The 144179-nt window shown below is 36.6% G+C and overlaps 1 protein-coding gene across 2 annotated transcripts; it reads right to left on the bottom strand.

Annotated features, from left to right (window-relative positions):
* Positions 1-135014: 135014 nt before the first annotated feature.
* LOC111878307 (uncharacterized) lies at positions 135015-139215 on the bottom strand. 2 transcript variants are annotated; one of them, XM_023874816.3, is made up of 5 exons: positions 138076-139215; positions 137253-137965; positions 137044-137133; positions 135557-136282; positions 135015-135442 (listed from the first exon to the last, which is right to left on the bottom strand). In XM_023874816.3, exons 1-5 carry the CDS (start codon positions 138173-138175, stop codon positions 135320-135322), a joined length of 1752 nt encoding a protein of 583 aa, XP_023730584.2. In that variant the 5' UTR covers positions 138176-139215; the 3' UTR covers positions 135015-135319. The 2 variants fall into 2 exon arrangements, with proteins under 2 accessions (XP_023730584.2, XP_023730583.2); XM_023874815.3 differs by having other exon boundaries at positions 135548-136282; positions 138076-139213.
* Between the last annotated feature and the right edge of the window lie 4964 nt (positions 139216-144179).

The following is a 144179-nucleotide window of genomic DNA, read 5'->3' as shown; positions in this document are numbered from 1 at the left end:
CCAGTAGTAAACTAGGCTAAGGCATCACAAATCAGGCAACTCTAGTCCTAATATGAATACCTACCCTACTCTAGTATTCATAACATATCATATCATATCTCATAACACACAATGTAAGGGTATTTTGGGAAATCACCGTTCGGGCGCTGGCTGATCGTACACACTGCTCCTTTCTGCTTTTCTCAAAGTCCTTTACTCTTTAAGAAAAATTGTTCCTTTTTATGAAAAACTTTCTCAAATCCTCAGTTTGACTTCAGATACGCCCGAAGGTGCATCTGAATCCCTCAAACCAAGGCTTTGATACCAACTTGTAACAACGTGAATTTTCAAACACTTTTTCATTATTAAAACATAATTTCATTCATAAAAAATCCATTGTGTCACATATTATCTCAATAAACAACCCTAGAATCTCAAGTACATAAATCTTCATCAGTATGTACAGATCATGTCGGCGCCTTCCTGCGATCCTCGCTAGTAGCTGAAACACATATCACATAACACGGTAAGCATAAATGCTTAATGAGTTCCTCAAAATACCACATACAACACATACGCCACTCATGTCCATAGCTCTATGGGACCTTCCGATCCATGTGTCACATGGGGCTTCTGTCCCAACCATGGTAGACCTTCCGGTCCTACCCATAATGACCTTCCAGTCCTCCTCATTGACCTTCCGGACTGTCTCATCTTGACCTTCTGGTCCATATCATGATGACCTTCCGGTCCATTCCATGCTACTCATATCATAACATTACACATACATATCACAAATCAACATATATCACATACTCTACATAGCATATAAGACCTTCCGGGCACACATAATTACCACTCTAGGTAAAGTATAGTGAGAAGACTCACCTCGTATGACGTCGGATAAACTCTCGTGCTCGAATATCCTGACCTAGCCTCCTCCTATCAACAGGATAATATCTCTCATCAAAATCCTCTCATGTTATCATCTCTAATAATGGGTAGAAGCCCATTCTACCCCTCTCTGACCTCTCTTGAATCAGCTTGACCAAAACCCCAAGGTCAACTGAAGTCAACTCTAGTCAACGGTCAAACTTTGACCAGACTCGTCGAGCGCACATGGGTGACTCAGCGAGTCCAAGCGTGTCCTCAGGATCCTTCTAAAGCCTCACTCGACTCGTCATGTGAACCCTCCACTCGACGGGTTACCACTGGTCATGAATCGCGGGGCAACCCGATCCGACTCGTCGATTTCCCTTATGGACTCGGCGAGTTTCTTCCATGGCAACACTCATTCGACCTTCTAAGGTCAGATCTGTTTCTCTAATTTATAGATCTGGCCTTCTAGCACCCAAAAGTCACGTAAAGGTCAGAACATGAGGCTCATGCATGGTGTATTTTGCTCTATACATCATTATGACTCCATTGAAGCTTCATAACTTCAAATCTCAAGGGTTACTCCTTCATGGCCGCCTACTTTCAGGTTCTCTGGACCTCACAAGGTCCAAATCTACAAAAGAACTCGAAAAAGGGTTTGGATGCACCCAAAACCCTATCAATAAGGTGATACAAGCCCTAACTTAACCACCAAAGGAAATCTACTCAAACACAAGGGAGACAAGAGCTTGTACCAGATCTGAAGCTTGAAATGAAGATGGAACTGTTCCACCACCTCTCCTATGAGATCCTTGCAACACCCTTGACCTTCTTCTCAAAGAAATGACCTCCAATTAGCCTCTCTCTCCTCTTTAGCTCACAAATAACTCTAGGGTTTCTCTCAAGGGACGAAGACACTAATGGGAAGGGGCCAAGGAGGCTATAAGTGCCTTTAAATAGGCCCAGGCCCGAGAGTATTAGGGTTTCTATTAACAGTGCTGACTCGGCGGGTCCGCTTGCCGACTCGTTGAGTCCATTCATATTCCACGTCACCAAGCCGTGATCCTACTCGATGAGTTAAGGCGCCAACTTGTCGAGTTACTCCTTATAACTTCAAAAATAAATAATCATTTTATCATACCTAGAAACCCGGATGTTACAGCTCCACAAGCCCGGAACTCCCTGAAGGTGAGTGTGCACGACCCCATCATGGCCGCCACCTCAGCACGGAATGTGCTCAACCGCTCGTCCATCAACTCTAAAATACCCTCCTTGATCGAACTGAAGATCACAGGATTCTACTCAAGTATGGTGCCAGTAACCTCTACAAAGAGGAACTCCCTGGTCTGCTCATCTAGATGCTTATCCCCTAAGCCTGATCCTGATCCCTCGTCGGTTCCTGAATTGCCGACAGCTGGCCTAGGGCGTAAAACCACCATTCTCAAATCACATCATCATAAGCGTCAAAAACACTGATATATCTCTAGGGATCGCTACTACTTACAAGTTCCCTGGTCTCATCTCATCCTTACTTGGTTCAAGTACGGATCATCTACTTTCAGTAGTACAGGCCTATACTACCTTCCACATATATCCGTACTTTCCTCGAGAACTGCCTTGACTCCACCAAGTCACTTCTACTGCGACTGATCTCTGCTACTCTCATCCTGGGCTTGCCCTAGGGAAATCTCTGACTCCACCCAACCCATTCCTCAGCTGCTGAAGGCCTCCTTGTAAGGCCACTTAGCCATCACCTGAATACCATCACATGTGATGAGGCTCATATAATCCTTAGTAAAAGAATCGTCCGTAAAACGGTTAGACTCAGACAAGAGTTGCATAATAGGGCCAAATCCAATACTCTGAGATTATTCAACCCTGATCACATGTGACGTGACGTATTCACCTAATGGCTAACTCCCATCACTTCGATTCCCACAAAGCACAAAGCAAGCAGCATTCAGACACAGGAAACTACTCAAGCAATTATATCCTCATAACAAGAAACTGTACTAGCATACAATGCTAAGCTCATACTATCAGACGTAACCTAAATAGGCTATTCTACTACTGTCTACTCAATACTAGCATGAAATTCTCATAAAGTTGATACACATATAGCAGGCACATAAGGCATCCTCCTAGATCCTTAGTCCTATTCTAGCATGTTGTTCTATTGAAACTGAAACTGATAATCATAACATAAACTTGTATGGGTAATTTGGGAATACTTACTTGAGCTCGGCTTATCGCATGCACCACACCCATTTTAATTCTCAAGTATAAAATACTTATAGTAACACCAAATACTCCTATAGTATTTTAAATTTATTGTTATGTTCTATTGTTCTCATTGTGGTAGGGTTGGTAAGATTTTAGCATTGTTGCAACCACACACTTGAATCTTAGGCACATGCTAGTCAACCCCCGGATAATATAGGTGATCAGGCTATATCTTCCCAGTTTTGACCATATGTCTCTAAGCCCACTTGTGTTGCCCAACAATCGTAATTCTTCTGTACTGTCCTAATGACATTGATTTTAGTATGAATGCAGCACGTATAATTTATTAAATATTTTACTATTTAAAGTATAAACTCTTGGTCAGAGTATTTTTAATCCCTTATGTATTTATAGTTAGTATATCTTTTATGGGTTGATATACTTAATTCACTATAAACAATGCTCTGATACAAATCTGTCACACCCCAAAACCAAGAACGGCGGAAACGTTCTGGGGCGGAGGACGTCATGTATAGTATCAACAACAATGTAAAGTAGTAAACAAGCAACAACATCATCCATTGCATTAATAAAATAATTATTATACAATTGTATTCTGACAAATTTTGATAAACACTAAGCATAAATCAAAATGAAAGATAAGTCTTGAATAAGCTTCATCTTCCTTTCTCTTTGCATCGGTACCTGTCTATGATGACCTGAGGATACAAGTAATTTTGAAAGCGGGTATCAGCTATAAAGCTGGTGAGATCATAAGTATTAATGTGTCTTAATTTGTGAAAACTTATAATTTCTAAGACTTGACATTGCTTTGAAAGAAAGCTAGTTTAAGTATGAAAATGTTTGTAACTCAACTCAAAATGTTTGAAAATCCCTAGAAATCCCTATGATTCCTATTAGTAACAAAAAGGAGTCTTCTACAAAGACTTAACTGTTCTGTGTGTAGTCTTCTACCAAGACCTAACTGTTCTGAATGTAGTCTTCTACCAAGACCTAACTGTTCTGAATGTAGTCTTCTACCAAGACCTAACTGTGTTACTATTATTATCATTATAAGAAATTGTATCCTTTAGTACTAGGATACCTAAATATAATTCACCTCCTTGGTTATGTGAATGAGTCACAAAATAAGGTAATAATATAACTAAACTGAATATTACCCTTTGGTACTAGGGTAACTATCATTGATAACTTTAAGCCATCCGTAGATGTACTCTTACCTCTGTTGCTAACAGCTGGGTATAGGAATAGTTAATCCCTTAATTGTGCACCTGTAATGGTACCAACCGTTTGACATCCGTGGATGTACTTTTACCTCTGTTGCTAACAGAGATTCTAGGAATGGTCAATCCCTCAATACGTATCCTTTGGTACTAGGATAATAATCCATTCTATCTCGTCGATTATGTGATTTTATCACAAGGTAAAGGTAAGAACACGGATTTGATAACAGAGTCGATACATATAAAATGTAATAGGACTCCTACTGATATATCTATGCACAAGTACTCCTATAAGTATAATAATGTAAATATTATAGTAGAGTACGGTAAGGTTCTACGTGTGCTAGCTAGAATGTGTGTTCTCCCTATCTAGCAAGTATAGTAATTGTACGGTAATGTTCAATGTGTGCTAGCTGTAATGTGTGTTCTCTCTATCTAGCAAGTATAGTAATTGTACTGTAATGTTCAATGTGTGCTAGCTGTAATGTGTGTTCTCTCTATCTAGCAAGTATAGTAATGTAAACGTTCTAGTAATGTTTTTAGTATAAATGTATATGTTCTCGTCCTAGTATAGATGTATATGTAATGTCCAGTAATGTTCTAGAAAGTATTGACTCATGAATGAACTGACTCATTGTATGATATCGCGATCTAGTAATGGTTCTAGTATCTTCCTGAACTACCCATATGGTAGCTTACTAGTAATCTAAGTAGTACGTATGGACGTGGATGTGTACCCTTGCTACCCAAGGGCATAGGATGAACTGGAAGGACCTTTTATGACTATATATGTACACATGATATATAACAAATCTTTAAACGACCTTCGGACGAATACCCAATGTCCCACCAGACCACATCTCAAGGCGCGAAAAGGAAATAGGGTGGATAGTCTTCCTAAGTCTTTTAAACACTTCTTATATAACTATACATATAAAGGCATGCAATTTATAATAAAATAAAAGCATAAGTAAGTTTTGTAAAACATTTGAAACAGAAATATCATTTTAAGAGAAGATCAACTTGATGTCAATCTATAAAACAATTTGAAGGCATAAGTATAATAAAACAGTTTTGAGTATAAAGAAACATTTGTTTGAAACACAGTTGTAAATAAGTTTGAAGTCTGATAAACAGAGTAAGAAGTACAGTGTAATAAGTAGTTTGAAAACATATAAAATGTTTATAAAAATCATTTGAAGGAAACTATTTGGTAAAACGGCTAATGAGTAGCCAAATCTTTTGAATACTGGCCCTAAAAGTTTCTTGGCCTAAGGAAGTGTCTAGGGTGTCCTTTGTCCCCATTTAAGGAGTTTATGGCCCAAGAAATACTCTTGGCCGTAAACTCTTCAATACTTTAGCTTTTCATGATTTTTCTAGGTCCTAAACCCATCAAGGTGCTTGCTAAAAATGAAGACTAAGCCCTAGGAAGAGTTTGAAGGGGTTTTGGCCCTAAATCTTGGAGTTTACGGCCTAAGGAGCATCTTGGCCGTAAACTCCCTTCCAAAGTGGGTTTCTAATTGTTTTGTTGGTCTTAAACATGAGTTTAAAGCTTCTAGGTTTTTGTTCTAAGGCTAGGGAACACAAGGCATTCATTTGTGCCCTTTACTTGGAGTTTACGGCCCAAGAGGTGGTTCCTTGGCCGTAAACTCCCCAAACTAAGTGATTTTGATTTGCTTCTAGCCTCTAATGATCATTCATAAAGTCCTTAGCTAGATGCCTAACACGGAAATGGGACTATGTGGCCTTTAGGCTTGATTTTGGAGTTTACTCCCCAAGAACGTTCTTGGGCGGTAAACTCCCGGATCTTGTGTTTTGGACATGAAAACAATGTTATAAAGCATATAACAAGTATTAAAACACATTTAGGGAAGTAGACTCACAATCTGGGATGAAAACCCGAAGATCCGTGAGAGAGTATTTGGCTTTTCTCTAAATGGAAATCAAATAATGAACCAATTTGGTTTAGAATTCTATTTATAGTCCAGAGATTTTTGGAAGAAAATATTTCTATTCTCGGAATGGATTCTAATGACTTAGAGTAATGGAAGTACAGTGTTGCACAAAATCCTAGTGCAACCACTCTCCTAATAACTCCTTAGGTGTAAAACCCTAAAACTGCCAAACTTATTCCATAAGTCTGAATTTTCACTGCAACTGCTCTACTTCTATTGGATTGAAGTGGTTTGATTTGAATGGAAAATTTCGGGTTGTCACATCATCCCCCTGTTAAAGGGAATTTCGTCCCGAAATTAGAATTTAGGCAAGGAAGTATGCACGAATGGTCGAGTCGTGAGAAGGAAACTTCCTAATCGATTGGTTCTAGCGCACTTAAGTGAAATCGGGCTCTCGGTTGGTATCCCAACGAACCTTCACTAATTGGCGACTGCGTTGCTTCGTCCGCTTGACCTCTCGGTCGAGGGTCACTACGGTTCTAATACGAAGGCGAGGATCTCGACGAGTGGACTTGTAAGATTCCTAACGGAAAGGTATTGTTTTACGATCGAGATGCGAAGGGTAGAAAGTACGCTACTAAGTTCGCGGAGTAGGTCTAGTTTGTGCGAGGCACAGGACAGATTCTGATAAGAATCTCGGAGGTCCTGTCAAATTGGGATTTAGCTTTTCACGCTTTACGAAGCGTATTAAGCCATTCTCAGAGTGAGTTATCCTAAAGAACTTGGTCACTCACTCGGAAACTCAAAGGTTCCTTTTCTTGCGTAACTTCCCAGTCAAAGGCCATCCCTTGCTGGGTCAAAGTCGTACGAGTTTCTGTAGCTTGCGAGGAGTCCTGAATGAACTAAGGCGGTAGGTCGGTAAGGCCTAGAATTTGGCGAAAAGCTGTTGGTGTCTCTGGTGTTGATAAATGCTCAATGGTTTTTGACAAATTGAAAGAGTACTCAAAATTTCTCACATTACTAACAGTGTGTCCTAGAAATTTGACTCTTCAATTTCAAAACTCAAGCCTATAGAACTTTGCTAAAAGTTCCTCTATAGGAAATGTTTTCATGGGTTTTCTTCTTACTACGAGGGTAGATAAGTAAGTCATTTCATGGAGAAATGACGAATCGATCCAAGTAAGAAAGACGTAACCCTATTCATTTAGCTCATGAAAACCATGGGCGTACTGGTCCTATCCGAAAGGTATCACTACGGACTCGAGGCGTCCACATCGAATTTGGAAGATAGTCTCCCAGACATCCTTCCCTAACACATTGAACTGGTGATATTCGGATCTTAGGTCCATTCCTGGAAGTAGTTTCTTTCTTTACGTGTGATCAAACATTCCGTCTATGTGAGGCAGAGATAACGATTTCTATGAAAATCGTGACGGAATCCTCGATATCCGAGGCACACACGTTGCAATCCGTCGATCTCTGTGAGAATATGACAGGGGTTCTCTAGGGCGAGAACCTAGTCTTCTAATTCTATTTCTGCGTGGTTCGCTTAGTTGTCTGCACTGTTCTGGCATCTCCGTGGGTGTTTAAACTATAGGGTGATCTGTTTTCGGGAGTCGTACTGGGTTCTAAGTTTATTCACATGACGATGTGATTACTCGTATACTTAGGCAGTTTCTCCGTCCTGAAGTCCTTTTTAGAATTCATAAAGGGCTTCACGATCACAATTTCGTGTATACGAGTCGTATATAATTAAGATTGAAAAGGTAGTCGAATAACTGATTCTTCCTTACCCTCGTATCCCAAGGAGGAAGAGAGTTAAGGCGGAATCATCAATTCTAAACCTGTAGAACCTTGATTATATAACACTCTTATGTATACCTTCCTCAGTGATAGATCGTTCGCATGAATCCCTGGATTGACTTGACGTACTGCACGAGTGGTACTTCGGGGATTTCTTTGGAAAGAAATTATCTAAGAGGTACTCCTGGAATGAGTGCTTCGGCGTTCTGATACGACGGCTTTGCTGTAAAAGTGATCTAGAAGATAGGGATGTACGCAAGAAGCTGTTTTCGTGAGGATCAATTTATATCGAGTCGTATGATAATGTCAGAATCATACAAAAACTTTAAAGACATTAGAATTAACATAAGACGGTTACAGACAAAACACAACTATGCAACCATGAACAGAGTTACAGTACTTTAGGTTTACCACAAGACTATTGCTGCGAATAAGATATACTACAAAAGACAAGTATATGCAGCACGATAATTCCTATACAGACAGGATCTCGCAAAAGGTAAGATTCTAGTTGCACTAGTCCTAGTTAGTTTATAAGTCTGTTACAACGAAACGCCTTAATAACATTAACGTGGTTCCTGAGCAGGCTCTCCTGCGGCTGTGATCCTGAGAATCTTCCCATCTGCGCCCGAATTCTGCGTTATTGGGCAATCTTTCTTGAAGTGCCCTGTCTCACCACATTGGTGACATGACTGGCTAGTACTAGCTTTGGTGACGGGATTTCGGTGCTTAGCTAGTGTTATGTGGACACGAGTGCCTTCCTCGTTACTCCACCTCGAAAATTGCTTCTTGAATCGTTCTGCGCTATAACTCAACTTATGCGCAGGGTTAGTCTCGATGAAAGGGACTTGAGTGACTGGTCGTTTCGGTGCTCCACAGTCACGAGCATGATGCCCTATGTTCAGGCAATTGCAACATTGCATCTCATGGCAAGTCCCATGATGATGGGAACTACACTTCTCACACTTCGGGAGTTTTCCCTCATATGACCTGCGTGGTATGGGAATGGCAGGGGTTTCCACTTGCTGTTGTGGTATAGCCAGCTTTTGGGCTCTCTTGCGTTCCTTCCGGGCTTGACACTTTCGTTTCTTGTTCTCTGCTTTCTGGCTTTGCGAGCCTGGGACTGTTACTGTTGGGTGACTTCCTGGATGGATATCACGATTGGGAACTTCATTCCCATCAGCAGTATCGACCGTGTTGATAGTGCTACGGTGCGCAATGACAGCGGTTACTGCAGCCACTACGGCAGCTGTAAACACCGTTTGAAAGGTAGCAGCGTCCATGGGGAAAGTAGAGGTCTCGTTGCTTGGCTGGTTGTTTCCGGATGACGACATGATTCTGTAACATGAAAGAGTAAAGATTTGTGAGCGATTCTGGTTGACCCTGATGTACTTAGGGTGTTCATGAAAAGAGTAAGTGTATGATCTCGAGAGTTTGACCTAAATCCCTATGATGCAGTCTCGGTAAAGAATGAATGTATGTTCGCTAAGTTTTGACCTACATCCCTACGATGTAGTCCTGGTACTGTAGGGTAGTATGTTCTTAGAATGGTCTCAAGACGTTTGTCGTTCGAGCTGAGGTGTCGTGGGTTGGTGAATAACAAGATCTAACCACTGAAAGAGACTTGGAAGTGTCTCTTGGAATAAATCACCATAGTCCAATGACTTGACCAAAGTATGATTCAGATAGACTCCAATGAAAGTAAGATAGAAGTACTTAGATGAAGAATGACACAGAAGTTAGTCGGCTGTCAATATCTTTGATATTCACGATGTAAAGATTCGGGAAAATGACCTTGTAAAGGTCTTACATCATATCCACAGAAGATAGTTCCTGACAGCATAAAGACCTAACTAAAGTACCTACGGAACAAGATAATTTCATAGAAAATACCACATCGGGCATAGACAGAAAAACACGATTTCTTTTTATAAGGGAAATAAAGTAAAGCGTCTACTACGGGCGACGGTCATCCCTCTGGTGAACTCTCAGTTCAACCAATTGACGTTCCATGTCAAGTAGGTGTCTTTCGCACACCATCTGGCGTACTCGGAGCCCTATGACTTCGGCTCGTGATTCAGCCCGTGCTTGCAACAGGGTTTCATGGTTTCTCTCTGATCTCTCGTGAGTATATGCTAGATGAATGGTGTAGAGGGTATGCATTCTAGCATAGGCGACTACTTCTGAAATCCGATGTAGGGCTGTCTTGCCTTGAATCTCATTTTTGGGCCCTTATAGGGACCAAGATTGGCAAGACTCTATCTGCTGAGCCCCCATTGCTCAAGTCGTAAAAGCTTCGGTCGCCATCAACTAGCATAAACTGATCTTGTCCTTGGCTCCCTGTTTCCAAGCATTCCACTCACTCACGGTCGGGCCATGAAAAGCCGGAAGAGGGTTAGGAATTTGGAAAGGAGCTGCTTGGGGTAGGTTCTCAACCTCTGGTTCGGGGTTAGTATCATACGTAAGGTCTTCATCACGGTGATCATCCAGGGAATAGGATGATCATTCTCTGGTTCTTCTCCAAACCAACCAGCTATGACTTCATTCGGAAGATACTGGTTGTCAAGGGGATGGAGTCCAGTTATGATTTCTTTGCGAGAATTTAGGGTAAGAAGATAATTATTAGACGAACTATCTAGATAATTATTTAGGAAACCTTCATTAGTTGCATCGCTATTTGTGAAGTGCATACCAGCTATGTGTAATCTAAGCAGGATAGACCTTCGAATAAGTGACCTTAATTCCTTATTCACACAGAATAGGGGTAAGGCAAAATTATCACAGATTCTGAGTCTATAACATCCTAATTACATGTAGCCCCAGTGTATCCACTTAGCAACTATTCAATCTAGTAATGAAGATCCCATTTTAATTCTCAAGTATAAAATACATATAGTAACACCAAATACTCCTATAGTATTTTAAATTTATTGTTATGTTCTATTGTTCTCATTGTGGTAGGGTTGGTAAGATTTTAGCATTGTTGCAACCACACACTTGAATCTTAGGCACATGCTAGTCAACCCTCGGATAATATAGGTGATCAGGCTATATCTTCCCAGTTTTGACCATATGTCTCTAAGCCCACTTGTGTTGCCCAACAATCGTAATTCTTCTGTACTGTCCTAACGACATTGATTTTAGTATGAATGCAGCACGTATACTTTAATAAATATTTTACTATTTAAAGTAGAAACTCTTGGTCAGAGTATTTTTAATCCCTTATGTATTTATAGTTAGTATATCTTTTATGGGTTGATATACTTAATTCACTATAAACAATGCTCTGATACCAATCTGTCACACCCCAAAACCAAGAACGACGGAAACGTTCTGGGGCGGAGGACGTCATGTATAGTATCAACAACAATGTAAAGTAGTAAACAAGCAACAACATCATCCATTGCATTAATAAAATAATTATTATACAATTGTATTCTGACAAATTTTGATAAACACTAAGCATAAATCAAAATGAAAGATAAGTCTTGAATAAGCTTCATCTTCTTTTCTCCTTGCATCGGTACCTGTCTATGATGACCTGAGGATACAAGTAATTTTGAAAGCGAGTGTCAGCTATAAAGCTGGTGAGATCATAAGTATTAATGTGTCTTAATTTGTGAAAACTTATAGTTTCTAAGACTTGACATTGCTTTGAAAGAAAGCTAGTTTAAGTATGAAAATGTTTGTAACTCAACTGAAAATGTTTGAAAATCCCTAGAAATCCCTATGATTCCTATTAGTAACAAAAAGGAGTCTTCTACCAAGACTTAACTGTTCTGTGTGTAGTCTTCTACCAAGACCTAACTGTTCTGAATGTAGTCTTCTACCAAGACCTAACTGTTCTGAATGTAGTCTTCTACCAAGACCTAACTGTGTTACTATTATTATCATTATAAGAAATTGTATCCTTTAGTACTAGGATACCTAAATATAATTCACCTCCTTGGTTATGTGAATGAGTCACAAAATAAGGTAATAATATAACTAAACTGAATATTACCCTTTGGTACTAGGGTAACTATCATTGATAACTTTAAGCCATCCGTAGATGTAGTCTTACCTCTGTTGCTAACAGCTGGGTATAGGAATAGTTAATCCCTTAATTGTGCACCTGTAATGGTACCAACCGTTTGACATCCGTGGATGTACTTTTACCTCTGTTGCTAACAGAGATTCTAGGAATGGTCAATCCCTCAATACGTATCCTTTGGTACTAGGATAATAATCCATTCTATCTCGTCGATTATGTGATTTTATCACAAGGTAAAGGTAAGAACACGGATTTGATAACAGAGTCGATACATATAAAATGTAATAGGACTCCTACTGATATATCTATGCACAAGTACTCCTATAAGTATAATAATGTAAATATTATAGTAGAGTACGGTAAGGTTCTACGTGTGCTAGCTAGAATGTGTGTTCTCCCTATCTAGCAAGTATAGTAATTGTACGGTAATGTTCAATGTGTGATAGCTGTAATGTGTGTTCTCTCTATCTAGCAAGTATAGTAATTGTACTGTAATGTTCAATGTGTGCTAGCTGTAATGTGTGTTCTCTCTATCTAGCAAGTATAGTAATGTAAACGTTCTAGTAATGTTTCTAGTATAAATGTATATGTTCTCGTCCTAGTATAGATGTATATGTAATGTCCAGTAATGTTCTAGAAAGTATTGACTCATGAATGAACTGACTCATTGTATGATATCGTGATCTAGTAATGGTTCTAGTATCTTCCTGAACTACCCATATGGTAGCTTACTAGTAATCTAAGTAGTACGTATGGACGTGGATGTATACCCTTGCTACCCAAGGGCATAGGATGAACTGGAAGGACCTTTTATGACTATATATGTACACATGATATATAACAAATCTTTAAACGACCTTCAGACGAATACCCAATGTCCCACCAGACCACATCTCAAGGCGCGAAAAGGAAATAGGGTGGATAGTCTTCCTAAGTCTTTTAAACACTTCTTATATAACTATACATATAAAGGCATGCAATTTATAATAAAATAAAAGCATAAGTAAGTTTTGTAAAACATTTGAAACAGAAATATCATTTTAAGAGAAGATCGACTTGATGTCAATCTATAAAACAATTTGAAGGCATAAGTATAATAAAACAGTTTTGAGTATAAAGAAACATTTGTTTGAAACACAGTTGTAAATAAGTTTGAAGTCTGATAAACAGAGTAAGAAGTACAATGTAATAAGTAGTTTGAAAACATATAAAATGTTTATAAAAATCATTTGAAGGAAACTATTTGGTAAAACGGCTAATGAGTAGCCAAATCTTTTGAATGCTGTATATTAATCACATGTGATTGATGTAATAAGTAGCATGATTCTACTTGTATCCCCCCCATAAAACATTTAAAATAGTTTAAAACATTAGTTAAGGGGTATGAACTCACCTACAGTATGTGACTGGAATTGAACGACTGTTATCGTATGGAAGGATCGGACAAGTGCTTGGTGTCAAGTGATGACTTAGACACACACAATGATCCTAATTACATATGAAGACATATGTATATAAATAATTAGAGATTAAATCACTAATTATACAAGTATAAACATTTAAGCGCGAGGACAACACTTTTGGTCAAGTGCTAGGAGGCTAATGGGTTGCAACAAAGGAGTGCAATGCCCCTAATGGAAGTTTAAGGTCAAAAGACCATATTCATTAGAGTTTACGGCCCAGGGGAGTAAGCTCCTGGCCGTAAACTCTCAACCAAGTCCTGAAATAGAGTTTAGAAGTACTACAATCTTAGAGGGGAATTGTTTCAAGGCTAAACAAGAGTTTAAGGTACCATATTGACTCCTAAGGGGAGTTTACGGCCCAAAGACCCCTTTTCCCTTGGAGTTTACGGCCGTAAACTCCCTTGGGAGGGTTCTTATTGTCCTTTCAAGTGTCTAACAATTCTAGGAACAAGTCTATGCTTCAACCATTTGGTTAAGGAAGGTTTAAGGCACTAAATGGGACCATTTGATGGATTTTACGGCCATAGAACTCTTTGGGCCATAAACTCCCTCACACATGAGGTCCTAAGAATTTTAACTAGTCCATATCTCATCTAGGTACTTGCCCTAAAAGTTTCTTGGCCTAAGGAAGTGTCTAGGGTGTCCTTTGTCCCCATTTAAGGAGTTTATGGCCCAAGAAATACTCTTGGCCGTAAACTCTTCAATACTTTAGCTTTTCATGATTTTTCTAGGTCCTAAACCCATCAAGGTGCTTGCTAAAAATGAAGACTAAGCCCTAGGAAGAGTTTGAAGGGGTTTTGGCCCTAAATCTTGGAGTTTACGGCCTAAGGAGCATCTTGGCCGTAAACTCCCTTCCAAAGTGGGTTTCTAATTGTTTTGTTGGTCTTAAACATGAGTTTAAAGCTTCTAGGTTTTTGTTCTAAGGCTAGGGAACACAAGGCATTCATTTGTGCCCTTTACTTGGAGTTTACGGCCCAAGAGGTGGTTCCTTGGCCGTAAACTCCTCAAACTAAGTGATTTTGATTTGCTTCTAGCCTCTAATGATCATTCATAAAGTCCTTAGCTAGATGCCTAACACGGAAATGGGACTATGTGGCCTTTAGGCTTGATTTTGGAGTTTACTCCCCAAGAACGTTCTTGGGCGGTAAACTCCCGGATCTTGTGTTTTGGACATGAAAACAATGTTATAAAGCATATAACAAGTATTAAAACACATTTAGGGAAGTAGACTCACAATCTGGGATGAAAACCCGAAGATCCGTGAGAGAGTATTTGGCTTTTCTCTAAATGGAAATCAAATAATGAACCAATTTGGTTCAGAATTCTATTTATAGTCCAGAGATTTTTGGCAGAAAATATTTCTATTCTCGGAATGGATTCTAATGACTTAGAGTAATGGAAGTACAGTGTTGCACAAAATCCTAGTGCAACCACTCTCCTAATAACTCCTTAGGTGTAAAACCCTAAAACTGCCAAACTTATTCCATAAGTCTGAATTTTCACTGCAACTGCTCTACTTCTATTGGATTGAAGTGGTTTGATTTGAATGGAAAATTTCGGGTTGTCACATCATCCCCCTGTTAAAGGGAATTTCGTCCCGAAATTAGAATTTAGGCAAGGAAGTATGCACGAATGGTCGAGTCGTGAGAAGGAAACTTCCTAATCGATTGGTTCTAGCGCACTTAAGTGAAATCGGGCTCTCGGTTGGTATCCCAACGAACCTTCACTAATTGGCGACTGCGTTGCTTCGTCCGCTTGACCTCTCGGTCGAGGGTCACTACGGTTCTAATACGAAGGCGAGGATCTCGACGAGTGGACTTGTAAGAGTCCTAACGGAAAGGTATGTTTTTACGATCGAGATGCGAAGGGTAGAAAGTACGCTACTAAGTTCGCGGAGTAGGTCTAGTTTGTGCGAGGCACAGGACAGATTCTGATAAGAATCTCGGAGGTCCTGTCAAATTGGGATTTAGCTTTTCACGCTTTACGAAGCGTATTAAGCCATTCTCAGAGTGAGTTATCCTAAAGAACTTGGTCACTCACTCGGAAACTCAAAGGTTCCTTTTCTTGCGTAACTTCCCAGTCAAAGGCCATCCCTTGCTGGGTCAAAGTCGTACGAGTTTCTGTAGCTTGCGAGGAGTCCTGAATGAACTAAGGCGGTAGGTCGGTAAGGCCTAGAATTTGGCGAAAAGCTGTTGGTGTCTCTGGTGTTGATAAATGCTCAATGGTTTTTGACAAATTGAAAGAGTACTCAAAATTTCTCACATTACTAACAGTGTGTCCTAGAAATTTGACTCTTCAATTTCAAAACTCAAGCCTATAGAACTTTGCTAAAAGTTCCTCTATAGGAAATGTTTTCATGGGTTTTCTTCTTACTACGAGGGTAGATAAGTAAGTCATTTCATGGAGAAATGACGAATCGATCCAAGTAAGAAAGACGTAACCCTATTCATTTAGCTCATGAAAACCATGGGCGTACTGGTCCTATCCGAAAGGTATCACTACGGACTCGAGGCGTCCGCATCGAATTTGGAAGATAGTCTCCCAGACATCCTTCCCTAACACATTGAACTGGTGATATTCGGATCTTAGGTCCATTCCTGGAAGTAGTTTCTTTCTTTACGTGTGATCAAACATTCCGTCTATGTGAGGCAGAGATAACGATTTCTATGAAAATCGTGACGGAATCCTCGATATCCGAGGCACACACGTTGCAATCCGTCGATCTCTGTGAGAATATGACAGGGGTTCTCTAGGGCGAGAACCTAGTCTTCTAATTCTATTTCTGTGTGGTTCGCTTAGTTGTCTGCACTGTTCTGGCATCTCCGTGGGTGTTTAAACTATAGGGTGATCTGTTTTCGGGAGTCGTACTGGGTTCTAAGTTTATTCACATGACGATGTGATTACTCGTATACTTAGGCAGTTTCTCCGTCCTGAAGTCCTTTTTAGAATTCATAAAGGGCTTCACGATCACAATTTCGTGTATACGAGTCGTATATAATTAAGATTGAAAAGGTAGTCGAATAACTGATTCTTCCTTACCCTCGTATCCCAAGGAGGAAGAGAGTTAAGGCGGAATCATCAATTCTAAACCTGTAGAACCTTGATTATATAACACTCTTATGTATACCTTCCTCAGTGATAGATCGTTCGCATGAATCCCTGGATTGACTTGACGTACTGCACGAGTTGTACTTCGGGGATTTCTTTGGAAAGAAATTATCTAAGAGGTACTCCTGGAATGAGTGCTTCGGCGTTCTGATACGACGGCTTTGCTGTAAAAGTGATCTAGAAGATAGGGATGTACGCAAGAAGCTGTTTTCGTGAGGATCAATTTATATCGAGTCGTATGATAATGTCAGAATCATACAAAAACTTTAAAGACATTAGAATTAACATAAGACGGTTACAGACAAAACACAACTATGCAACCATGAACAGAGTTACAGTACTTTAGGTTTACCACAAGACTATTGCTGCGAATAAGATATACTACAAAAGACAAGTATATGCAGCACGATAATTCCTATACAGACAGGATCTCGCAAAAGGTAAGATTCTAGTTGCACTAGTCCTAGTTAGTTTATAAGTCTGTTACAACGAAACGCCTTAATAACATTAACGTGGTTCCTGAGCAGGCTCTCCTGCGGCTGTGATCCTGAGAATCTTCCCATCTGCGCCCGAATTCTGCGTTATTGGGCAATCTTTCTTGAAGTGCCCTGTCTCACCACATTGGTGACATGACTGGCTAGTACTAGCTTTGGTCACGGGATTTCGGTGCTTAGCTAGTGTTATGTGGACACGAGTGCCTTCCTCGTTACTCCACCTCGAAAATTGCTTCTTGAATCGTTCTGCGCTATAACTCAACTTATGCGCAGGGTTAGTCTCGATGAAAGGGACTTGAGTGACTGGTCGTTTCGGTGCTCCACAGTCACGAGCATGATGCCCTATGTTCAGGCAATTGCAACATTGCATCTCATGGCAAGTCCCATGATGATGGGAACTACACTTCTCACACTTCGGGAGTTTTCCCTCATATGACCTGCGTGGTATGGGAATGGCAGGGGTTTCCACTTGCTGTTGTGGTATAGCCAGCTTTTGGGCTCTCTTGCGTTCCTTCCGGGCTTGACACTTTCGTTTCTTGTTCTCTGCTTTCTGGCTTTGCGAGCCTGGGACTGTTACTGTTGGGTGACTTCCTGGATGGATATCACGATTGGGAACTTCATTCCCATCAGCAGTATCGACCGTGTTGATAGTGCTACGGTGCGCAATGACAGCGGTTACTGCAGCCACTACGGCAGCTGTAAACACCGTTTGAAAGGTAGCAGCGTCCATGGGGAAAGTAGAGGTCTCGTTGCTTGGCTGGTTGTTTCCGGATGACGACATGATTCTGTAACATGAAAGAGTAAAGATTTGTGAGCGATTCTGGTTGACCCTGATGTACTTAGGGTGTTCATGAAAAGAGTAAGTGTATGATCTCGAGAGTTTGACCTAAATCCCTATGATGCAGTCTCGGTAAAGAATGAATGTATGTTCGCTAAGTTTTGACCTACATCCCTACGATGTAGTCCTGGTACTGTAGGGTAGTATGTTCTTAGAATGGTCTCAAGACGTTTGTCGTTCGAGCTGAGGTGTCGTGGGTTGGTGAATAACAAGATCTAACCACTGAAAGAGACTTGGAAGTGTCTCTTGGAATAAATCACCATAGTCCAATGACTTGACCAAAGTATGATTCAGATAGACTCCAATGAAAGTAAGATAGAAGTACTTAGATGAAGAATGACACAGAAGTTAGTCGGCTGTCAATATCTTTGATATTCACGATGTAAAGATTCGGGAAAATGACCTTGTAAAGGTCTTACATCATATCCACAGAAGATAGTTCCTGACAGCATAAAGACCTAACTAAAGTACCTACGGAACAAGATAATTTCATAGAAAATACCACATCGGGCATAGACAGAAAAACACGATTTCTTTTTATAAGGGAAATAAAGTAAAGCGTCTACTACGGGCGACGGTCATCCCTCTGGTGAACTCTCAGTTCAACCAATTGACGTTCCATGTCAAGTAGGTGTCTTTCGCACACCATCTGGCGTACTCGGAGCCCTATGACTTCGGCTCGTGATTCAGCCCGTGCTTGCAACAGGGTTTCATGGTTTCTCTCTGATCTCTCGTGAGTATATGCTAGATGAATGGTGTAGAGGGTATGCATTCTAGCATAGGCGACTACTTCTGAAATCCGATGTAGGGCTGTCTTGCCTTGAATCTCATTTTTGGGCCCTTATAGGGACCAAGATTGGCAAGACTCTATCTGCTGAGCCCCCATTGCTCAAGTCGTAAAAGCTTCGGTCGCCATCAACTAGCATAAACTGATCTTGTCCTTGGCTCCCTGTTTCCAAGCATTCCACTCACTCACGGTCGGGCCATGAAAAGCCGGAAGAGGGTTAGGAATTTGGAAAGGAGCTGCTTGGGGTAGGTTCTCAACCTCTGGTTCGGGGTTAGTATCATACGTAAGGTCTTCATCACGGTGATCATCCAGGGAATAGGATGATCATTCTCTGGTTCTTCTCCAAACCAACCAGCTATGACTTCATTCGGAAGATACTGGTTGTCAAGGGGATGGAGTCCAGTTATGATTTCTTTGCGAGAATTTAGGGTAAGAAGATAATTATTAGACGAACTATCTAGATAATTATTTAGGAAACCTTCATTAGTTGCATCGCTATTTGTGAAGTGCATACCAGCTATGTGTAATCTAAGCAGGATAGACCTTCGAATAAGTGACCTTAATTCCTTATTCACACAGAATAGGGGTAAGGAAAAATTATCACAGATTCTGAGTCTATAACATCCTAATTACATGTAGCCCCAGTGTATCCACTTAGCAACTATTCAATCTAGTAATGAAGATCCCATTTTAATTCTCAAGTATAAAATACATATAGTAACACCAAATACTCCTATAGTATTTTAAATTTATTGTTATGTTCTATTGTTCTCATTGTGGTAGGGTTGGTAAGATTTTAGCATTGTTGCAACCACACACTTGAATCTTAGGCACATGCTAGTCAACCCTCGGATAATATAGGTGATCAGGCTATATCTTCCCAGTTTTGACCATATGTCTCTAAGCCCACTTGTGTTGCCCAACAATCGTAATTCTTCTGTACTGTCCTAACGACATTGATTTTAGTATGAATGCAGCACGTATACTTTAATAAATATTTTACTATTTAAAGTAGAAACTCTTGGTCAGAGTATTTTTAATCCCTTATGTATTTATAGTTAGTATATCTTTTATGGGTTGATATACTTAATTCACTATAAACAATGCTCTGATACCAATCTGTCACACCCCAAAACCAAGAACGACGGAAACGTTCTGGGGCGGAGGACGTCATGTATAGTATCAACAACAATGTAAAGTAGTAAACAAGCAACAACATCATCCATTGCATTAATAAAATAATTATTATACAATTGTATTCTGACAAATTTTGATAAACACTAAGCATAAATCAAAATGAAAGATAAGTCTTGAATAAGCTTCATCTTCTTTTCTCCTTGCATCGGTACCTGTCTATGATGACCTGAGGATACAAGTAATTTTGAAAGCGAGTGTCAGCTATAAAGCTGGTGAGATCATAAGTATTAATGTGTCTTAATTTGTGAAAACTTATAGTTTCTAAGACTTGACATTGCTTTGAAAGAAAGCTAGTTTAAGTATGAAAATGTTTGTAACTCAACTGAAAATGTTTGAAAATCCCTAGAAATCCCTATGATTCCTATTAGTAACAAAAAGGAGTCTTCTACCAAGACTTAACTGTTCTGTGTGTAGTCTTCTACCAAGACCTAACTGTTCTGAATGTAGTCTTCTACCAAGACCTAACTGTTCTGAATGTAGTCTTCTACCAAGACCTAACTGTGTTACTATTATTATCATTATAAGAAATTGTATCCTTTAGTACTAGGATACCTAAATATAATTCACCTCCTTGGTTATGTGAATGAGTCACAAAATAAGGTAATAATATAACTAAACTGAATATTACCCTTTGGTACTAGGGTAACTATCATTGATAACTTTAAGCCATCCGTAGATGTAGTCTTACCTCTGTTGCTAACAGCTGGGTATAGGAATAGTTAATCCCTTAATTGTGCACCTGTAATGGTACCAACCGTTTGACATCCGTGGATGTACTTTTACCTCTGTTGCTAACAGAGATTCTAGGAATGGTCAATCCCTCAATACGTATCCTTTGGTACTAGGATAATAATCCATTCTATCTCGTCGATTATGTGATTTTATCACAAGGTAAAGGTAAGAACACGGATTTGATAACAGAGTCGATACATATAAAATGTAATAGGACTCCTACTGATATATCTATGCACAAGTACTCCTATAAGTATAATAATGTAAATATTATAGTAGAGTACGGTAAGGTTCTACGTGTGCTAGCTAGAATGTGTGTTCTCCCTATCTAGCAAGTATAGTAATTGTACGGTAATGTTCAATGTGTGATAGCTGTAATGTGTGTTCTCTCTATCTAGCAAGTATAGTAATTGTACTGTAATGTTCAATGTGTGCTAGCTGTAATGTGTGTTCTCTCTATCTAGCAAGTATAGTAATGTAAACGTTCTAGTAATGTTTCTAGTATAAATGTATATGTTCTCGTCCTAGTATAGATGTATATGTAATGTCCAGTAATGTTCTAGAAAGTATTGACTCATGAATGAACTGACTCATTGTATGATATCGTGATCTAGTAATGGTTCTAGTATCTTCCTGAACTACCCATATGGTAGCTTACTAGTAATCTAAGTAGTACGTATGGACGTGGATGTATACCCTTGCTACCCAAGGGCATAGGATGAACTGGAAGGACCTTTTATGACTATATATGTACACATGATATATAACAAATCTTTAAACGACCTTCAGACGAATACCCAATGTCCCACCAGACCACATCTCAAGGCGCGAAAAGGAAATAGGGTGGATAGTCTTCCTAAGTCTTTTAAACACTTCTTATATAACTATACATATAAAGGCATGCAATTTATAATAAAATAAAAGCATAAGTAAGTTTTGTAAAACATTTGAAACAGAAATATCATTTTAAGAGAAGATCGACTTGATGTCAATCTATAAAACAATTTGAAGGCATAAGTATAATAAAACAGTTTTGAGTATAAAGAAACATTTGTTTGAAACACAGTTGTAAATAAGTTTGAAGTCTGATAAACAGAGTAAGAAGTACAATGTAATAAGTAGTTTGAAAACATATAAAATGTTTATAAAAATCATTTGAAGGAAACTATTTGGTAAAACGGCTAATGAGTAGCCAAATCTTTTGAATGCTGTATATTAATCACATGTGATTGATGTAATAAGTAGCATGATTCTACTTGTATCCCCCCCATAAAACATTTAAAATAGTTTAAAACATTAGTTAAGGGGTATGAACTCACCTACAGTATGTGACTGGAATTGAACGACTGTTATCGTATGGAAGGATCGGACAAGTGCTTGGTGTCAAGTGATGACTTAGACACACACAATGATCCTAATTACATATGAAGACATATGTATATAAATAATTAGAGATTAAATCACTAATTATACAAGTATAAACATTTAAGCGCGAGGACAACACTTTTGGTCAAGTGCTAGGAGGCTAATGGGTTGCAACAAAGGAGTGCAATGCCCCTAATGGAAGTTTAAGGTCAAAAGACCATATTCATTAGAGTTTACGGCCCAGGGGAGTAAGCTCCTGGCCGTAAACTCTCAACCAAGTCCTGAAATAGAGTTTAGAAGTACTACAATCTTAGAGGGGAATTGTTTCAAGGCTAAACAAGAGTTTAAGGTACCATATTGACTCCTAAGGGGAGTTTACGGCCCAAAGACCCCTTTTCCCTTGGAGTTTACGGCCGTAAACTCCCTTGGGAGGGTTCTTATTGTCCTTTCAAGTGTCTAACAATTCTAGGAACAAGTCTATGCTTCAACCATTTGGTTAAGGAAGGTTTAAGGCACTAAATGGGACCATTTGATGGAGTTTACGGCCATAGAACTCTTTGGGCCGTAAACTCCCTCACACATGAGGTCCTAAGAATTTTAACTAGTCCATATCTCATCTAGGTACTTGCCCTAAAAGTTTCTTGGCCTAAGGAAGTGTCTAGGGTGTCCTTTGTCCCCATTTAAGGAGTTTATGGCCCAAGAAATACTCTTGGCCGTAAACTCTTCAATACTTTAGCTTTTCATGATTTTTCTAGGTCCTAAACCCATCAAGGTGCTTGCTAAAAATGAAGACTAAGCCCTAGGAAGAGTTTGAAGGGGTTTTGGCCCTAAATCTTGGAGTTTACGGCCTAAGGAGCATCTTGGCCGTAAACTCCCTTCCAAAGTGGGTTTCTAATTGTTTTGTTGGTCTTAAACATGAGTTTAAAGCTTCTAGGTTTTTGTTCTAAGGCTAGGGAACACAAGGCATTCATTTGTGCCCTTTACTTGGAGTTTACGGCCCAAGAGGTGGTTCCTTGGCCGTAAACTCCTCAAACTAAGTGATTTTGATTTGCTTCTAGCCTCTAATGATCATTCATAAAGTCCTTAGCTAGATGCCTAACACGGAAATGGGACTATGTGGCCTTTAGGCTTGATTTTGGAGTTTACTCCCCAAGAACGTTCTTGGGCGGTAAACTCCCGGATCTTGTGTTTTGGACATGAAAACAATGTTATAAAGCATATAACAAGTATTAAAACACATTTAGGGAAGTAGACTCACAATCTGGGATGAAAACCCGAAGATCCGTGAGAGAGTATTTGGCTTTTCTCTAAATGGAAATCAAATAATGAACCAATTTGGTTCAGAATTCTATTTATAGTCCAGAGATTTTTGGCAGAAAATATTTCTATTCTCGGAATGGATTCTAATGACTTAGAGTAATGGAAGTACAGTGTTGCACAAAATCCTAGTGCAACCACTCTCCTAATAACTCCTTAGGTGTAAAACCCTAAAACTGCCAAACTTATTCCATAAGTCTGAATTTTCACTGCAACTGCTCTACTTCTATTGGATTGAAGTGGTTTGATTTGAATGGAAAATCTCAGGTTGTCACACATATCTACTAACATAACATATAAACTGCATATTGCATCGGACCGAAGTCCGGAACACATAACACAAAGACATGCTTGAATCACAAAGACATCAAGCACACTGAACTACTGCATCGGACCGAAGTCCAGAACTACTGCTAAATAAATGGGTCGGCATTGTGGCCGTAGACCCGTTCCTACTAGAAGGAAAACTCACCTCGTAACGCTGGCTGCTGAGATGCTAAATCTGAAACTGGCTGACTGCTACTCCGGAACTCCCCGGCTACAAATCCCATAAACACTAAATCAGATACTGGTAACTGTTCTCATGGTAAAGTGACCAATTTACCCCTGGTCAAAGTCAACTTTCAGTTGACCAGACTCGCCGAGTTGGCCCGCCAACTCGTCGAGTCCCTAACACCTTTTCTAATCCTCTACTCGCTTCAACTCGTCGATTTTGGCAACAACTCAACAAGTTCTTCTTCTCGTACTAACATCGAATCTAACTTCATCTAACTCGCCGAGTTGTATGAACAACTCATCGAGTTCTCCTTCATCATAAGAACATGTCCAGACTGTGACTCGCTGAGTTGTATCAACAACTGGTCAAGTCTGTTCTTGAGGCAAGAAGATTGCCTTGGACTCGCCGAGTTGGGCCGCCAACTCGCCGAGTCTCCTACATGTCATTACTATACAGTCGATTCTAGTCGATTTCAGTGCATCCAATTCATAGATTTGGGCTTCTAGGGCTGGTTTTGCACATAAAGTTTCCAACTTTACATGCATGCACACGAGAATGGGGCTAAAACACCAAAATCATCCAACTCTAAGCACTTAGGGTTTGGAACAAGGCTATATTTGCATAAAGTAGTTATATTGAGTTTCTAGAGCTCAATAACATTCAGATCTATGGTCTCCATTCAAAGGAGAGCTCAAATTTCGAGTTTGAATCATATAAAGCTTCAAAAGAGACATAAACAAGCATAAAAGAGGGTTTAATGGAAGAATAAACAAGGTAATAACTTTATTACCAGAATATGAAGCAGATGGAAGCTAGTTCTTGGATCTCCTTTCTCTTCTATTGATCTTCTTTCCTTCCTTCTCTTCTACAACTCCCAAGCTATCACAAAACACTCAAGCTCAACAATGGGGACTAGGGTTTTACAGAGAAATGCTCAAAAGGTGTTGGAGGCTGGGGTGGGAGGCTATAATGACGTTTAAATAGGGTACAAACCCTGGGATTTAGGGTTTCGTCTAGACAAGCGGACTCGCCGAGTCCGGAATATGGACTCGTCGAGTCGCCAACTAAAAACACGTGGAAATCTCGTATCTACTCGACGAGTTGGGGCTATTGACTCGTCGAGTTCCTCTTAAGGAAGGAAAATACTATATTTAAATCACATACCAGAAATGGAGCGTTACAAGTGGTGACAACATGAGCATATTTTGGTGGTAGGCTATTGATTGCAAAAAAAAAAAAAAAAAAAAAAACAAGGTTGCGTTCGGGAGCCGGAGCACCGATATTAGCAAGCAAATCAGATATAGGTTTGATATGAGTGTAGTACTCCCTGATTGAGGAGTCTTCAATGATGATGAACAATCCAATGCAACACCAAAGTACAAAACATATTGAGATCGACATTCATTTTGCGCGAAGCCTACTGCCGTGAATAAATTTGGGTAGTGCCAAAAATATCATCGGGATACAATAATTGACCTAATTGCTATGTATGTTTTTATTGGGTGTAGAAACTTCAAACTTTAAGTTAATTGGGGTATTTGATTATAAAACTCAATCGTATCATAGCTCTCTGATTTATTTGTAATTGTTGTTTTTTTTTTGTTAATTGCTAGATTTATCAAATTTAGCGTTCAAAAAAGAATTTAAAATGCGCTTGTTTAAGCGTGCCTAATGGTCAACCTAAAAAAATTGAATGGGTGAAAGATGTTTCCAAATAAAGTAAGCACATTATAATCATGGGGAGGAATTTGTAGATGATATCCATGATGAATGTTCTTTTGCAAGGATTATGATGGAGTGAATTTTCAAATGATGTGGTATTGTTGCAATTCAATTTAACACATTGGAGGTTCTTGATTTTGCAACAGGATGGGGAAATTGTCCAATAAAAAAGCGATTGTTACTACTCATACGCTATGTAACACTTTGGAGTATTTGGAAATCTAGAAATTATAGAGTCTTTAACAACCGGCCTATTTCTCCGGCAATGGTGGGAGACATGATAAAACCAATGGTGTTCCTTTGGGTTAAACATAGAAATAAATATGGTGGGATTGTGAATTGAAACGATTGGTGTGTTGATCCTTTTCATTGTATTTAATTTTTTTGTGTTTTTCTTGTATATGTATTTTGCTCGTCTAGCTTCTTGCTAGTTTTGAGCCTTTTTAATTTATTTGCCGGTTAAAAAAAATAATAAAAAAATAATTACGCCTCTTAATAGAACGCATCCACCTAACTATGGTTAGATTATGCATTATTTTTTACATTTTTTTTATTCTACTCTATTTAACAATGTGTGCTGGTGGTGATCACTCAATGTGATCCATTGACACAATATAGAATCTGTACAAGTTTTAATTTCATAGACGTACAAATAAACTACACTGCTTTTTGACTGATTAAAAAAGATTGACTTATTATTTGGTTTAGGTTAAAGATTAATGTAGAGCTAACCAGTTAACGGAAATATTAAATGTATATATTTATCAGTGAACTTGTTATCATTCTTGTCTCGCCAATCAGGTAATTTGTTTATATTTAACTTTAAAAAACAATAATTAGTCAACTTTTCAGATTACACCTCACAAGATTCCAAATTACTTGATTTTGTATTAAGATAGCGATATAAAAGTTCAACTGTAATGGCCCGTCTTAAATTCTTAATAGTTAATCGTTAGCGCGTGGTCATGATAAGAACATATTTACACGCCATTATTTTTGTTTTTTTTCCACATATTTAATTTCTCTTAATTATTTTAGTCTTGCATTTATTACACCAATCATCAAAATATGCAATTATGTATGATTATTGTTTGTGTTTTGAGGATACAACCACCAAACCAAGTCTATATTTTATGAGTTTTTGATTCTTAATTTTATTTTATAACATATTGACATGTATATATAATAGTATTTGTGATGATCGAAGTCCAATCAACTGGGACACTTGTAGATGATAACAAAATTATCAAACATACATAATACTATTTTAAAGTTGAAAATATGTTTTCTTTGGTATCCTAACTTGACCTACTACCTCTTTATATATATATATATATATATATATATATATATATATATATATATATATATATATATATATATATATATATATATATATATATATATATATATATATATATATATATATATATAGAGAGAGAGAGAGAGAGAGAGAGAGCTAGGTTCATATTATATGAACCTAGCTCTCTCTCTCTCTCTCTCTCTATATATATATATATATATATATATATATATATATATATATATATATATATATATATATGAACCCAGCTCTCTCTCTCTCTATATATATATATATATATATATATATATATATATATATATATATATATATATAGAGAGAGAGAGAGAGAAAGAGCTAGGTTCATATGTTTTTGACAGTTATTGTGTTTTTAGAAACCAATGAGAATTAAAGAAATAATAAATAATTAATTAAATTGATAAGGGTATATTAGTAACTTAGTTGTAATTATTTATGATAAATAATCAAAATCTTTAATTACCTTCAAAATCACGTATTTGATCATTTAAATCACGGTTCCTTCACCCAGATAACCCTAATTCTATATCACACTATTCATCTGTTGGTTCTCGCGTTGATGTCGTTCTTCTCCCTCGACAATATGCATCTCCATTTTTCAATCAACGCCGACAACAACCCTTTAATAGTCGCCGACCACAATCGTTAACAAAGAAATTTTCCACCCACACATTAGCCGCCATCACCAGAGCGTAACTTAGCCGATATGAATTTGTTCCTTCTTCAATCCAGGTGTGGTTTTACTTTCCTTTATTTTCAATTTTGGTTTATTTCGCAATTCGTTTGTATGATTACAAATTTTCAATCTGAGAATTCAATAATGGAATTGGACCTGTTTTATTCAGTTGTAGGGCTTGAATCCTAGGAAAATATTGAAATATTGCACTCAAATTTTCTATCTATTAGTTGTGATTTTGGAAGTGAATCAAAATCAAGAATCATTTTTTTTGTTATTAATGCTTTTGAATGTTGCTTGTAGTGTTGCGTTGCTTGAATGTTGATAATAAAACATGTCTTCCAGGTGTTTAATATAATGTTAAAAAGAGAAAGTTTTTGTGTAAAAGATGCAACTTTGATGTGTTGGACTTATTGGAAAGATTTTGTCAGAATATGTTAAAGTAACATGTTTATACTTATGTTGAAATATTCTGTTAGAAGTAAAGTAGATAATATTTTTGTTAAAATTCTTAAGGAATTAAAGTTTAAGCATCAAATAGAAATGAAATATTCTTTAGAATTGATGTTAATATGTGTAGTTATGTTATTTTGGTGTTTTTATTTTATATAAAAAATGTTTTTATAAATTCTATTAGAATATAATTTAAAACTTGTGTATATTCTGTCATAATTTATTTATATAAATTCATTCGGTCAAAATGTCTTTAAGAATGTTTTGTTAACAACAAGTATATTTGTTTAACTGGTAATGCATTCTAGCAGAATTACGAGTAATGCATGTTATTAGAATTGTGATACTATATTCTAGAATAATAACTCGTAATGCATGTTATTATAATAAATTACAATTGTTTAATGTATAATACTCTCTATCAGAATTTACAGTGTTTATTCTTTTAGAATGCTCTGAACTTTTTAATATTTGAAAGTTGATTATGTTTTTTTTTGTGGATTTATGTTTCGAAGAGATTGCCATTGATGTGGAAAAGAAGAAAAAACATGGATAACTAGAGTGTATTCTTGCAAAATGTATTATGCTAGAATGTATAAAATATTTCTTAACAATAATATTTTTTAGGAATATATTAGTGTTTTTGTTAGATTTTGATGTGTGTGTGTTGTATTTTTCATTTTTAACCATTTTTAGTTTTAATCTTTAAGAATAAATGTAATTCTTAAACCATTATTAGTCATATTTTTTTTAGAATGAATGTAATAATTTTTTATAGTCTTATTCTTTACGAATTAATGTAATCAGTGTTTCATAAAGAATAAAATCAGTACTCTTTAGAAAATGTTGTTCTTGATAATATTTTGTATAATTCTTGATAATATGTTGTATAATTCTTTAGAAAATGGTGGCCCTATGTAACGCCCGTAGATCCGAGCTAGTCAAATTAGACATAATAGGGATTGAAAACGACTTTTGGACAAAAGATTATTTAGAATAAACAATCTTAACTGAGTTGTAGAATATATCTCAAGGGTTCCGTACATATAAAGAACGACGCAATCCGAGTTATAACGAAGAAGTTATAGTCCGTCGAAGTTTTACAGCAAAACTGACACGACATCGAGAAGCGTAAAAAGTGAATTTACGATAGAAGACTTTTTAGCCTTAGTTGTCTAAACCAAATTCGTAGAGTATGTTAAAATGAGAAAATCCATAAAAAGAACGCCCAAATCTGACTTCGTATGAGGAAGTTGTGATTTTTCAAAGTTTCAGCCTAGCAGTGTACAACCCGAAACTCGAATTTTAGTTCGAGCAGTTTTTGGCTTACGCGACCTAAATGAGAGTTGAAGATCTCATTAATAGGAACTCAACGGTAAGAAGATGGACGGAAATGGAGTCCGTATGAAGGAGTTACGAATTCTTCGCAGTCATTTAGCAGTCTAAACTCCTCCTATCGTTAAATTTAAGATCGGTCGAGAATTAGCCGACGGACTCAAAATGAAAGTTGTAGATCTTGTTTATACCTACGCATGGAAAAAAAAGAGCGTCGAAAATGGCGCTCGTATACAAAAGTTACGGGGTTTAGAAGTCGGCATTGTGCTGCTGCAAAAGGGGTGACGTGGCTGGATATCGGCCAAGGCTTTCTCCCCAAGGAAAGTCATTAGGTGATGACATGTGGCACCGACTCGGCGAGTCCGTGAACCGAATCGGCTAGTCCGTAAGGATTTCACCCTATAAATAGAGGTGTCGGGTTCCCTCATTTTCTCACCCTCAACCCTTTTCTTTCTCTCTCTACACACACATACACACACACACACACACACTCTCTCTCTCTCTCTTTAACCCCCCAAACCCCCCAAAAAGCCTAGGGAACCTCCCTAGCACCCAAAGGAAGCCCCAAGGCTCCCGAAGTTCCGAGAAAAAGGATCTTTCGGCTCGGAAACGCTGCTCCAGCGAAGCCCCGGTTTTGAGAAAAACCCACTGTTTTGTCGAGGAAAATTGTTTTAAGAGTAACAAAGTGCTGTCCAAGTACCGAGTCACCACCATATCAGGTGACTGCATAGTCCCTTTCATGAACATGATTTTAATACAAGTATTGATTGAAGTATTAATTATATGCTTATGTGCGAGTTAATTGATGTTGCCTGAAATACGTGTTAAAGAACATACCTAATTATATATGATAATTTAGGATAAAGAGTAGACCTACATTAATTATGAGGAATATTGGGTAGCTTTTTCTTACGAGTACGAGTGAGTTATACCCAGAGAATAGAACTTTAGTATATGATATTCATCCGGGAGCATGGATTAGACACAGTCATTGTCCCTAGTCCGAGAGTATGGATTGGACATAGTCAATTGTCACTAATTCGGGGGTATGGATCAAGACATAGCCAATGGTCCTTAGTCCGGGAGTATGGATTAAGACATAGTCATTCATCCCTAGTCTGAGAGTATGGATTCGGCATAATCATTCATCATTAATCCGAGAGTATGGATTAGTCATTCGTCCCTAGTCCGAGAGTATGGATTAGTCATAATCATTCGTCATTAATCCGAGAGTATGGATCAGTCATTCATCCCTAGTACGAGAGTATGGATTAGTTATAATTCTTTGTCATTAATCCGAGAGTATGGATTAGTCATTAATCCCTAGTCCGAGAGTATGGATTAGGTAAAGTCGTTCATTTCTAATCTGAGAGTATGGATTAGGTAAAACGGTTAATCTTAGGTTTGAGAGTATGGATAGTCTCGTTGTGAGGATCGATGGGGAGGGATAAGAGTTGCTTACATATATATGATGAAATTGTATGTTTTGTGAGTTCTAAATTATATATATGATATAACATTGTGGGATTGAAATCCCTATGTACTAACCAGGTTTCCCAACCTGACCCACTCAGTTTATTTATATCACAGGTGTCGATATGAAGTGACATCACACTAAGATATTCAGGAGATATAGATCACTAGTGTAAATCAATGTAAGTTCTGTTTATGCTTATGTTTCTGTATTGACGATGACATCCCAAACGTTTTAAAATGAATAAAATACGTTTCTTCGAAAATGTTTTGATAACGTATTTATCGTGTTTTCTGGGAACAAATTCCGCAACATTTTTATGAAAAGAAGTACTCTGATTTTTACAAAGCATAAACAAAATCGGTCTTTTCTGGCCATGGAAAATGGGGATATCACAGTTGGTACAGAGCATTAGTTTAAGCGAACTAGGAATCAGGATTTATTTCTAGACTTAAACGTAGAATGTTAAGCGATGATCATGAGGAGTGTGTCTAATATATTTTAGGAAGTACACCTGAATAGACACAAGCACTAGCTTAATTAGGGAAGATGCCTAAAATGCTCTTATGTGCTAAATTATTTGTGATGCTTTATGCTATTGTTTGATCAGATCTATGGTCTGTTGCCAACCAGTTCTTGAAATTTTATGTGCACAGGTTTCTAAACGTTTAATTACGATATTAGAACTCGCATGTAACTTTTTGGAGTAATAAGGAGGAATACGTGTCTAATTCTTCCTCTATCTATATTCTCGTCTCGATACACCAGACGCCTTATTTGGAGAATAGAATGTCATGATAAGGACTCATAGAGAATTGAGTAAATAGAGGAAATGAAAAGGCTTATGATAGTGAATGACACCTATCGGAAGATATTGTAAGAGTGGTATCTTGCCTATAGAATATGTCATGCAGTACGTTTAGAGGAGTACAGTACGTCCGAAGTACACCTTCGATTGGCAGGATGATGGAATGATTGGCGTAATTCATGAAGTTGACCCATCGTATGGCATTTCCACCGAGCTGAAGCAGAATTGATGATTGAAGATACACATGGAAGATGTACTAGTAGAATCTAGGGAAAATTTTGTGATTTTTTGGACACATGTTTATGTGTTAAAATTGTTTTTGTGATAATAACTTGGAAAACAGCGAGACAATACTTGGGACGAGTATGAGTAGGTGTGAAATGTAGTAGAGGCCTATACTACCGGAAGCACAAGACTCACGCTTGGATCAGGGAAAGTCACAAGGTTACCAAGAAGCCAATAATTGATTCCATTTTATTCAAATATGTCGTTACCATCGCTTTGGTAATGACTAAGAAGATGATTGTTATTCCGACCCTAGTGGTCATATCAAATTGAGTCCGACTACGACGAGTATGTTACGTGGTTCCGAGAACCAAGTTCGTTGTAGCACCTGACTTAAGCCGGAAGAATTAATCAAAGTGATTAGTAGAGGTATCACGACGGTTGCTTGTAGCTAGAAATGCTACCTTTTAAGATGAGATTAGAACATGAAGGAAAGTATAGTCTGTTCTGGAACACTCTAAGAGACCTGAGTCTAAGCGTAGCAACACACGATGATAGGTCATTAGAATATGACACATCGTTCCATTGTAGTAATAAAAGAACTTATCTTAAGTTTGTATCCAATGAGGATCAAGATTGTGACTTGAAGGTTATAATTTGGAGTCTAACGTGAGATAGGGAGCATGTGCAAGATCGAGCACCGCCTGCAGTCAAGGAGTCCAAGAGTTAGATACTCATTCGAAGAAATGAGGAAGATATGATTATTACCTAGGAGGAAGAGATAACGTATGGACTCATTATATTGTCCTGTTTCATTGATGATTCCGGGACGTAATCATCCAAAGGGGGAGATAAATGTAACGCCCGTAGATCCGGGCTAGACAAATTAGAGATAATAGGGGTCGAAAATGACTTTTGGACAGAAGATTATTTAGAATAAATAATCTTAACTGACTTGTAGAATATGTCTCAAGGGTTCCGTACATATAAAGAACGCTGCAATCCGAGATATAATGAAGAAGTTCTGGTCCGTCGAAGTTTTACAGCAAAACCCGCATGGCACCGAGAAGCGTAAAAAGTGAATTTATGATAGAAGGATTTTTAGCCTTAGTTGTCTAAACTAAAGTCTTAGACTATGTTAAAATGAGAAAATCCATAAAAAGAACGCCCAAATCTGACTTCGTATGAGGAAGTTATGATTTTTCAAAGTTTCGGCTTAGAAGTGTACAACCCGAAACTCGAATTTTAGTTCGAGCAGTTTTTGGCTTACGTGACCTAAATGAGAGTTTAAGATCTCATTAATAGGAACTCAACGGTAAAAAGATAGACGAAAACGGAGTCCGTATGAAGGAGTTACGAATTCTTCGCGGTCATTTAGCAGTCTAAACTCCTCATACTATTAAATTTAAGATCGGTCGAGAATTAGCCGACAGACTCTAAATGAAAGTTGTAGATCTTGTTTTTACCTACGCGTGGAAAAAAAGAACATCGAAAACGGAATGCGTATGCAAAAGTTGTGGGGTTTAGAAGTCGGCAGGGTGCTGCTACAAAAGGAGTGACGTGGCTGAATATGGGCCAAGGCTTTCTCCCCAAGGAAAGTCATCAGGTGATGACACGTGGCACCGAATCGGCGAGTCCGTCAGGATTTCAACCTATAAATAGAGGTGTCAGGTTCCCTCATTTTCTCACCCCTTAACCCTCTTCTTTCTCTCTCTAACCCCCCAAAAAGCCTAGGGAACCTTCCTAGCACCCGAAGAAAGCCCCGAGGCTCCCGAAGTCCCGAGAAAAAGGGTATTTCAGCTCGGAAACGTTGCTCCAGCGAAGGCTTGGTTTTGCGAAAAACCCACTGTTTTGTCGAGGAAATTTGTTTTAAGTGTAACGAAGTGCTGTCCAAGTATCGAGTCACCACCGTATCAGGTGAGTGCATAGTCCCTTTCATTAACAAGATTTTAATACAAGTATTGATTGAAGTATTAATTATATGTTTATGTGCGAGTTAATTGATGTTGCCTGAAATACGTGTTGAAGAACATACCTGATTATATATGATAATTTAAGATAAAGAGTAGACCTACATTAATTATGAGGAATATTGGGTAGTATTTTCTTACGAGTACTAGTGAGTTATACTCAGAGAATAGAACTTTAGTATATGTCATTCATCCGGGAGCATGGATTAGACACAGTCATTGTCCCTAGTCTGAGAGTATGGATTGGACATAGTCAACTGTCACAATTCGGGGGTATGGATGAAGACATAGCCAGTTGTCCTTAGTCTGGGAGTATGGATTAAGACAAAGTCATTCATCCCTAGTCCGAGAGTATAGAATCGACATAATCATTCGTCATTAATCCGAGAGTATGGATTAGTCATTCGTCCCTAGTCCGAGAGTATGGATTAGGCATAATCATTCGTCATTAATCCGAGAGTATGGATTAGTCATTCATCCCTAGTACGAGAGTATGGATTAGTTATAATTCTTTGTCATTAATCCGAGAGTATGGATTAGACATTCATCCCTAGTCCGAGAGTATGGATTAGTTAAAGTCGTTCATTTCTAATCTGAGAGTATGGATAAGGTAAAACGGTTAATCTTAGGTTTGAGAGTATGGATAGTCTCGTTGTGAGGATCGATGGGAGGGATAAGAGTTGCTTACACATATATGGTGAAATTGTATGTTTTGTGAGTTCTAAATTATATATATGATATAACATTGTGGGATTGAAATCCCTATGTACTCACCAGGTTTCCCAACATGACCCACTCAGTTTATTTATATCACAGGTGTCGATATGAAGTGACATTACACTGAGAGACTAAGGAGATATAGATCACTAGTGTAAATGAAATAAGTTTTGTTTATGCTTATGTTTCTGTATTGACGATGACATCCCAAACGTTTTAAAATGAATAAAATACGTTTCTTCGAAATGTTTTGATAACGTATTTATCGTGTTTTCTGGGAACAAATTCAACAACATTTTTATGAAAAGAAGTACTCTGATTTTTACAAAGCATAAACAAAATCGGTCTTTTCTGGCCGTGGAAAATGGGGATGTCACAGTAGGTATCAGAGCATTAGTTTAAGCGAACTAGGAATAAGGATTTATTTCTAGACTTAAACGTACAATGTTAAGCGATGATCGTGAGGAGTGTGTCTAATATATTTTAGGAAGTACACCTGAATAGACACAAGCACTAGCTTAATTAGGGAAGATGCCTAAAATGCTTTTATGTGCTAAATGATTTGTGATGCTTTATGTTATTGTTTGATCGAATCTATGGTCTGTTGCCGACCAGATCTTGAAATTTTATGTGCACAGGTTTCTAAACGTTTAATTACAATATTAGAACTCGCATGTAACTTTTTGGAGTAATAAGGAGGAATACGTGTCTAATTCTTCCTCTATCTATATTCTCGTCTCGATACACCAGACGCCTTATTTGGAGAATAGAATGTCATGATAAGGACTCATAGAGAATTGAGTAAATAGAGGAAATGAAAAGGCTTATGATAGTGAATGACACCTATCGGAAGATATTGTAAGAGTGGTATCTTGCCTATAGAATATGTCATGCAGTACGTTTAGAGGAGTACAGTACGTCCGAAGTACACCTTCGATTGGCAGGATGATGGAATGATTGGCGTAATTCATGAAGTTGACCCATCGTATGGCATTTCCACCGAGCTGAAGCAGAATTGATGATTGAAGATACACATGGAAGATGTACTAGTAGAATCTAGGGAAAATTTTGTGATTTTTTGGACACATGTTTATGTGTTAAAATTGTTTTTGTGATAATAACTTGGAAAACAGCGAGACAATACTTGGGACGAGTATGAGTAGGTGTGAAATGTAGTAGAGGCCTATACTACCGGAAGCACAGGACTCACGCTTGGATCAGGGAAAGTCACAAGGTTACCAAGAAGCCAATAATTGATTCCATTTTATTCAAATATGTCGTTACCATCGTTTCGGTAATGACTAAGAAGATGATTGTTATTCCGACCCTAGTGGTCATATCAAATTGAGTCCGACTACGACGAGTATGTTACGTGGTTCCGAGAACCAAGTTCGTTGTAGCACCTGACTTAAGCCGGAAGAATTAATCAAAGTGATTAGTAGAGGTATCACGACGGTTGCTTGTAGCTAGAAATGCTACCTTTTAAGATGAGATTAGAACATGAAGGAAAGTATAGTCTGTTCTGGAACACTCTAAGAGACCTGAGTCTAAGCGTAGCAACACACGATGATAGGTCATTAGAATATGACACATCGTTCCATTGTAGTAATAAAAGAACTTATCTTAAGTTTGTATCCAATGAGGATCAAGATTGTGACTTGAAGGTTATAATTTGGAGTCTAACGTGAGATAGGGAGCATGTGCAAGATCGAGCACCGCCTGCAGTCAAGGAGTCCAAGAGTTAGATACTCATTCGAAGAAATGAGGAAGATATGATTATTACCTAGGAGGAAGAGATAACGTATGGACTCATTATATTGTCCTGTTTCATTGATGATTCCGGGACGTAATCATCCAAAGGGGGAGATAAATGTAACGCCCGTAGATCCGGGCTAGACAAATTAGAGATAATAGGGGTCGAAAATGACTTTTGGACAGAAGATTATTTAGAATAAATAATCTTAACTGACTTGTAGAATATGTCTCAAGGGTTCCGTACATATAAAGAACGCTGCAATCCGAGATATAATGAAGAAGTTCTGGTCCGTCGAAGTTTTACAGCAAAACCCGCATGGCACCGAGAAGCGTAAAAAGTGAATTTATGATAGAAGGATTTTTAGCCTTAGTTGTCTAAACTAAAGTCTTAGACTATGTTAAAATGAGAAAATCCATAAAAAGAACGCCCAAATCTGACTTCGTATGAGGAAGTTATGATTTTTCAAAGTTTCGGCTTAGAAGTGTACAACCCGAAACTCGAATTTTAGTTCGAGCGGTTTTTGGCTTACGTGACCTAAATGAGAGTTTAAGATCTCATTAATAGGAACTCAACGGTAAAAAGATAGACGAAAACGGAGTCCGTATGAAGGAGTTACGAATTCTTCGCGGTCATTTAGCAGTCTAAACTCCTCATACTATTAAATTTAAGATCGGTCGAGAATTAGCCGACAGACTCTAAATGAAAGTTGTAGATCTTGTTTTTACCTACGCGTGGAAAAAAAGAACATCGAAAACGGAATGCGTATGCAAAAGTTGTGGGGTTTAGAAGTCGGCAGGGTGCTGCTACAAAAGGAGTGACGTGGCTGAATATGGGCCAAGGCTTTCTCCCCAAGGAAAGTCATCAGGTGATGACACGTGGCACCGAATCGGCGAGTCCGTGAACCGACTCGGCGAGTCAGTCAGGATTTCACCCTATAAATAGAGGTGTCGGGTTCCCTCATTTTCTCACCCCTCAACCCTCTTCTTTCTCTCTCTACACTCTCTCTTTTTAACCCCCCCCCCCCAAAAAAAGCCTAGGGAACCTCCCTAGCACCCGAAGGAAGCCCCGAAGCTCCCAAAGTCCCAAGAAAAAGGGTATTTCGGCTCGGAAACTCTGCTCCTGCGAAGGCCCAGTTTTCCGAAAAACCCACTGTTTTGTCGAGGAAAATTGTTTTAAGAGTAACGAAGTGTTATCCAAGTACCGAGTCACCACCGTATCAGGTGACTGCATAGTCCCTTTCAAGAACATGATTTTAATACAAGTATTGATTGAAGTATTAATTATATGTTTATGTGCGAGTTAATTGATGTTTCCTGAAATACGTGTTAAAGAACATACCTGATTATATATGATAATTTAGGATAAAGAGTAGACCTACATTAATTATGAGGAATATTGGGTAATATTTTCTTACGAGTACGAGTGAGTTATACTTAGGGAATAGAACTTTAATATATGTCATTTATCCGGGAGCATCGATTACACACAGTCATTGTCCCTAGTCCGAGAGTATGGATTGGACATAGTCAACTGTCACTAATTCGAGGGTATGGATTAAGACATAGCCAGTTGTCCTTAGTCCGGGAGTATGGATTAAGACATAGCCAGTCATCCCTAGTCCGAGAGTATGGATTCGGCATAATCATTCGTCATTAATCCGAGAGTATGGATTAGTCATTCGTCTCTAGTCCGAGACTATGGATTAGGCATAATCATTCGTCATTAATCCGAGAGTATGTATTAGTCATTCATCCCTAGTACGAGAGTATGGATTAATTATAATTCTTTGTCATTAATCCGAGAGTATGGATTAGACATTCATCACTAGCCCGAGAGTATGGATTAGGTAAATCCGTTCATTTCTAATCCGGGAGTATGGATAAGGTAAAACGGTTAATCTTACGTTTGAGAGTATGGATAGTCTCATTGTGAGGATCGACGGGGTGGGATAAGAGTTGCTTACACATATATGGTGAAATTGTATGTTTTGTTAGTTCTAAATTATATATATGATATAACATTGTGGGATTGAAATCCCTATGTACTCACCAGGTTTCCCAACCTGACCCACTCAGTTTATTTATCTCACAGGTGTCGATATGAAGTGACATTACACTAAGAGATTAAGGAGATATAGATCACTAGTGTAAATGAATATAAGTTCTGTTTATGCTTATGTTTCTGTATTGACGATGACATCCCAAACGTTTTAAAATGAATAAAATACGTTTCTTCGAAAATGTTTTAATAACGTATTTATCGTATTTTCTAGGAACAAATTCTGCAACATTTTTATGAAAATAAGTACTCTGTTTTTTACAAAGCATAAACAAAATCGGTCTTTTCTGGCCGTGGAAAATGGGGATGTCACAGTTGGTATCAGAGCATTAGTTTAAGCGAACTAGGAATAAGGATTTATTTCTAGACTTAAACGTAGAATGTTAAGCGATGATCGTGAGGAGTGTGTCTAATATATTTTAGGAAGTACACCTGAATAGACACAAGCACTAGCTTAATTAGGGAAGATGCCTAAAATGCTTTTATGTGCTAAACGATTTGTGATGCTTTATGCTATTGTTTGATCGGATCTATGGTCTGTTACCGACCAGTTCTTGAAATTTTATGTGCATAGGTTTTTAAACATTTAATTACGATATTAGAACTGGCATGTAACTTTTTGGAGTAATAAGGAGGAATACATGTCTAATTCTTCCTCTATCTATATTCTTGTCTCGATACACCAAACGCCTGCTTTGGAGAATAGAATGTCATGATAAGGACTCATAGAGAATTGAGTAAATAGAGGAAATGAAAAGGCTTATGATAGTGAATGACACCTATCGGAAGATATCGTAAGAGTGGTATCTTGCCTTTAGAATATGTCATGCAGTACGTTTGGAGGAGTACAGTATGTCCAAAGTACACCTTCGATTGGTAGGATGATGGAACGATTGGCGCAATTCATGAAGTTGACCCATCGTATGGCATTTCCACCGAGCTGAAGCAGAATTGATGATTGAAGATACACATGGAAGATGTACTAGTAGAATCTAGGGAAAATTTTGTGATTTTTTGGACACATGTTTATGTGTTAAAATTTTATTTTTGATAATAACTTGGAAAACTGCGAGACAATACTTGGGACGAGTATGAGTAAGTGTGAAAAGTAGTAGAGGCCTATACTACCGGAAGCACAGGACTCACGCTTGGATCAGGGAAAGTCACAAGGTTACCAAGAAGCCAATAATTGATTCCATTTTATTTAAATATGTCGTTACCATCGTTTTAGTAATGACTAAGAAGATGATTGTTATTCCGATCCTAGTGGTCATATCAAATTGAGTCTGACTACGACGAGTATGTTACATGGTTCCGAGAACCAAGTTCGATGTAGCACCTGACTTAATCCGGAAGAATTAATCAAAGCGATTAGCAGAGGTATCACGACGGTTGCTTGTAGCTAGAAATGCTTCCTTTTAAGATGAGATTAGAACATGAATGAAAGTATAGTCTGTTCTGGAACACTCTAAGAGACCTGAGTCTAAGCGTAGCAACATACGATGATAGGTCATTAGAATATGACACATCATTCCATTGTAGTAATAAAAGAACTTATCTTATGTTCGTATCCAGTGAGGATCAAGATTGTGACTTGAAGGTCATAATTTGGAGTCTAACGTGAGATAGGGAGCAAGTGCAAGATCAAGCACCGCCTACAGTCAAGGAGTCCAAGAGTTAGATACTCATTCGAAGAAATGAGGAATTTATGATTATTAACTAGGAGGAAGAGATAACGTATGGACTCATTATACTGTCCTGTTTCATTGATGATTTCGGGACGTAATCATCCTAAGGGGAGATAATTGTAACGCCTGTAGATCCGGGCTAGACAAATTAGAGATAATAGGGGTCGAAATCGAATTTTGGACAAAAGATTATTTAGAATAAATAATCTTAACTGATTTGTAGAATATGTCTCAAGGGTTCCGTACATATAAACAACGCCACAATCCGAGATATAACGAAGAAGTTATGGTCCGTCAAAGTTTTACAGCAAAACCGGCACGACACCGAGAAGCGTAAAAAGTGAATTTACAATAGAAGAATTTTTAGCCTTAGTTGTCTAAACCAAAGTTGTAGAGTATGTTAAAACGGGAAAATCAATAAAAAGAACGCCCAAATCTAACTTCGTATGAGGAAGTTATGATTTTTCAAAGTTTCGGCTTAGCATTGTACAACCCGATGCTCAGAAATAAATCAAACGTTGCTCAAACCATAAGAGAACTTTCCGGAGGACTACTTGCTCTAGTCAGTTCTTTTGAATCAACCATTCCGAACCCACCTACTCCGGAACGTTACAAACCCACTGTTCCTTTGACTCAGTCATCCTTAACTTCTTTATCCACACACATCTATCCTGAAGATGATTCCGAAACCTTGGATTCTAAACTCCGTTTCCAACAAGAATTTTCCTTACTCTCAATGAAATATAAACGTCCTTTCAATCCCTCTTACAAACCATACCAAAACAGATTCAACACTCCTCTCCAAAACCATCCTCAACTATATTTTGCGCCAGAACCAAAACACACCTCCGAAAATCCTCCTGCATACAAGCCTAACCTCACTAAACCAAACTCAACCCCAGAATCTTCTCAAAATTCCAACTCAGAAAAACCAAAGATCTTGTGTCATAAATGTGGTCATGCAAACCACTTTGCCAAAGATTGTCTAGCTGATGCTCCACAAAAACCAAAAGTCAAAGACTCAGCTTATTATGTCCGAAAAACACAAGAAATGGCTGAAAGTGAGAAGGAATTTTTCACTACAGTTTCAAGAGATATCGAAGGATATTGGTCATCCGGAGATGATGAAGATTTGGTGTCTGGAAGAAATATATGTTTGATGGCAAGACAAACGGTTGAATGTGATGAAGGTTATTGGTCTTCTGGGTCCGAAGATGAAGATGATGTTGCTGAACCTCACTACTGCTACATGGCTACTAACAATCCACCAGGTCGAAGCATTGTTCAGCAGGTAAAATTCATGATCTCTAATAATAATTTTGATTTGACTTTATGTGAACCTTATCTGACCCAGATCCAAACAGATATGAACACCATCTATAAAGCCTATGAGTCTGCCATAGAAGCCAGTGAGAAGAAAGACTGTGAACTAAGTCGTCTTAGATTACGTTTTGAGGATAAGAAACTGAAAATCGAGTCTCTAGAGCATGAACTTGTAATGTCAAAAGATGAATGTATCATTTTGAAAGATAAATGTGAAATCACTTACTCTAAATGAAATATTTTGATTTCTGATAACAAACGTCTCAATGCCAAAATAGATGATTTGCATAACTCTATAGACATGCTTGAAGCTGACATTCGGATGACTCATAATTTTCGTCATCCATGGTCCAAAGTGCCTGGTCTCGAAAGCGAGTTTCCGAAACCAATTGTTAGTCCCCTGAAGGATTTGCAAAATTTGACATTCATAGGAGAGGTTTCGAACATTAAAAATTCGGACACTCCTGTTTCTCCATTGTCACCCCTTCTGGAGGCTAAAAGATCTTTTGAGTCCCTAATTCCTGAGTTCCAACCTATAGTTGTTAAATGTCCTGATTCCACGCCTCTTCCACATCTGATAAACATGGACCTGAATCGGACCACAGAATATCATTGTAGTCTTCCAAATTTTGTAGACTATGTTCCTAAAAGCAATCACATAAACAACTGTGTAATTGAGGAAATTATTCCGGAAACAACTGAAGTCAATGCCTCAGAATTTGTATGGGCATCTTTAGATGATAAAGTTGAAGTCTCAAGCAATGTATCCTCTGATTCATGTGAATCGGACTCCGTAGTTCTTTCAATGACCAAATTGGTTCCCATTACTCCTAAGTTTACAAATCCATCCAAAGGACAAACTTCTGGATCCTCTCCTCGTCCTAAGAGAAAACCAATGTTGAATAGAAAAGATATTGTAGATCCCAAGGTAGAAGCTAGAAATGTTATCAAAAAGGAAGTTAAGACTAGACCAAATTCCAGGTTCCTTGCTAAGTCTAAACCAAATTCATTCCAGAATCCTCGTGTCTTCAGTCATAGTCAAAACTCTTTTGTTCCTTCAAGGATCCTGAAAAGACCTTTCGAACCTTTTGCTCGTTCGGAATCTAAGGATGTCCTTAGCTCAATCTCACCTCAAGCTCATGTTAATGTCAATGTCAAAACCATCTGAAATACTTCGCCGGCACCTCAAAATGCTTCATCTGCCTTTATTGCAAAATATGATGGCACAACTTTTAAACCGAGAATTTCAAAGAACAACATGTCATCAAACAAATCCACAAGTTCAAAAACCACTGTTTCAAAATCTTCAAACAAAAATCTTGTGTGGAAAATCAAAACATTTGTTAACAAAACAACTGTCTCGGAGATAACAAAAAGTGTCAATCCTTCAGATACCAAAGTTCCGAAGAAGTTGTAACAAACTGTTATTTCAAACCTATGTAATAGTGTAGGTCAACTTGTACTTATTTGTAAATTAATAAAGAGAAATTTTGGCATACTATGTATATTTACATAATTGACCCTCAAAAATAAATTATTAAATAATCTCAATTGGGTTGAACCAAGTGATAGAGATTGTAACAAGGTTTCCAAAAATACAAAGAACACTAAAATCCGAGTTATAACGAAGAAGTTATGACCAATTGAAAATCCGTGACAAAACCGGCAAAGCCTTGTTTAGCGTAAAAACTAAATTTTTAATAAAAGGCTTTCTAGCATTAACAATCTGAATGAAAGTTATAGTTTATGTTAAACCGAGAACTTTCATAAAAAGAACGCCAAAATCTGACTTCGTATGAGGAAGTTATGATTTTTCTAAGTTTCAGTATAGCAGTGCACAGCTAAAAACTCGAAATAAAGATCAAGTGGTTTTTAGCCAACACAACCTAAACGAGAATTGAAGGTCTCCTCATTAGTAGTACAATGGTAAAAAGACAGACAAAAACGGACATCGTATGAAGAAGTTATGAATTTATAGCGGATTCATGTCGCAGTCTGTTTAAAATAATAATTTTAAAAATAAATTCAAAATTAGCTGACGAAGTCTAAACGAAAGTCGTAGTGTACAATTTTACCTACGCGTGCATATAAAGAACGTCAAAAACGGAGCTCGTATGCAAAAGTTATGAATTTTACAACTTTTGGCAAAAATAAATAAAGAAAAATAACAAAAACTGGGAAAATTCGCATGAACAGTAAATGCCACGTCACCCCTCGCATGCGAGGCCTCCAAATGTCGGCTGCTGAGTGGACCGATGTCTCGCGTGTCACCTTCTAATTCGACCAAGTCCGAGGTCCAGTAAGAACCGGACAGCCTCGCATGAGACACACCGGACCTCACCCTCGGACGCTCCTCGCACACCCCTCGCACGCCTCGGTCCAGCCTCCTTCGCACGCGTTGTCTTTCCATTGGACCGAGGGTTGGTCCAATCCGAGCCAGCCAGCAGCGAGCCTCCGGTCTGAAGAACTGCCCTCACCTAGCCATCTGTCAAACGCGTGTCACCCTTGCATAGCTTCGGGTCCGAGCCTTCGAGCTATATATAGCATGCGAGGGTTCCGAAGAATTTTCACTTTTTCACCCTAAATTTTACCCTCTTTCACCTTTTCCACTCCCTTAAGCTCATATACAACCCCTAAAGCCCCTGTATCAAGACTCGAGCCCGAAGTAAGCCGTGAAGCCCCGAAATTCTCAAGAATTCATCCTCTCTCCTGTCAAAACTCTGCCCGATTTGAGACGGTTTCTCGACAAATAAACTCCTTTTCGTGAAATGAAACTCTGTCCGAATTACCACCTATCAAGTGAGTTCATACCCCCGTATTTTCATAATTTCTACTGTTTTAAGGGGGGAAAATACAAGTATAACACAACAACTTTGTGTTATAAATAAATGATTTCAAATCACGATAAAATGATTTTAAAGCATCAAAAATACTTCAAATATTGAACTCTTTTATAAACTTACATTTTTCCCAAATATACATATTTGTATATATAATTTAATATAAATAAGATTTAAAAGGCTTAGGACTAATAATTCATTCTAGGTCCTTTTCCTTGTTTGGATGTGGACTTATAGTACCGGTTATTTGTCCGATGGTCGTTCAAATTTTACTTATATATAAAGTTTGTATATGTATATAACAATAAAAGTTATTTCATCAGTTTAATCACTCTTTGTAACATGTTGAGCAAAGGATTACATGCAAAAATAGTTATTTACCAATTCATAAAGTACATATAAATTATAATAGGTATAATTTATGATACATAGAGCAATAATTCATATGAATACACTGTTTTACATACAACAAGGGTTTTAATTCAAAACAAATCAAGGGTTTACACTTATCAAATACATGTTCGGGATACTAAGTCAAGAACATACTGCCAATCATTTATTTCAGAATGATTGGGTTTTCATAACTAATATACATGTAACGTTTATATGCTTTTTATGAGACATTCAATTCAGGTTGTTTAATTCATTTTAGACAACCAAAGTAAAGCCCTGACATTATAACCAGAATCTCCAGTCCGGGGATCGAAACAAGTTGTGTGTAGATCTATATCGGGATTGACAACCCCGCACTCAGGCTGCTAGCTACATTCATGCATACACGCCAATGAGTGGCAATTGTTATCAACTATTTAAGCGCTCATCAGGCATTTGTTTCAGGCGTTAATGTCTTAGTATGGTTATAATAACTCATTAAAAAGATATTAACAACACGTTAGTGTATAAATAATTAAACGTAAGTATATCTTCAAAGTACCAGTTTACAAAATGCAAAGTACAATGGTATACTATAGTTTTCAATAATAGCTGGTGAAGCCAGGCACACTCTCAAATACAAGTTTTACAAATACATTGGTTTACAAATAGGACGGTTTTATGGGAATAAAACTACTTTTCACATACCACAGAAAATATGGGATTTTCTAGAAGTGTTTTCATATTCAAAATACAAAGACACCCATTCAAACATAAAGACTTATGTACTCACTCAACTTATTGTTGATACTCTCTTTTCAAATTACTTGTATTGTCAGGGAAATAATAACAGGTACTCCCCGAGCTTTTTAAGAAGATGGAGCCATTAGGAGTCTTATCTTCTTCTTTAATATAACTATTTTGGTTTCAATATACAATGATTGAACACATGTAAATATTATACTTTTAAATACAATGGTTGTTTGTGCTTTGATTACTATGATACATGTGTTGTGATACTACAAATGAAGTCCTCCACCCCCAGATGTTTCTGCCGTCTGGTTTTGGGGTGTGACAGAAGTCAACTCCTAACCCACAAGTATTTGAATATGACTACTGGATAGATGAAAAGACATTAGCATTCTGTCTATTTCCAAAGAACTCAAGTAATCTCACCAAGAAACACGTAGTTGTTCCAAAGTCACTATCAAAGTCCAAAGTCCATGCCTACGTCCCAAAGTCTAACTCGGAGCCTAAAAGCTCCATTGTTCACTAAATTTGCAAGCACTTTGTGCTTCGGAGCAAGAAACAATATGGTATATTGATAGTGCTTGCTCCATGCACATGACGGGGCAGAAGGATTTTCTGCGAGATTTAAAGCTTTCTCCAAATGCTGGTTATGTGACGTATGGCAACAACGCCAATTCTCAAATTTGTGGTTATGGAACTCTCACCAATGGAAACTTCTCTTTTTCACATGTTGCTTATGTATCTGACTTGAAACATAATTTGATAAGTGTTGCTCAGCTCATGGACTCAAGCCGACGTGTGGAATTTTGCAAAAAATACAACTATGTGATGACTGAAGACCAAAAAGAATGTTTGATAAAGTCTCTTCGCAACAAAAACATGTACCCACTTGACATCAATATGATTATTGGCAAACCACAACTTTGCTTCTCTCCAAAGCTGTTCCTGACGTCAGTTGGTTATGGCACCGAAGGCTCACACATCTGAACTTTCGGTACATGAATGATCTTGTATCAGGTGAAATGGTAAGAGGTTTACCTCTTCTCAAGTTCAAAAATGAGCATTTATGTGTTGCATGTGAGTGTGGTAAGCAATCGAAGAAGGGTCATCCTGTTATCATTGAAAAATCCATTTCGGATCTATTGGAACTTCTACACATTGATCTTTGTGGACCATCCACTGTAGAAAGTCTTCATCATAAGAAATACATTATTGTGATTGTTGATGACTTTACAAGGTTCACCTGGGTCTTCTTCCTAAGGCTGAAATTTGAAACAGCCTCTGAGCTCATCAATTTTATCAAAGGAATAAAGTTCTTATCAAACTCCCGGTCAGAAGAATCCGAGGTGATAATGGTTCGGAATTTGTTAATTCCACCGTTAAGAAGTTTCTCACAGAAAAAGGAATCGATCACAACTTCTCAGCTCCCTACACTCCACAACAAAATGGTGTAGTTGAAAGACGTGATAGAACACTTGTTGAAGTCGTTGGATCAATGTTGAACTATGCAAACCTACCACTCTATTTTTGGGCTGAAGTTGTATCCACTGCTTGTTTCAATCAAAATCGAAGTATCATCAATCGACATCTCAACATGACACCATACAAAGCAATGAATGGTCGAAAGCCAACAATCTCGTTCCTACATGTCTTCGGATGCAGATGCTTCATCAAAAACAACCGTGATCAGCTTACAAAGTTCCAACCTAAAGCTGATGAAGCTATCTTTCTTGGCTACTCTTCCAAATCCAAGGCTTACAGAGTTCTCAACCGAAGAACTCGTGTTCTGGAAAAAAGCTTTGATATTACCTTTGATGACAACTTTGTTCGGAATTCTGGCCCCTCTCACTTCACAACTCACATCATGGAGTCTGATGCTCCTCCGCCAAGATGTCCGAACCCTCAAACCATTCTCGAGGTTGACTTTGAAACCCTCTTTGGTCCTTCCGAAACCACTCTTGATTTCGAATCTCGATCAAGACTATCTCTGATTCTAATTCCTCCTTCGGAAGCCCCAGTTCTCATAACCTCTCCGGTCCACTTCCGAGCCTACCTCTATTTGATTCCAAACCGTTTTAACCTTCTCAGGTTGAGGGGGAGAATAATAAAGCAATTCCCTTTGTTAAATCAAATGTGGATGGCTTCCAAGATGCAGTTGCTGATTTCGATGACTCAAATCCTCTCAACATTGATGAAAACGAAAATTTCTTTGAGTTTCCTTCTGATGATGATGTCAACCTCTCTGGCTCAGAAGTTCAGGGGGAGCACCATCCCAATATTCAAATTATTCAGGGGGAGCAAACCAATTCTACTATTGATGTAGGATCTTCGGTTGCACAAGAACTCCCTCGATTGCATGTTTGGATGAAGGGTCATCCTCCGAACCAAGTGATAGGCAATCCGAATGTTGCTGTACAAACTCGCTTAGCTACCAACATCGAAAATGAATTCCATTTTTCAGCATTCATATCCATGGTTGAACGCAAATCCATCAAGGAAGCATTAGAGCATGTTGATTGGATTACAATCATGCAAGAAGAACTGGCAGAATTCGATCGAAATGAAGTCTGGACTCTCGTACCCCCTCCTCACATCACCCTATTGTTGGTACAAGATGGGTATTTCGCAACAAACTAGACGATGCAGGAGATATCATCCAGAATAAGGCAAGATTGGTAGCTAAAGGTTTTACTAAAATTGAAGGTCTTGACTACGACGAGACTTTTGCTCCTGTTGCACGACTTGAAGCTATCAGAATCTTTCTTGCTTATGTTACCCACAAAGGCTTCAAAGTTTATCAAATGGATTTTTGATTTTTTTGATTTTTGTTTGATTTTTTATTTTAGATTTTTTCTTTGATTTTTTTTAATTCTCCCCCTAAATTTGTCCATAAAGGAAAACTATGAACAAATTGAACAAAAAGAAAAATATTTGGGATCAAAGTTGTGAGACAGCCTGAACTTGTTTACCAATACCTTCACTTTCATGAATAGATCTTATCAATTGCCGGTATTGTGGTCCACTTAAACAAGAAGAATATTGACAAACTTTTCTAAATAAATCATTTAGCTGACGACGACCACGGGTATTGTTGTCCACTTAAATCAAGCAGCGAGATCTACAGGCAACCTCTAAATGGTTCAATTTTAGTTGCACTAGAATGTGTTCCCCACTTCCCGATATACCCTGGTTATCAAGAACTTCCAAAGAACTCCTTACTTTAGGTGAGTAAACAATTATTAAGGAAGAAATCAGATTTAGAGATAGATGCATATGTTGTGTCCAGGTCGGATATATTTCAATCACGCAGAGGGGACAACATATGAATAATAGAGATAGATGGTTATAGAGATAGTAGGGTGTTTCATATGATGTGTCCCAGGTCGGATCCTCCGATCATGCAGAGGGGACAACATATGGCTAACAGATAGAAAGAATTTCATAGATAAGGAGGTGCGTAGAAATAGAGTTGCATATGTTGCAATCCAGGTCGGATCTTTCGATCAAGCAGAGGAGGCAACATATGACTGACAGATAGAAAGAAAGAAAATAATTTCCTACAGACCTACTTTATCAGAACCCCCCAGTCGCCCTATCAAAACCATAATTAAGGACATAAGTCCGTACATCAAGGAAAAGTTAAACCACAGTTCCAGATGCGTATTAATTTAGTGTATCCCGTAGATTACCATGTTTATCTCACTGCTCAATCTACCTGAGCGTCGTATGGTCAGTCCAAACAATCCTAACTAAATCCACACTATCAAATCCTTCGTGCCTACCAGCACATTGAACACAAAGTCTAGACAATTCAGATTCAGTCCCTTACACATGTTTTAGACTACCCGTTATCACTTTATCTTTATATCACTTCCCAATAAAAACTACTAACGAAAAACTACTAAGAAAATGAAAATTTGTCTTTAAAATGAATCAGTGTAAGATAAACTCGGGAGTATAGAGAAGAAAATGCAAACCGTAATTCACCGATTGAATTTTCATCCAGAAGGTCTGAGAACAACACGCATAATGTCAGAACAGAGCCAAAAATTCTTCATGTCATTAAGCACTAACCCCAAATGATCTCTTCCTTTCTTCCCTTCTTTCCTTTCCCGCAAAGGACACATACTCTCGAACAAAGTTCTGAGTGTTGTATAGTTGAGAAATGCCCCCTATCATATGCCAGGAGCAGCCACTACCAACAAACCGAAGTATGATGATATGCCTCCATAGCTGCTCTGACACAGAGCGGGATCAGTTGGTCTTTGGAACCCAGTCCATTTTAAAACTGGGTTGACCTTTGTCATCAACGCAGGATACTCTCTCCCATGACATATCCTGCTTATCACAAATAGAGGATGTAGAAATATTAGAATCGTTAGAATATTTGGGAGATTGAACCTTTGGTACCCATTTGTAGTCGGGTTTAACCCATTTCTTTTTCGATCTGATGGGTGGCTCAGTACTTGCTTTTGAACTTAATGTTGGCCACTGAGATGACTTTGACCTAACCGGTCTTTGTTTCACTGGAGCATCTCTTGGATTGGGCTTCTTGGCCGGCATTTACTTCTTGCCCTTGGGATTCGGATTCTTGGCCTTGTGGGTTTGATTCTTGGCCTTCTGCACGTTCCAGTCACCTTTGTCTGAATGTGACCTAGAAGGGTTTCTTTTGAAGTATCTCCCACTTGGCGCGTTTTGCCATCCTTGTGTGTAGTAGGGAGCATATGCGCGATTTGGACAGTTTCAGGCAATATGTCCAGGTGTTCTATAGTGAAAACATGTCTTTTTCTTCACTGTGAAGTTGTTTCTTCTTGCCCCTGGTGGCGTATCCTTGCCTCATTTCTTGTTGTTCCCACATGCACACTTGCAACAAACATTCTGTTGCGCTGGAATTAGAGGCCTGTATTTCTCAACGGCGGGTTTATTAGGAGTAACAAAATTCGAAGCAACAGATTCTGAGTTCAATGAGTCATTGGTTTGTTCAGTAGTGTTCTCCTTGTTCTCGTCTTCTGTTACTTTACCTGCACATAAAGTAGAAACATTAGTATTTTCAACCTGAATACCTCCTGACACAAATCCAGCTGGTTTTCCATATTGAATATGTACCTCCCTATCAATTTCTTCATATGTCATAAGGATGGATGTGTAGTTATGATTGAAAGATGGAGGAACACTATCATACCCTAGACCCTTGTTTTGATTATCTTTGAATTTTAATTGGGTTTCAAATAAGGAATCGACTGTCTGACTTGACGCAGTATAATTTTTAAAACTAACATCTGTTTTTTAACACTTAATTTTCAAAGTGTCAAGTTCTTCAGTTACAGCAGCAAGTTGTCTTTGAATATAGTCATAATTTTCACACTTGTTGCTATACTCTTCATGAAGCTTCCTAAAGTCTTTGGTTTTTGCTTCTAATTCAGCCTTCAGGGGTTTCTGTCCTTTCCTGAGTTGATATCCTTCGTATTTTAGGTCCTTGACTTCCTTTTTTAGCAAATCATTATGTTCACGAAGAATTTTAATCGTATCTTCACAAGATGGAGTACATGAAACTTCATTGGCCGGGACGTTTGTGGAACTCATTGTTTTTCCACATTTCAAAGCATCACTCTTCAATTACATCAGCAATACTAAGATGATTGAGATCTTTTGTCTTCTTGATGACAGCTACGTTCATATCCCACGATTTCGGAAGTGAATTCAGTAGCTTTTTGTTTATCTTAGATTTGGTCAAGAAGATCCCAGCTATATACATCTCAGTAGTGAGTGTGGTAAATCGTTGCAGTTGAGCCTCCATGGTTTCTCTGGGAATGTAGTTGAACATGTTGAAATTTTGTCTTAACATATCCTGATGATTCTCTTTCACGTCTTCAATTCCCTTGTTGACCTCAAAAGCCATTAAAAGCACAACTCGAAGCTAAAATAAAACTTAAACGTCAAATTTAAAAATGCCTTTTTTCTCAAAAGTCAACCTTAAACGTCAATTTTAAAAAAAATCAAACTCAAAAGTCAAACTTGAAAAAGTCAAACTGAAAAGTTAAATTTAAAATTTTAAAAATTAAACGAAAATGTCAAAGTTTAAAGTCAAAGATCAAGCTTGAAAGTCAAAGTCAAAATTTTAAATAAAAAGTCAAAAATAAAAGTCAAAAATAAAAACAATTTTTATTATTATTATTATTTTATTTTTTATTATTTTTTTATTTTTTTATTTTTTTAGATGAAAAAGGAATTTAAAATTAAAAGAAATTGAATTTTGGGGTTAAAAGTGTCAAAAATGCGAAACTTGGTTGCAGCAGCGAAGCCTTTTGAATTAAGAAACGAAGAGATTTATTATCCAGCTATCTAGAAGAGTTGGTTAAGCCGTTGGGTTGATGACTCAGAGGTCCCGAGTTCGAACCCCGGCAGCCCCAATTCGTTTCCTATTTTTGCTGAATAAGGCGCGTGCAAGGTGCGAGGCGAAGATGCAATGCGAGGACGAGGTCCGAACTTCGGACCCTATGTGACGTTGGCCGCAAACCGAGGACCGCAAATCGAGCCGTAAACCGAGGGCAGTAATCTCGGACCGTGAACCTTGGGCCGTGAACTCCGAGGCCGTAAACTCCGAAGCCCTAGCCACCGCCACTGAGAAACCCTAGCCGCAAACTGTTTACGGCCGAGAACCCTTCAATGGCCGTAAACCCTTCAAAAAACGACGTTTTTCATCCCTTTGTGCTCTAAAACTCGATCAAAAACTCGTTTTTATGAAAAATGCAATGAACAAACCCCCCCTTATTTTTCAGAGATCTATCCAAATACACAAAAATCTTTTCAAAATAAGATCAAATATGCTCCAGATCTGCAAAAATTGATTGATACAAACCAAGCTCTAATACCAATTGTAAGTCCCCAAAATGTCTGTGTATCAATCAGATCCGTTTGATGATGCGGAATCCCAATCAAACGGATGATAGAAGAGAAGGAGAACAAGAATATGATGAATCTTGTATATATTGATATGAATGAAGATCCAAATACAAGATTCACACACACACACTCTTTTCTCTCTCTTAAGGCCGTACACTCATTTTTGTATTCATCAATCTACTCCTCATGCCTTACAACTATATTTATACATAAGAAACATGGGCTTGGTGAACATGGGTCGTGAATGGGTTTACGGTCGTAAACTTGTTTACGGCCGTAAACACAACCGTAAACACTTATATGGCCGTAAACACCAAGCTGTTTACGGTCCAAGACACAAAATACATTTTCCTAGAAAAGTAAAGTATAAACCATATTTTTGACCCAATGTTTCCAAATATGAATTTTGGATTCGAGAGGTGGACATTTTGGGTCATGTGGTCAGCAAAGAGGGAATACATGTGGACCCCTCCAAAATCAAGGCAATTGAGAACTGGAAACCTCTAAGAACATCGACGGAGATCTGTCAGTTCTTAGGCCTTGTTGGCTACGAGATGAGATTCATATAGAACTTCGCTAAAACAAGCCCTATGCAGCACCCCGATTTTATCGCTTCCAGAAGGAACCGAAAACTTTGTCGTCTTCTGTGACGCACCCAAGCAAGGTTTGGGATGTGTGCTTATGCAACAGGGAAAGGTCATTGCCTATGCCTCGAGACAACTTAAGACTCACGAAGTTAACTACACCATGCATGACCTCGAACTCGGAGCAGTGGTGTTTGCTCTAAAGATCTGGAGGCACTATCTTTATGACACCAAAAGAACAATTTTCATGGACCATAAGAGTCTCCAGCACATCCTCAACCAAAAGGAGCTCAATATGAGGCAACGACGATGGGTGAAGCAACTAAATGGCTACAAATTTGAAATTCATTATCATCCATGCAAGGCTAACGTAGTAGCAGATGCACTCAGTCAAAAAAGAATATTTAGGCCGTCGAGTAAAGTTGTTGACCATAACTATCCATTGACACCTGTCCACATAGATCAAAGAGGCCCAACTGGAAGCCTTGAAACCTGAAAATGTCACAGGTGAATCCTTGAGAGGATTGGATAAAAATTTGGAGGTCAAGGGTGATGGAGCTCGTTATCTCATGAATCGGATCTGGACACTGATGTTTGGTGGGTATAGAGATGTTGTCATGAACCAGGCTCAGAAAACCAAATACTTTGTTCATCTCGGTTCAGACAAGATGTATCTGGACCTCAAGAATTTTTATTGGTGGCCAAACATGAAGGCAGAAATCGCTACCTATGTGGGCAAATGCCTGACTTGCGCCAAGGTCAAGGTAGAATACCAAAAACCCTCGGTTTTTCTACAATAACCAGAAATGCCCGAGTGGAAGTGGGAGCAGATAACCATGGACTTCATCACCAAGTTACCCAAGACAACAGGTGGACTCGACACCATCTGGGTAATCGTTGACAGCTTGACCAAATCCGCGCAATTCCTGCCAATAAAAGAAACCGACAAGATGAAGAAGCTAACCAGAACCTACATTAAAGAAGTCGTACGATTTCATGGTGTATCAATATCCATCATCTCTGACAGAGATAGTAGATTCACCTCACGGTTCTGGAAGTCACCACCAAAATCCTTGGGAACCAAATTCGACATGAGTACAGCGTGTCATCCCCAGATTAACGTGCAAAGTGAAAGAACCATATAGATGTTGAAGGACATGTTGAGAGCTTGTGTGATAGACTTTTGTAAAGCTTTGGATACCCATTTACCACTCATCAAATTCTGGTACAATAACAGCTATCACACTAGCATCAAAGTTGTGTCATTCGAAGCCCTCCATGGCCGAAAGTGCAGATCACCTCTGTGCTGGGCGGAAGTGGGTGACACGCAACTAGCAAAGAGGCCAGTTCCCAACGGCACTCTCACCAGCCCCGAGATCATAAGGGAAACTACTGAGAAGATTGTTGAAATCCATGAATGGATAAAAGCATCTAGGGACCGGCAAAAGAGCTATGCAGATAAGTGATGCAAGCCCTTAGAGTTCCAAGTTAGTGACCGCGTTCTGTTAAAGTTCTCACACTGGAAGGGAATGAAACATTTTGGAAAACATGGAAAACTGAATCCTCGATATATCAATCCATTCGAAATCCTTGCCAGTTTTGGCCCGGTGGCTTACAAACTTCGGCTACCACCGAAACTCAGTAACGTACACCCCACATTTCATGTATCCAACTTAAAAAGGTGTTTGTCCAATGAGACTCTCATCATACATTTGGACGAAATCGAAATCAATGAGAGTCTCCACTTCGTCGAAAAACCTGTGGAAATCCTGGAAAAGGAGATCAAAAAGACGAAACAAAGCCGCATACCCATAGTGAAGGTCCGTTGGAAGGCTAAACGAGGACCCAAATTCACCTGGGAACGCGAAGATCAATTGAAACAAAAATACCCACATCTCTTCCCTAACCCTTGAAGACCCACTCAAAATGCTAATCTCGAGACAAAATTCCTTCTAACGGGGGGATGATGTGACAACCGTCAATTTTATCAATCAAAGTAAAACAAAGTCAACAAGTCAAACCGTTCGACTAAACTAGTACTAGTATGTTCAGGTTTACGTTATGTTTCCTAATGTACAACTTACTATTATAATACAAAGTATCACTCGGGGAGTTCAAATTTTAAAATATGAACCCTAAATAGGGTGAATAATGTAACAACTCAATCAAAACTCAACTATATATCCCGCGAGGATGTATAACACTCATAACACGACATAGTGGGGTTTACAACCCTAGCACTACGGGGAAAATACATAACAAAGGCTATAAACAAAATCTATCTATATCCCTCTCAATCTATCACTCTTTCTCTCCTAATCTCTCTCGAAACTCTCCCAAATCTCTCTCAAATCTCTTTCAACTTTTTCATAAACACCCGTACCATCCTAACCCTTCAAATTGTTGAAAACCACTCGATACGGGAGGAGAAAATGGGAACCGACAAGTTCACTGCGAAACCTCTCACTTTTGCAACCTCATACCTTCGCAGATCTTCGGACCTTCGCAATCGAGCCCTCTACTTTCACTTCTGAACCTTCGCATTCAGTAACTTTTGCATCTACACCTCTCGCCGCGAACTGAGAACTTTTGTATCTATAGTGAACTGATAACTTTTGCATCTACACCACTCACACCGAACCTCCCTTTCGCATCAGCAGCCTTTGCACCCTCGCATCCCATTCTGGATTTTTGGCAGTTTCACATTTTTCATCAGTTTTAGGAGTTTTTGACGTGGGATTTCCATCAAACTCATATTTTTCATATCTTAGACCCCCTAAACTCATTTTTTCCACATTTTGAAGATTTATTAATTATAAATCACACATTTACATTAAATAATATCTAAAGTTGAAGTGATATTATATTGCACAAGTGGATCAAGTGGATCCCCCACTTGTCACCTTTATGTCACTTCTTCACTCTCCATTGGTCAAATCATTATCCATTACAAATCCCAACACACATCCACTTGCCTTATTTTGTTATATATAAACACTTCTAGGAGAATATTTCTTCATTTCCACACTTCCCTCCAAGAATCCACTTTTCTCCCCCACAAAAGAGCTCTCATTTTTCTCTCCTTCCAGCCACATTTTCTTTTGAAGTTTCTTTGGGTCATTTCCTCATTTTTGGTAAGTATTCCTCAACCTTCTAAACATTCTACATGTTATATACATATCTCAAATCATTTACACAAATATATATATATATATATATATATATATATATATATATATATATATATATATATATATATATTTGTTTATAGGATCATAAAATCTTCAAGTATTTTTCAAGTGTTCTTGACTTGAAAACTCCTCACCCACATCCTTCCACTCTTCAAGAAAACACATAAGGTGAGTTCATACCGCTACATTTTTCAAGACTTTTTCTATGTTTTAGGAGGAGGGATACATGTAATACACAAGAAAATAAACGTAAACATTTAAATACGTTAGTTCTACGAAAAGTGTTAAATACGTGAAACGGCTTTACTACCAACCGCGTATATTTTTACATATATCGTTTTGATAAAAACGTAAAGATATGAAAAACAGTTACAAAATAAACTACATTATTCTTATATATATATATATATATATATATATATATATATATATATATATATATATATATATATATATATATATATATATATTGAGTACAAAACGTTCATTTCATTTAACTATATAAATATAGTTTACGAAACCTTACCACCTTTGTAACCCGTTGAGCAAAGGGTGTAATTATATAAAATACATATATTATTGTTTTACGTCATTTCTTAATTAACCTGGAAAAATTGTATAATTACATATACAAACGTGTTAGTTACAAAAACACGTAGTCTCGTTGAATAAATTTGTGAGACATTGTCTTCATCGTACCTAAGTGAGGTATACACGAAAGTCTTGTTTCATAACCAAAATCTCTCGTAAGAGAGCGTGATACTTGTGTATAGATCTATACGGGACTAATGATCGCACACCCTGACTGTTAGTTATAGTCAGACCGGCAGGTTATGGGTGACAAATGTCATAAACGTTTCGACACCTAAAGAACGCCGCGGTAGGCAACTTTATTTTTAGCACGGTTATGACAACTCACATGGGGAAACGACTATACGTATATTTTACACGAAAACACATTTCTTCAAACGGTTTTATACGTGAATAAAACTACATATTACTATTTTAATTATGGAAAACACTGGTACATTTTGGTCTTGGAACATTTAAGACTACAACTCATTTCTATAAAAAAAATATCGGATTTTCCAGAAACAAACACGATATCTTTTCACGAAAAGGCTCACGATTTTACATACAAACTCTTATGAACTTACCAACTTAATTGTTGACACTTTTTCAAACAACTTGTATTCTTAGGGAATTAGTAAAACATGTAACCACCAGCTTTTGAGGATGGGACGCTAAGGCGTCAAACAAATCTTTTGTCATCGACTTTTGAAATATGTAACACTTACAATGATGTAAAATTTTCAATTATATATATATATATATATATATATATATATATATATATATATATATATATATATATATATATATATATATATGATGGTTATGTGTGACATAAACAAAATGATGAATAAAAAGTTATTAATTACCTGTACTGTTTTTTCCAAGGACCAATGTTAATAAGAACCAATAGAAATCCTGTCAAATTAAAAAAAAAAAAATTGCAATTACAAGATAAATATTTGATAACACATATCAATCACACATATGCTAGAAACAAATGTTTATATGAACTCCCAATACCTTAAAAGTGAAAATCAAGTTAATTTTTTTATAACGACATGAAAATAATTAAGTGTAACGTATTAATTTTGATGGTTTGTTAGTTGGACACCACTAAGTGAGCATAATTTTGTTTCATAGTTGATTAACCTGACGACAAGTGCCAATTTGCTTTTTAATTACATAAAGTGTACGACTAATTATCACTAGACAAAATTGTGAAATATAATGATCACTGGAAGTCATAACCAATTATTAAAAAGAAGTTCATAATTGAATTGTGTGTATATGACTTTGGTTTCATAAATAAATAAGACTAAATAAGTGAGGAAGAAAATCAAGTAACGCTTACATCCAAATGAACGTATATGGATTTGGTTTCTGGACTCCAATTAAAAAAGGGTTGAACACGATGAGTAACTTGCGATTAAGAAAAAACACACGATGAAGGGAAAATAATGACTATGAGATTGCGATTATAACAGAATTAGGGAAAATTTTATAGTTCAATTGAGAAGCTCGTGAATTTTGTTCCAAAAAATGTTATTGGTATTTAAGTTTCTAAACGACGTCATTTTAGAGAGTTTTGTACCTAAGCTTGTGTGGGTCTATATATGCTCAATAGAGATTCATTATTAACAAGGAACCAAGAATCCAATCGTGAGCGTCGGAAATCATAATAATCAACGGCCAATGGAATGCATGTACATTTTTACATTAGACGTAAAAGTTGGGTTTTTATTCAAAATTAGTTTCAAAAACATGATATTTAGGCAATGGAAGACTTGATAATTATGAATAACATACAACAAATTATACCCACCAATGATCATCTTGCAAGTTGTAGAAATATTAAAACACCAACCAAAGAAGAGATGAATAAATAACAACCGTTGTAGTTTTTTAGGTCTTCTTGGGAGGCTTAGAAGTTGATGAAGAATGATGAACTTAGGAGACACTAACAAGGATTCAACCTAATGTAGATACTAGTCCAAAACTCTTAACTCTTAAGCTTGAAATTCTTAACCAATATGAACTTCAAGAGAACAAAAGAAATATGCAAGTAATCTTCAAGGAATGAACAAAATAGAGAGAGTATACACATACTATACATGTTACGGTTTCAACTAGCAAAGGAATAAAGAGTGTGAAAGCATTTCTTAAAAGCACATCTATTACACACATGTCATTAACTAGTTAAGCAATTATGTCCCTAAAACTAGTTTGTCTCCTATACCTTTAAGACAAGCCATGCTTTTGATTAAAATAATCCAAAGCTCATGCCATCCCTTTTCTTCCATAATTTATAAAATAACAAAGGAAAAAGAAGTTGAAACTTTTATAGTTTATAAACCACGTTTATAAAATATAAACATTAATTTTTTGGTAAAATACAAAAATTTATCTAGTCCAAAATGTTATGCATGACTTATTAATTCATACCCTAAGCAGTTATCGCGGTTGAAATTTCAATATCGGTCACATGCCGCTATTTGAAATCGCGGTTATCGTGGTGCTATAGCAGTGGTATAGCGGTTTCGTAATTTTATGTTTATTTTATATTATATATTTATACAAACATTAGATATTAGATTATGAATACTATATATAATTAATATCATAAAAATCATATAAAAACATAACAAAATCTATATATAATATTCTAATATACTAATATGGAAACTAGAAAGTGTCAAAATGTCATCGCAGCTCAAGTCATTCGTGGTTTCTAGGTACTGAAACGGATGAGAAAGGGAAGTTGTCATTTGTTGCTTTGTATTTTGTAATTAAATATATTTATTATTTGGACTTATTAAGACAAAAAGTTTAGAGAACTAGTTAAAAAAATAAAGATTTAATATTGAAATAACACACAATTGTTTTTTTCTTTGTCAATGTAGCCCAATATGTACGAAAATATAAAATCGGTTGTAGCGGCGCTATAACGCTGATGAGGTTCGCGGTAAATAGCGGTCAATAGCGCCGCTAATAGCGTCACCGCTATTCGTAAACGCTATTTCAAAATAGCGGTTCAGTAACACCGCAAAACGCTATAGCGCTGCTATAGCACCGCTATAGCGCGCTATTGATAGCATAGTTCATACCATATGAATTATGTAATCTTACACGCTAATGAAAATTATTATTTCCTTGAAATAAATAATATCCAATTTAATTATAAGAATTTATTGAATATTTATTAAAAAAACAATTTTTAATAAATAATCAATTATATCAAGTTGTTGTTAGTGTGACCCATTAGTATCATATGTTAATTAGAAATATCACTTTAATATGATTCTTGAGCATACAAGATCCTTCAATCTCCCACTTGTTCAAGATTCATATTAGACCGATATAGATAGTGGTAAACGTCTAGCAACATTTCACTGTCCCCATCGACATACGAATTTGCGCCATTCAATCAACGTCCAATTCCCAAAAAGCTCCAAGTTACACTTGGTGTAAAAGGTAAGTTTATCAGTTATCCTTTTTTCACTAACATCATGTTGAACATGAGATACGGATCACGATCAATCTCATATAGTGTTCAACTTTTGGTAAGGCACCTTATATGTCTACCTCTCAAAACATAAGAAGAACCAATCCCATCTTGACTACATAAGCCTCTTGCATAATTCATACCTGTCACAACTAGAAAAATTCTAGATCAATCAAAGTCCAAACTTCAACCATATACCCATAAATTCACAATGTAATAATCTAGGTCAAACATTGTAACTCGTTTTGAGGTAATGAAATAATTAAGATGAAAATAAACGTCAAAAATAAAATGTAAGGTAAACTTGATTTGTATGAATAAAGTGGTAGTGATCGTGACAAGGCTTCCGAAGATATAAAGAATACCGAAATCTAAGTTATAACGAAGAAGTTATGACCTATCGAAGTTACGCGACAGAACCGACATAACATTATGTGACATAAAAAGTGAGTTTACATTAAAATGCTTTTTAGCCTTAGGTATCTAAATGATAGTTGTAACATAGGTTAAGCCGAGAGCATGCGTAAAAAGAACTTCTAAATCTGACTTTGTTTGAGGAAGTTATGATTTTTCTAAGATTCGGCACAATAATGTATAGCCCGAAATTCAAATTATAGATCGAGCAATTTTTAGCCGACACAACCTAAACAAGAATCAAAAATCTTGTCAATAGTAGTTCAATGGTAAAAAGACAGACGAAAACGGATGTCAGATAAAGAAGTTATCAATTTTTAATGGACTTTTCCTGTCTCGGTCTGTTAAAAATATAACATTAAAAATAAATTAAAAACTAGCCGATGGAGTCTAAACAAAAGTCGCAGAGTACGGTTTCACCTATGCGTGGATAGAAAGAATGTTGAAAACGGAGCTCATATGCGAAAGTTATGAATTTTTGAAGTTCAGGGCACAAACTTCGAATCTTATCCGAAGGCGTACGCCCAACGTACGGGATTACGCCCAACATTCACATACACTAGGTCCGGAGTCAGCCACGTCTCCCTTCCTTCGCAAGGTGGACACGTATTGTCATAAGCGGACATGTGCGAAGAAAGCCATGTACCACCTTCCGAGAATGAGATGTGTGTCTCTTACGCCCCGCGTACTGCGAGGCTTCGACCAGCTATAAAAGGGTGCGAGATATCCCGGTTTGTTTGGCTATTTTACTAATTCTTTCACCCTAAACACCCTCTCAAGCCATTTTAAAACCCCCCGGAGCTTAGGGAACCTCCCTAACACTAGAAGAAAGCCCGGATCACCCGAAGTCCCCGAGAAAAAAGTCTTTTCGGTTTGAAACTCGGTCCGCGTAAAGCCCGATCTTCAATAGAAACTCACGGTTTCGTCAAGAAAAATCATTTCTAGAAGCGAAGTACTATCCGAATCACCACCTTACCAAGTGAGTTTGGGGAACATACACGTGCTATTTTACAAATTTCAGAACAAAATACGGAAAACTTACAGTTTAAACTATAATAGGTATAGTTTGGGGAAGATACACGTTATTTTTACTCTCTTTGAGTCAAAGAATGATTATATAAAATTATGATTATTTTATATATTATGAACATTAAAGAAGGATAATACAAACATTAACAAGGAAAAGGAAACTTGAACACACTTTATGTAAATTAGTTACTACAGGATTGTAAGCCACTTGCTTCGTTGTACCAAACATGGTACCCGTTAAAATCTTGAATTATAACCAGAGTCTCATGGAGGGAGAGCGTGAGTTTGTGTATAGATCTATATGGGATTGACAATCCCGCACCCTGACTGTTAGCTATAGTTGGAACGGAAGTTCTAGTGTGACAAATGTCATAACTTTCCGACGCCTAAAGAACGTCATGCAGACCATTAGTCATATTAGTATGGTTATAATGAACACTCACAATAAGCATTAACTAAATATTTACATAATGATATATCTTCAAAAACAGTCTTTAAGGGTATGAACTTTATGATTACTTAGTATATACATCAAGGTTATATAAAATTAATGTCTGGTAGACAGTGGAATGTGTGATTTCAGCCTTACTTCCTGTTCCTTGTTTGGTTTTGGGCTTAGGGCGGATTCACCCATTCGGCTGTCTATTCGATCTTGATTTTATATATCTCGTATATACTAAATGATCATAGGAGGGAATCAACATCACATCTAGTTACAGTGCAAACACGTCTTCAGTTAGTTTTACTTATGAATAAAACTACGCATCATTAAATTAAGTATTGCAATTATACTTGTACCTCCTAGTATTGGAACGTTTAAAACTACAACTCGATTTTATGGAAAATATAGGATTTTCCAGGATAAATATCATTATTTTAAAAGCAAACAGTTTACAATTCACCTTTTTGGAAACAAATATGATTACTTACCGAAAATAATTTTTTACAGTAGAGCGAATGGAAATAGGAACATATCTACAAAAGGTTCAACACTTATTTATGATCTAGTATAACATAAAGGACCCTTAACTGTTAATTGTATGGTTCCTTAGCTTATGTGTTAGGGTTATATATAAAAGAATATCCGATAGGTAGTGGAATGTTTGATTTCCGCCTTACTTCGTGTTCCTTGTTTGGTTGTGGGCTTAGGGCAGATCCACACATTCAACTATCCGTTCGATATTAGTTTATATATACCTAGTATAACTAAGTGATCATAGAAGGAACTATTATGGTCACATATCTTATTAAGAAAATATAGGATTTTTTGAAAGAACACACGAATATTTCCAAGGAACAAAGAACTTATTTTCTAAAACAAAATGCTTATGAAGTCACCAATTGAAATGTTGATACACTTTAAAAATCACTTGTATTCTCAGGAAACTAGTACAGGTACACACACATGTTTCGATAAGACGGAGCATAGTAGCTTCAAGTCTTTGTTTTGCTATTTACTTTTGAAGTCAATCATATGTGAATTGAATACAATGTAAATACTATCTTATTAATACAATGGTTGTTGTTGCTTTGATTACCGTTACACAACTGTTGTGATACTATACATGACGTCCTCTGCCCACGAACGTTTCCGTCGTTCTGATTTGGGTGTGTGACAGATTGGTATCAAAGCATTGTTTATAGTGAACTAAGTATATCAACCTATAAAAGATATACAATTATAAACACAATGGGATAAAAACACTGTGACCAAGAATTATACATTTTAAATATATTAATATTTTTATGAAATTTTACATACATGCAAATATATATACTAGAACAAGTATCACAAGAAGAACAAAACAAAAGTATTTAGATGTTGGACACTACAGTCAAACCTAGACAATTATGTGATCATATCTGGGATAAATATAGCTTGATCAACTATATTTATTATAGGTATGACCAACATGTTTTTGGGAGTGATAGTGGTGTTGCAACAAGTCTAAAACTTACCAAATCTATATACAAAGGAATACTAGAACCAAACATAAAGTTTAAAAATACTATAGGAGTATTTTATGATACAATAACAACAAGTCCAGAAACTTATCAACTTCATATACCAAGAAGCTCTAGAACCAAACATACAATTAAGATACTATAGGAGTATTTTAAGTATTATACTTAACTTATGTGAAAACTAAAAGACCTTTACTGGTAGGTCTATAATTACTGAGTGTATACGTTAAGGTTATATATAATTGAGATTTTATAGACTTAGAATTCGTGATTTTCACTCTACTTCCTGTTACTTGTTTGGTTGTGGTCTTTGAGTAGGATCACTTATTTGAAGGTCTATTTGATCTTGGATATATATAATATGTATACACTACGTGATTATAGAAAGACCCGGTAAGGATCATCCTCATAAAAAAATTATTTTTAATAGAAATGTTTATTAATCTCATATATTCTTTGGACACTCCCATTCTCGCACGAACAACATAGGTAGATGTAAACACTCCATTACAATAGCTAGCAAAGGAGTTGAGGAAAAAACAAAAGAGGGTTCATGAAGAGGATTCCGAGAAAGGACCGAATGAAGAGAAATGCACTAAAGAGATCGTTAACAAACCTTAACCTATCAGGAGAAAACCAGAAAGCACTCTATACGTCACACTAGTAATTTATAAAATGATATAACTTAGTGAGTTAGTGATTACACTACTCACACTATGTGTTAGGTTTATCACTTCTTTTGTAACAACAAATACTAGTACAACAAGTCATAGAATTTTGTTTAAGGGCGATAACTATTAAAAATTCATAAGTTTATTCTATATAGACTTTTGTTATGAATTGCTTACAAAAACTCTATAAAAGTCAGAAAATGATACGCACAGAACCAAGATAACATAGTTCAAGCGACACAGGATTTATAGCCACTACTAAAGACTTACTATTGTTTCATTATTTTAAACCTTGTGGTATAAAGATGCCTTTCCGTAGATTTATAGGGTGCAATCATACCAGCACTAATGCACCGGATCACATCAGAAGTCCACAGTTAAGCATGCTTGGACGAGAGTAGTACTAGGATGAGTGAACTTAACCTTTGTACAATATCTATTTCTACTCAATACCATGAATACATCATAGGGATGTAGGTTGAAACATTGAGAATCACACAAAAAAAGAGAAAATTTAAATGTATATGTAAATAGGTAAAATACAACTAGCAACAACCATAGTTACTTAGGCACTTGTTTCACATCATGCAACAGAATCATTTCTTCACATGGAAATAACCGGTCAACCGACGAAACCCCGATTCTACATATGGACTCCGCTACATTCCAAGCCGCCGTAATAGCTGCTATGAGAACTATCATGGCGCAATTCAATGCTAACAACCCAAACGAAAATGGAAATAGTGTCGACAATTCAAACTGCAGTAACAACCAAGGAAACCAGCGAATGTCGGTCATCAAGAGCACCCTAGACCATAAACCTAAAAGCAAGAAACAAAAGTTCGAGAACAAAAAAGAGCGCAAATTATCTCAAAGACTTGCCAAGAGACAACAACCTATGGCAACCCCTGCAGCCACCATATATGCCGCTCCGATACCAGCCAGTCGATATGCTAGAACACTACCAAAGTGTAACAAGTGTGACTACCATCAAAAGGGAGTCTGTCGGGAGTTGCATTGCAAGAATTGCAACAATAATGGGCACTCTACTCAGTTTTGTAAGACTCCGACCCAACACATCACCTCAACCACCAACGCTAGTACAAGTCAAGTATGCCATGCATGTGGTGCAATAGGACATTTTAAGAGAGATTTTCCAATAGAGAGGAATGACGGAGGAATAGGAGGATTTTAACAAATAGGACATAGTGAAACAACAAGTAACTCTTCTGGGATTTTGGTACGTTTTCCAAATAACAATAATTAAACATTAAATTTTCACAAAAGTTTTTGACAATTGAAATCAAAAATCATAAATTGCCTTCTCATTCAAATGAAACACATCATTCATATAAAAACTAAGGATCCTTACGTGTGAGCTATGATAGCTTAGTGTAACATTAGAGTCATACATAGTTAAGATTTCGTAGGCTTAGGGTGAGTGATTCCGCCTTATTTCCTGTTTCTTTTATGATTGTGGATTTAGGGCAGAGTTGCTCATTCGACTGTCTTCTCAATCTTAACTATATACGATTTGTATACACTAAGCGATTATAGAGGGACTTTGTAGGGATCATATTACGAGATTTCGTCATCAGAACACTCTTACTACCTATACTAGCTAAATGTGATGAAATATTTGCAATAGTAATAACAAAAATAAAATAGAAGGCACTAAAGACATATACATAGAATACGTCATCGCTCTAAACAAACACTTCTTTCTAATCAACGTAACACTCGTTACTATAAGAAGTTCTGATGTCATCATTCCACATGGATTGGCTTGGTCCTCACCACACAAATTTCATGTGCTATGAATAGACCCTTCGCCTTAACCAATAGACTAACAAAATTATTTAATCTAGAATGACAAACCCAATGCAAACCTCCACATCGTCTCTCACTTTAAAACTCAGAAGTACCCATGCGAGGGGTACCATGCCTTCCTAACTCACTCTGTAGACATGAAACTTGAAACGAAAAACCTCGAGGATGTTCTGGAAGTCAGTGACCTTCCCGAAGTATCCTCAGCAAACCTCCTAGGAATATTACTCGTACAGCAAGTCAAGTTCGAGAATAGAGATTAAGGACCCATGTAACTAGTCTATCACTACTAAGGGTATACGCGAGGGTAGTGTATAATTAATATTTTACAGATTTAGGATGTGTGATTCTGCCCTACCACATGTTCCTTGTCTAGTTGTGGACTTGGGGCAGAGTCACCCATCTGAACATCTTTTTAATCTTAATTATATACGACTTGTATACGCGAGGTGATCATATATGATCCAAGTATGAGTCCTACCATGAACTTTAGGGCAAAGCTGCCCAAGACTACTGGTGGGCATATTATTATTCAAGACAAGTAAACCAAACCCCCACTTTCTCCCATCTTATGTACAGCTTACCATCCCAACATAGACAATCAGAATAAAAGAAACAAGGTAGCATACTAATAGTGAAGGTCCACTGGAACATCCAACGAGGACCTTAATTCAAATGGGAACAAGAAGACCAGATGAAAAAAAATATCCACATCTTTTCCCTAGTTCATGAGTGTTCACTTTGGAACTAATTTCGGGACAAAATTCCCTCTAACGGGGGATGATGTCACAACTAGAAAAATTCTAGATCAATCAAGGTCCAAACTTCACCCATATACCCATAAATTCACAATGTAATAACCTAGGTCAACCATTGTAACTCGTTTTGAGGTAATGAATATATAAAATAATTAAATTGAAAATAAACGTCAAAAATAAAATGTAAGATAAACCTGATTTGTATGAATAAAGTGGTAGTGATCATGACAAGGATTCCGAAGATATAAATAATACCGAAATCTGAGTTATAACGAAGAATTTATGACCTATCGAAGTTTCGCGACAGAACCGGCACAACATTGTGTGATGTAAAAAATGAGTTTACAATAAAATCCTTTTAGCCTTAGGTATATAAATGAAAGGTGTAACATACGTTAAACCAAGAGTGTGCATATAAAGAACATCCAAATCTGACTTCGTATGAGGAAGTTATGATTTTTCTAAGATTCGGCACAACAGTGTACAACCCGAAATTCGAATTATAGATTGAGCGATTTATCCAACACAACCTAAACGAGAATCAAAGATCTCATCAATATTAGTTCAACAGTAAAAAGACAGACAAAAACGGATGTTGGATGAAGAAGTTATGAATTTTTAACGGACTTTTCTTGTCCCGGTCTATTAAAAATATAACATTAAAAATAAAGTCAAAATTAGCCGATAGAGTCTAAACAAAGGTCGTAGAGTACGCTCTCACCTACGTGTGGATATAAAGAACGTCGAAAACGGAGCTCGTATACGAAAGTTATGAATTTTTGAAGTTCATGGCCCAAACTTTGAAGCTTATCCGATGGCGTATGCCCAACGTACGAGATTACGCCAACGTTCGCATACACTAGGTCCGGAGTCATACACTTTGCCCTTCCTTCGTACGGTGGACACGTATTTGCATAAGAAGACACATCCGAACCAAGCCACGTACGACCTTCCAAGAATCAGACGCGTGTCTCTTACGCCCCGCGTACTGCGAGGCTTCGGCTAGCTGTAAAAGGGTGCGAGATCTCCCGGTTTGTTTGGCTATTTTACTCATTCTTTCCCCTAAACACCCTATAAATCCATTCTTAAACCCCTTGCAGCTTAGGGAACCTCACTAACACTAGAAGAAATTCGAGAGCACCTGAAATCCCCGAGAAAAGAGTCTTTTCGGTTTGAAACTCGGCCTGCGCAAAGCCCAGTTTTCAATAGAAACTCTCAGTTTCGTCAAGAAAAATCATTTCTAGAAGCGAAGTGTTGTCCGAATCACCACCTTATCAAGTGAGTTCATGCGTCCATATTTTCCAAGCTTTTTCAATGTTTTTTTTTGGGGGCGGGAGAGAGAGAGAGAGAGAGAGAGAGAGAGAGAGAGAGAATACAAGTAAATTACAGGAAATCTTGTGTTTAAAAATGTAAATTTGCTTATTATGTTTTCTTACCGTTAATATGAAATTAAACATGAAACTATTTAAACACGCAATGCATCGTTACTATTAAATTTACAAAGATTTTTTTTTTTTTGGAAAGGGAACTTCCCTAACGAGGGTGTCCGGGCCAGCTTTCGCGCACCGACTAATCCCCCGCTGCAAACATGAGGCTTTGCCTCATGCCCTGGAGTCACTGCAGGCGAACCTCCATGGCAACAAGGGCTTAGTAGTGCCAGGATTTGAACATGAGTCAATAGGTTATCCACCATATCTTCCACATGCCTTACCAAGTCACCACAACCCAAGTGGTTGCAAAGATTTACAAAACATGTTAAGACGCAATGCCTTTCACACCAATGGAACAAACATATAAACTATAATATGTATAGTGTATGGAACATACGTGCTATTTTACAAAGTTCAAAAAAAATATGGAAAACATACACTTTAAACTATAATAGCTATAGTTTGGGGAACATACATGTTATTTTTACTCTATTTGAGTCAAAGAATGATTATATAAAATTACGATTATTTTATATATTGTGAACATTAAAGAAGGATAATACAAACATTAACAAGGAAAATGAAACTTGAACACACTTTATGTAAATTAGTTAATACAGGATTCTGAGCCACTTGCTTCCTTGTACCAAACATCGTACCCGTTAAAATCCTGAATTATAACTAGAGTATCCAGGAGGGAGAGCGTGAGTTTGTGTATAGATCTATATGGGATTAACATTCCCGCACCCTGATTGTTAGCTACCGTTGGAACGGAAGTTCTGGGGTGACAAAATTCATAACTTTCCGACGCCTAAAGAATATCATGCAGTCCATTAGTCATATTAGTATGCTTATAATGAACACTAAAAATAAGCATTAACTAAATATTTACGTAATGATATATCTTCAAAAACAGTCTTTAAGGGTATTAACTATATAATTACTTAGTATATACATCAAGGTTATATAAAATTAATGTCCGGTAGACAGTGGAATGTGTGATTTCAGCCTTACTTCCTGTTCCTTGTTTGGTTTTTGGCTTAGGGCAGATTCACCCATTTGACTGTCTGTTCGATCTCGGTTTTATATATCTCATATGTACTAAGTGATCATAGAAGGGAATCAACATCACATCTAGGTACAGTGCAAACACATTTTTAGTTAGTTTTACTTATGAATAAAACTACGCATCATTAAATTAAGTATTACAATTGTACTTGTACCTCCCAGTCTGGGACCGTTTAAAACTACAACTCGGTTTTATGGAAAATATAGGATTTTCTAGGATAAATATCATTATTTTACAAGCAAATAGTTTACAATTCAACTTTTAGGAAAATGATACGATTACTTACTGAAAACAATATTTTATAGTAGTGTGAATGGAACTAGGAACATATCTACAAAAGGTTCAGCACTTATTTACATACTAGTATAACATAAAGGACCCTTAACTATTAATTCTATGGTTCCTTGGCTTATATGTTAGGGTTATATATAAAAGAATATCCGATAGGCATTGGAATGTGTGATTTCCGCCTTACTTCCTATTGCTTGTTTGGTTGTGGTCTTAGGGCAGATCTACACATTCAAATGTACATTCGATATTAGTTTATATATAGCTATTATAAACTAAGTGATCATAGAAGGAACTATTATGGTCACATTTCTTATTATGAAAATATAGGATTTTCTGAAGGAGCACAAAAACATTTTCAAGGAACAAAGAACTTATTTTCTAAAACAAAATGATTATGAACTCACCAACTTAAATGTCGATACACTTTCAAAATCACTGTATTTTCAGGAAACTAGTAGACAGGTATACGCACAGGTTTCAAGAAAACGGAGCATAATAGCTTCAAGTCTTTGTTTTTCTATTTACTTTGAAGTCAATCATATGTGAATTGAATACAACGTAAATACTATGTTATCAATACAATGGTTATTGTTGCTTTGATTACTGTTATACATATATTGTAATACTATACATGACGTCCTCCGCCCCCGAACGTTTCCGCCATTCCGGTTTGGGGGTGTGATAATACCATACCTGAAAATAGATTTTATAACTGCCCAGTTAAGGAACAATGTTTGACCATATCTAAGCACAATACTCCCTATACTTAAGTCCCACTATGTATCTCATGTGTTAATGATACAAATATAGTACCTTTTAATCAAGTATCATTCATGATAGTGATCCATAAGATGATCTTGATGCAGCTCATTTCCATACTAGTTCTTTGACAAGTACCTATGAAACTTGTTTACAACCCATTGCCTACCTTCATCTGGTGAAAATCAACGAATCCAATTCATATTAGTCTTACTTCATAATTTCTCCCATAATTATTAACGACTATAAAGTTTTAGAATAATAAGATTATTATGTATTAAACATGTTAATATAGATTACAACAAGTATTGATGTTATGATCATGTCCTAGTATATCAAAAACATTATATAACATTTGCTACTATTGTGTTCCAATATACAAATACTAAATCCAAATCAAAATCTCATTTCTAGAATAATAAAGTCTTACAGCTACAGTGTGACCATTCATACTTAGCTTAGAGGAAAGACTTTATTAATAGGTCTAACTAAACTTAATTTGTGTAAGTTATGTGAATACTATTATCTCCATATTTGACTTTACTCTAGGTATAGTTAAATATCTTGGAGTATATGATTGGTGTTCTTTCAAGACACAGAGTCTTTTAGCACGATTAAGTATACTAACGAAGTCATAAAGATTTCTATGTGATCCTTGAATGGTAGAAATCAACATAGTTTTACAATGAACTCATTCATCTAATTGATTAGATTTCAACTTCTAAAGTAGTGTATTCTTATTTTGTAGTAGATTGTGTCATTTGTTTTTCTTGGATCTCATTCTAACTAAATTTACTCTCCATCCCACAATGACGTCATAATCCAATTACAATTCATAATTATACATATTTGTTTAGAAATCATAATCTTATGTAGCTCTTTTAATGAAGATTTTATTCTAAGCTAATTATCTCATAGACATTCTCCTAGTTCTTCTAGATACTCGTAGAATGTTCCTATTATCATCTGGTGACTTAACCATGTATATTGTGGTGTGCTCATAACATGATCATATACAAGGTCTTATGCATGATATGCCTTAAATGATGGATTCTTTTGCCAAGAAAATGAAATATAAATCATTTCAGTTAGTTCAAACCCATGAGCTAGGTTCCTTTTGAGACTGGCTCAAAATCAGTGCCATGTCACAATGTTAAGATTCCTCCAAACGAATTTTGTGTCTTGATCCTTTTCAGTATATTTTCCATCTATACATAAAGATATAAAAATTTTAATGTTCATTTTATCTATCCCAATATATTTTAAATTCCAAGAATGTATCTTGTTCTTTTTAAGTCTTTCATTTTAGAAGCACATTTCGAGTTAAGGTGAAAAAGGCCTGGCATGGTCAGAATGTAATTTCTACTGACTAAGTATGTCTTACTCATACAAGATTGGAAATGTCATTATGTTCCCACTACTTCTTAGTAAACACACATGTTCTATTCATTTTGATATAAAACTTACCTTGTGGTTTTACATTAAAATGATGATTGCAACATTGAGATGTTTTGCTTTGTATCCACAAGTAGATCTCAAGCTCTACACATTTTGTTGGATAACATGGATTAAGAAAACCTCTAGTCTAATCTATATAAATATCTTCTAGTAGATGTCTATTAAGAAAAAGCAGTCTTTCTTGAAATCTATTTGCTATATCTCATATTAAGAATATGAATATATAGTAAACAATATCTATGTTGATCTAATCATAGCTACTTGTGAAAAAGTTTTGATCATGATAAGGAACATAGTCATGTAACATCCCAAAAATAGGAGCCAAAAATTTCATTTTTAAAACATACAATTTGCAAAACATTAGAAGTAAAACATTCAGGGATCATGTCATTTCATAAAAGATGTTGCTTGTCTGGAAACCATTTCATAAAACATAATACTATCAGAGTACAAAACCCCAGGAGGATCCCATAGTGCGGAATACAAAGCATGTGTGTGATGTACCGCTACCGTGTTGGCTCCTTCCCCTTCGAAGAAGAGGTACCTGAAACCAAAACTGAAAACTGTAAGCACAAAGCTTAGTGAGTTCCCCCATCTTACCACATACCATACAATCACATATCATACACACTGTCGGGCAATTCTGGGGCGCCCGACCTACCCATGTCAAACCGTTCTGGGGTGCTGAATACCCATGTCAAGCCATTCTAGGGTGCTGACTACCCATCGGTCCTAACAACCGATCCTCGGGGACTAATTCACCCCCTACTGCTACTATCACATATATCATAACATAACATATTATCAGGCATATCTGGGGTGTCCGATCTACCCTTCGGTCCTAATGACCAAACTTGGGGACTATTCCCTTCCTGCTACCACTATCACATATAACATAACCTGCCAGGATATAAACATATCATCACATACTGTCAGACGTATTTGGGGTGTCTGACTACCCTTCGGTCCTAACAACCGAACTCTACTACTATCACATACAACATACCATGCTAGCATATAACATATCAGGTAGTAGCAAACCTATATGATATCACATAGACAATCATTTAACATACAACTCCTACTGGTGGGCCGGCATAGCGGCCGTAGACCAACCGCTACAGGAAGGTAACTCACCTCAAAGTAGCTGCTGATCTGCGTGGGAGTTGACTGTCTTCTGTTGCTGCTGTCCCGGAAGTCCTCCGGCTAAAATCCCCACAAAACACCCAATCAAATACTGCTAACCGTCCTCAGGGTAAAATGACCATTTACCCCTAACTGAGCCAAGAGTCAAAGTCAAAGTCAACTTCCAATTGACCCGACTCACCGAGTTGGCTTGCCAACTCGCCGAGTCCCTATCCTTTTGTCTGACCATAACCCCGTCTCTACTCGTCGAGTTAGGCATTGGCTCGACGAGTTTTCCTTTTAATCCAAGGTCCAATAGTCCTTCATCCTACTCGCCGAGTTGTATGAACAACTCGCCGAGTTCATCTTCATCGGAAGAACATGCTTTGTTGAGACTCGCCGAGTTGTATGAACAACTCGCCGAGTCTGTTCTTGAGGCAAGAAGATTGCCTTGGACTCGCCGAGTCAGGGCATTGACTCGCCGAGTTCCTCATGGGTGAGTCTGGCTTCCGACTCACTGAGTCACACCCCATGACTCACTATTCCACTCTGCAAACACAAAAGGGGAAACTCAGGGACTCGCGACTCGACTCGCCAAGTCTGATGAACGACTCGTCGAGTCTATCGCATGCAAACACTAAATATTCGATTTTGCTTGGATCCAGCTCGTTCCATACATAGATATGGGTTTCTAGGGCCTGGCTAACACGTAAAGTTTCCAACTTTACGTGTAAATAAACACCAATGAATGTTTTTGGGCTCAAAATGCACTAAAAGAGTAGATCTAGGGCTTTCATGCAATATGGCTCCATAAAGGCACTAGATCTGAGCTCCTAGAGCTCAATCATGCCTAGATCTAAGGGTTAATCAACTTATTACAAACCCTAACTCATAATCAAGCTTGGAAATGGCTCAAGAAGGACTTTAATGGAGCTATAAAGGTCTACAAGCATGAAAACAGAGGGAAACTGAGTTATACCTCAAGGGAATCACTTGAAATAACACCAAGATGTCTGGCCTCCTTCTTCTCTTCTTGATCTACTCTTCTCTTCTCTCAAAATCTTCAAGAAACACACCAAAACACTTCAATATCTCAAGGAATAAGGGTTTGCACGATGTTAGGAGCTCTGAGGGTGAAGGGGGCGAGGTTGGGGCGCATAAGGTTGGTTTAAATAGGGTACAAACCTTGAAATTTAGGGTTTCATCAGACAGCGGGGACTCGCCGAGTTCAGAATGTGGACTCGCCAAGTCGCCAACTTAAGCGTGCTCCCAAACCCGTCTCTACTCGGCGAGTCGGGCCTACAACTCGTCGAGTCCAAGGCCAAAATGCAAAATACATAGATAAATTTTTACGTACCAGGAACCAGGTGCTACAAGTCAATAACATGGGTATGAGAAAATCCTTTTATAACAAGTCTTGCTTTAAATACGTATAATTATCCATGTAATGTATTCTTTCTAGAAGAATCATTTACTCTCTCTAGCCTTCCTATAGAGAGGAAGTTCAGTTAAGACCATACTTGATTATCATATGTGGATTACATCTCATGTTCATGAATCTAAGTCATTAATTAGATTTGATATCCGACACAACATCTTGGTATTTGATGGATTTGCCAGAAACCATCAATAAAAGCTCATCAATGAAAGATTCCACATTTCTCAAGTCATAGATGATTTCTACCACTAATGCGAACAAGTTGTGATTATGAATAGCTGCTAGTCAAGTTTAATAATCCTTTATCAAAACTAGTGCCAACTAGTACTACATCAGGTAATGGTTCTTGAGCTGCTTCAACTTCCATGTACCTCTCACTTGGTTTGTCATTAGAAGTTTGCTTTCTGCTAACTCAACTATTAGAGGACTAAGAGAAATTATTCTTCATGGGTTTCCATATAATAATCTAAGCCACATTTAGAGTATTATGTAATATTTATTTATTAGATTTTGAGTTTAAAAGCTTTAGTCCAACATAGGCTTTAAATCTATAAAACATTTAAGTATTTAAGTAAGGTAGGGATGGAGCCTTTCCATAAAAAAAACTTATGAAGAAAATGTTATATCTACTTGTTAGTTGGTACTTGTATTCTAGGTATAATTGATAGTGTTCTAGGTGTTATCACAAGGAAATAAAAGAAGTACATTTCTACCGATTAGAAAGTAAATCATATTAAGTAAGATTTAATTCATCCTTTATTATCATTAAGCCCTTAGATAGTTCTTATTGGTTTTTTATATTTGAAAACTTAAATAAATATTTCACAATTATATTTTACATGTAAAATATAATTTATAACTACTATAATTATTAATAATGTTGATTTGGTATCTTGTGCTAAATCCTAGACATTCATTAGAATGGAAGTCATACACCACAGTGTATAGGTCCATAATAATTATTTTCTCTACTACTTAGTAAAAATATCATTAGTAATCTTTTATATATAAATAAGATTTACACATGTCAAATAAACTACATTATTTGCCTTAGAGGATCCATTTCTTGAAGTTAGGATATGTGAATGCCACTTATATAATAAAGATAACAATGTCAAAGATGAGTTTGATTTAAAATGAGGTTAAGCCAAAAGTATTTTTCATATAGAACATGTTATTTATAAAATATTGATATTTACTTTATAATTCTTATTAAGATATCCAGTCTCATTAAAAATAATTTTAATCAATTCTGAATAAGAAGGTGGTCGTTATGAAAAATGATTTAAGTAAATTTTCAATCATTCATAAATTAAACTGAGACATATATTCAGATAAGCTAAATTAAAACATACATTATTTTATATTACAAGTAAATTATGTTACTAGCATAAATAATAAACTAAGCTCTGAGAGTGTAGCTCTAACTTGATTGAAGTTAGTTGGTTACTCTTCTGTAAACATCTGCAAGCCAATTACAAATATTAGATTAACATTTAAGTAGCAAGTACCTAAGTGTTATATGAAAAGTGTGAGTTCTATCTAGTAGATACCTGAAGTACTAGTCTCTTCCAAACTTTCTTTCCAAATAAGAGGAGGAGATCCTCTTCCAGTGTCCAGTTTCTCTATAAAATAAACAAGATTCATTTATCTGGCCCTTATTGGATTTATTGGGCTTAAATGTGTTCAGTCCATATAACATGGGCCTCCTAGATCCCACAAGGTGACTCTTTTTGGCCTTGTACTTTTTCTAGTTTGATGTTAGAACTATCTTTAGCCTCATAGTGATTCCTTTCCTAGGTATCATGTTCATGTTTATTGCCAAAAAAATGGTTTAGGACTAGGACCTTTAAGTGTATCCAATTTCGTATCTCTCAGGAGATTGTCTCTTAAGAGTTGAACCCATTCATTGAAGTTGTATCTAGTGAATGTTATTGTTTCATTAATTCCTTAAAGAAATATGAAAATTCATGGTAATGAGAATGGATTATTTAACTACAAAATTTTAACAAAATTCATTTAGTATTTTCAATATTTAAACTCTTTAATAATTGATACCATTTTAGTTTGCAAAAACAGTAATTATCAAAGTCTAGAATCCAATTTGCAAGACCAATAAATGTATATGTGACCTTTATCCCATTTATTTGAATCCAACTCGGTAGATATCTATTATCAATTATATCTTACTATATAATTCGTAGATTTATAGGATAGCTAATAATAAATTTAATTATAGATGTTTGATCCCATCTATGCCTCAGAATGCTCTTGCGTAGGTGACCTTTATCACAAAAGATTTATGATCAAATCGTGTAATCGGCCTATAAATTGGTTATATAAATCACGAAGACACGCCGCCATCAAAAGATAACACTTAGCGATTAGGTGACCTTTATCCCACTAGTGAATACAAGAGATGTGCAAGTATTCTTCAAGATGGATTGTATAGATTTGAGATTTGAAAATGGTATTTTTATATGTTTTATAATTCTAGTTTTAAAAACATATGATACCATGGTTATTAGATGCATATAATAAACCATGGTACCAATTTTCAAAAGAAAATCACTTTTAAAGGTTCTATATAAAAAACTAGTTTTTATATAATTTGATGGGATTCAATTTTAATAATTGGTATTAAGGTTGAGTGAATTGTGCACTTTTTATATCTTTAATAAGACTTCATGTTATTACTTATATGTTTGAAGTTTGTATAAGTTAAAAAAATCACCATTTTAAAACTTATATTTGAGTATTTTAAAAGTTGATGTTATTAACATTTTTATAAAACCAGATTTTATTTTAAAACAAAAACTTGTTACATATTATGTCCATGTTATAAATTTTGAAAACCAAACTCTGTGTGATTTTATTTTGTCTAAAAACTATTTATCATGTAAAAAACTAATTTATCAACCACGCATAATTATTGTATAAAATAAACAACACAAATATGTATAAAAATAAATGTTCATAAACATAACCAAGTAATGATATTTTTTGTGAGTCAACACAAAAAATATGAAGTCCATTCCAAAAGGGACATTTTAAAGGAATATTTTTCTTGTAATGTTGTTGTAGAAGCTCCTACTTGAGAAAAAACCCATTGACACTTTTCAGCAACTGTCGCTAAAAGTCCAACAACCCTTAAGAAACAACATTAGTGACACTTTTCAGAAACTATCACTAACTTTTAGCATGCTCTTAATCTCGAAAATTGCTCTTTGATCTTAGAAAATGGCTCTAACTTCATTTATTGTTACATTTTTGTACAAACAAATTATTTCTAACAACTAATCTATTATTTACAAAAAATAAACCAAGAAAACTAACCTATTTAAATTATTACATATCATATGAATAAACAAATTGTTATAACATTTTTATAATAAAAAAATAAACACAACAACACAACAAACACAATGGTCCTTGGCTACATCATAGATATCAACGTACACATTAAACAACCTTGATTTTTCTAAGACAACTTTAAATGACAAAAGATGCATGAAACTTTTGTCATATATAAATAAACAATTATAAAATTGTCATAGAAAATATGTATGACCTTATTTTTATACAAAACCAAGTTATCAATATTCTCCAAAAACTAAGATTTCCAAAAATCAAAAAATCTAACCAAACATGCAAGGTGGCTTTTCATACCAATTGTTGGGTGTTTATTCAAAATTATTTTCAAAAACATGATATTTTGGCAACAAAAGTGATAGCGTCGATTTTATACAAATATTTATGATGTTTTCTTAATATTTTATATAATGTATTTAATCTATTTAGAACTAAAAGGTAATTATAATGATTAAATTTATATTTTTCAGGTATACTTTGTTGCTAGAATGGAAAGGAAGCAAAAAGACTGAAATTTGAGTCGGATTGCAAAAATCGAAAAAGAGGCTAAAGAAGCCCATTACGCCCACCATAATGGGGGGTATGCCCACCATACTGGGTTGGGTGGTTCCGGATCAAACCTCACACATTTACACTTTATGTCCATTGTAATTACATTATGCCCAGCGAAAGGAAGTCAATCTAAAAAAACTATATATTGTGATCTTGGGTGAACCTAACTAGAGATTATGACTTTTATACTTCCTTGGTCGACAAGAAACACTTTTTTTTACCATTTTGAGGGTTTAGAATGCAGCAGGAAGGCTGTTAAGATGACAGGAGCTAAGATCTGAAAGATTAGAGGGCGAAGTCATGCCAAAAATCATATGGTTTGTTATTCTGATCAAGATTAGCATTCTAATGTGATTCCATTATGTGTTAAATTTTTTATTTGGGTGTTAAAACCCTTTGCTTTGTGTTTATGATTTGATGACTCTTTGAAATTATGGATTAATTGCTATTTGGATTTTTTATTATTGTTTAATTTATTTTGTCAAGCTTGATTGCAAGATCCATATGTGTTAAAGATTGTGACTTTGTTCCTTATTACTTAATTAATAGAGTTTAGATGATCATTATACTATGTTAATTTGAATCATAGCTGTCCATGATCATTGTTAATTATGACTAGAGTTGGATCAAAACCTAGGGTTAAGAAATGAAGTGGTGAACTTTAATTTGTGTGCATGAGTAAATGATTATTCTATGCATGATTTAATTCCTATGACCATTATGATTAATAAAGATCAAATCTTGCTAAATACAAACTAAATATTGATTTTCATGATTGTTTGTTTACTTGATCACTGAATTAATACTTGTGTTAAAATCAAAGGATTAGTAGTCTGATCATGATAAGAGGCATATTAGGAATCGGTGAATAATGAATAAATATCCATTGTACATAGTAGTTAGCCAATATTTTGAGATGTAATTTGTCTAAACCAAAGTACCTAAAGAGATTTGTCTTCAGTCAGTCTAACAAGATTTTGTTGTTTAGTTTTTTATTTGAGATTTAGTTGCAAAACCCTTCTTTACCGTTTTTGTGTGATTTGTGTAACCTATAATCAAAAATTCCAAATTAATTCACAACCGTTTGCCTTGTGTTCGACACCTGGTCTTACCACAACTGTACTACTACACAATTAGGTACACTTCCTAGTGTGTTTATTAGTCCGATTGAGATAAAATCAGTTTTTGGATTCATTTTATTTTTTTGATTATTTGTTATATGTTTTAATTTTTAGTTTTATTTTATTTTTTAATTTCTTTGATAACGTGTCACTTGTCGGGGGGAAGGGGGGTTGCTGTTGTTTTGTGTAGAATTTAATTATACTAAAATGCCCAATTGAATTTGATTTTAGAAATAATAAAAATCCACAAAAAGAAAAAAAAATATCACGAAATTACACCCAGTGTAAATTGTTGTACGCCTTGCGTATTGAAAAGAAGTCACGACTTCGAAAGTGTGGTGTAATCGAGCATGCCCCGCACACAAGACCCGTATGCCCAACGTACCTCGTCGACCAGGTTTAAGTGTTCTTTCCTAATTTCTTTTTCACCTTCACATATTTTTAAATACCTCTCTTCTATATCGGTGCTACTTCGCCAAAGATCCATTTTTTCTTCTTCTTTTTCTAAATTCGACACTAAGGTATGATTCTTGTTAATCCATTTACTTATATTTGTGTTTAATTTCAAGCATTTTGCTGCATTGTGCAAAATTAAAAATCTAGGGTTTATACCATTCTTGATTTGTGTTCAATTTTACATGAAATTGGTGTTTGATAATGAATAATCAGATTGAACAACACCTCTAGAACATACCCTTTTGCTTGAATCTGGTTTGGACTTCAATTGGAAACACCACAATTTGCATTGTAGGACGTACGCCCAGCGTACAAGACACTACCCAACTAATTTACTTTTCATTTTCTTCTTAATCTATTTAAGATTTGGTTTTGTGGTGGTTGTTTGTGCTTAATTTTTGGAGAATCATGGGTAGAGGAAATCAAAGGAGAAACCAACCCCCCGAGGAGATTACAAACCATCAATTTTTGCAATTGCCACAAACTTTTAATGATGTGAAAGATATCAAGGAAAACTTAGTTTATTGCTCACCAACAAGATACACATTATGCCATCATTAGATTGGGGATTGGCATCCCAAACTGAACTTGATGAACTAATCTGGAATTTTTTGCAATACACCCACTTGGACGCAGGTGGTGTGCCTTTTTTTTGTATGCCGCAGTTGGGAAAAAATGTTCAAGATACATGAATCCGTCTATCAGGAAATTTTGCTAGAGTTTTATGCTACATTTCCCTTTGATCCTAGGAAGACCCCTGATGACAAGACAACCATTTCCTTTCTACTTGGTGGAATGAGTAGGGAGTGCAGTGCTATTGAGCTTGAGTTGAGAGTGGGAATTTATACTTTTAATGAGATGAGGAATGTCCACTTTTCGAAATCTCTTGTTGATTGTGTTACAGGACGCCCTACTGAATACAACGAGAATGTATTTTAGGCTTAGATTATTGGGAGAGTGTATACGTCATCAACTATTCGATGCAAAATGATTCGGTCCACCACTTATAGATTATTGCATCGCTTGATCTCTATATCTTCCATGCATCATATGAATAGTGAGAGGGTGCCTTCTACTGATTTGTTTTTCCTATGGACACTTGTTACACCAGGGAGGCACTTGAACCTACCAATGGCTTTAGCTATGTATATGGCGCGAAAGGCCAAGAGGCTTCTTGAGGATAGCCCATTTTGTGGTGGACACTTCATCACACATTTGGCTAGATCTTATTTATTATTAACAAGAGATATCATTGGGTCAATGGTGTTATATGACGAGAGGCCGATGATATTACAGTTGTTGGATTCGATGAGGATACTTTTGCATCGTAAGGATGGAATTTTAAGCACACGGCCGGATGACGAGGTGCCAGAGGAGGATGCAGTAGAGCCAGGGCCTAAGAGATGAGGGAGGCATAGACCTGCTCCACAAGGAACAAAACAGGGACCACATCATGAGATTAATATTAGTTACCTATCTCAGCGCATGGATGTCCTTTCTCATCATGTGGATGATTGATTTGATTACGTCGACACTAGGCATAACTGGTTTGAGGGGGCATTGACTATATTCTTTTCTTCACATCGTTATCATCATCCAGTTCTCTTTCCTCCACCATATGAATAGTGGGGTGGGGTCATCTGGCATGCAGCGGAAGGACGACGATGATGATGAGTGACTGAGTTATCCTTTTTATTTTATTTTATTTGTAGTTTATTTTTGTTTATTAGTAGTCTTAGTAATTTTATTTTGGTTTCTATTTTGTTTTTTAATTTAGGATGTTTTATTTATGTTTAGTAGATGTAATTTTGTTTTCCATGTTAATGGTTTTTGATCTTTTACATTTTTGCATAATTTTCACGTGTAGAAAGTGGGCAGTAAGTTTAGCCTCTAGGTCCAACTACTGTTTTATCACGAGAGAAAAAGTCGTCTGAGAGTTTTGAAGTTGATAATCGAGAGCCATGCCTTTTAATAAGTGTGGGGCGCGCGATGATTTTGTAAGAAATTGTTTATTTTTAAGAGTGGCGTTTCTAACTTCATTGATTCCTATGGTATGTAAGAGTTCTTCCCATGCCATGAAGTTTTATTTCAACGTGAATCAGAAGTATCATCCTAGCTACCACGACATGGTTGACACTTTCCTATGTCGTGAGGGAGTTTTTCATCGCAAATGGAGATTCCTCACTTGACGACACGATGTGGTCGACACTTTCCCATGTCGTAGTCACTGTAGATTGCATTATTTTGCAATCTTTTCCACCATATTTCAGAATTCGGTGATTCTTAATTTTATTTTCCGACACATTCAAAAGCATTAATCTAGTTTCCAGTCTTCCAGCAAATTTTGGAGCAACTTTTAGAATCCCATATCCTTTTCGATCTCACCACTACTACCCCAGGGCAGTCTGTTCCTTTTTCTCCCTCTTTATTTTAATGTTTTTTTAACGGTTTTGTGTATGCAATGGGGACATTGCATCAATTAAGTATTGGGTAGGGAGTCGAAAGCTAAAAAGAAAATAAAAGAAAATTTCAAGATTAATTAACATTGCTAGATTGAAAAATTTTAAAGAAATAATAATAACAGACTTGTAAAAATTGTCAAATTTTGAAAAAAAAAATTAAAATCTAGTCAAAAAATTATTGTATTGTTATGTTGAGACCTAGATTGCTAGTGTTTAGTGGGACAATCCGATGTGAGCCTCGATCTTTATTTGAGCCAACATATGTTCTAGTATATTTGTGGCTTCCCTATCCTAGTGAAATCATGGGACCAAAACATGAATTTGCTTAGTTTGAGGGACATAATACATTTAGCATTGTGTAACGACCCAATTTTTAAAAGAAAATTTTCATTTTTAAAATATCAAAACATTTCTAATTATCCATAAAATCTCAACAGAATTGTTTTCAAGTTCATACATCAACAAATTTTATTTCAAATATCATAGTGTCCCTAAAGAAAAACGCATGTGAGAGTGCATGTCGCGCCATCAGACCTTGCCCTTGCCCTTAGGCTCAAAAGTACCTGAAACAATCAACAAACTGTAAGCTAATGCTTAGTGAGTTCCCCAGATCATACCCCACACAATCCACATAATCACATAATCATATTAGCTATAAAAGTCACATAAACCACATAAGACATGCATAGAACATATAAGGAAGTCATGGAAACCCTCTAGGGTCTTACACCTAGTGCCATTGGAACACCCACGTGGTCGTAACTAACAACCACGGGAACCCCCACATGGTCTTCCTGCCATGGGAACCCCCACATGGTCTTCATGTCGTGGGAACCCCCCACACAGTCTTTACAATCAAGAGATGACATACAAACCACACAAGTAAATATACTAGAATGCCATGGAAACCCTCCAATGTCTTACATATATGTGCCTCAGGAACCCCCCGAGGTATTTCATACGAGTATGACAAATAACTAGCATATCACATATCCCATAACCAACTAATCATAACTCATAACAATAATGGGCCGGCCTTGGTGCCTTCGACCCATTGGTATGGTGAGGAGACTTACCTCTCGTGAATGTTGAACTGCCAAGATAAGATCAGATAAATCCCACGCGCTGCTCCAACTCAACTGTCTATAATCATCATGTGATTAACTTGTCACAATATCGGAATACCATAAATGTCCTCAAAGTCAACCCTGGTCAACCTTGGTCAAATTCAAGGACAACAGTCCATGTTGACCTCAACTCGTCGAGTGCATCCAGCAACTCGTCGAGTTACCCGAGTAACTCGTCAACTCGTCGAGTTCCTCAATGTACTGAAGACCGAAAACCCATGTAGACCGAAAACTCCAATCCTTCATAGAAATCACTTGGAATCTCGAAAATGAGTAAACCCTACCTGACTCATCGAGTTGGCTAAGGGACTTGACGAGTTCCTTCAGTCCTTTTTGTGTTCGAACATTTTTAAGCTACCCCAAAGCTGCAGATTGCAGATCTAGCCTCCTAAGGCATGGTTTCCATGTAAATTTGCAAACGTTACGTGCATGCAAGCTCTTAAGTGCCAAAACCAAGCTAAGGGAGGGGTTTTAGCCAAATAAACGGGCCATTCCTTGATAAATTTAGTGACTTTGTAACTCTAAGGACATAGAGGAGTCCAGATCTGAACTTGCAACTCAAGATCTTCCCCAACATCTGAAATGCTTCACAGATATACTAACAATGGCCTAAATCCCAGGAAAAATACGATCTAATGGTAGAATGATCAAGGTAAAAGCTTGTTACATTCAAATGAGTGCCCAAACTTTGTAGACGATGGATCTGCAATCTCATTCCCGTTCCAAGCTTCTCAACCTTCAAACTCCTTCAACAAAATGCACCAAAAACTCTCTATTAGCCTCTCAAGCACATGGAATAGAAAAGAACGGCTTATGGTCTCTTCTCTGGGTAGTGAAGTGGTAAGGGAGACCATAAGAGGCGGATTAAGTCCTTTATATATGGTGTAAACCCTAAAAATTAGGGTTTTCCTTTACACCGCCTACTCGTCGAGTCGGGGTCTTCCGACTCATCGAGTAGGATCTAATTCCCGCGTCCTCATAAATGATCGCCACTCAACGAGTTGGATCTCCCAAACTCATCGAGTCCTAGCATAAAACCCTAAAAACTTGAAAAATTAAATGATACCTGGAATAGATGTTACACATCGTGTACTTGAAATATATCTAGGAACACTTATGTAGTCATTACGCTTTAGACTAATGCCTCTAATCAATAAAGGTTGAAGTTAAGTTCCTTTGCTTAAGCATATGTTTTTGTTTTACGTTTTTATTTTGAAAAAAAAAGTGAGAACAGAAAGAAAAAAAATGAAAAAAGTTGTGAAAAAAAAGGGGGGGGGGGGGGTAAGTTGCAAAGTTTGAGTGAATAAGAGCTATCAAAGTATGAAGATCTCGAAGAAAGTAAAGAAACAAGACATTTAGCCTAGTTATTTTATTTGTAATTTTTCATTATAGGTTATTTTACCATATGTATGCTTGGGAGCTTAACCAAAAATACTTTGAGGTTAAGAAAGTTTTCGGAGGATGGATTCGGAAGGATGCATAAAATCCAATAAATGGGGAAGTGTTTATGAGTATCGTAAGTATTTAAGATTGGGGTAGTTCTTAGGAAAATTAGACACAACTATGTGGATTGATCTAGATGTAATAGATGGGATCAAAATCGATTGTCTTGTGGGATGTTGGTAACTAGGGTTTTGATGTGATAATAATATAATAAAATCAGTTCTGCTTGGGGGCAAGCAAAATACTAGTGTGGGGTATTTTAATAATGTCTATTTTATACATATATTTATGAAGGAAGCGAAAAGACTGGAATTAGAGTTGGATTGCAACAATTGAAAAAGAGGCTAAAGAAGCCCATTACGACCAACTTAATGGGGGTACGCCCAACGTACTAGGTTGGGTGGTTATGGATCAAAACGCGTACATTTACACTTTACACCCAGCATACAGAAGTCTGTCTAAAAGGCTATATATATTGCAATCTTTGGTGAACCTAACTGGAGATTACGACTTTTATACTTCCTTGGTCGACAAGAAACACTTCTTTCGCCGTTTGAGGGTCTAAAAGGCGGCGGGAAGGCTGTTAGGATGACAGGAGTTAAGATCTGAAGGATTATAGAGGGGGTTCATGCCAAAAATCATGTGGTTTGTTATTCTCATCATGATTAGCATTTCACTGTGATTCCATTATGTGTTTAATTTTTTATTTGGATATTAAAATCCTATGCTTTATGGTTATGACATGATGAATCTTTGAGATTATGGATTAATTTCTATTTGGATTGTTTATTCTTGTTTAATTTTATTTGTCAAGTTAGATTTCAAGATGCATATGGGTTAAAGATTGTTAGTTTGTTCCCTATTTCTAAATTAATAGAGTTTAGATGATCATTCTGATTGTGTTAAGTTGAATCATAGTTGTCCATGATCATTGCTAATTATGACTGGAGTTGGATCAAAACCTAGGGTTAGGAAATAAAGTGGTAAACTTTAATGTATGTGCATGAGTAGATGATCATTCTATGCATGATTTAATTCTTATGATCATTAGGACTAATAAAGATCAAATCATGTTGAATACGAGTAAAATATTGATTTTCATGATTGCTTCTTCACTTGATCACTGAATTAGTAGTTGTGTTAAAATTAAATGATTAGTAGTCTGATCATGATACAAGTCATATTAGGAATCGACGAATAATGAATAAATATCCATTGTACCTAGTAGTTAGCCAATATTTTGAGATGTAATTTGTTAAAACAAAAGTACCTAAAGAGATTTGTCTTCAGTCAATTTTATATATATATATATATATATATATATATATATATATATATATATATAGAGAGAGAGAGAGAGAGAGAGATTCTATAAGAAAATAGAGATCTTAAGATTCAACATCAACCACATATTTCTCATTTTCCGCTCTAATGCTACTGCATACCGATAGCAACGGGGTATGCCTAATCATAAATGATTATATGGATGAGGGGAATAATCATATATGATTATACATGTTTTTACATATATGTATAATCATAAATGATTATACATATATGATGTTTACAGATTGAATAATAATATATGATTTTGGTGGTTGGTGGCAGAGGATGTAGTGGTGGTAGAGGCGGCAATGGTGTAGGTGACAGAGATAGTAGTGGTGGGGTCGTTGGTGGCAGAGGTAGTGGTAGTGGTAGTAGTGGTGACGGTGACGGTGGAGGTTGTCGTGGTTGGGAAGGTGGTGGGAGAAAAGGAACGGGCGGTGTTAAATAATCATTTATGATTATAACTCTCCCACCGCTCTAGTACGTCGGAGCGCTAAAGCGAAAAATGAGAAATATGAGGAGGTTGTGCTTGATTGTCAAGATCTCTATTTTCTTCGAAATCTCTTGTTGATTGTGTTACAGGACGCCCTACTGAATACAACGAGAATGTATTTTAGGCTAAGATTATTGGGGGAGTGTATACGTCATCAACTATTCGATGCAAAATGATTCGGTCCACCACTTATAGATTATTGCATCGCTTGATCTCTATATCTTCCATGCATCATATGAATAGTGAGAGGGTGCCTTCTACTGATTTGTTTTTCCTATGGACACTTGTTACACCAGGGAGGCACTTGAACCTACCAATGGCTTTAGCTATGTATATGGCGCGAAAGGCCAAGAGGCTTCTTGAGGATAGCCCATTTTGTGGTGGACACTTCATCACACATTTGGCTAGATCTTATTTATTATTAACAAGAGATATCATTGGTTCAATGGTGTTATATGACGAGAGGCCGATGATATTACAATTGTTGGATTCGATGAGGATACTTTTGCATCGTAAGGATGGAATTTTAAGCACACGGCCGGATGACGAGGTGCCAGAGGAGGATGCAGTAGAGTCAGGGCCTAAGAGATGAGGGAGGCATAGACCTGCTCCACAAGGAACAAAACAGGGACCACATCATGAGATTAATATTAGTTACCTATCTCAGCGCATGGATGTCCTTTCTCATCATGTGGATGATTGATTTGATTACGTCGACACTAGGCATAACTGGTTTGAGGGGGCATTGACTATATTCTTTTCTTCACATCGTTATCATCATCCAGTTCTCTTTCCTCCACCATATGAATAGTGGGGTGGGGTCATCTGGCATGCAGCGGAAGGACGACGATGATGATGAGTGACTGAGTTATCCTTTTTATTTTATTTTATTTGTAGTTTATTTTTGTTTATTAGTAGTCTTAGTAATTTTATTTTGGTTTCTATTTTGTTTTTTAATTTAGGATGTTTTATTTATGTTTAGTAGATGTAATTTTGTTTTCCATGTTAATGGTTTTTGATCTTTTACATTTTTGCATAATTTTCACGTGTAGAAAGTGGGCAGTAAGTTTAGCCTCTAGGTCCAACTACTGTTTTATCACGAGAGAAAAAGTCGTCTGAGAGTTTTGAAGTTGATAATCGAGAGCCATGCCTTTTAATAAGTGTGGGGCGCGCGATGATTTTGTAAGAAATTGTTTATTTTTAAGAGTGGCGTTTCTAACTTCATTGATTCCTATGGTATGTAAGAGTTCTTCCCATGCCATGAAGTTTTATTTCAACGTGAATCAGAAGTATCATCCTAGCTACCACGACATGGTTGACACTTTCCTATGTCGTGAGGGAGTTTTTCATCGCAAATGGAGATTCCTCACTTGACGACACGATGTGGTCGACACTTTCCCATGTCGTAGTCACTGTAGATTGCATTATTTTGCAATCTTTTCCACCATATTTCAGAATTCGGTGATTCTTAATTTTATTTTCCGACACATTCAAAAGCATTAATCTAGTTTCCAGTCTTCCAGCAAATTTTGGAGCAACTTTTATAATCCCATATCCTTTTCGATCTCACCACTACTACCCCAGGGCAGTCTGTTCCTTTTTCTCCCTCTTTATTTTAATGTTTTTTTAACGGTTTTGTGTATGCAATGGGGACATTGCATCAATTAAGTATTGGGTAGGGAGTCGAAAGCTAAAAAGAAAATAAAAGAAAATTTCAAGATTAATTAACATTGCTAGATTGAAAAATTTTAAAGAAATAATAATAACAGACTTGTAAAAATTGTCAAATTTTGAAAAAAAAAATTAAAATCTAGTCAAAAAATTATTGTATTGTTATGTTGAGACCTAGATTGCTAGTGTTTAGTGGGACAATCCGATGTGAGCCTCGATCTTTATTTGAGCCAACATATGTTCTAGTATATTTGTGGCTTCCCTATCCTAGTGAAATCATGGGACCAAAACATGAATTTGCTTAGTTTGAGGGACATAATACATTTAGCATTGTGTAACGACCCAATTTTTAAAAGAAAATTTTCATTTTTAAAATATCAAAACATTTCTAATTATCCATAAAATCTCAACAGAATTGTTTTCAAGTTCATACATCAACAAATTTTATTTCAAATATCATAGTGTCCCTAAAGAAAAACGCATGTGAGAGTGCATGTCGCGCCATCAGACCTTGCCCTTGCCCTTAGGCTCAGAAGTACCTGAAACAATCAACAAACTGTAAGCTAATGCTTAGTGAGTTCCCCAGATCATACCCCACACAATCCACATAATCACATAATCATATTAGCTATAAAAGCCACATAAACCACATAAGACATGCATAGAACATATAAGGAAGTCATGGAAACCCTCTAGGGTCTTACACCTAGTGCCATTGGAACACCCACGTGGTCGTAACTAACAACCACGGGAACCCCCACATGGTCTTCCTGCCATGGGAACCCCCACATGGTCTTCATGTCGTGGGAACCCCCCACACAGTCTTTACAATCAAGAGATGACATACAAACCACACAAGTAAATATACTAGAATGCCATGGAAACCCTCCAATGTCTTACATATATGTGCCTCGGGAACCCCCCGAGGTATTTCATACGAGTATGACAAATAACTAGCATATCACATATCCCATAACCAACTAATCATAACTCATAACAATAATGGGCCGGCCTTGGTGCCTTCGACCCATTGGTATGGTGAGGAGACTTACCTCTCGTGAATGTTGAACTGCCAAGATAAGATCAGATAAATCCCACGCGCTGCTCCAACTCAACTGTCTATAATCATCATGTGATTAACTTGTCACAATATCGGAATACCATAAATGTCCTCAAAGTCAACCCTGGTCAACCTTGGTCAAATTCAAGGACAACAGTCCATGTTGACCTCAACTCGTCGAGTGCATCCAGCAACTCGTCGAGTTACCCGAGTAACTCGTCAACTCGTCGAGTTCCTCAATGTACTGAAGACCGAAAACCCATGTAGACCGAAAACTCCAATCCTTCATAGAAATCACTTGGAATCTCGAAAATGAGTAAACCCTACCTGACTCATCGAGTTGGCTAAGGGACTTGACGAGTTCCTTCAGTCCTTTTTGTGTTCGAACATTTTTAAGCTACCCCAAAGCTGCAGATTGCAGATCTATCCTCCTAAGGCATGGTTTCCATGTAAATTTGCAAACGTTACGTGCATGCAAGCTCTTAAGTGCCAAAACCAAGCTAAGGGAGGGTTTTTAGCCAAATAAACGGGCCATTCCTTGATAAATTTAGTGACTTTGTAACTCTAAGGACATAGAGGAGTCCAGATCTGAACTTGCAACTCAAGATCTTCCCCAACATCTGAAATGCTTCACAGATATACTAACAATGGCCTAAATCCCAGGAAAAATACGATCTAATGGTAGAATGATCAAGGTAAAAGCTTGTTACATTCAAATGAGTGCCCAAACTTTGTAGACGATGGATCTGCAATCTCATTCCCGTTCCAAGCTTCTCAACCTTCAAACTCCTTCAACAAAATGCACCAAAAACTCTCTATTAGCCTCTCAAGCACATGGAATAGCAAAGAACGGCTTATGGTCTCTTCTCTGGGTAGTGAAGTGGTAAGGGAGACCATAAGAGGCGGATTAAGTCCTTTATATATGGTGTAAACCCTAAAAATTAGGGTTTTCCTTTACACCGCCTACTCGTCGAGTCGGGGTCTTCCGACTCATCGAGTAGGATCTAATTCCCGCGTCCTCATAAATGATCGCCACTCAACGAGTTGGATCTCCCAAACTCATCGAGTCCTAGCATAAAACCCTAAAAACTTGAAAAATTAAATGATACCTGGAATAGATGTTACACATCGTGTACTTGAAATATATCTAGGAACACTTATGTAGTCATTACGCTTTAGACTAATGCCTCTAATCAATAAAGGTTGAAGTTAAGTTCCTTTGCTTAAGCATATGTTTTTGTTTTACGTTTTTATTTTGAAAAAAAAAAGTGAGAACAGAAAGAAAAAAAATGAAAAAAGTTGTGAAAAAAAAAGGGGGGGGGGGGTAAGTTGCAAAGTTTGAGTGAATAAGAGCTATCAAAGTATGAAGATCTCGAAGAAAGTAAAGAAACAAAACATTTAGCCTAGTTATTTTATTTGTAATTTTTCATTATAGGTTATTTTACCATATGTATGCTTGGGAGCTTAACCAAAAATACTTTGAGGTTAAGAAAGTTTTCGGAGGATGGATTCGGAAGGATGCATAAAATCCAATAAATGGGGAAGTGTTTATGAGTATCGTAAGTATTTAAGATTGGGGTAGTTCTTAGGAAAATTAGACACAACTATGTGGATTGATCTAGATGTAATAGATGGGATCAAAATCGATTGTCTTGTGGGATGTTGGTAACTAGGGTTTTGATGTGATAATAATATAATAAAATCAGTTCTGCTTGGGGGCAAGCAAAATACTAGTGTGGGGTATTTTAATAATGTCTATTTTATACATATATTTATGAAGGAAGCGAAAAGACTGGAATTAGAGTTGGATTGCAACAATTGAAAAAGAGGCTAAAGAAGCCCATTACGACCAACTTAATGGGGGTACGCCCAACGTACTAGGTTGGGTGGTTATGGATCAAAACGCGTACATTTACACTTTACACCCAGCATACAGAAGTCTGTCTAAAAGGCTATATATATTGCAATCTTTGGTGAACCTAACTGGAGATTACGACTTTTATACTTCCTTGGTCGACAAGAAACACTTCTTTCGCCGTTTGAGGGTCTAAAAGGCGGCGGGAAGGCTGTTAGGATGACAGGAGTTAAGATCTGAAGGATTATAGAGGGGGTTCATGCCAAAAATCATGTGGTTTGTTATTCTCATCATGATTAGCATTTCACTGTGATTCCATTATGTGTTTAATTTTTTATTTGGATATTAAAATCCTATGCTTTATGGTTATGACATGATGAATCTTTGAGATTATGGATTAATTTCTATTTGGATTGTTTATTCTTGTTTAATTTTATTTGTCAAGTTAGATTTCAAGATGCATATGGGTTAAAGATTGTTAGTTTGTTCCCTATTTCTAAATTAATAGAGTTTAGATGATCATTCTGATTGTGTTAAGTTGAATCATAGTTGTCCATGATCATTGCTAATTATGACTGGAGTTGGATCAAAACCTAGGGTTAGGAAATAAAGTGGTAAACTTTAATGTATGTGCATGAGTAGATGATCATTCTATGCATGATTTAATTCTTATGATCATTAGGACTAATAAAGATCAAATCATGTTGAATACGAGTAAAATATTGATTTTCATGATTGCTTGTTCACTTGATCACTGAATTAGTAGTTGTGTTAAAATTAAATGATTAGTAGTCTGATCATGATACAAGTCATATTAGGAATCGATGAATAATGAATAAATATCCATTGTACCTAGTAGTTAGCCAATATTTTGAGATGTAATTTGTTAAAACAAAAGTACCTAAAGAGATTTGTCTTCAGTCAATTTTATATATATATATATATATATATATATATATATATAGAGAGAGAGAGAGAGAGAGAGAGAGAGAGAGAAATTCTATAAGAAAATAGAGATCTTAAGATTCAACATCAACCACATATTTCTCATTTTCCGCTCTAATGCTACTGCATACCGATAGCAACGGGGTATGCCTAATCATAAATGATTATATGGATGAGGGGAATAATCATATATGATTATACATGTTTTTACATATATGTATAATCATAAATGATTATACATATATGATGTTTACAGATTGAATAATAATATATGATTTTGGTGGTTGGTGGCAGAGGATGTAGTGGTGGTAGAGGCGGCAATGGTGTAGGTGACAGAGATAGTAGTGGTGGGGTCGTTGGTGGCAGAGGTAGTGGTAGTGGTAGTAGTGGTGACGGTGACAGTGGAGGTTGTCGTGGTTGGGAAGGTGGTGGGAGAAAAGGAACGGGCGGTGTTAAATAATCATTTATGATTATAACTCTCCCACCGCTCTAGTACGTCGGAGCGCTAAAGCGAAAAATGAGAAATATGAGGAGGTTGTGCTTGATTGTCAAGATCTCTATTTTCTTCGGAATCTCAACGAAACCATTTGTTCATAAACCATAAAGATATATTCAAGACAAAACCATTTGTTCATAAACCATAACCCAAAATTAGAGTCATAAAGGAAGGTGTAGCAAAATCTTCAATCATAAAACTAATAATATGCGTACAGTTACACCTTCGCTTTCCCATGATTATATGAAGTACCTAAAATGTTTAATCCACAACTATAACCAAAAAGCTTAGTGATTCCCCCAAAGTATCACATACAATACAGTATAGAAAAATACATATAACAACTATGGTTATCAGCAACCCTATGGGTTATCAACGGCCTTGAGTTATCAACAACTAAAATACAACTATTTGGGTTTTCAGCAACCTCGAGCTATAAACAACTTACATACAACATATTAGGTTATCAAAAACACCAATCTATCAACAACCCACATATAGTATATGTTAAGGTAACACGGTGAGAAAACTCACCAAAACTAAACGATAAAAGCTCAACAACAACCTCTATAAAAGAAATAGCTAACACAACCTACCTAAAGCCAAATCGGAACTAGTCCTTAGCTAAACATTCAATTCTAGCAATGCTTGGCCAAAAGTCAAAATGGTCAAAAAGTCAACGGTCAACCAGCATTCACCAATGCGTCGTGGCCAAGCCTATTAACCGTTATGTAGCCTTGACATCAGATCGTCATGGATTCCTTGCTCTCAAAATTATGAAAGGTAGGCTAGGGTTGCTCTCAAAAGGCTCTAGATATGATGGAGGGTGAGAAAAATGACCTAAAACATGGAAGCATTTCATTAAATATGGAGAAAATCCTAAATTTATGGGCTTGGGCTGCACAGCCACCACACCGTGGGATGGGCTTTAGCTCATTATATTCCAACTTTAAACCACCATAAATTCTTCAATCCAAATTATTTTTCAGTGATTTTTATATGCACATGAATATATTGAGAAGCCCCATAATCCTATCCAACTATTTTTGACTGAAAACGTATCAAACTAAACTCATTAATTCATACAAAGAGTCTGAAATATAGTTTTCCCATTTTACCCGTTGTCTCCAATTCACACTTTCAGGGGGCTTAAATCACTTAACCAGCATTATCAACATCCGATAAGGTCTAACTTTATTCCCCTAAAGCCCAAGACCTTTACACGATCAAACTACGGTCTGTTATCCCGAAAGTAGAAGCATATCGAAACTGGATGTTACATATATTCCTTCTGAATCATATATGCATATAAAATCATGGATTCACAAATAGTTCAATAAGCCAAAAATTCACTAATTTAGAGTTTAATTCAAAGTAATTATAAAAACTAATGCATTCTTACATGTTTATGAAACAAAAAATAAATATATTCACAAGAAAATTATTACAATTATTGATACATTAATCATTCACATTTTAACACAAAGGTCATTAAAAAGTCACAGCTTAGTACAATCAATTCACAATTTAATATAATAAATTCATTGTTTAATAAATAAAAATTATACATTCACAACCATATTCTCAACTAAAAACTTAAATTTATACCATTAATATAATAAATTAACTGTTTTAAAGTTTATTATATTAAATTCGTTGTTTTAAAGTTTATTATAATAAATTCACAGTTAATATAATAAATTCATAGTTTTAAAGTTTGTTTATACAAATATTCTCAGTTTAAATTATATATATATATATATATATATATATATATATATATATATATATATATATATATATATATATATAAAATTCAAAATTAGATAAATTCAAATTTATCTATAATGGTTCTTTCATCTCATATTTTAGAAGCAAACAAAAAATTCATATTAAAACATGTAGCTTAATATAATCAATTTACAATTTAATACAATCATATCACAACCTAATACATAAAATTCACAACTTAATACACAAAATTCTAAGTTTAATACATAGAAATATATGCATTCATGACCATTTTATCAACTTAAAACTTACATTTGAAGACTTTAATTTACTATTTAATAAAGTTTTTTAGCACTCTGATTCACAATATATACAGCTTAAAAACATATTTAATTTTGTTGAATCATTTTATCTAACACCTTGTATGCACAACACAAATTCGCAATTTAATAGAGCATTTCAGGACTCTCATTCATAGATTATTAAAACTATTTCACATCATAAAACATTTTAATTCACTCATTTACAGTTAAAAATTACTTTACCATAAGTAAAAACAGTTAAAACATTAAAACATCACAATTCACAGCTTAAAAAAATTAAATTCATACTATTTGAAAAAACACTAGCATACTAGAAAATATTCTAAATTCAATTCACAACATAGCAACCATAAAACATAAAGTGTGAATAACAATTTTATAACTTGGATTCATGGTTTAATAGTAGTTAAAACTAACAATACTAAACAACAAATATGCGATTTTAACATTAAATTCACACGTTAATAAAAGAGAAAACAATCAAAACAAAAATCAACATACGTGATTCATATCTTGTGGAATTCCACTAGAGATCAGAGGGAAAAAGATGGAGCCAAGTTGTCGGTGTTTTACCTGAGTGGCAAGGCAGTAGCAGCAGTGGCAGATGATGGCGGTATTGGATCTGGTTTGTCAATCTTGTCGAGGCTCCTATATTTGGAGGCGTAAGTCATAGATCTAAATTTGAAAATCACAGATTTATCACCAAATATTGTAGATCTGGACCGAACCACATGTATAGGGTTCCACCGAGGGTTTTGGAATAAGAAGTAGAAGAAGGAACGTTTTCAAGTGCTTTACTAAAAAAGGTTATGTCACTAGAGAAGGCAACAGAGGGAGAGAAGTGGCGACGGTGGGTAATTAGTAGTCCGTTTTAGTTCGTCGGAGGCATTAGTAGTCATTTTAGTGGTGGTTCATGGTGGTGATTTATAGATTAAGATTTGATTTGTGGTGAAGGTTTCGAAATCTAGATCTGATACAAATTCGATGAGATTTGATGTAGATCTGGTGAGATCTGATGCAGATCTAGTGAGATATGATGCAAATGTGGCGGTTCATCAGAGATCAGAAACGACGGTAGCAAAAGTGAACAGAAGAGACAACGGTGGTAATTTTGTCAACATTTGAAAAGGCGGCAGTGGTGATGGAAAGTCGAGCAACATTATTCCGCATTGGTAGGGGCGGTAGCGGTGGGTGTCACCGAAGGAAGGAAGAAAGAAGATGAAAAATGTTTTTGAAATATGATGAAATAAAGCATCTGACCATATACATGTTGCAAATAAGTGACGTTAACCAAATTGCCCTTGTTAATTTTGACCATTTATTAAAAATATAAAATAAATCAAAATATTAGAAAATACGAAAAGACATTTAACGATAGCCTAATAATAAAGTGTCTAATATTTTTTGGCTCTCATTTGATCTTATATATATATATATATATATATATATATATATATATATATATATATATATATATATATATATATATATATATATATATATATATATATATACACTTGTCGTTTACCCACGCCAAGCGACGGATACAAATATTATTTTTAGAAATTAGTTTTTATAGGCGATTAGTTCTTTTGCGTAGATAGTTTACTACATCTAAACAATTATCAATAAGTGTCATGCTCGTAGAAAAAATAAATAAATAAGAATTTAAATGAAAAGTTATGATTCTTTACAAATGTACATGAAAACATGATTGATCGTGCATAATTAATCGTGCAAAACTTATTTATACACCACATTTGATGTATAGCTTCATTGCCGTTTAATTGTTCGTCATGGTTCATTAATACTTTTGTATTGACGCGTGATGTCTCAGTGACGTCTTTCATTGTACGGTCAACTGCCTCTAACACATGTCTTTTAGCCATCAACGCTTCGTCCCATATGATTACTTTTGTAGTCCGATGTAGTTGAGCAATAACACATTTTCTTATAATCTTGCAGATCGAAGTGAGAGTGAGTTGTTCTCTCGTAGTAGTCATGTTATTCGCCGCAACACCCATTGAAGTGGTGGCAAAGGCAATATGACCACATTAACGAATATTAGTAAGTAAAGCTTTGTACAAAAATGATTTTTATATTCCACTGAGACCATCTATGAAGAACACTCCTATAATATCATTATGGACATGCCTCATGAATATAAAATTTTATATTATTGTTTGTTAAAATTTCGATTTTAAGTTGGACATTTTTGTTGAAATGTTATGCTTAGTTTTAGGAGTTGGTTGATTTGTTTTTGTAGTTTGATTTGATATGAATGATGATTAAGTTCTTTGAATGTGACAATGAAAGGAAATGGAGATGAAAATTTTGGCCGTGATTTTATAAATATACATAGATTTAAACATTTCGATCTTAAAATTTGACAGTTTAGGGTCAAAAAAAAGTTTCCAAGGAAATATAACATAAAATTGAAAACGTGAGACTCGTTTGGTAAGATTTGTAAAGGAAAATAAATTTATTTTATAAAATTTTGTGTGGTTGGTAATTTTTTGAATGATATGTACTATTTCAATGTTAAATGACAAACCTTTCCTTTTCTTATTTTTAATATTTTAAGGTATATTTTTATCTTTATATAAATGATAAAATAATAAGTTTTATATATATATATATATATATATATATATATATATATATATATATATATATATATATATATATATATATATATATATATATAATTCGATATTTTATTTGTTTGTATTTTGGCAATCAATAATAAAAACAGTTAAATATGAAAACAAAAATGTCTAATTAATGCAGTTATCTCAACTCCAATACAATAAACATCAAGATAGATAAATATGTGAGGCTAGACTAATTATCTTATAACACGAAAATTTAGCAAATATTCTATATTAAAATTCACCAACAAAATACAATTCATGTCTATTTAATTATTGGTATATCCATCACATGTACATTAGATAAAAATATAAGAAAAATAAAAAAGAAATTAGTAAGCTAAGTCGAGAAAAAGAAAATGTGAACTTACAAACCGTCTTTAAGCTCATCACGAAGCATAATCCAAGTATCCGTTCTTTCATGATACTCATGATTATTGAAATCATTTCCAACAAAAATTATCACAATCTACGAATGGATTTGAATACATCTCCTCCACTTCAGTTTCAGGGTCATGACTTCATCCACATCCAAATTAGTAGCAACCCTTAAAATCTTCAATGAAACAAAAAAAACACTTTAAATATTAAACATACACACACAAGAATATTTTCCATACAAAGCTTTATGTAATGTTAACATAAATTTGAGAAAAATGTCAAAATTAACCCTCATACTCATATTCTTCCTACATAGTGGCAGCAAAAATACCAGACCTAAAATATGCATGCAAGGTTGCACATAACTTTGTTGTTCTTGAGTACAGTGCTCTATGTATTTGTTTGCACGTCTTGAATTAAAGTTTCACATAACATTTAATTATTAAGTATACCAATGTCTTGTCTTACAATACTTTTTCCAAATCTGCATACCATAAATCCAGGAAAAATGGCATCCGGGTTACCACCTATAATTATTACAACCTGCATAAACAAAAGGTGGTGAATAAAACATACCACTATAAATTACATGGTTCGTGAAATAGTTTTGCATATTATCATATACCTCACTGTTGTAGTTGGTTCTGATTCCACCCTTCTATAATGGACAATAAGTAAAATTGGAACTGGATCCTTTGTAAAATTTTGAGACATACCAACGACTTCCTAACATTTCAATGCTTGGTGGCCATTTTGGATTCACCTTGGAAGCACACCACCACAACCTTCTTGACTATAACCTCCAAGCATGCATTTAATACAAATTATAATTATAATATAAATAAAAACTTTAAAATACAATATCATAATGTAGCATTTTACTTTGATGAGGAAGGAAACATAAACTTACTTGACAATAATCAAATGTTGCTATGGAACGTACAGACCAATCAGAATCCATGAACAGATTAGGGCACCATTAATGCGTTTGTCGATAACCTGCATCACAGAAGAAGACAAACAGATTCTTTAACACTTCAAAATCGTAAAATGAAAAGGGGATATTATCGGATGGTTTATTCTTGAGTGTTTTTAGATTAAGGGTGAAAATCGACTTTTTAAGAGGGTGTGATTCCTGTTGGAGAACCAAAGATTAAAAAAAACTACAAGATATGAAAAGGTTGTTGCAACTGATTGTGCTTTTTCATATTATAACTGCAAGATGTAAAATATCACTTTCAACCAATTATTGCTATCAATGCATGTATTTTTTTAGTAAAAAAAAGTAAAATGTTATAACATGGAAGTGAGTAAAGTAAAGTGTTGTTATTTGTTAGTCATCAATGAACCTACACACCAATCAATACATCCACAGTCCACACACAGTGCAACTCTTGAAATAGAGGTTGTGAGTCAACAAACCATAAAATAAAACTTATAGTTCATATTAGAAAATGAGAAGCATCTAAAAAATCTAGCCATTTTGGAGTCAACTGATAAAGGATTCAAAATTTAGCCAAACATATTCAAACCAATAACATTGTCACAGATGGTTTCAGGTATGGTGAACCAAGCCTTGATGATGAGATTAAACACAAAAACCTTCATAATTTGAAACAAACACTTAATCAATGTCATCTTTGGTGTATTGAATATTGAGAAATAAACTCATAACTCAGTTCAATTCTTAAATTGAACATTAGAATTCATTTTTTATAGCTCAATTAACAAAAGAAAGCAGTAAAAATATCACCTTGAAAGTACTTTATCCAAAAACCCCCTACTGTCTAAGGTGTGAATAGTTTGAAAAAGCTCAACATTTTCATATTTCTCATCTTCCAACTAATATGAAGAATAAAAAAGTAAAAGATACACTTAAAAACTAATAGCCACCTCATAAAATAAGATGTATAAAAGCAATCACGGACAGATTTTTGTAAAAAGAAAAAATAGAGCATAAAAAAGATTTTCTAGTGCTAATACTCACTTCGTATTATTTTATCTCTCAAGCATTTGTATAAACACTTTATATTCATTTTCCTTGTTGGCATAATGAAACAATCAATGTGGATGTTGGACTAATAGTTACACGTAAGATCACCAGAAAACAAACAAAAATGAAAAAGATGAAAAGAAAGTAGTTATCACCACCAATTTACCAAGATCAAACGTGGGTTCTTTCGAAAAGTTATATCCTAAAATCCTGTAGTTAGAATCCTAGAAACATGCAAAGAAGATATTCGGCTCAAAATACAATGAGAGATAGAGATTGTGTGTAGGGGTGAGGCTTTAGCCGTTAACAGATTTCATTTTGCTTTACACCATTTTCACAAAAACAAACATAAGGAGACATATTTTGGCATAGGATGAACACAATCAGAAAATAAGATGCGTTCGGTGGAGGGCGACGTTGGAGGCGTAGGGCAGGTGGGGAATGGTCCGCGGTTGGAATGGCAGAGGAGAAGAAGATACTATGAAAAAGAGCTTGACATAGTAAATTAGCAACTGAGGAATGGGCATTTTTGAAGCGAAGCAGAATGGAAACGTTTAGTAAAAGCCACGCTAAATATAAGGGAAGGCAAGCTATAATCGAAAGATATTTGCCTAAATATCCAGATTCAACATAGACTCAATTTACCTGTTATGATCGGAAGAGGCCGCTATTAGGGGAAGTTAGGCCAAATTTGATTACTTGAATGGGGACATAATCAAAAATGAAATTCTTATCTTGACTTTTTCAAATTGCTGACCAAAATAAGACTCATAACCTTTTAATGCATAAAGTTATTGTCCAAAATAAGACTCATAACCTTTTAATGCATAAAGTTATTGTACATGTTGCATTATTGTTTATACGACTTAAAATTCAGCATTTGACCAAATATGCTTTATAAGGTATAATATATATATATATATATATATATATATATATATATATATATATATATATATATATATATATATATATATATATATATATTTGATAATCATATATAAATAATCAAAAAAATAATAGACATGCTTGTAGAATCATGTGATTATGATTTAATCAAAATGGAATAGACATATTCATTATAAAATCACATATGAGCTCACCATGCATAAATTGCTTGTGTGTAATGTTTGTGGAACAAGATTTCTAGAGCTTCCTTGGTCTCCTTAGTCTAAAACCAAGTTTGGCCTCAGTTATGTTCTGGCTAGGGCCTCTGAAAAGGGACCCTGCACTGCAACATGTGTTTGTTCTGTTTGTGTGAAATGAATGAGAATGGATTTTAGCTCCTCGGGAGAAAGAAAGTGTAAACGTGAAGCCCTGGAGACCTTAGGACGGATATCGAAATATGGATTCACTTGGAATCCAGATTGGTTTTTGTCTCCATGATGTGATGAAATTGATACACTTATTGTATCAAAGTAGTTAGATTGGGTTCTTTTAGGTGAGTCTGAGGGGACTCGAATGGCTATGTGAGTCTTTTGAGAGACTCCTGTATTTGCCTTGGATTGCATTTAGCTTTGACTAGGGGTAAGCTTCAACTTTTTCCTCCTAAATATATCTCTGAAATCCGATTGCTCATTTAAGCTATCATCAATGACATTTACTGGAGAGTCATGAGCCTTGGATAAAGTCTGTTGAACCTGAGGAGTTGACTTTACGGTTTTGGTTTTTCTTTTCTTTGAGGCATCTGCACCCTTAATGACAATGTTTGTGGGTGTTTTCTTACTTTCCAGAAATTTGACTCTTTTAGGCTTAGGTTGTGGGGCTTGGTGTTTGGTAGGCAGAAGGGGTGTTTGCGGGGAAGATTGATATGGGGCAATATCACTTGTAGCCAAAATGTGGTCAGCTACCTCAATAGTGGTAAGTCCAATTGATTCAAGTATGTACATGGGAAGACGAAAAATAGGACTAAAAATAAATTTATCCTTAGAAGGATTGTTCCTTTTGAGGTCTCTTGCAGAGAAGAGATTTATGTCTTTTCCAAGTCTGACATTTGCATCCTTGTGAAGATCCACCAAGCATAAAGACCAAAACCTTGCAAACGTATGTTTTGTCATTCCTTCCTTTGGGGCGCACCTTTGCATATACACTAAAAAAATTCCTCCCAGAGGATGTGCCCATAGTTAACTGGTTTGCCAGTGAAGATGCTCCAAACGATGTCAAGTAGAGGTTTGCCCATGTTGTCTATGCCTCCTGTTCTTCCTAATAGACATCAAATTATGTAGTTACACACAAATAGAAAAACAGCAGGCAATTTACTCTTCTTACACTCAACAATCCCTCTGAGCTTGGCTTGGTACCCCCATCTGGTACAATGATGTGTAGACGGCATTGGTACTTGGGGTGTAGAACTCTGTTGAAGGCAAAACCTTAAATTGATGGGGTTAAGGAACTTTTCCTTGGTCAGAATAACCAGGGAATCGTCGATCAATCGTAGATGGATTTCCTGGGGTATGTCGATGGGTCTGAATGCTAAGAATACACATTTAAACAAGATAACTTGAGGAACATCTTCTGTGAATGAATCAAATATACTATACAGAGGGTGAGTTGGAAGAAACTTAATCACTATCTTGATTGCTTCATTGTATGTATCATGTGTTGTATTAGGTGTACAAGCCCATAACTATAATTGGTATGTACATGAATGGACAGTAGCACAATCCTTTTGGGTTACCTTCATACTAGCAACTAGACAAGATAACCTATTGAGAAAGAGGAAGAATTTATTATTTGGAATAATAAATTAATATATAAATTAATTTATTAATGTATTATGAAAATAATATATGAATTGGAAATCATATAATTTAATTAATATTTAATCATAAATTAATTTGGAATTAATTTTGGGATTGAAGGAATTAATTAAAACTGCAGGGGTTATTTAACAATTTATTGATAATTGGGAAATTGGGCTCTTGGACCTCCCTAATGAGGGTTGGCCGAAAAATTCTAGGCAGACCCTAGAATTTTCGTCCAAGGTCTATTGGATGACGATTCATGGGATTCTTAGGTCCTAAGCTAAGGAATTAGGGTTTCCTCCTTAAAACCCTAGCTTTGGCCCTAAGCTACCAACAACTATATAAAGGACCATAGCCCTCATGATTTCGTCCATGCACTCTAACCCTAAGAAGAGCCTAAATCTTGAAGCATCTTCCTCGTCTCTCCTCTCATCCTCTTGCTAAGTGTGTTTGTGAGCCATTAGAGGTGTCACACTTGTGACACTTGCTCTCAAGTCCAAGATCTTCAACGAACTCATTGTTGTTATAATATAACAATCAAAGTATGTATCCTAACCCTATTTTTGTTAATTTCGAAAATTATAGATGCCTCCTAGGGTTTCTTGTTTTGTGTTCAATACTTGCATGTCCAATACAAAAAACATAGATGCTATAAATTAGGGTTGCATGCACACATAGGGGTTGTTTGTTATGCTCAAAACTCATCAGTGGTATCAGAACCTATGATTGTTTTCTATTGAATTTGATGCAATTGATTGAACTTGACAATTAGGGTTTATGGCAATTAAACCCATAGGATTGCGGTTTTCGCAAATTAGGGTTTCCAAACCCTATTTTCGAAAATTTGCCTAACGGTTTTAACTCTTTCCTTTGGCCTTCTAAATTTTGAAATCTAGGGTTTCCTAACCCTAGGGTTTTTTGAAAATAGGGCAAGTGTTGAAAACTTTGCCTTCCTCCCCAAGATTTGGTAATTTCAAAAATTGGAGTTATGGGTAGGGTTCTTATTTTTGGTAATTATCCTCTTATTTGAGTAACTAGATTGAAAGATTTTATATTATCCCTCCCATATTTTCAAAATCTAGGGGTAAGGGATTAGGTTAAATTAATTTGATTTAATTTAATAGATAATCTTCAATTGATTTTATAAATTAATTAAAGATTAATTAATAGATAATTATTAAATCAAAGTTTTGAATTTAAAATTTAAATTAAAATTGTTTTAATTTCGAAATTTAAAAGATTAAAAACCCTAGTATTTTTAAATGTTTAAAATACACCTTGTACTATATGTAAAATTAAAAGTTTAATATTTATTCTATGTATAAGACAAGTCAGTTAAACCGCTAGTACGTCTCATTCATGAAGCCGGTCTGTAAGGGGAGTTTAAGGAAGCGACCTATAAAATGACCGCCATTGGGTATCCTCTCTTACCCACCGCTCCCTTGATTGGTGGAGGGTCATTATCTGAACGGGTTTGATATGACACTTAATTCTCATTAATAAGTATAATGGAATAAATAAAGTAACTAAATGTTTTTATTAAATTCCCAATCTTAGTTACTTTAGGAAAAATGTGAATTTGATGCTAATCCATGAAATTGCACATTGCACTTTATAAAAGTCGTTAGTAGAGCGTGTGTGGTTAACTGACACACTAATATGGACTAATAAAGGGTGGAAATGGGTGTCTCGTAAGTTATCATTCATTAATGGAGTGTGTGTGGTTAACCGACACATTAATTAGGTGATAAATGACATCGAGAGTACCAAGCTATTTTGCATGGTTCTTCACATCTTGTTTCTAATCCTCGGTATCCCAATCACAAACGGAAGAGCATAATCGAGATTAAACATATCATTGAATAGTTCAATGAATCTCAAAAAGATCTAGGAATTTCATTTACAACCTAATATGTTTAAATTTTGTTTTTCATGGTGAAATTGGTAAATCGTCATTTACCTACCTTTAAATAATTTGCAATTAGATTACGGCATCCCTTTTTTGAATTGTGAATTATTTAGTTGGATCCTAGCCTTAATATTTCATGTGGGTGTTATATTATGGATTTCCTTATCTAGTCAAGATTTCAACTTCCAACAATGCTTCTGGTTCCTCTAACAATAACAACTCCTCCAACCACTTCTCACCCTTGAGCATCTGCTCAAAAGTCACCTTTGATGGCACCAGTTATAATTATTGGATGTGAAACATCAAGATGGCTCTTCGCTTTGAGGAAAATGAATATGTGCTCGAGAAAGAACTAAATGAGATTGAAGAAACAACAGCTACTCCTGAACAAATAGTTGAGTATAGGAGACATTGCAATGATGCTACCAAAGTGGCATGCATCTTGGTGGCTACTATGACTGCTGAGCTGCAAAGGTTCTATAAGGACTACTGGTTGTATGAGATGAATAAGGACTTGACGGAAAAATACCATCAACGAGATCATCAAGAAAGAGACGAGGTGGTAAAGTCCCTCATTACAAGCAAGATGAAGGACAGAGAGGCTCTCACGAGCAACTTGCAATGAATGCAACGATATGTGCATCATTTGTTAAAGCTCAATGTGAACTTCGATGCGGAATTGGCTATCAACATAATCTTGCACTCATTGCCTAGCTGTTAAGATTAGTTCATCATGACTTATCATTTGAATAGCCAAGAAAGCACATTGACTCAACTTCAAAGCTTGCTAAGAACTGTTGAGAGTGGAATGAAGGGAAAAGGTATTGTCTCCACTGCTACTACTATTGCTCCTGTTTGACATCCCCATTTTCACGGCCAGAAAAGACCGATTTTGTTTATGTTTTATAAAAATCAGAGTACTTCTTTTAATAAAAATGTTGCGGAATTTGTTCCCAGTAAAACATGATAAATACGTTATCAAAGCATTTCCGAAGAAATGTATTTTTATTCATTTTTAAAACATTTGGGATGTCATCGTCAATACAGAAACATAAGCATAAACATAACTTACATTCATTTACACTAGTGATCTGCATCTCTTTTAAATCTCTTAATGTAATGTCACTTCATATCGACACCTTTGATATAAATAAACTGAGTGGGTCAGGTTGGGAAACCTGGTGAGTACATAGGGTTTTCAACCCACAATAATATAATTATTATGTTTAAACAATCAAACAATCAACCCAATTACCCATCCCCATTATCTTCTTTAGTCTTAAGGATCTACCCTAAGAATCGGCTATTCCTCATTCATTCATTCCTAAGGATCATCCTAAGGAATCGGCACGAAGTCCATCGTTGCCACGGTTTACACAACGGGCACTAGGTCTGCATAGTTGTCAGGGCTTAGGCACTAAGTCTGCATAGTCGCCAGGGTTTAGGCACTAAGTCTACATAGTCGCCAGGGTTTAGGCATCAAGTCTGCATGATCACCAAGGTTTAGGTATCAAGTTTGCATGATTACCAAGGTTTAGGCATCAAGTCTGCATGATCACCAAGGTTTAGGCACCAAGTTTGCATGGACGCCAGGGTTTAGAGTACACCGGGTGAACACATCGTTCACAACACCTACAGGTTGCGAGCATGCTAGTGTTCCACTGGACTGTCTAGAATAGTCCTTGGTTGTCATCCATACTCTGCTGAATGACGGGGCCATCATTTGGAAAAGGCTTCTCACATCGTCCACCTCTCACCCTCACCTCGTGGTCTATAACACCTCTCAACTCATATTCCATCTATTACATCTACCCATGTTTTACCCCAACATTATCATAGATATAAAATACATATACAATTTAAATCATTTAAAACATGTATAAAATCGTTCATCTAGCATAGACAGCAAGTACTCAGATGATATGCACACATAGCATGTAATTTATATAAAATACTTCATATCTATGTGTAAGATGAAAATAACTATTCACTCACAACATGTAATTTAAATTAAATACTTCATATCTATGTGTAAGATGAAAGTAACTATGCACTCACAACACATAATTTATATTAAATACTTCATATATATGTGTAAGATGAAAGTAACTATGCACTCACAACACGTAATTTATATTAAATACTTCATATCTATGTGTAAGATGAAAGTAACTATGCACTCACCTGAGAAGGTGGTGACTCGGTACTCGGACAGCGCTTCGTTTACTTTAAAATAATTTCCTTCGACAAAACCTAGTATTATTACCACTAGATTTTAGTCTAATATTTATCGTGACTAATTATTAGTCTTATTATTATTATTATTATATAAGCGTTTAAACAATACTTTCCAACCACTATGTACAGACAGGGGCCAGACATAAAACACCGGAGCGCAGGACCATTTTGGCATATAGCACTTCTGAAATCCAACAACCTTATGCGGCCCTTTAAACCAGATTCCCCATACCGCGAGTAGTTAAAAAGATATTATAACGACACTTATATAATAATAGCTCAAATATTTATTATAAGTTCATAATAACAATAATAATTTAAATATAAGCTATATTAAAATAGGGTAAGCATAACTTACTTACAAGGGGGTTTTAGCTAAGAGTCGGGCTCTATAGGGGCAGAACTTCGTCGCTGAATCTCTCTAAGAAAGATTCGTGCAGCGCTTCGGCGCTCACCTTACTATACTAAAACTACAGAAAGAGAAGTCGAATCACGAGGGACCGAAATGCTCGGGGGATAAGAAGAGAAAGACTCTTGAATCAAGATAATGGTGCAAGAAATATGAGATCTAGAGGCCCTTATATATACTAATTGAATTTTCAAAAACTACCCTCCATAATTACTTAATGACCTTATAGTTATATAAACAACTAAACACCCCTTTATAATACTATTTTAAATAGATTTAACGATATTTGTACTAAACTAATGTCGAAAGAACTCAACATTAGTCTTATAATGACCGCATCGTCGATACCTTTCTAATGATATATACATATGTATATATATGTGTACGTATATATGATTTATACTTTATTTTAATATGTAAATATGCTATTATAATTTTTAACTCATTCATACGAACTTCGTTTTTGATGTTATTTATATCCACGTGTAGGTGGAGACGTACTCTACAACTTTCGTTTAGACTCCGTCGGCTAATTTTGACTTTATTTTTAAAGTTATATTTTTAACAGGCCGGGACAGAATTTGTCCGTTAAAATCTCATAACTTCTTCATCTGATGTCCATTTCCGTCTGTCTTTTTATCGTTACACTACTAATAACGAGATCTTCAATTCTCGTTTAGGCTGTGTCGGCTAAAAACTGCTCAATCTAATACTCGAACTTCGGGTTGTACACCGCTAAGCCGAAACTTCGAAAAATCATAACTTCCTCATACGAAGTCAGATTTGGGTGTTCTTTTTATGGACGCTCTCAGGTTAACATATTCTACGACTTTCATTTAGATTACTAAGGCTAAAAGCCACGCTATCATAAATTCACTATTTACGTCTTCCCGGTGTCGTGTCGGTTCCGTCGTGAAACTTCGACGGGTCATAACTTCTTCGTTATAACTCGGATTTCGGCACTCTTTATTTGTACGGAACCATTGAGACATATTCTACAACTTGGTTAGGATTATTTATTCTAAATAATCTTTTGTCGAAAAGTCATTTTCGACCCCTGTTATCTCTAAATTGACTAGCCCGGATCTACGGGCGTTACATCTTGTGTTGGCCATAGGGAAAGGAAAGGGGAAGAAGATGAAAGCTCCCTCAAAACAAAATTGGAAGGGAAATTCCCAAGCAGGTTCCAAGGAATGAAACCAAAGGAAAAGCCAGTTCTGATGCAGCTCCTGCCTCTTATCCAAAGAAGGCTACATGCTTTTACTACCATGATAAAGGGCATTGGAAACGAAACTGCCCCAACTACTTGTAAGACATAAAGGATGGCAAGGTGAAGCCAACCTCGGCAAGTATTTACACTACTCTATCTAAAACCTCATCTCATTCAAATTTTTGGGTCTTTGATACAGGATGTGGTTTTCACATTTGTTCTGACTTGCAGGGACTAAAAAGAAGTGAGGATGTGGAGCATGGGAAGATGAACCTGATTATGGGCAATAGGATATCATCACCTGTTAACAAGATTGGTGTTTATTCTTTAGTGCTTAGTAGTGGGTTATGTTTAGATTTGAACAGTTATTTCTATTCGTCAGAAATGAAGAGAAACAACATTTCATTTCATGGTTTATATAGTTATGGTTTTATATATTCTTTTGATAATGAGAATGGTTCTATTTATGCTTATAAAAATGGTGTATTTTATTTTGAAGCATTACCCTGTGATGACGTGTATGAAATTGTGATGGTTGTCGACAATTTAGGTAATAGAGTTTTTCAATTGATCGTCTAATGGTTTAGAAAAAGCATGCTTGTGGCATTGTCGTCTTGCACATGTCAACAAGTATTGCCCAACTCTAAACGGATGGAGTGTTGGAATCATTTGACTTAAGGTCAGATGATACATGCAAATCTTGTTTGCTTGGAAAGATGACAAAGTCACTTTTCATTGGTTCTTGTAAAAGAGGTGAAGGATTGTTGGATCTCATACACACAGATGTGTGTGGGCCCTTCATATCCACCACAAGGGATGCAAATCAATTCTACTTAATCAAGCATAAGTTAGAAACCTTTGAAAAGTTCAAAGAGTTCAAACAAGAAGTCAAGAATCAATTGGGCAGGAAGATCAAGATGCTTAGATCTCATAGAGGTGGTGATTATCTTAGTGTCGATTTCCACAACCACCTTAAGGAATGTGGAATTTATCACAATTAACACCTCCTAGGACACCATAACTTAATGGTGTGGCTGAGAGGCATAATCGAACCTTGTTGGACATGGTTTGTTCCATGATAAGTCGAGCTTCATTTTCAATCTCATTTTGGCGGTATGCCTTAGAGACTGTTGCCCACATTCTTAATCTTGTCCCAATAAAAAAGGTTGCCAAAAAACCTCACGAGATGTGAACAGGGAAGGTTCCCTCATTGACGCATATCAAGGTTTGGGGTTGTGAAGACTTAGTTATACGAGAGACTCATGACAAGCTTGAACCTCGAAGTGAGAGACGTATTTTCATCGGCTACCCAAAAAATTATTTTGGATATCTGTTCTACAGACCTACTGAAAACATGGTCTTCATAGCGTGAAGGGGATTCTTGAGAGAGAGAGAGAGGGGGAGAGAAAGAAAGAGAAAGAGAAAGAGAAAGAGAGAGATAGAGAGAAAAAGAGAGAGAGAGAGAGAGAGAGAGAGAGAGAGAGAGTTCATATGCAAAGAGGACAGTGGAAGTACAAATGATCTTGAAGAAATTCAAGATTCAAATGATGAAGGAACGGCTAACACTAGCACTCAACCTGAGGAAGAAATTCCTATTGAACTAGTTTACGAGTCACTGCCTCTTAGGCGTTCTAGCAGAGCTAGCGTTCCACCTGTGTTATATGGTTTCCATATAACTACAGAATGTGATACATTTATCAGTGATAGCACACTTGTAAATTTTGATGAACCTACTAACAACAAGGAATCAATGGTGGGCCCTGATTCAACCAAGTGGAAAGAGGCAATGGACAACGAGATCAAGTCCATGTATGACAACCAAGTTTGGAATTTGGGTGACAATGTACCAGGTCGTAAGACAGTTGGGTTCAAATGGATCTTCAAGAAGAAGACCGGAATGGATGGAAAGGTACACACTTTCAAGGCTCAACTGGTTTCAAAGGGCTATGATCAAAGCCCAGGGGTTGACTATGATGAGACATTCTCACCATTGGCTAAGATTAAATCTATTAGGGTTATGCTAGCCATAGCTGCGTTTCATGATTATGAAATTTGGCAGATGGATGTCAATACTGCTTTCCTTGATGGAAAGTTGGCTGAGGATGTTTACTTGCGTTAGCGAGAGGGTTTTGTGGATGCCAAGTACCCCGATAGAGTGTGTAAGCTTGAGAAATCAATCTATGGATTCAAACAAGCTTCTCGTGGATGGAATATTTTCTTTGAAGAGAAGTTAAAGAGTTTGGCTTCTCTAGAAGTGAATATGAATCTTGTGTATATGTCAAAGTCAGTGGGAGTATATTCACCTTCCTGGTATTGTATATTGATGACAAACTAATCATAGGAAATTACATTTCAAATTTCCAAGAGTTTAAGTCCTGGATTGGAAAGTGTTTCGCTATGAAGGATCTAAGAGAGGCTGCTTATATTCTGGGAATAAGGATTTTGAGAAATAGCAGTAAATGACTAATTGGATTTAGTCAAAGTACATATTTAGATAAGGTGCTAAAGTGTTTTAGCATGGAGAATTCCAAGAAGCGAGAGTTGCCTATCAAGAGTAATACCAAACTGAGTAAGACTCAGAGTCCGAGTACTGATGCAGAGATAGCAGAAATAAGTCGAGTTCCATATGCTTTCGCCATTGGATTGATCATGTATGCTATGACATGTACTCTCCCTAGCGTGGCTTTTGCGTTGAGCATGGTTAGTCGATATCAGGGAAATCCAGGTAAAGCTAATTGGATAGCAGTCAAGAACATTCTTAAGTAGCTGTGAAGAACTAAAGACTGGGCCCTCATGCTTGGTGGCAGTGATGACTTAAGATTTACTGGGTATAGTGATGCCATCTTTCCAACAGACAAAGACAACAACCGTTCTCAATTTGGTTGGGTGTTTACCCTTAATGGAGGAGCGGTAACTTGGAAAAGTTTCAAGCATGAAACGGTGGTTGATTCTACCTATGAATCAGAGTACATTGCAACAAGAGAAGCATCAAAAGTGGCTATATGATTGAAGAACTTCATCAAAGACCTTGGATTTGTGCTATCCATAAAGGATCCAATGGAGATTTACTGTGATAATGAATGAGCGACTACCTTGACAAAGGAACCAAGAGATCATGGCAGATCTAGACATATCAACATAAACTATCACTTTATTAGACATAGAGTAGAAGAAGGACACCTCATCGTAAATACGGTATCATCTGAAGAGAATCCTACCAATCCCCTCACAAAAGGTCTATGTAGGGTTAAGCACGTTCAACATGCGAGGATCATTGGTTTGAAGGATGATATTAGTTTTAGTGATTGGATAGATAATTTAGAAACTTGTAACAAATAAATGTAATTGACATTTGATGATCAGATCATGGAGATTTATTTATGAGTGTCGTTTACTATCTTTTGTCTAATTTATATTGTGTTTCATTTTTGCATGTGTAACTTCCCGAATAATTAGACTATTCAAATATCCACAATCGATCATACTTTGGAAGTAAGTAGTGAATTAAGGTTGTCGTGAATTGGGTTGTAGATTGTCTAAGGGTTTAGACATAGCATTAGTTTGTTTCAACATTCATGGTACTTTTGAAATGGGGATTTAAGTATTCGATTAACTGTTCAATCATAAAAGTGACCCTCTTGAACTCAACTACTGCAACCATCTCTTTACTACCGCAACGGTTCAGCTCCCACAACCAATCCAGCATCCGAAGTCATTTCTACCAACCGCAACCTGTCTCCTTCAGCAATCATCTCAGCATCCGGAGTCATCAAGTCTTCAGCATCTGCAGTCTTAGTTATTTCCTTTACTTGTGTAATGTAATGTACTCTATTGTCCAGCATGCCTTGCACGGCTGCTTATAGAGTTGTTTATCTCTGAATCTCTATAAATAGAGACTCATTCTCCTGTATCAAATAGACCTTTTCTTACTTCAACTTCTTAATACCACTTCTTACTACAACTCCTTACTTCTCACTACTTACTCCTTACTGTTAACTTATGAACTTATTCTGAATATATTTCTCTAAGTTATCTTCTTCATTTCTCTATCTTATTACTCTTCACTCAAACTGCTATGGAACATAATCTCTCTTCGGAGCAAGTCTTCTAGACTTAATCACTAAACTTGATCTCACTTACTAACTTGGAGTGAATGCATTCCTTGTTATGAATTAGTTGAAGTGTATTCTTGATATAACAACTGTTGTCATTTACATTTCTTTACTTTCCGCAACTAACTATCTAACTATCTAACTTTATTATGGCTGAGCTTTTGATCCTTTGAGATTAACTCCATTCCGCAATATACTTGACTAACGTTTGTTCAAGTGTGTCTCCAAGTTTTTCTCTCAACAATTGGTATCAGAGCCAAAGTGGTAGCTTTTTGAATATCGGAACTCTGATTTTCTCACTAAGCCTTCTATAACCGAGCTCCAATACTGGTAGAAAATGAATATCATCATTGGTCACAAAGAATGGAGAGGTACTTAAGAAGACTGGGTAGAGATGTATGGCGATCCGTGGAAGAAGGACCACATGTTCCAGTCCTTACACCAGTTCAAACTGACGGCGCAGCAACCAGGCTAGGTGGAGGTCAACCAACCATGAGCCATCCTACCAAGGATGATCTCAATAAAATGGAAAATGATGCTATTGCTTTTTATGAAATTCCTTGTGGTGTCGCTCCTGACAACTTTGATATTATCATAAACTGCAAGTCAGCAAAAGAGATCTGGGATGTACTCAAAAACCTGTACGAAGGCTCAGAACAAGCACAAGATAAGAAGCTCACTACCGCACTCAACGACTTCAACAGCTTCAAAGCTCATGCTGGTGAAAGTTTGGAAGACTCCTTCAAAAGATTCAACCTGATAGTGACAAAGTTATCAAATGTTGGTACCGTCCGCAGCAACCATGAAACCAATCTTCAGTTCCTTAATGGCTTAGGACGACATTGGACTACGGTCAAAATGATAGTCCAAGGTGACAGGAAGATTCACTCTTTATCTCTCTACAAACTCTATGGTGAACTTCAAGCACAAGAATCCACTGTGCTCAAAGATTGTACTGACTTCGGAGGACCACTTGCCCTCGTAGCACAAGCTCCACCGTGGTCACCTTACTCTTCATCATATGACACCCCACCACAGTCATACGAAGCTGATTCTGAGTATGATGATGAAGAAGAATTTCAGAAGGCTATTGCTTTAATTAGCCAACAGTTCAACCGCATACCACCTTCTTCATTTCGCAAGAATCAACAATTCAACAAACCTCCATTCAACCGTAACTTCGGTTCTCAGAACAACCAATCTCGGTATTCTAAAGGCTCTCAAAACAATCAACCCAAGGAGATACCGCAGTCTCCTCAGAACAATGACTCTGGTACTCAATCAAAAGACAAGACTGATGTTGTGATTTGTCACAAATGTAACAAAGAAAATCACTTCGCAAAAGACTGTAAGGCCAACGTAGTCAAGGATAGAGCATTCTATCTTAGAAGGGCTCAAGAGTTAGAAGAAAAAGAAAAGGCAAGGGCATATGTGGCTCAAGTTAAAAGAGATCATCAAGTTTGGTCATCAGGGGATGAAGAAGAGACCATCAGCAGTGTTAAGGGAAAAGGGAAAATCTGCATGTTGGCCACTGCAGATGATGATGGGTCAGCAATGTTGAACAAAAACTATTGCTACATGGCAAAAGATGGGACTCTAAGCATTGTTGAACAGGTAAAACTCATGATCCAAACTTTAAATTATAGCATGCATGACTATCAACCCTACCTAGATGATCTTAATGACACTTGTGTTGCCGTCCTTACAGACTATAACAAAGCCCTAGATGAGAAGAATGTTGCGTCCCAAGAGATGTTCCATGTGAGAGGAAGACTGGATAACAAGAGACTTAAGATGGCAATGTTAGAGAAGGATCTAGAGTTAGAGAAAGATGCTAGAATGTTAAGTGAAACCCAGTTAGAGATAGCCTTGAATCAAAGAGATTTAGCTCAGAGAGATTTTGTACGATTGAATCTCTTAATTGAAAATTTGTTTAATGAAAGTGAGGCTATTGAAAATTTGGTAAATAATGGAACTGTGGACAATACATATAATTGGGGTTGGTCAAATGGGTATCCTACCGCAATGGATTCCTCACCCCGGTTCAACAAAGACGGAGTGTATGTCCCTCCAGATAGAGAATTTCATTTCCTTATCAATGACAAGACTTTTCCTAAAGATATCAAAACTCACTTCAGTAGATTGCACAATTTGAGCAATAATTGTGTCATTGAGGAAATTGTGCCCGAGGATTCTAGTCACACATGTGATCAAACTCCCATCGGTGGCAACACTCATTCAAATTCTCAAACTTCATCCGAAGTTGATGAAGAAATTGTTGTGGAAAACCTCGAAGTCTCAAAAGACTTTCCATCTTTGTCCTCAAACCATAGTATTCCACACTATATCCCATTGTCCCAGAAATGTCCCACCGCAGTCTCGTCAAAAACTTACTCTGCAGTTGTCAAATCATCTTCACCGCAGTTGAACAACAATGACTGCAACTCCTCAGTTCAAGGAACTACAACTCTTCAACCTATTTTTCACGAATTACCTATAGAAAATTTTGAAGTAGGTCAATGCTCTCAAATTCCAGAATCCTCAAGTTCTGATGATTCTAGTCCGCGTTTTCAAAATTGTTCAAAACATCTCAAGAAACCGCAGTTGAATAACAATGATTGCGGTTCACTAAAATTTTTGGCAAAAAGAGCTTTCAAAGAAGAAATTAGATCTCAAAACAAAAGCAGACAAAGTTTTTCAAAAAAGGAGAAACATGTGAGAATTCCTAAATCCAGGAGTCCAGAAAAATTTGTTTTCACAAATTACATTTCAAAAAACTCTTCTTTCATGAAAACAAACAAAAAAGGAAGCCCAGTTTCAAAAACCACTCCTGCTACTTCTGACACAACCCAAAAAGGTGTCAAACTTGTAAGAAACTATGTTTTTCAAGTCTATTCCCAAAATCACCCAAAGCGGCAAGGAATTTTACCCACTCCAACACTTTTTAAAATCACATCAAAACAAGTGGAAAGGGATTCTACCAAATCCACCTAGAGGAACTCAAAGATTTCCACGTGCGAAACCTCGTTCAAAACAAACTTTTCAGAAATCAAATGTCAAATCTTTCAGAAGTTACCCACCTCGGACCAATTTCAAGTCCAATTCACTCCATAAACCGCTGACTAAGCACTATGTCAGATTCAGTGACAAACTCTTTTATTGTAAATGTCAGTGCAGCTGTCAAAAGTTTTCATCTCATGACAAGTCAAATAAAAATCAGAAATCTCGTACTTTTCAGAAACCTCGTGATAATCCAAAACTGAACAAACACCCAGGATTAGGTCTAAAAGTTGAAAAAAGACCTATCCATGCAACCTTGGACCATGCATCATTTAAGAATACATCAATCGTCCCTGGCTCCAAACTTGTTTGGATGCCTAAACTAACCGTGTAATTCTCAGGCTTTGTGCAAGGAGGAACAAGAAGAAGAATGGTTAATTGACAGTGCCTGCTCCTTGCACATGACCGGGAGGTTAGAGTACCTTCGGGATTTCAGGCCTATATGCAATGGTGGAAATGTCACGTTTGGCAACAATGCAAACGGTGTCATCCGAGGTTACGATGTTCTCACTACGGGGAACTTTTCCATTCAGAAGGTTGCTTATGTAGAAGGTCTTAAACACAATCTCATCAGTGTTGGCCAACTATGTAAAGCAGGACATCGTGTTGAATTTGACAATCAATTCTATTACATAATGACGAGTGACCGCAGCACTTGCTTAATCAGATCACGCTGCGAAGGCACGATGTACCCTCTTGATGTTTCTCTCATCATTGGCAAACCGCAGCTGTGTTTTCTGTCCAAAGCTGTATCCGAAGTCTGCTGGCTATAGCACCGCAAGCTAGCTCATCTCAACTTTCGCTACATCAACAACCTCGTCACAGGAGAACTAGTCTGTGGTCTTCCCATTCTCAAATTTAGCAACGATACTCTTTGTCCAGCGTGTGAATGCGGAAAACAAGCAAAAGCAAGTCATCCTCTGATAATGGATTCTTCTATCTCTGAACCACTGGAGCTGTTACACATTGATCTCTGCGGTCCCTCAACCGTAGCCAGTCTTCACCACAAAAAATATATACTGGTTATTGTAGATGACTACACACGCTTCACATGGGTTTTCTTTCTCAAACTCAAATCAGAGACACCGCAGATCTTCATTCATTTCATCAAAGAAATCGAACTTCAAATCAAGCTTCTAGTCAGACGTATCCACAGTGACAATGGAACTGAGTTCACTAATCATCTTCTGAACAGTTTCCTAGTTTCCAAAGGCATATCTCACAACTTTTCATCACCCTATACACTGCAACAAAATGGTGTAGTAGAAAGAAGGAACCGCACTCTCGTTGAAGCAGCCAGATCCATGCTTAACTTCGCCCAACTTCCTCTCTACTTCTGGGCTGAAGCAGTAGCAACAGGATGTTTTGTTCAAAACCGAAGTATTCTTTGCAAGCGTCTAAATAAAACACCATATGAAGGTCTCAATAATCGCAACCCAATGTTCGTTTCTTTCATATCTTTGAATGTAGATGCTTTGTGATCAACAACAGAGACCAACTCAACAAGTTTGCACCAAAGTCAGACGAAGGTATCTTCCTTGGTTATTCTACTAACAAGGTTGCATATCGAGTACTCATCAGAAGAAAAAGGTTGATCATCGAAAGCTTCGATGTGAAATTTGATGACTCTCACATCCGCAGTGCACCTCCATCCACCGAAACAACTACAATCATGGAAAGTGACATTCCGGCCACTTCCGGTCCTCTGAATCTAGTTGAAATCAATTATGATGATCTGTTTGATCCCATTGAAACAGCGAAACTATCTGAAGTCCTAGTGTTACCCGCAGCTCAACAACAACATGCCGACGTATTTGGACCATCTCTATCTAAAGTAGTATCGCTCAATACTTCCACCTCTCCGGTTGAGGGGGAAAGATCTACTCCGGATCATTTTGCTACCGTTGAGGTTCCAGTACCTGATGCTGCTTACATTCCTGCCCAAAGTGAAGCTTCTCCATCAAACGAGCCTTCGGAGGACTCAGATGACGAACTCATAGAGAATATTGACACTAGATCCGATCCTAGAATTGCCACTCTCCCATCTGCATTCCAGGGGGAACCTTCTCAGGTTCCAGAGGAATTCACATCCGCAATCCAGGGGGAACCTCAATCTCTGCCAACTCCTCAAGTAAATTCTGCTTCAATAGATCAAGATGATTCAGCAGGATGTTCTCAAGTCCAGGGGGAACTGCCTTCCCCAACCACAGATTCTTCTGACATCCAAGATATTCCTTCTACTGCAGCTGCTAATCATCTGATGCCACGTCTTCATGTATGGACAAGAGACCACCCACCAAGTCAAATTATCGGCAACTCATCTGCAGGTATCCAGACTCGATCTTCCAAAGATTTATCTGACCATTATCATTATGCAGCATTTATGTCTTCGGTTAAACCTCGAACGATCAAAGAAGCCTTACTTGAACCAGACTGGATGGCCTCAATGCAAGAAGAATTAGAAGAATTTGAAAGAAACAAAGTATGGCAACTTGTTCCTCTTCCACAAGGTCATACTATTGCTGGTACAAGATGGGTTTTCAAGAACAAGTTAGACGAATCAAGCTCAGTTATCCGAAACAAGGCAAGACCTGTTGCCAAGGGCTACAGTCAACTAGAAGGCATTGACTACGATGAAACGTATGCTCCGGTAGCACGCATGGAAGCCATCCGGATCTTTCTAGCATACGCAGCTCACAAAAATGTCAAGGTACACCAAATGGATGTTAAGAGTGCCTTCCTCAATGGTGAACTAAAAGAAGAAGTTTATCTTCGGCAACCTCCAGGCTTTGAAAATGTTGAATTCCCTGACCACTGCTATAAGCTTGAAAAAGCAGTCTACGGTCTGAAACAAGCCCCAAGAGCTTGGTATGAGACACTCTCTGAATTTCTTGTCTCATCCGGATACAAAAGAGGAGTGATTGATCCCATATTATTCAGAAAAGCAAATGGTGACCATCTTATGTTGGTACAAATTTATGTGGATGATATCATCTTCGGATCGACTGATCAAGGCATGGTAGATGAATTTGCAAAGCTCATGACCAACAAATTCAAAATGAGTATGAATAGAGAGATTAATTTCTTTTTAGGTCTTCAAGTCAAACAAATTCAGCAAGGAATTTTCATTCATCAAGAGAAATACACTGCCGAACTTCTAAAGAAATATTCAATGGACAACTGCTCTTCTGCTAAGGTCCCTATGGCCTTCGGTTATAAGATCTCTGCTGATCCCTCTAGTGAATCTGTGGATCACAAGACTTATAGAGGTATCATTGGTTCGCTGATGTACCTCACCGCAAGCAGACCTAACATTGTCTTTGCAACTGGTGTATGTGCAAGATACCAGGCTGATCCAAAAGTGTCTCACATGACCGCAGCCAAACAAATTCTTCGGTATCTTAAAGGAAGCAAATCGATGGGCTTATGGTATCCCGCAGGCAACGACTTCAGTCTTCAAGCCTTCACCGATGCGGATCATGCAGGTTGTAAGCTCGATAGAAAAAGTACATCAGGTGGATGCCAATTCCTAGGCGGAAGACTTGTAAGCTGGTCCTCAAGGAAACAAACGTGTGTTTCTCTATCTACCCTAGAAGCAGAATATGTGGCCGCAGCCAGCTGCTGTTCCCAAGTTCTTTGGATGAAGACACAATTGTTAGACTACGGGTACAGAATGTTGCGGATACCAATTTACTGTGACTCTGAAAGTGCTATAGCAATCTCTCACAATCCTATTCAGCACTCCAAGACAAAACATATTGAGTTACAGTATCATTTCATCAAAGATCATATTCTAAAAGGTAATATTGAACTCATATTTGTTCCTACTCATGAAGAGATTGCTGATGTTTTCACAAAAGCTCTTGACTCTACAAAACTTAATGCATTCTTACAAATGTTGGGAATGATGAATCCGGACCCACAATTCTTTATGAAGTGTTAGCTACCACAGACCATCATTGGTCTCCATTGCGGTTCTGACTGAGAATTACATATGATAGATGGTTTAGATACTGCAATCTAGGTACCGCAACCATATATCATACGTATCTCTCATGGTTTTTAATGTTCTTTTATTTCTAACTCTTTGTACAAGTGTTTTCTCACAGATTCTCTCTGAAATCCTTCTTTGCTCATCCGCGATGAAGTTTCTCATCCACGATGAAGTTTCTCAACCACAATGATGTTTTCATCCGCAATCACCTTAAATAAATTCCAACAGTTCATTAACTCTCGAATCCTTGTGTGCTATTTAATGATCTTTCATTAAGTAAAATACAAACATTCCCTTTAGAAACTGTCACATTCTCTTTCAGAATAAACCCAGGATCAGACCTATTTTAGGGATGATAACAAAAAGAACGATTCCCAAATCAATCCATCCTCAACTTGTCCTTTCCTCTCCCAACCACATCCCATCAATTACAACTTTCTCTCTCCTCACCCCACGTTACCTGACGTATTACCATGCGTCTAATCCGCCATTAAATGCAAAAACCCCTTTTAAGATTTCTCAAAATCTCTCCAAAAACCGTTTCATATTCGTGTGGCTGAGATACAATCCCAGAATCCTTGTTTCCCCCCAAAAACCCCATTCAACTTCTTACCCTCTTTTATCTTTTACCTAGGGTTAAAATCCTTTTACCCCCTTTATAAACCCATCGTCTTCACTATAATCGTTTACGCTCTCTGTTAATCGATTATTTTCTCAAATCTCCCAAAAGCTCTCAAGAACTCCAATCTCACATCTCTCAATGGCGAAATCAGGTGCATCCAAGAAGCAATCCAAGGCTTCAGGTTCCATGACTCAGACTGGTTCCACAACACCATCAATTGCTTCAAGCAACTTCCGTGCAGTGTTTGACGATCATCAATCATACAATGTTCCAACAAAACTGATGATCAAGCATCTCAAGAACCACATCTTATTTGGCCCATTCAACGCATTCACTGATGTTGTTCACGTTTCTACACTCTTCAAGTGTGCTCTTTCTGCATACAGACCACTGGAAAACCCTCAAGAAGTGCATCTCAACCTCATCAATGATTCCTTGGTCATCTTGACCAAAGAGATATTATTGACTGCCATAAACCTTCTTATTCATCCCTCCATCAAGTTCTTCACACCATCGTTATTTGACAACACCACCGCACTCTACCAAATGGGTTACCAGAAACCGATCCGAGGGATTGGTGAATTCAAGAAGAACCAACTGCCTACGGTTTGGCAGTTCGTATGCCACTTTGTCATCCGCTGTCTGTCTGGCAGGACCGGAGGCATCGACAACATGGGCTTAAAGCTGTTAGAATTGGTATAGAGCATCTTCACAGGCCACGATGTCAACTACAGCCAAATTATTTGGGATGATTTCCTCCAGTACATTCCCAAAGAGCACCCCAGAGAGAACCCAACCGAGCTCACCTTTACTCGATTCTAGTCTCTATGCATTTCTGACCTACATGCGGATGCTATTCTCGACATGGGCCGTGACATCAACTTTTTTGTCACCAAGGATCTCAAAAGGTACAATCCCTCTTCTGATCAAACTCTTTTTGGACCTATCCGTAGGCTCCCCATTCACATCCTTACCTTGCTTGGTCTCGAGACTGCTGATGTCTCAGATCACATAGAGGCTACGGAGGGTATTACCCCATACCCTTCAACCCCACCTCTTCCTTCTACTACCATTCTTCCTGAGGGTACCGCAGCCCCCTCTGCCACTACACTTTCTAATATTTCTCAACGGAGAAAATTTGTGGCTTCTAAAAAGAAAGCTACCACACCCAAGAAGAAATCTCCAAAACCAACCGCACCCTCTAAGAAACGAAAAACCAAAACCACCACTATATCGAGCAGTGATTCTGAGGAAGATAGACAACCAATTGCTATCCTCAAGAAAAGCAAGACAACCGCAACCACTGACCAAATGTGTGACCGGACTGATACTGAAGCCTCTCAACAGGCTCTGGTAGTCCTTGGGATGGCCGCACATCCATTCAATACCACACTCAAATACCACTCAACCTCATCATGTGACATTGTTTCATCTTCTTCCTCATCCGAACGTGGAGACAGCCCCCCAGTTTTATCTCAAGTAGATAAATCTGGAAATCGCCCTAAGGTCTCCAGGGCTTCCAGATTGCATATTTTTTCTTTTAAGGAGTTAGACTCCATCCTCTTGCAAGTATCCCAAACACCACTCCATCCGCAGGGCATCTCTTTCTCCCATGCCAGAACTAGGTCGAGGCCAGACTTGACCACGGGTCAAGGAGACCGAGGAAGCCCAAGAAATCCTACTCTGCTTACATCTTTAACATGTGGTTTATGCATGGTGAGCACTAATGTGCTGGGATTCATGAACCCAAGAGACACCTTGGTGCGAACACAAGGAATTGACGGCGAAGATTCTAGTGATTCTTGGAGTCGATATCAGCCAACTACTGATGCTGAAATCAAGAAATATGTTGCTTTCAAAAGAGCATTCCAAGCCCTCAAGTAGCAACAGGTCAAACAACAACAACAGAAGGAACAAGAAATCCTGTATGTGGCCAAGTACTGGGCAAATGCCATTAGCAATACCCATACTGCTGACACAATCCAAAAGGTTCAAACCTGGATGGATCAAATGGCCGCAACTCTACTGAAAGCTCAACATTCAACCGCAGCTGCAGGTACATCTCATGTTCCTCCTACTTCAACTCCCATTCCACCTACCAAAGTCAACCCATCTCAAGATGAAGAGCCAACTATTGAACTCGGCTCGGCCCCAACCTTTGGTTTTGATGATGAAGACATCCAAGAGGTCAACAAACCAAATCCGTTTGATGATGACCTAATGATGTTCGAAGAAGAAGAAGAGTCCAGCGGGTCACAGCACTCAACTTCCAAGCCCAAGGACAAGAAAAAGAAAAAGAAGAAAGCTACTGTTACAAGAAAAGAATTTCTCAATCTCCAAGCTAAAGTCGATCAGATTTTAGCTGCGGTCAAGCCTACTCAGCCTCCACCTGAGGATATTCCAGGACCGCAGTCCCTCATTGAACTCATTGAACGACTTGAGACAAGAGAGTGTATGGCTGCTGAGCGCATCTCTCTCAAGATCGAAATGGGGATTCGATCGCTTGACACCACCCGCAGGGCAGATCATCAAGATTTCATGGCCGCAGTGGGACGCCTCATTGTTGAGGTAACCGCAATCAAACAAGGCTTACAAACAGCCATTGCGGACCAAGCTGCTTTATCTCAAAGGGTGATAGATGAGACTCACACTGCCTATGAGTCCACCATCTCCGTTCTTCATGCAACAATCAACCGGATGCAGAAATCCCTTACCTCCAATTTCCATGGCCCTGAGATACTTCAGCTCACCAAAGATATTCACAAACTACTCTTCAACTATGCCATTCCAGACAACTCCCAACTGGCCGAAACTATGAAAACCCACTTTGTAGAAGTATGTGCCAAAGTGGATGGCCTCAAATAATGGCTTGAGGAAGCACCGGGGTTGCGTTCCTCAAGAGGGGGAAGTGATGAAGAAGGTCATCGCTCAAATACAACCATCCGTCAGAGCCCTCCAATCACCACAACAAAAATTCCCACCCCGCAGCCTTCACCTCCACCATCTCAAAATATTCCATCTCCCCACTCATCACCTAAAAATAACCCCAACAGACCTGAGACTCCTCCTCATTTCAAAAACCTTGAGGAACATATGTCTTCAGAAGGCTCCACAGACTCCCCTGCTACAGCTCAAAGAAAACAAGACTGGAAAGCAGCCAAGTTAGTTGAACTTATCTGGAGAGAGTGCGGATTCGATACTATGATCGATGAGTCGCTGATCAACTCATGGGTCAATCTGCACCGCAGGCTGCTAGATGAAGACTACACCCCCCATCTCAATTATGTTGAACCACCAACCGATGGTTATTGGGATATTCCAATTTCTCCCAATGCCAGGTATTTTGCTGTTTTTGAATCCTTCGACCGTAGTCTCCCTGATCACAAGCAACTGCCGATGGAATTTGAAAGACTCACTCGCTTCTATGCGAAGCATGGCTCTTCAGTGGAAAATATATGGTCTAACGATAGACCATCCGCGGTAAAAAACTACAACATGCGGAAGTTCATGAAAGCAGACTTTGCTCAATTCACTCTTACCAGAAGAGAGCATGACTACATACGCACCCAGGCGGACTTCCCCTGCATGAACTCTAAAGAAATATTTCTCATTTCCAGAGTCTTTCAGAACAAGACAGAGAAGCATCCTAAGATGCAGATTGCTCTTGACAAAGCCAAATCCTTTCTTAAGGACACTGTTTGTGACTTTGCCAAAATAGATGCGGACATCCATCCCACTATCATCAAGAAATTTGACCTTCCACCACTTGAACCAGTGCCAATGCTTACCGAAGGCTATGAAAAGAGATCTCTAGGCGCAACCAACTTCCCAGAACTTGGCATCATATTCAAACGGAAGACAGACAATGTCAAATACTTCATTCCGATGTATGTCATGCACCGCCTGCCCAAGAAGCAACTTGACATCTGCAAGACCGCAGTAGAAAGATCGAAGCACACTACTGCTGAAGTCAAGTTTGAGATCACAAGAAGAATCATTTGGCTGGAAAATGTTAGAAAATTTTGGTGGATTTTGATCAAGTTCCTCAAACTTGATAACTGAATCGGAGTTAAAGAGGTCACTTAGGGGGAAATTGTTGAATCATAAAAGTGACCCTCTTGAACTCAACTACCGCAACCATCTCTTTACTACCGCAACAATTCAGCTCCCACAACCAATCCAGCATCCGAAGTCATTTCTACCAATCGCAACCTATCTCCTTCAGCAATCATCTCAGCATCCGGAGTCATCAAGTCTTCAGCATCCGCAGTCTTAGTTATTTCCTTTACTTATGTAATGTAATCTACTCTATTGTCCAGCAGGCCTTGCACGGCTGCTTATAGAGTTGTTTATCTCTGAATCTCTATAAATAGAGACTCATTCTCCTGTATCAAATATACCTTTTCTTACTTCAACTTCTTAATACCACTTCTTACTACAACTCCTTACTTCTCACTACTTACTCCATACTGTTAACTTATGAACTTATTCTGAATATATTTCTCTAAGTTATCTTCTTCATTTCTCTATCTTATTACTCTTCACTCAAACTGCTACTGAAACATAATCTCTCTTCGGAGCAAGTCTTCTAGACTTAATCACTAAACTTGATCTCACTTACTAACTTGGAGTGAATGCATTCCTTGTTATGAATCAGTTTAAGTGTATTCTTCATATAACAATTGTTGTCATTTACATTTCTTTACTTTCCGCAACTAACTATCTAACTATCTAACTTTATTATTGTTGAGCTTTTGATCCTTTGAGATTAACTCCATTCTGCAATATACTTGTACTAACGTTTGTTCAAGTGTGTCTCCAAGTTTTTCTCTCAACATTAACCCATGCTCAAAGAATTACTTCATAGAATTTATCACGAGTAATTCTGATACGATAATATCATATTATCGTTAAACGGAGATATATGAGTTGTTGTTTACGAGTTGGTTGTACATTAATAATGCATAAACGCATCAGTAACTTGATGTTATAAAATGTATTGGTGTGCATGATTTGATGAGTAAATAGTGTAAGCATATAAGTCGAAGTTTATCTGTTCCTTTTTGCCTAACGGGAAAATCAATATCTTGGGCCCCTCGATGACTTAGTGTTGACTTACGTTCTAGGCCTGGTCAGGAATTAATTGATTTGTTCAATTGTAGTTCTTTGTCATTACAAATCAAAATTTGGGAAACAAAACTGTTGGACAATGAGAATGATTTTGCTCTATGTCATTTGTCTACACGATATCTTGCAGAATTGATGATTATATGATCACTTATCTTAGGACACGTTACTGAGTAGGTCAAAGTTTGACAGTGGCTTTTAGAGCTACACTTTGCTAGTCGATTTTTGAAGTTATACTTGCAATTATAGTTATTAGACTTATCCAAGTTGGATACTATTGGATTATGTTTCTAAGACCATAACTATATATGGTATGTACTTGAATTGATAGTAGCACAATCCATTTGGGTTGCCTTCATACTAGCAACTAGACATGATGAGCTATTGAGAAAAAGGAAGAATTTATTATTTGGAATAATAAATTAATATATAAAATAATTTATTAATGTATTATGAAAATAATTTATTAATTAGAAATCATAATTTATTAATTAGAAATCATATTATTTAATTAATATTTAAGTAGAAATTAATTTAGAATTAATTTTGGGATTAAAGGAAATAATTAAAAGTGAAAGGGCTATTTAGCAATTTATTGATAGATGTGAAATTGGGCTCTTGGACCTCCCTAATGAGGGTTGGACGAAAACTTCTAGGGAGGCCCTAGATTTTCCGTCCAAGTTCTATTGGATGGCGGCTCATGGGATGCTTAGGCCTTAAGCTAAGGAATTAGGGTTTCCTCCTTAAAACCCTAGCTTTGGACCTAAGCTACAATTAACTATATAAAGGGCCATAACCCCTCTTGATTTCAGCCATGCACTCTAACTCTAAGAAGAGCCAAAATCTTGAAGCATCTTCTTCCTCTCTCCTCTCATCCCCTTGATAAGTGTGTTTGTGAGCCATTAGCGGTGTTACACTTGTGACACTTGCTCTCAAGTCCAAGATCTTCAAGGAATTCATTACTATTACAATATAGCAATCAAGGTATGTATCCTAACCCTCATTTTGTTAATTTTGAAAATTATGGATGCCTCCTAGGGTTTCTTGTTTTGTGTTGAATACATACATGTCCAATAGAGAAAACATAGATCCTACAAAATAGGGCTACATGCACATGTAGGGATTGTTTGTTATGATCAAAACCCATCATCATGATCATCAAAAATCCCTCTATAGTTGCTGGCAGCAGTTGAAGGAGTAAGATCCTTAATTGAGGAACCAGACCCAGTTTGTCTTACAGATCAAGAGGCCTTTGGTTGTTTCTTCAACACACCAGATTTCACCATTGTTGCAGAAAAAGTATGAACAACTTGCTTGAAAAGGGGTTTTTGCAAGAAGGTGAAGAAGAAGAGCATGTTCTTCTGTAAGAGTTCAGAAAACATAAAACTTTCTTAGGGAAGAAAATGGGTTTCTATACATTCGGATTTCAAAGTTAGTTGGTAATAGTTTATTTACAGTTGTTAAAGCTAAAACCTTTGGGTTTTTACCTTTATCAATTTAAATTAAATTAAATTAAAAACAAATGTTTTTCCAGGAAAATATGAGCATTTAATGTCTTGCAGGCCCATGATGACAATGGTTTGGTCCGTTAAATAAAATGGGGAAGTGGAACGGATGTGACCCCAATGGTTGCTTGATGTGATTGGTTGAGTGAAAAATATTTTCAAAAAGGATTTTGTTTATGGAAAATCAGTTTATTCAACCTTTATCCAAAAATAGGTCTGATTGAGGAAAGTCTTTTGAAAGGTAACTGAATAATCATGTGCGACAAATTGAATGTTGAAGAATGTTTCAATTTCATTAAGTAGCACACAATAACATTAAGAGCGCCTGTGAGGTGATGATTATGGGTTCATTAATGCATCTGCCGGAGATGAGAACTGAAGAGAAACTAGATCATAAAGGTTAGAAATAAAAGAAATAAAGAGACCCGAGGAGTATATCAATCGTAAATGACTTCAGTATACAAAGTATACCGAGGAGCAATCTATGAGGTATATACTACATCAGTTATTCTAGAAAGAGATAACGATGAGTAAAGTGCTTCAAGAATTTTGATTTTAAAAGAAAAGAACGAATTTTACTCACACCCGAAGACCAATAAGGTTTGTGGTAGGTATTCTTTTAAGAAGAACTGTGGGTCTGGATTCATCATTGTGACAACCGTCAATTTCCGGTCAAGTCAAAGTCAAATAAAGTCAACAAGTAAAACCGGTCAACTCAAGTAACCCTTGTATATTATGGTTTACATTATGTTTACTATTGTACAACACACCATCCTAATGCAAAGTATCACATAGAGTTTTCATGTGTTCAGAAAATCTAAACCCTAATCAGGGTAAGTAATGGAACTACTCGATAAAACATTATTACATACCCTTCAGGGGCATATAACACTCATAACAAGGCAAAACGGGGTTTACAAACCATGCATTTCGAATTTAAACACTCGCAAAGGTCACAAACAAAGTCTCTCTCAATCTCTCTCGCTATATATCTCTCTCCCAAGTCTCTCCCAAATCTCTCTCAAAATCTCTTTCAAGTTTTCATGAACACTCGGGGCATCCCGACCCTTAACTTAGTCAAAAATCACTCGAAACGGGAAGATTAATGGAAAAACAGCTTAAAGGGGGCGAAGCCTCTTAGGACCAGAAGCTAGCCATAAGGAATCGAACCCTAAGGAACTGAAACCCTAAAGACCGAAATAGCCCTTAAGAACCGAACCTGCTTAAGGACCGAACTCACCCTTCGGTTCGGATCAAGCCTCCTCGAACCAAAGCTCCGCCTGATTTCTCCTTCACTTCCCACATAACACCTTTGCCTGCGAGACTTCTCGGATCAACCTACTTTCGGTTCTCAACCCCCTTGGACCGAACCTTCGGTTCTAACTCTCAGAACTTCGTAGGTTCGCCTCTTGGTCCAGGTTTTTGACCACTTTCGCATTTTAAGCCCGTTTTTCATGATTTTAACATGGGATTTTCACCCAAACTCGTATTTTGACATATAAGATCCCATATATTCATATTTTAATCATATTTTAGGGGAAATCTCTAACTAAAGAGGATATCTTTTGTGCAAGATATTATTTAAGAGTGTTGACTTTTCCTATAAAGCTACGACACCAACCACTTCCATACCCACTCCATGACATCTTCTTTTCACTATTCACCTATAGCTAATCAACTATTTGTACTCTCACCCTTCTTCAACAAGTTTCCCCACCCTTCTATCTTACAATCAAAGCCTAGAAATCCTTATCTCTCCTCCAAGATATTCATTTCTCACCTAAAGCAAATTTATCTCTCTCTTTCCATTTCTCTCTCCAAAAACTCGAAACTCAAGGGATGATCTTGAGCTTCCCATCTATTTTTGGTAAGTATCTTCATCCTACTCTTCAATATTCTACTCTCCTTCACACAAATCATGGATCTCTCATAAGAATATCGTCATATTTGTTCTTAAGATCTTCAAATCTTCAAGCATCTTCCAAGTGTTTTTGACTTGGAAACTCCTTTTCCTCAACATCCATCCCAAGAAATCACTCAAGGTGAGTTCATACCCCTACATTTTCATGTTTTCTTCAAGTTTTAGGGGGGGATACAAGTTAAATCACCTTAACATAACTCAAACTCATACTTCATCTTTTCACAGAAAAGTTGAGTCCTATTCACGGACTTTTTTTACCATCTTAAACTTAATATCTTTCACAAATGTTTAATATTCAAGTAGTTTAGGTTTATAGCTTTCTAATGACTACTTGCACATGTCCATACGATTTTTCTACAATTTATGGCGATTTTTAAAAAACTGCCTATCATTTCATAAACGAATTCGGACCAGTCTGTGAATATGAGCATTTTCAAAAACGTTAGAGAGTTCTAAAAATCATAATAAAAATTATGAACAAACTAAAAAATTTTCTAAACTCTCAGAGTTTACGGATTCGATTTTCGACTTCGTATGATTTTTTTCTGTTAATTTTCTAAAACAGTGAAGAAAAGTTAAAAACAAGTTACATAGCTTACAATATTTACAACACTTTGTAACATGTAGAGCAAAGTGTTTAACAATAAATTTCTAAATGTTGAATGTAATGCTTGTCATGTAACATCATAAACATAATTTAGTCATTCATGATAAGGTTTTCCAATTACTACAAACATATGAAATAAACTATAATAGGTATAGTTTATGGTACATATACACAACAAATTCACTAGGAAAAGTACTCTATTTACTCCACAAAAAGGATTTCAATTACTACAACCATGTATAACAACTAAAATAGGTATAGTTTATGGTTCCTTAAACTACAAATACACTAGAACAAGGGGGTCATTTACACTTCAGAAAAGGTTTTTCATTCATTCTACACATAAACTTGTTAACATAAATTGTGAGACATGTCTTCATTGTACTCTTAGAGTGCGGGTTAAAATTCTTATAAGTTATAATCAGAGTCTCTCGTAGGGAGAGCGTGATAATTGTATATAGATCTATATTGGGATTGACAACCCACACCCAATGCTACTTGCAAGCCGGTCGGGGGTGACAAATGTCATATCAGTTCCGACGCCTGAAGAACGCCGCAGCAGGTCTTCTCTGTATGGTTATAGCGACTCACATAGGGAGATAACGACACATATAGTTTACGGGAATGTCTACTTTAAAAAGGGGTTTTTATCTATTTTGAAACTGCATACAAACACGTTTCAAGCACGAAACACACACATACATTCGGTCTTGGGATTTAAGACTACATAACTTTTTATAAGGAAAATATTGGATTTTTCTTGGGTATACATTACAATTACAAACACGTTACAAGTACAAAACACACACATACATTCGGTCTTGGGATTTAAGACTACATAACTTTTTATAAGGAAAATATTGGATTTTTCTTGGGTATACATTACAATTACAAACACGTTACAAGTACAAAACACACAAATACATTTGGTCTTGGGATTTAAGACTACATAACTTTTTATAAGGAAAATATTGAATTTTTCTCGGGTATACATTACAATTACAAACACGTTACAAGTACAAAACACACACATACATTCGGTCTTGGGATTTAAGGCTACATAACATTTTATAAGGAAAACATTGGATTTTTATTGAAGTATACATTACATTTACAAACAAAGGTTTTCAAACTCTACATCCAAAAGCTTATGAACTCACCAACTTAATTGTTGACACTTTTTCGAAACTACTTGTATTCTCAGGAAATCAGTGAATCAGGAAATCAACAGCTTTTGAGGATGGAACGTTAAGACGTCAAATATTTCATTTTGTCATCATAGTGTAATTGATTTTGAAACATGTAAACTCATACTACGGTGTAGCTTTTTCAATTATATTTATGATGGTTGTATTTGCTTTGGTCACTACTATACTCGTTGTTATGATACTATACATGAAGTCCGCCACCTCCAGACGTTTCTGCCATCCTTGGTTTGGGGGTGTGACAATCATCCCTAACATTTCCAAAAATCCATTATGTTTTGTGCAGTCGAGTGCCTTGGTGAAAACATCAACTATTTCCTCATGACTTGGAACAATGATGAGTTTAATGTTACCTTTGAGGATATGATCTTTAATGAAGTGATACCATAGCTCTATGTGTTTCGTCTTTGAGTGGTGAATATGATTGTGGGAAATAGATATCACACTCTCTGAATCACAATAGATTGGCACCCACAACATCCTGTACCCGTAGTCCAAAAGTTGCGACTTCATCCAGAGAACCTAAGAGCAAAAACTGGCTACGGCCACATATTCAGCTTCTATGGTTGAGAGTGAGACACAGTTTTGTTTTCTTGAGGACCAACTAACTAATCTTCCAACCAAAAACTGACATCTTCCTGAAGTGCTCTTTTGATCAAGTGTGCAACCTTTTTAATCTGCATCAGTGAATGCCTGCAGATTGAAGTCGTTCCCCGAAGGGTACCAGAGACTCAAGGCCTTACTCCCTTTGAGATACCCAAAGATCTACCTGACTGCGTTCAATTGTGAGAATTTGGGATCGTTCTTGTATCTTGCACATAAACCTGTGGCAAACACAATATCTGGTCGGCTTGCAGTGAGGTACATCAATGATCTAATCATTCCTCGGTATATCTTATGATCAATTGATCCTCTGGTAGGGTCAGCTGAGATTCTATACCCGAAGGTTATAGAGACCTTTGCCGAGGAGCAATTATCCATCGCAAATGTTTTCAACAGCTTAGTGGTGCATTTTTCCTAAAAGATAAACATCCCTTGAGAGATCTGTTTGACCTGAAAACCTTGATAGAAATTAATCTCTCTATTCATGATCATCTGAAACTTGCTTGTGGTGAGCTTTGCAAAATCATCCACCATCCCTTGATTCGTTAAGCCAAAGATGATATCATCCACATAGATTTGAACGAGCATAAAGTGTTTATCATTTACTCATCTAAATAGGGTGTGATCTATTACACCTCTTTTGTACCCTAAGTTGACAAGAAACTCTAAAGTAGTCTCATACCAAGCTCTAGGTGTCTGCTTTAACCCATAGACTGCTTTCTTCAGCTTGTAATAGTGGTTGGGAAATTTTGAGCTTTCAAAGTCTGGAGGTTGTTGCAGATACACTTCCTCTTTCAGTTCACCATTAAGGAAAGCAATCTTTACATCCATTTGATGGACCTTGATACTCTTGTATGTTGCATACGCTATAAAAATATGTATAGCTTACATCCTTGCAACAGGTACATATGTATCATCATAGTCAACACCCTCTCGTTGACTGTACCCTTTTGCAACCAATCTTGCGTTGGTGCGAATCACTACACCAGATTCATGTAACTTATTCTTGTAAACCCATTTGGTTTCAACTACAGTGTGGCCTTTAGGCTTCGGTACTAGCTTCCAGACTTGATTTCTTGTGAACTCAACTAATTCTTCTTGTATTGCTAATATCCAATCAGGATCCATGAGAGCTTATTTTGTGGTTCTGGGTTTGACCGAAGACAGGAAAGCTGCATAATGACAATGATTAGTTAAGTCTGTAGAGGAATGAGTTTGAATACCTTCAGATGGATTCCTGTTGATCTGGCCTAAGTGGCGATCTTTCGCCCACATGTGTCGATGAGATTGTTAGTGGTCTGTGGCTGCACTTGAGGGAATATCTTCTACATCAGAGGATTCTTCGGGTTTGTTTGAAGGATGTCGTTCCCCCTCGGTTTGAGAGAAACCCACATATGAGTCTTGGACTGTTAGGATTGGTTTTGTAGTTGGTGATGGAGGTTCCCCCTAGACTGAAGATGGGAGTTCCCCCTGAACTGATGATGGTTCCCCCTGAACCAACAATGGGTGTTCCCCCTGGACCGACAAGTGATTGATTATCCTTGGATCTATTGTGGTATCAATGTTTTCAATTTCTTCGTCGTCAGAATCTTTTGAAACGATTGATTGATTGATTGATTATGTTGGGAATAGGTACCGGAGTAGCATCTTCAAGTACTGGAAGTCGATGGTTGTGACTTCCAAAGGATTTTAACTTTCCCCCTCAACCGGCGAGTTGGAAGTATTGAACGAAGTTTCATTAGAAAGGGTAGGTCCAGATACTTCTGCATGTTGTTCTTGTGCTACCGGAGACACCAATATCTCTGAAAGATGTGCAGTCTCTGTGGGATCGAAGAGGTCATCATAGTTGACTTCAATTATGTTTAATGAACCCGAGGATGGTGGGATATCACTCTCTAGGGCGAACTTTGTTTTTGAAAGGGGAGATGTGTTGCGTACATAATAGTCATCGAATTTGACATCGAAGCTTTCGACTGTTAGTCTTATTCGTCTTATAAGAACTCTGTATGCAACCTTGTTTGTTGAGTAACCCAAGAAGATACATTCATGAGACTTCGGTGCAAATTTGTTGAGATGATCTTTGTTGTTGACCACAAAAAACCTGCAGCCAAAAATGTGAAAGAAACGTACATTGGGTTTTCGATTGTTTAGACCTTTATATGGCGTCTTGTTGAGGCGTTTGCATATGATACTTTGATTTTGGACAAAACAAGTAGTTCTTACTGCTTCAGCCTAAAATAGAGAGGTAAGTTGGCAAGGTTGAGCATGGATCTTGCAACTTCAACCAACGTTCTATTCCTCCTCTCCACCACTCCATTCTACTACGGTGTGTATAGTGCCGAGAAGTTATGGTTGATCCCTTTTGATACCGAAAAGCTATTTAAGATTTGATTAGTAAACTCTATGCTATTATCACTTTTTATTCTTCTTATGGGAAGTTTGATCTGAAGCTCTATTTCTTTGATGAAGTTGATCAAGATCTGCGGTGTGTCCGATTTGAGTCTTAGGAAAAAGACCCAAGTGAATGGAGTGAAATCATAAACTATAACCAAAATGTATTTCTTATGGTGAAGACCGGCTACAGTTGAAGGAGTGGACAGGTCTATATGAAGAAGCTCTAAAGGCTCAGCAATTGAAGAATCAATTATCAATGGACGACTTCCCTCTAACTAACTCTTCAGTCACCAAGTTGTTGATGCATCTGAAATTGAGATGTGTTAGCTTTCGATGCCATAAGCAGGTCACTCAGATACTGCTTTTAACAAGAAACAAAGTTGAGGTTTGTCGATGATCAAGGAGACATCTAGTGATACGTTGTCCCTTTGGCTTTGGATTTGATAAAGCATTTGTTTTTGTCACTCGTCATGATATAGCAATACTCATTGTCGAACTCTACCCGATGACCAACTTTGCACAATTGACCAACAGTGATGAAGTTGTGTTTAAGACCATTTACGTAAGCAACTCATTGAATTGAGAAGCTACCCGTAGTCAACACTCCATACCCCCGATTATGTCGTTTGCATTGTTCCCGAAGGTGACGTGTCCGCCACCACTGATCGACCTGAAGTCACGTAGGTATTCTAACCTCCCAATCATGTGCAAGGAATAAGAACTATCAATTAATCATTCTTCTTCATGGTCCTCCTTGCACATAGCATACATGATCAGTTAGTTAGTTTGGGCATCCAAACTAGTTTGAAACCCAAGGTAACGTGGGAAACATTTTTATTAAGAGTATGCATGTGGGAGTCATGAAGGGATTTTTTTTCCATTCTTGTCTATGTCCATGATGTTCAACTTTCCTCTCAACATTTCGAGGTGGGATTTGACGTTTCTCCTTTGTTAGTGGATAAAAGCAAAAAGAGTTATTTTCATATTTTGAAAAAGGCTTGTTAAAAGACCTAGAATTATGTTTTGACTTTTTGACTAATTTATGGTTTTTCGAGGTTTCTATATCATTAGATCATCTAATATACCCATCACTAATACAAATCATTAATACAAATATGATGGAGTATCAAATCACTACACCTTATCACCACACTACTAACACATGAGCCCAATATGCACACTACTACATATCACTACATTCCTTATATTTTATTGATTATTTAAATAAAAAAAATGTTTTTTAACTAATTAAAAGGTTGAAAGAATCAGAGAAAAAGAAAATGATTTATTGTATCAATTGTAATGGTGACCACATTGCAAATGTGGCGAGCTGCCACCCTATCACCAATCACCACAAATGGCTCATGGTGACCATACATGGATTTCACCGCTCCAAGTTCATGGCAATCAAATAACACAAAATAAGAACAAAATGGGCAAGGGATGCACATAAAAGTAAACTTCTTGCTTTTTTTTCTTTTTCAAAAATAAATAATAAACCATACGCTATTTTTTGATTAATTGACCCTTCTCAAAGAAAAAAGAAAAAGACAATAAGCAGCTATTTTTTCCTATTCTCATTTTTTTTATCAGAAAGATCCCACACAAGTCCAGAGGGGTTCAGACAGCTTAAAGAAACACAGTTGACAGCACAAAACCATATATGTACTTATTCCTCCTATTCACTCATTCCCCTCTTCGACTCTGCAAGGATTTCAAAACTTCCAAATCCATTCCTCTCTCATCTCTCTTACTACTTTTTACTTTCCATTCCCACGTTTATCAAAAGAAGAAAACAGAAAAATAATAAAAAACAAAAACAAGACCTTCTTCACTTCCAGTAAAAGCAAATTCAAGATTCCAGCTTTGAGTCGGATGAAATATCACCATTCTTTCCCATTTGTGTGTGGAGTGGCATCAGTAACTTTGTCTGTGTCCCTTTCAAGATCTTCGAAGCTGCCTGCAAATTCAAATACTTCACACAAAACAACAAGAATTTCATTCAGAATATGGCATACATATATTATAATAGGATCAATTCAACTTTTTATATATTTATGTTTAAGAATTTACTTTTTACCTTACTTACATCACGATAAAAAGAACTTATCTCCTCTTCTGTAAGTCCTTCCTCCTCCTCAGTGGTGTCTTCCCAACCCAATGAACGTAGGAATCTTGCTTCTTCTTCCTCTGAGTAAAGAATGGCATCAGAGCTTGAATTATTATTCTTTCCATTGTCAGTAGATCTCTCATTCATATCCCCATTGCAACCCAAATCAACCTTAGGTTCATGGGCCCCACTAGACCCCTCCACCACTGGATCATGTTCATGTTCATGTCCATCCTCACTTACACCAACCTTATCAATAGTATCAGAGGTAACAGGGGCATTACTGTTGGTCATTGATTTCTTCCTCATAAGGTTAAAAAAGTCATTTCGGCTCTGAGCTTGAGACGAAGGTCTCTTCTCCAGTGTAGAAGCTACACCAAGCTTGCGCTCAACAGCAGAAACCACTGGATTGTTGTTTCTCAATAGAGGAGCAGGTCCAACAACCGAGGGTACAGCAAGAGGGCTATTTGGTAATTTACCACCACCACCACCACCTGTTGGACTCAGGTTGTCTTTTGGAATTGGAGTGACACCGTTTCTTTCACGTGATGGCTTAAGCACGTGTAGTTTTCCCACAGTGGATGTTTTTGAAATGTCAAATTTAGTGGAAGCAGATCTTGGAGAGTGTGTATGGTTGATAAGGTGAGAATTCTGAAGCTGTACTTGTGCAACTTTTGGCTTTGTTTTATCTGAAGAGTTTGATCCCTAAAATGACAATTAAAAAAAATAGACAAACTATGAATAGATAAGAAAAGAAGTTAAGGAGCATTACGAATATATAATAGTCATCATCAGGTAACAGTAGCATGATGAAAATATTAAGTTTGTGTCGAATTTTCAGTGATAATTATGAGAAGTTCTAATGAGAAATATGCAAATCCCTTTATAGAGCATTCATAGGTTTCACATGCAGAAAAATAATGATGACATGTTTGAAATAACAATATCCAGATGTTTGAATGCATACCATAATAAGATCAGATTACTTATTGATTTTAATGTAATGCCATATATATTAAAGGATAAATAGCTTCAGATAGCAACTGCAATCAACTATCTTTTGTCATTCAAGAGTACTTAACTATTCAAACATGCTGATTGAGGACAAATGAAAAAACATAAAAATTAATAGATGTTACAAGCAATTTACCCTATACTAAACTATTAAGAGTATGAGTGAACATTTAATATCTTTTAGCAAGTGTCCTCAATATAATGCATATAGTTTCCTAATGCACTAATAAGCATTACACCAGAATTTCAAAATGATAAATAATACAAACCATTTAATGAAAATGTTAAACAATAATCAAAATGCACTCAAGCAATTCGAAAGAACAATAAACAAAAGCTAGAATATAGAACAAAGGTGAATTTAAACCTACTAACAGATTCAAATTTAGCTTATCTACAACTTCTAATCAAGCACCAATAATCAACAGAAGATTTCAAAATAAATTTCTTACCAAGGCTTTAGGCAATGAAGGAGTCATGGGAATCAACTGTCTTGATTGCTTAACAGCAAGCTCTTCCAGTCTTTGAGTTCCAACAGACAACTACAATAAACACAACAACATGTAATAAGTATATGATACATACTATGATTGCATTTGTTACACAGAAGTAGACAAGTTTTCAATAATGAGGATGAGAAGGGCATTCATGTCTTTTATACCTGAGGAGCAGTCTGAGCACGAGGAGGACCCTGAGCCAAAGTTTCAGCCATATTGCGACCAGCTGTCATGCTTGTAGTTGTAGGAATTGCAGTTGATTGAACAGAGGTGTTGCTTCCATTGCTCCCAACTATCACAGGCACTTCAGCCAGGGCTGATGTCCACCCATCACCGCCAATCACCGCCGTGTTACCAATCGGCAAACTCTGAATAGCAGTAGTCAACCCTGGAGAAGGAACCCTCCCAATTTCCCCATCTATCTGTTTCTCTTCAGCCCCAAGTGATGGAAAATCCCTCTCAAAAGAAATCTTCACATTACCAATGCCAACAGACCTTCCATTGTTGTGATTATTCTTGTCAGATATTACCTTTCTGGGCCATGACTCACGCTTTGAAGATACACTTGAATGTGAACGTCTTAACCCTTCTTTTTCAAACCTACTTGGTAAGATATTACTCAAAGGATCAGAATAATCACGATGCCTATGGCTATTATCTGACTTTTCTTTATCATGTATTATGTCCTTATCCCAATCCCTGTCACGGTTGTTCCTCCCAAAACTGCTGTAAGATCTTAGATGAGATGACCCATTGCTAGAAGTTCGCCTGAAGTATGAGGAAGTTGTCTTTTCTGAAACAGAAGGGCGACCTAAATCGTTATCATTGATGTTAACAAATGATTTGTTTCTTGTGGCCTTTGATGCACCTTGTTCGTCTAGAAAAGAAGATAGTTAGATAGGTAAGAAAAACAGAAAAAAAAAAAAAAAAAAAGTATGGTCTTATGGTGAATAACATAGATTCTTGATAGATGTTGAAAAGATTTACCTGAGTGTAAAGAAGATGACTGAAACTGATGGGATGTTGTGTTTAAGCTTCCACTACTTTTTAACCATTCGGGCACAAATGTTGGCTCACTTCTTTCCATAGCTAGTACTGAACATCATAAGAACAGAATAACAATGGACAAATGTGCATCTGAGTAATGAAATCCACACCCTCCAACAAAGTTTATGTGTATCTTCGTCCACTTTAGGAGTCAAGACCAGCTATGGAAGCCCGTGTGAAAAAAACAAAGCTGCAAATCCTAGACTAAGGTTCTGACTCTTTCAAGAGCACCACTTTATCAGATAAAAGAATCAAAAACTATGCTGTACACAGTTAGGTAGGGCTCGTGTTACCGCTTCTACCCTTGGTATTTACTGTAATTTGGATTGTAATCCAGAACAGAGATCAACAACCGTTTCTAGTGTTTAAAAGGTATTCATATTTCAAGGCTGAACGAACTTACAAGACCCTCATCTTATAAATAAGTTCAATCAGCACTACACAAAACAGAACCGTCTTATATCATCAAGAAACACAAAATATATCCCTTCTTGATGAATACTTCAAGCCCATTACATAGAAGAATCAAACCCTAAAATTTGAAGCGGCACAAACAGGGAAAACAAATCGAAACCCTAGGTTCTGTTCGTCCGATACACAACCGATATAATCAAGGAAAGGGTATTCTAAATTCGTAATATTGGCGAAGAAATGTCAAAAATTAGACTAACCCTTAACCGTTGAATCAAAAGAAGACCCAAAAAAAACCCTAAGTCGCCGCCGCTGTTCTATTTTTTCCCTTGGGTATGTCAGTGCGATTAGATTATATGAGGTAATTCGTCTATGTAATGAAGGAAGAAAGCGAAGAGTCCCTCAATTGGGTTGTCAAGAAGGAAGGAGAGAGACGGAAAGGGAGAGCATGTATGTATTGTATGTACTGTGTGTTTGTGTATGGGTGAGTGTAGGGGAGATGGAGAATGAGAAAACCACCGGGAAGCCTCTTTGATTGCGCCGTGTGGAGGAAGAACTTTTATCTCAGTGTGTGTGTGAGAGAAAGGGGAGAAGAAAGGGGATTGTGAGGAAGTTTTTTCTTGTTTGGTGTTGGTTTTGGAATTGATGTTGCTCTGTCTTTTGGCGTGAGGGCTTGTTTTTGTTAAATTATATGAGAAATTTATGTTTAGCTTTTCTTAACCCTAATTATCTTGCATCTTATTTAAAATAATTATTTATGAGTTTCTTCACATTTCTCACACTTATTAATTTTGAAAATACAACAAGACGAACATCGTATTCGCAAAATAGTTACCACGAATTCTCATAGTTCAAGTCGTAAAACACTCCCTTTAAATTGAGGACCTAATTTTAGTATTCTCTTAAACAAATTACACACCAAACATGTTGTTTGTTGAAATAAATTGTATAACAATGAGTGTTGTATTGTTGATTACAAAGTTCGCATTATGTTTGATCAAAAAGAAATGTCCGAAGTGTATATTGTTCAAAACGAAACATATTATGTGATTTATAATTTATCATTCGTAAATATTTAGATTTTTTATATTGTGTGTGAGTTGTTGAACGAATCATTTGTTGATATTGTTCTTTAAAAAGCTCGCAAACCAACAAAAATAAAATGTATGCATTTGTTCTTAAGAATTGACTACTTCATCTCCTTCATCCCAAAAAAATCAAAGTACCATCATTGTTAAATGAATTAATATTGTTGAGAGCACGAGCTTGAGCATACATTTTCGATTTAACCATTTTCTAATAGGTTGTGTTCATTAAAGTTCATCTTGAACGACATTAAATCACAACAATGTGATCTTTCACCTTCGTCACCACTGTCATTAGAAATTGAAGTGTCGACCTTAGAAGCGCAACGCAATATAGCTGATATTTCATAGCATTATCCTAGACTTCATTTTCTGCTTTAAATATTTATGAGGTCATGTGTAACTTACATATCGCATTATCGGCCTCATAAACATAGGACATGTAATAGTTAGTCATTATGTAACATGTCTCAGTTACCATTAATCCTAATGATCTAGGTTTCATTATATAGCATGTTTACATGTTTGGTGTATTTATAGTAAACATATTTTTATTTATATTGAAGACAAACTACAAATTAGTATTGTATATATCATTTTAGTTATTTAAATAAAATATATGATGATAACTTAATGTTTCGCTACATAAAGCTACCTAAAGTCTGACTTGAATAATTAGGCTTCGACATATCGGATGTTAGGAGACTGAAAGTTTAGACGAGTATACCACTTTTTGTGGCATTGGTTACATGTTTTAAATTTTGGCTTCTCTTCTTACGATGGTATACGAGCATAATTACACGGTCGATCGCATTGACGTTTGTCCATCAATGGTGGTTAAATGATCATACCTCCCATTAAGAGGATATGGAACATGGTTGACTATCTCCTCATATGCCTTTTGATATACATCGACAGTTAAGCACATCCATACAAATACAACATTCAATCTAATTTATGCTTAAAGAAGTTGTTACGAAGTGACTACAATGTATGTCGGAGCAATGTCACTTTATACAAGAACATTTATTTAGGTTTGTATCCGCTATAATGTTGTTATTATGGTCACGTACTCCAAACAAACGGTTCACTATATGAAAATAAGTCCACGTTGATGAACACGTAATTCTCATCTTTTATTTATCATATGCCTATTTGTTGAGATGCCCTTTGAGTTTTGATGCATGTGATGGAAAATGTATTATATTCATACAAGTAAATCAAATGACTCATGTGTATATGTTCTATATTTGCCTTTCGTTTTCGGCATTTAAATTATTACTCTTGTAATGTGCTTTGAAAAAAAATCAACTGCCACAACAATTGGGTTTTTTCATGCATGTTTGGTTCAATAAATCAACAACATTAGATGTCCTTATATTATAACATACCCTGGAAAAGTATGTCTTTGTCCATTTTTCGTATCCGGTTTTGTATAATTTCTTACATGCTTTAGGTACTAGATAGTGTATCGCGACCATATTTTCAAGGAAGTCTTATTATGTGTATTTTTTCATGATTTCCAAAACATATTACAGGTTTTCTTATTCTTTTTAGACATATATAATAATAGCATGGAAAGATGATACCCATAAAGTCCATGAAGTGTGTGGGGGAAATGTTTTACAAACAAGGTCGATATAAGCAACCTCGGCCATGACTATCTAGAATGTCAATCACAACTCACAAGCATCAATGATTTTCAAATGGATAGTGATCCCAAGTCTCAAAGTGTCCAGAAAACATACTGGTATCAAATACAACATAAAGTGGATGTATATTATTATAATCAAAACACGTTTCCAAAAAAACAAGTGTCCCCGTTTTACAAAACTCGTTTCGTGAATGCAAAACGTTTGACACATAGTATTAAACATAAAGTACTCACATTCGTAGATAAATCACAAAAAGAAATCAAGTGTTATCATATTAGGGGGCATGTGTTATTGGTAATGAACTCGCCTTTATTGTAAGCTATCTCGTAAATGAATTTTTTTAGCCTATAGGAAGGATATTGAACACCTACATGACCATAATCAACCTTATAATTTACACTAACTAGTTTTTTAATATGCTAATTAGATTTTCTAATATTGGATAACCTCTCAAGACTCATAAACATGAAAAATGTGATCGTATGGAAGCAACCATATAACCAGCCATATCCCTAAGGTCAAAATATAAAATACTGTTAATTTTGACAGAATAAGAACATGTTCTTTTTTAGGCATGAAAAACACGACCCGTGGTTTTGCATACATAGAGCAAAAAACATGAAAATGACCATTTAGCTCATCGAATATGATTTTAGCATTTCCTATTCTAGTTCTAATCACATAGGATGATTAATTAGACTCTAATGCTTTGATTAAACACTTAATTAAATCATGGTTAACATGATCAACATTGTTAATCCATAACGTAAAGGATGTTCATCATTATCTTCCATTAGAATTTAAAAACTCTATATATGAAGAAAAAATTTGGTTTTCATTCGTGCTTTGCAATAAAGATAGAATTACTTAACTCATAAACATAATTTAACCTGATAAATCATAAAAAAAATGAAATATAATGAATTTGATAGTGATCTAATTGTTTTTTTTTTCTTAAAAACTCCATTAAAACATCAATAATCTACCATTAGTTTGATCAGAGGTTTCATCACCATAAATTTGACTTTGTATTAATAAACCTATAATCATATCAATAAACTATTTCAATAATAAAAATGAATTCTACTAGACTAATAGATCATGAATTTATAGATTGAAAAACTTCAATAGAAGCTTATAAGCTCAAACTTACTTTGGTATGAACTCTTCTAGATTTGTAATGGAATCAAGGAATTCTATGCAAATCATCAATATAAACCACAACTTATCAAATAATACAATTATGAGATGAAAACATGGACCTAGAAGCTTATATGGCAATTGAATGATGAAATTTACTACCTTAGAAGCTTATTCATAGTGGAATTGTCCTAAAACACAACTAAATGTTCAATTTTACTTCAAAATTTACCATTGCACTCTCAAAATTGATTCTCCATGCTTATCTCTCAAAATTAATTTTTGTTTCCATAGTTCCTATACTTTAGTGTTTCCCAAATTTGACCCCTATATGGCTTCTAACTAACAACAATATTTAAAACTACTAACTTAACCATAACATATTAATACTTTAACAGTTTAAGTCCAAAATCTAGTTGACCAAGTTAAGCCTCGGTTCCTATATTGGCAATATTAATCCTTCAATATTCAAATTTTCAATAAAACCTAATTATGAATTTCTAATGCAAAATTATATGTATACTTTAAATGATAAAAATTCTTACAAGTATATATTTTAATTAAATATATCTACTTAAGTTTCATTCCTAAATTTTCTATTTTAAAGCTTTCAGCCTCAAATTATTACCTAATTAAATAATTAATTTTAATCTAATTGTTCTAATGTAACTAACTTTGAAATTTTAACTCAAAGATTTTTATTTAATATAATTTTAAATTTTAATATTTTATAGATAATTTCCTTTAAGGTTAAAACTTCTAACCTCAAAATTATGGATTTTATAGGGCCCCACTTCTTGACATACCTATCATTTCTTAACCCATGAGCTTATCCAATGACTAGTGTTTTTTGATATCCAACACCATCGCAATCCACAAACTTTTATAATGACTAACAACGTAACAGAATGCAACCACTGTTAGCCAAACCTTCTCCAACGACCACCAAATTCCTATATTTTTCGATGACAGACAGTTACCCCTCCCCATTCCAACACCATCTCCTTACAAAACCATATTTTGCTGATGCTTAATTTTTATAAATATGATTCATTCACTTTTCTCAAAAGAACATATTCATATAACGCTACACTTTATCTTGGACCCTAATTCCTAATAAGTCATCAACAAATGGAAATATAAACTTATTGTATTTTACAAACTTCTTGTCATTTTTACTACTTTGCTAAACATAACGAACGGTTTCGATGGATGGTTTCTATCAAAAAGAGTTATGATGAAAGTGTTCTAGGATAATCAATTAATTGGATTCATTTGATCGAACATAGGATGAATTATTTAATGTCTCGGTAAGGTGGTTTTGAAAGAGCATAGAAGCAGAGAAGCACAAAGGAGTCAAGTAGTACCAGATGCATCCTATGTTGATGAGTTTGGCATGCATTTGTATCAAATCATGCTTCATCTTGCATTCTTTAATCTCTAAAAAAGATAGACAGGTTTGATGACCGATGATGGTTGATTGTAGAAGTGTTGATTTCATAGCCCCACTTAAATGGTCATTTGATACAACTATAAAACAAGAAAATTGGCAAATTAGTCATTTAACGTGCATTTTACACAACTTTAATAATGGTGTGAGTCAAAAGAACTAATTTTGCAAGTTTTTTAAACCATATGTACTATCGTAGTAAAAAAATACATATGGACTACATTTGGTTTATTTTGTAAACTATAGGGACCATTTAAATGATTGTGCACCTTAAATTTGATAGGATTAAAATATAAGTTAATT

The sequence above is a fragment of the Lactuca sativa genome, chromosome 5, assembly GCF_002870075.4.
Source record: "Lactuca sativa cultivar Salinas chromosome 5, Lsat_Salinas_v11, whole genome shotgun sequence".
NCBI lineage: Eukaryota > Viridiplantae > Streptophyta > Magnoliopsida > Asterales > Asteraceae > Lactuca > Lactuca sativa.
This window is presented reverse-complemented; position numbering and strand designations above follow the sequence as displayed.

Coding starts and splice junctions, on each gene's coding strand:
- LOC111878307 (XM_023874815.3), bottom strand. CDS start 138,175: ATGGAAAGAAGTGAGCCAACATTTGTGCCCGAATGGTTAAAAAGTAGT. Junction 137,134..137,252: donor GTGCTCAGACTGCTCCTCAG/GTATAAAAGACA, acceptor TGTTTATTGTAG/TTGTCTGTTGGAACTCAAAG. Junction 136,283..137,043: donor CTTCATTGCCTAAAGCCTTG/GTAAGAAATTTA, acceptor TTGTCATTTTAG/GGATCAAACTCTTCAGATAA.